We start from the raw sequence: 137212 nt of genomic DNA, 5'->3' as shown, positions 1-137212 counted from the left end.
AAGGCCACAGATGTTTTTACACCAGTTTAACAGCTTTATATCAATCAAATCCTTGCATCACTTTCTCAGGTTATCACATTCCACAGTGGCTGAATTCTGCCCCATGCTCCAATAACCCCATCTTGATTTTCTCAGCTTGTACCCACCAAAACCAGACTCATTTTTGCACATGGGTATGGTTTTTTGGGAACACATAGTCCTTTGTCCACACTTTCCTGCTAAGATCAAAGAACACCAATAAAGAGACCAATTCACTTCCTTATCCCAACATGACTCGTGATAATCACATTTAAATTGACTTAGAAAGGTTTATCCCTTCATACAATTTCAGGTCAATACTGGCTTATTGTGATGGATGAAACATGTTGGCAGACAATGATCAGTGCTGGACACCATCTTCTGTGTCTCTGCTCTCTGGATACCATGCTTAAATTTTTCTCAAATGGAAAGTTCCAGGGTTCTGTCTAAAAAAATGACTATCAACAAATAGTTTCTTTGTCATATGCTATCACAAGGAAGTCATATTAACCTAAAAAAGGTCTCTGAAAATTCAAGGAACCTTTGGTGATTATGGCTTTAAAATAAGGATGATCCTCAACTTACAATGCCTGTTTGTTTTCATGCATGAAAATGGAACCATACTTCAAATCTGAAATTTGATATTTTCCCCAGAGCAAATCTGTACAAATCAAAGGTCATATTGATTTTGTATAAATTATGAAAATCTCTCCTGTTCTGGACACGGCAGCTAGCCTTTGATTTCAGAGAGTCATATGATCATGAAGTGAAACACATGTTAGGGTATAGTTAGCTTTGCTTCTAAGGTAGGGTATAGGTTGAAGGGCTTATGTTAACTGAATTTTTGATCTTCAGTGTGTCCAAGTCATTGTGGGATTGTCAGGGCTGTTACAATTTGAATGTGAAATGTCCCTGATGGTCCCATATGTTTAAACATGTGTTTACCAGCAAATGGTGCTATTTTAGGAGACTCTGGAACCTTTGGGTTGAGAGTGCTCCTTGCTATCATAACTGAGTTATAAGTTATGAGTTAGAGTTAGTTCTCTGCTTCTGGTTTCCTTCCCTACCTCCCATGACCATACATTTAGGGATCTTACATTCAAGCAAGTCTTCTCTTCCCATGGGAACAGTCCCACTGTGATGGACCATACCCTTTGATCTATGAGCCAGAATAAACCTCCCCCTGAAGTTGCTTCTGTACTAGAAAAGAACCTGAAACAAGGATATAAGTACATTTTAGAGTGAGGTATATAAACTAGCAATTTACAAACACTTGTGCTTTGTTCACAAAAAGAAATGGGTACATTACTAAAATATAAGTATTTAATGCTCTTAATCAAAAAACTACTTCATAAAACATTAACATACTAACATTTCTGTGAGTTGTTCACAGACTTAGCTTGATAATACCTCCACAGATGGTGTAATTTTCTTCCCTGTTGCAGAAAGTACGTTGTTTTCTTTTGTTGTTGCTTTTCAATTCATATTGGCTTGAGCTTGGAAATCCAAAGTAGGGAGTGAGTGATAGGTGAAGAATGATGAACAATGTACTTTACTGAGGTTAGGACAGATTGTCAAACAGTCTGCATGGGGAAGGCAATGGACAAGAACTATTCATTAATGCTACTAACTTTAATTTTAAAGAATTACTTTTTTCTATTGTATGTATACAAGTGTCTTGCCAGTACATATGTAAGGGTGTTTGTAAGGCCATGGCACTGAGTGAGGCCATTATACTTTATGGAACTAGGGTTAAGATGGTTGTGAACTACCATGGGGTGCTGGAAACAGAACCTAGGGAGGTCCTCTGCATGAGCAATAAGTGCTGTAAACCACAGAGTCATCCTTCCATGAGATAGATTTAATTTTACATAATGTATAAACTTGATGTTTGGTTAATCAGGATATATTTATAAAGTCATGCACACACTCACACAAACACACACACACACACACACACACCACATAAAGATACACACACATGCATATATACATACACACACACATACACAGTGATGCACACATATACAAACATGCACATAAGCAAGCACATGCAAACACACATGCATACAGCAAACACATGCACATGTACACACATGCACACACATACATACACATGCATACACATTACATACACATTCATACAAATACACACATGCACACACATATGCACACACACATGCACACGCACATACATACACATATATGCACATGCACACACATATGCACACGCACATACATACACATATATGCACATACACACATGCACACATACACATTCACATCCATACACACACACACACACACACACACACACACACACACACACACACACACATACACACGCACATACTTTCATTGTATTGTTGCTTTCTCTTCTCCTTCTTTTTTGTCTCTGCCTCTTTCTCAATGTTGCCTGGCTCTTCTCCTCACTGGGCATTTCCTCTTCTTTCCTTTTGTCCTTTTCCTTTCCTCTTTTCCTTCCTTCTGTCCTTCTTATTATTGTTTGTCACTACTCTTTGGTTATTATGTTTATGGTTATTAAGACATTAATTGTTTAAATGAATTGGTTTCATTAATATTTCCATAAATGTGTAGTACACTGATTGTGTCTACCTACTCTGGTATTTGCACTGTGACATTTTACATTAGGACTTCAGTACATTTTAATTGATTATTGTACAACAAAGCACTGGTAGACTCTACCTCTTTGGCATGTGGATATGCAGCTTACGCTGCTCTATTTCCTGAAGAAGCTGTCCTTCTGTTTTTCCTCCAACATATATTTTGGTACCTTTGGTGGTTTGAATATACTTGGCCCAGGAAATGGCACTATTAGGAGGAGTGGCTTTTTTGGAGGAAGTGTGTCATTGTGGGGATGAGCTTTGAGGTTCCTATGCTCAAGCTCTGCCCAGTGCAGAAGAGAGTCTCCTCCTGGATACCTTCACATCAAGATGTAGAGCTTTCCACCATGATAATGGACTAAACATCTGCAACTGTAAGCCTGCCCCAATTAAATGTTGTCCTATATAAGAGTTGCCTTGGTCATGGTGTCTCTTCACAGTAGTAAAACCCTAACTAAGAAAGTTTCTGTGTTGAGAGTCAGTTGGTGGAGGATGCAGAAATGTATTTCTGGGTCCTCTGGTCCATTGGTCTCTAAGTGCTTTATTGCCAGGGTCAAGCTCCATGATGTCTTCAAATTAGGCATGCTGATGCTTCCCGTTTTGCTTTTTGTTCAGGATTAAATTGCTTTATCTCTCCAGGCTGATTTTGTCTTCTCTTCCTCTCCTCTCTTTTCCTCTCCTCTCTTCTCCTCTCCTCTTTGTTCTTATATTTTATCCTCTCGTCTGAAGAATTCTGTTGGTATTCTAATTGGCATTGTATTGTCCTCAGACAATTTTTGATTAGTAAAGGGCATTTTGCCATTGTTCATTCTCCAGGTCTATGAATATGAGAGATCTTGTCATGTTTTAGTTTCATCCTCTGTCTTCATTTCAAATCTCATTCGCACCCTCCCCCTCTCCCTCCCCCCCTCTCCCTCCCCCCTCCTCCTCCTCCTCTTCCTCCTTCTCTCTCTCTCTCTCTCTCTCTCTCTCTCTCTCTCTCTCTCTCTCTCTCTCTCTCCTATAGGTTTGGTTGTAAATGTTCTATAGAAAGTTGATCTCCTGGATTTTTAAATTTTGTATACAACTTTGGTTTCCATAAAATATACCTAAGTATGTACTTCTCCTTCAGTCAGAAATCCCATATTAACCAAAAAAAAGTGTATTTAGAAAAGATGAGGCTCGATGGTGATTACTCTTTTCAATGGTCCTTCTGCAGTGTGATCCAGCCAGGAGATGCCGGAGGTTTAAAGTCTGCCAAGTAGCCAAAGCTAACACTTTAAGCCACTACATCTGTCTCATCAACATAGATACAGCTAATTAAAACAGATCAGAATTACATAATTTGTAACTTCAAGCAATGTTTTAAAATGAGTATAAAAATTCTCTCCATCAGCTTGTCTCTAGTTCTACAATGAGCACATTTGGTGTTCAAAACATAATTCTAGTTATTAAAAGAATACCAGAATAAAGAATTACTAACTGCACCAAGACATACAAGTAAGCTAACTTGTGTATTTGTTCTCTGTACCAATTGTGATGCTTTGCACACTTTCTTTTTATTGTTTTCTTTGTGTTAAAATATGTATCTAGATTTTTATTATTTTATCTTACATATAAACAAAAATGGTGCCTTAAAAAACAAAAACCTCAAACTTAAATATAGAGTTGATCTGGAATATTCAAAATCTCAAAGCCAGGGCTGAGCAATTGAAACTTCATTTCACAGATGAGGGAGACTAAATGAATGGCCTCCTATTTCCAAAACCTAAGCAAGAGAGATCTGCCCCAGCACACCAATTTTTTTTTTCTAAAACAAGAAATAGCTTTGAAACAGAGTCTGTGTTCTCAGGCATGGGAAATCTTAAGATTAGGGAGTTTTCTAGCAAGAAAAACGTCTTAGAGCTCTGGTCATTTTGAACAATTCAGAGGACTGAACAACAGTACAGAAACTCATAGAGTACAAGGATGTAAATGGTCTCATGTTAATTTGAACTTACTAATGGTTACTGGCTTTAAATTATACATGTGGTTCCAATGGCTTGTTGACATTTTCCCTTTACACATATATCATTATTTAGCATAAACTCCTTGCATGGATGTTTTATGGTTTATTCTGTTGCTTTATACTAGTTATTTAATTAAGGACCTTTGGAATAGGAGATCTGATTTGCATGTGTCCAGAGCTTGCTTACTTTCCACACAACATGTCCATCCCTGAGAAAATATTTCAAAACTGTCGACATGGCATCATTGTGAACCATTCCCCTACAATGTCCTGCAACCTGTTTGCTCCAAAATCTCCAATCTAGAATTCTTGAGAAACAAAATAAAAGATACCAGTATAGGGTGATGGCATCTAAATTAATATGCCATTGACTTACAAAACCTCTGACAGGAACCTCCAGAAAACAGACATTTTTGTAAGCCCTTTATTTGGAGACAGACTAATTAAAGCTTAGAAAGAGTGAGCAACATTTCTGAGGTCAAAACCTGCCCTCTCTGTGTAAGATGAAACAGGCATTCAGGTCCATCAGACACTAAAACTCTTTAATGATCAAGATGGGCCAAGTTGTGCTCCACTAACAAGTGTTCCACCAAAACTAAATAGACAAACAAATTACACATTCCTCATCCATTCAGAATCCTAGCCAAATCAATAAATGAAGTCACTCAGGCTCACAACAACAAGCATCTGCACTCCAGTCACATAACCAAGTGTCCTTTGTATGTAGGATCAGTCCTGTGCCACATTTTTCCCCTGAAATCCAGAATGGCAGAGTACTCTGTTTTCTAAGCAAGAATTATTATTTTACCTAGTAAAAAGAGAGACAGCAATATTCAGGGATCCAAGTACCTGCTGGGAAGTAATGGAACTCACCACCTGCTCTGTGTTGTTGGAAAAGCTTGCTGTGTCCAGAAGTAGATGCCAGGCAGTACGGAAGGGAGACCCTCCATTCACACTGGGCAATGAATCCCATGTGCTCTATGGTAGCATCTTATGCCTTTTCTTCTCTGCATATTATTTTGCTTCTACTCCTTACAATTCATTGTGAGCATTCTCTATTCATCAGATACCCAACAGAAACAATAATTGGTAAGAAGGTTCACAGGAGTGTATGAAGGACGTACAATGTCTAGTGCTAAGGGCAGCCGTGCCTAGCACCTCCCAGGTAAGATCTTCAAGTGCAAGTGCAATTTCCTAAAACACACCAGTAGATTGGGTCAGACAGAAGGAGCTCTGCTGAGATGCTCTGATATCGGTGAAGATGCTAGTGGTTGTCATGTTGCCCAATTACTCTTCATGTGACTGATGTTACTTTAAACCTCAACTCAATGAGCCCTGAGAACCTCACCAGCACTAGAGGAATTTAAAATGTAAATACTCAATCATCAAGAGAACCTCTTCACTGTGCTGCTACTTTGCATTTCATTCTGTTAGAAGTAGTCTCTGATGGAAAATATCTGAGCAAAGAGTATCAGTTTATGTTTTGCAAACAACAAATCACACACCCTAATCTTTGACTGCCACATTTTGAGAGTGATTAGTGTAGTGTGTTCCTGGAAGCTCAGTTTACTACTGGGCATCCAAAGCCTAGGGTATAAGACACTGTGAGTCAAAACGATTAGTCTTGGCCCTTTAGAAGCCTGACAGTGGAGGAGTTGATTCAGGGTTGAATTGTGAAGTACACACAACAAAAGGACAATTTACATGACATACAGTATTGAGCCTGCTTCTTGTTGAACCATTCTTAGTGTCTTTTCCAGCTAAAACTAACAGGCACAGTGTGTCTTAGGAAATTATTCATCCACACTTCATCTTTTAATTATACAATTAGTTTACACTATTTTCCTCTAAAGTAGGCATGCTGAAGTCAGAAAATTGGAGATGCTATTTGCTTTATCTTGTCCTAAAGACGTGGGTACACATTCTAATGGTTCCTTCGCTTGGAATCCATCAAAGTACTTCTTCACCCACTCCATACCCTCAATTGTCCACACGAAACATTAAAATTTGAAATAACTACTTCTCTAGCATAACATGAGATCCAGTAGTATGTTAAATCATAACTTACTCATTACTAATTTTTAACATTATACTGTGTCTCGGGATGTCTGTGTTAGTTCGTTTGTGAATGATTGGCCTTTCCTATAGACCACTGCATTTGCCCACAGCTCTCCTGTGAATGTATAACCAGTATTTGGGCAAATGATATAAACCTTGGTCAAGATACACATCAAACTATTTTATGCTGAACATTAATTTTTCATTGCTATAACAAAACAATTTAATCAGGCTACTTATAAAGAGGAAATCGTTAATTTGGCCATATTTTTTGGTGTTTTGAGGTTCATAGGCCACATCTGGTCTTGGCTTCTAACTACTAGAGTCCAAGGCAAGTGACAGGACTGTGCACACACATACCTTTCTGCCTGGTCTCTTTCCATCTTGTTATAAGCCACTAAGACTCAATCATGAAGCTCTACCCTGTGAATCCATATAATCTATGTAATAATATAGATCACTTCTTAAAAGCCCTACTTCAAAACACCATTATTCAAACTTAGTATTTCACGATGAAAATTCAATTAAAAATCAGAAAGGCCTGGAGATACTGAAGCCATATTCAAGCCATTGCATTCAATCTATGATTTATATTGTCCAATTTTTAAAAAGCAAATCTGTCAACATCTAAGTATATAGCCCCTGGAATTGATGGTATGAAAGTTTTCAAAGTCTTCTCGACAGTTCAGTCAAATTGAGAGGAGCCTGGGGCTCTGGTACATCTTAAAGACAAAGTGATCTTAAACTATAATTTCTAGTATAGAGGACACTCTTCTGTCCCGAGGAGGGATCTGTGACAACTGTTAAGTTAATGACTTAACTTTATTCTTCACTGAAAAACTTAATGGTGGCGAACCAATTGCGAACCTCATTTATTCAATGGGCTTGCCTTTGTTCTCATTGCTAATCAACAATGTATATATGCATCAAATTTGTATGCATATATAAACATAAATTTTATTAATATCTGGTAACACATGCAATTGTTTTTTTAAGGGACTTTTTAAAACTTTTATGTGTTTGTATACGTGTGCTTGCTTAGATAAATTCTATATATAACAAATGATACAGTGTTTAAGGAGGCCAAAGTGGGCATCAGATTCCCTGGAACTGGAGGTATAGATGCTTGTGAGCTATCATGTAGTTGCTGGGAACTGAACCTGAGCTCTCTGCAAGAATGACACCTGTTCTTTACCACTGAGCCACCTTGCCAGCCCCTTAAATGATTTTTAAAGGAACATTCTAGAAACTTTTGGTGACATATTATATAGTCTATGCATCTCATATCCACTTAGAAAATGAAAATAGAAAGTAAAAAAAATTGAATATCACAGACTATAACCTGATTTAATATCTTTTAATGATATTACATGGTTTCTTCTATAATTTCATGTTGAATATGTTGCCCGTTATCAAAACCTTCTGTTAAGTATTTGCTATTAGTCCAGCTGACTATAAACATTCTAATTATATATATATAAATAATATATTCTCATGGTGTACACATGTATATATTAGGCCAGTCTCCATAATTCTGCTACCTACCTGTACTTAGTGTTTTGCTGTTGTGTACCACGCTGCAGTAAACATTCTAACAGATGTACAGGTTATTTGTTTCTGTGCATCCTTAGAAACCCAAGGACTGTAATTTGGGGTTCTAAAGTGGACATAACCTGCTATTCATTTTAATCAATGGCCTTCCTGTACTCCTCAAATTATTTCTTCCACATTACAAGGAGGTCAAAATGTAATAAGTATGGCATAGATATATTATCAGTTTAAATTCTACATTTGTTAAAGGAACTAAGGAGAAGTAATAGCCTTTAACCTGAAGTCAGAATTCTTTGATTTTCAAGAACCTTTTTCATTTTTAAATATTTATTTATTTATATGTAAATGTCCAGGCATGTATGACTAGTAGGAGCGTGTTCACGTGTGTAGGTGCCCACAGAGGCTAGAAGAGGGCACTTGAGCCTCTGGACGTGGAGTCACAGGCCTTATGAGCTGCTGGTATGACCACTGGGAAGCAATTCAGGTCCTCTGCAAAAAAAAAAAAAAAAAAAAAACCAACCCCAAAAAACAAATAAACAAACAAACAAAATCAGCAAGTACTCCTGACTATTGGACAATCTACCCCTCCATTGAAGAGCCTTTTTAAAAATATTTGTATTTCAATGAAGAAAAATAGTTGTGTAGAATGCCAGCTAAAGAAACAAATATATGCAGTTTTAGTTCTCTATATAGTTCTAAAAGCTAACATTTATAGCTCCTGCACTTTATCATTGAACCAGTGTGCAAGTTTTTCAACATTGTTAACATGAGTTATACATATATTAGATCCCAAAGTTATACAAACAATATTAACAGCCACTATTGATATTTTATAAATATAGGTGCTGCTGTGCAGAGTATTCATGTGTCTTACTAAAGTCAGACTTGAATATATCCATGCAACTAATTAATCAAGTATGTCTTTGGGGTACTATATATGCCAAACTGATTTCAACGTTGGAGCAAGAGATAAAAGTAAATTAATAAAGAAAATGTTCTTTTTTAATTATATATTTTCTTCATTTACATTTCAAAAGTCTCCCATACCCCCCCACTCCCCTACCCACCCACTTCTACTTCTTGGCCCTGGTGTTCCCCTGTACTGAGGCATACAAAGTTTGCAAGACCAAAGGGACTCTCTTCCCAATGATTGCCGACTAGGCCATCTTCTACTACATATGCATCTAGAGACACAGGGTTCCGGGGGTACTGGTTAGTTCATACTGTTGTTCCGCCTATAGGGTTGTAGACCACTTTAGCTCCTTGGGTACTTTCTCTAGCTCCCCATTGGCGGCCCTGTGTTCCATCCAATAGCTGACTGTGAGCATCCAATTCTTTGTTTGCCAGGCCCCAGCAGAGCCTCACAAGAGACAGCTACATCAGGGTCCTTTCAGCAAAATCTTGCTGCTATATACAATGGTGTCAGCGTTTGGAGACTTATTATTGGATGGATCCCTGGGTATGACAGTTTCTAGATGGTCCATCCTTTCTTCTCAGCTCCAAACTTTGTCTCTGTAACTTCTTCCCTGGGTGTTTTGTTCCAAATTCCAAGAAAGAACAAAGTGCCCACACTTTGGATTTGTTCTTCTGGAGTTTCATGTGTTTTGCAAATTGTATCTTATATCTTGGGTATTCTAAGTTTCTGGGCGAATATCCACTTATCAGTGAGTACATATCATGTGAGTTCTTTTGTGATTGGGTTACCTCACTCAGGATGATGCCCTCCAGGTCCATCTATTTGCCTAGGAATTTCATAAATTCATTCCTTTTAATAGCTGAGTAGTACACCATTATGTAAATATACCACATTTTCTGTACTCATTCTTCTGTTGAGGGACATCTGGGTTCTTTCCAGCTTCTGGCTTTTATAAATAAGGCTGCTATGAACATAGTGGAGCATGTGTCCTTCTGACCAGTTGGAACATCTGGATATATGCCCAGGAGGTATTGTGGGATCTTCTGGTAGTACTATGTCCAATTTTCTGAGGAACCAACAGACTGATTTCCAGAGTGGTTGTACAAGCTTGCAATTCCACCAATGGAGGAGTGTTCCTCTTTCCTCACATCCTCACCAGCATCTGCTGTCACCTGAATTTTTGATGTTAGCCATTCTGACTGGTGTGAGGTGGAATCTCAGGGTTGTTTTGATTTGCATTTCCCTGATGATTAAGGATGCTAAACATTTTTTCAGGTGCTTCTCAGCCATTCGGGATTCCTCCAGTGAGAATTCTTTGTTTAGCTCTGAGCCCCACTTTTAATGGGGTTATTTGATTTTCTGGAGTCAACCTTCTTGAGTTCTTTATATATATTGGATATTAGTCCCATATCTGATTTAGGATAGGTAAAGATCCTTTCCCAATCTCTTGGTGGCCTTTTTGTCTTATTGACAGTGTCCTTTGCCTTACAAAAGCTTTGCAATTTTATGAGGTCCCATTTGTCGATTCTCGATCTTGCAGCACAAGACACTGCTGTTCTATTCAGGAATTATTTCCCTCTGCCCATATCTTCAAGGCTTTTCCCCACTTTCTCCTCTATAAGTTTCACTGTCTTTGGTTTTATGTGAAGTTCCTTAATTCACTTAGATTTGACCTTAGTATAAAGAGATAGGAATGGATCAATTCGCATTCTTCTACATGATAACCTCCAGTTGTGCCAGCACCATTTGTTAAAAATGCTGTCTTTTCCCACTGGATGGTTTTAGCTCCCTTGTCAAAGATCAAGTGACCATAGGTGTGTGGGTTCATTTCTTCAGTTCTATTCCACTAGTCTACTTGTCTGTCGCTATACCAGTACCATTAAGTTTTTATCACAATTGCTCTGTAGTACAGCTTTAGGTCAGGCATGGTGATTCCACCAGAGGTTATTTTATCATTGAGAAGAGCTTTTGCTATCTTAGGGTTTTGTTATTCCATATGAATTTGCAAATTGCCCTTTCTAATTCATTGAAGAATTGAGTTGGAGTATTGATAGGGAATGTATTGAATCTGTAGATTACTTTTAGCAATATAGCCATTTTTACTATATTGATTCTGCCAATCCAGATCCTGGGAGATCTTTCTATCTTCTGAGATCTTCTTTGATTTCTTTCTTTAGAGACTTGAAGTTCTTATCATACAAATCTTTCACTTCATTAGTTAGAGTCAGGCCAAGGTATTTGATATTATTTGTGATTATTGTGAAGGGTGTTGTTTCCCTAATTTTTTCTCAGCCTGTTTATCCTTTGTGTAGAGAAGGCCATTGACTTGTTGGAATTAATTTTCTATCCAGTTACTCCACTGAAGCTGTTTATCAGCTTTAGGAGTTCTCTGGTGGAATTTTTAGGGTCATTTATATATACTATCATATCGTCTGCAAATACTGATATTTTGACTTCTTCCTTTCCAATTTGTATTCCCTTGATCTCCTTTTGTTGTCGAATTGCTCTGGCCAGGATTTCAGGTACTATGTTGAATAGGTAGGGAGAAAGTGGTTAGTCTTGTCTAGTCCCTGATTTTAGTGGGATTGATTCAAGCTTCTCACCATTTACTTTAATGTTGGCTGGTTTGCTGTAGATTGTTTTTATCATGTTTAGGTATGGGCCTTGAATTCCTGATCTTTATCATGAATGGGATTGGATTTTGTCAAATGCTTTCTCAGCATCTAACGAGATGATCATGTGGATTTGTCTTTGAGATTGTTTATATAGTGGATTACGTTGATGGATTTCCGTATATTAAACCATTCCTGCATCCCTGAAATGAAACCTACTTGGTCAGGACGGATGATTGTTTTGATGTGTTCTGGGACTCAGTTACTGAGAATTTTATTGAGTAGTTTTGCATTGCTATTCATAAGGGAAATTAGTCTGGAATTCTCTATCTTTGTTGGGTCTTTCTGTGGTTTAGGTATCATAGTAATTGTGGCTTCATAGAATGAATTGTGTAGAGTTCCTTCTGTTTCTATTTTGTAGAGTAGTTTGTGAAGGACTGGAATTAGATCTTCCTTGAATGTCTGATAGAGCTCTGCACTAAACCCATCTGGTCGTGGGCTTTTTTTGGTTGGGAGACTATTAATGACTGCTTTTATTTCTTTAGGGGATATGGGACTATTTACGTCATTAATCTGATCCTGATTTAACTTTGGTACCTGGTATCTGTCTAGAAATTTGTCCATTTCATCCAGGTTCTCTAGTTTTGTTGAGTATAGCCTTTTGTAGAAGTATCTGAAGGTGTTTTTTATTTCTTCAGGATCTTTTGTTAGGGCTCCCTTTTCCTTTCTGATTTTGTTAATTAGGATGCTGTCCCTGTGCCCTCTAATGAGTCTGGCAAAGTGTTTATCTATCTTGTTGATTTTCTCAAAGAAATAGCTCCTCCTTTGGTTGAATCTTTGAATAGTTCTTCTTGTTTCCACTTGGTTGATTTCGCCCCTGAGTTTGATTATTTCCTGCCTTCTACTCCTCTTGGGTGAATTTGCTTCCTTTTTTTCTAGAGCTTTTAGGTTTGCTGTCAAGCTGCTAGTGTGTGTTCTCTCTAGTTTCTTTTTGGAGGCACTCAGAGCTATGAGTTTTCCTCTTGGAAATGCTTTCATTGTGTCCCATATGTTTGGGTGTGTTGTGGCTTCATTTTCATTAAACTCTACAAAGTCGTTAATTTATTTCTTTATTCCTTCCTTGATCAAGGTATCATTGAGAAGAGTGTTGTTCAGTTTCCACGTGAATGTTGGCCTTCTGTTATTTATGCTGTTATTGAGGATCAGCCTTAGTACATGGTGATCTGATAGGATGCACGGGACAATTTCAATATTTTTGTATCTGTTAAGGCCTGTTTTGTGACCAATTATATGGTCGATGTTTGAAGGTTCCATGAGGTGCTGAGAAGAAGGTACATCCTTTTGTTTTAGGATAAAATATCCTGTAGACATCTGTTAAATCCATTTGTTTCATAACTTCTGTCAGTTTCACTGTGTCCCTGTTTAGGTTCTGTTTCCATGATGTCCATTGATAAAAGTGGGGAGTTGAAGTGTCCCACTATTATTGTGTGAGTTACAATGTGTACTCTGAGCTTTACTAAAATTTCTTTAATGAATGTGGCTGCCCTTACATTTGGAGCATAGATATTCATAATTGAGAGTTCCTCTTGGAAGATTTTTACCTTTGATGAGTATGAAGTGCCCCTCCTTGCCTTTTTTTGGTAAATTTGGGTTGGATGTCGATTTTGTGCAATATTAGAATGGATACTCCAGCTTGTTTCTTCAGACCATTTGCTTGGAAAATTGTTTTCCATCTTTTCACTCTGAGGTAGTGTCTGTCTTTTTACCTGAGATGGGTTTCTTGTAAGCAGCAAAATATTGGGCACTGTTTGTGTAGCCAGTCTGTTAGTCTATGTCTTTTTATTGGCAAATTGAGTCCATTGATATTAAGCGATATTAAGGAAAAGTAATTGTTACTTCCTATTATTTTTGTTGTTAGAGTTGGCATTCTGTTCTTGTGGCTGTCTTCTCTTGGGTTTGTTGAAGGATTACTTTCTTGCTTTTTCTAGGGCGTGGTTTCCATCCTTGTATTTTTTTTCTGTTATTATCCTTTGAAGGTCTGGATTCGTGGAAAGATATTGTGTGAATTTGGTTTTGTCATGGAATACTTTGGTTTCTCCATCTATGGTAATTGACAGTTTGGCTGGGTATAGTAGCCTAGGCTGGCATTTGTGTTCTCTTAGTGTCCTTAGAACATCTGTCCAGTATCTTCTGGCTTTTATAGTCTCTGGTGAAAAGCATGGTGTAATTCTGATAGCCCTGACTTTATATGGTACTTGACCTTTTTCCCTTACTGCTTTTAATATTCTATCTTAATTTAGTGCATTCGTTGTTCTGATTATTATGTGTCAGAGCAATTTCTTTTCTGGTCCAGTCTATTTGGAGTTCTGTAAGCTTCTTGTATGTTCATGGGTATCTCTCTCTTTAGGTTTGGGAAGTTTTCTTCTATAATTTTGTTGAAGATATTTGCTGGCCCTTTAAGTTAAAAAAGTTCATTCTCATCTACTCCTATTATTTGTAGGTTTGGTCTTCTCATTGTGTCCTTGATTTCCTGGATGTTTTAAGTTAGGATCTTTTTGCATTTTGCATTTTCTTTGATTGTTGTGCCCATGTTCTCTATGGAATCTTCTGCACCAGAGATTCTCTCTTCCATCTCTTGTATTCTGTTGTTGATGCTTGTATATATGGTTCCAGATTTCTTTCCTAGGGTTCCTATCTCCAGTGCTTTCTCACTTTGGGTTTTCTTTATTGTGTCTACTTCCCTTTTTAGGTCTTGTATGGTTTTATTCAATTCCATCACGTGTTTGGTTGTGTTTTCCTCTTTTTTCATTAATGACTTCTACCTCTTTAGCAGTGTTCACCTGTATTTATTTAAGTGAGTTATTAAAGTCCTTCTTGATGTCCTCTACCATCATCATGAGATATGCCTTTAAATCTCAGTCTAGCTTTTCGGGTGTGTGGGCTGAGATGGGAGTGCTGGGTTCTGATGATGGTTAGTAGTCTTGGTTTCTGTAAGATTCTTATCTTTGCCTTTTACTGTCTGGTAATCTCTGGAGTTAGTTGTTATAATTGTCTCTGGTTGGAGCTTATTCCTCCCATGATTCTGTTAGCCTCTATCAGCAGACCTGGGAGACTAGATCTCTCCTGAGTTTTAGTGGTCAGAGTAGTCTCTGCAGGTGAGCTCTCCTCTTGCAGGGAACGTGCCCAGATATCTGGAGTTCAGACCTGCCTCCTGGCAGAAGATGAAGGCCTGAAACAGGGCCTATCCCAGAAGCTGTGTTGCTTCTGCCTATCTGAGAAGCTGTGTAGCTTCTTTAGTCCACACTCTCACCTACACAGTCTAGTCTCTGAGAGATCCTGGACCAGAGTTGGCTCCCCCAGGTGCTCTGGCAAAGGCCTCCTGGGCCAGGCAGACACCTCTCCTCTGGCAGGGAAGGTGCCCGGATGTCTGGAGCCTGAAACGATGTCTGCCCCAGAAGCTGTGTCACTCCAGCCTGTCCCAGAAGCTGTATAGCTTCTGTAGTCCACACTCTCACCTGTGCAGGCTAGTCTCTGTGGGATCTGGAGACCATGATCGCTCCCCCAGGTGCTCTGGGCAAAAGATAATGTTCTTATGTAGTGTGCACATTATATGTATTTTTAACATAGAGTGATTAGTTATAAATGTACTGTGTGGATTCTAGGTATTTTGTAGTGTTTGGGAAAATCAGGTTGGAACAAAATAAAAACAACTGAGTGATATGCAGGGAATTCATGTAAATTCATGTGGAGTGTTCAAAAGAGTCTTCATGAGTAACCCAAACTTTGCAACAACTTAGAAGAATTAGATATAGATTCTTCAGAGATACAAGGGCTTCTTGAAGAAGCTCAGGCACTAGGGTAGCCTGTGCACTGGCATTAGGCTGGGGCTTTCTACCTTCTTGAATGACAACAAGAATTCACCATAGTTAGAGGAAAGCACATAGTGACAGACGTAATTTCAGACAAGGAGGGCAATGGGAGTTGAATACAAGATGCTAACCTAAGCCAAACTATGTAGACCTACTGAGTATTTAAATGAAATATATTTTATCATTGATTATATACGCAATTTGAGTCCTTATATAAAGGAGAGTATATCATCTGTAGACACAACCATACTCTGCTGAATCCACAGGTTCTCGTGTCATCATTAAGATTGTGCTTATTACCATCTCTCTCCCCAAATGACAAATCCCCTGCTTATGCTACTTGTATTACTCTAGAAACTTTCCTGGACAGCAGCTACCAGGATTGACTACAAATTTAGCAACTTCAGTAAAGGGAAGTGTGACATTGTATCAACAACACAGTGTAGAAACTTTTATTAGCTCTGATCCATCACTCCTGCCCGTAACGCTGTTGCCAAGAATTGAGGACTGGGGAGATAGTCTTACACGCGTTCGCGCGACCGGCCAGGAAGAACGCAACAAACCGGAATCTTCTGCGGCAAAAGCTTTATTGCTTACATCTTTAGGAGCAAGAGTGCAAGAGAGCAAGAGCTCTATTGCTTACATCTTCAGGAGCCAGAGAGCAAGAGCGCAAGAGCAAGAGAGAGAATGGCGAAACCCCGTCCCTTTTAAGGAGAATTATTCTCCGCCTAGGACGTATTACTCCTTGATTGGCTGCAGCCCATCGGCCGAGTTGTCGTCACGGGGAAGGCAGAGCACATGGGGTGGAAAACTACCCTTGGCACATGCGCAGATTATTTGTTTACCACTTAGAACACAGGATGTCAGCGCCATCTTGCAACGGCGAATGTGAGGGCGGCTTCCTACAAGATAGGAAATGTTGAAAGACTGACAACCTAAGTTTGAGTCCCATAACCTACATAGAAACTGGCTGTGATGGTGTACATCTGTAATTGAGGCACACCTATGCCAAGATGGGAGGCAGAGACATGGGAAATGACTGGAAGCAAAAGGGAAAGCCAAGAAGAGATACACAGCATAGAGGTTTAAGGCATAAGAGACACTGGGCTTCAACAAGGTAGGAGGAGAGAAATGATTTCCAAGACATGCTGTGGCATACACATGTTGTGTCAGGCACTCAATCAAACTCACACACAAACGCACATGCACACACACACACACACACACACACACACACACCATAAATAAACAGTAAACTTTTAAAATGCGAAGCAATACTGAAATTCAAGTTCTGGACCCTTGCATTATGGGCAGAAAAGTAGACACTGATCATTTCCCAGAACCACACTGATAAGAAAAAATAATAAAATTCCATGAGGAGGATCACTGAGCAGTCGAGATGTATAGCTACCACCTTCTTTATTCCTAGTAAATAGAGCAATGTCATGTACATATTCAGACTTCCCACTCTGTCCTCTTTCCTCAGAAGATACATTAGTATGGAGAATGCAGACATTATCTACAGGAGTCATGATAACTGTAGTTATTGATCTTTCTGTTCCGTTGGGTGCTTCTCTCTTGCTCACCACAGCAGAGCCTCACAGTCTCCTTCTATCTATGCTCCACATGAAATCACTCTTCACTGGTGGAGCCTTTTCTTACAGGAAAAGTAAGTTCTTATTTTGGATACTATCAATATTAGTAGCACTCTTCCACTTCCAGACATATAAGACAAATACTTAGCACTACAACATAGAAATGCTGCACTATATGAAATGCTTAGCAGTATTTAGCAGAATTTCTGAAAAAACACAGTAATGGAAATTTGCATCTTATTATGGCTACTGCACAAAAAAAAGATAAAATAAATAAGACTGGTGAAGCCTCTTTCTCCACTCCCTATTACCTGAAAATGGACTAAGACATAGCTAAAGCCAACTGTTAAGTGGGAATATGCAAAGTATTGATAATTGATAGACAGACCTGGAATCTTTCAGTTTTTGTGTTTCAGGACATGCCTGGCTCCTGGGATATGAACTATTAAAGAACAATGTTTTAATACAAGGGCATTGCAGGGGGCTGGAGAGATGACTCAGTGGTTAAGAACACTGCCTGCTCTTCCAGGCATCCTGAGTTCAATTCCCAGCAACCAAATTGTGGCTCACAACCATCTCTAATGTGATCAGATGCCCTCTTCTGGTGTGTCTGATGACAGCTACAGTGAACAGCATTGCAATGCCCACAACAGTGACTATAGCTGGAGATGTGCTACCCAGATCCAACTCTAGATGGAGCTGCAAGATTCCACCCCTGAAATGTATTCCAGTCATCTCTTCCTCTGTCCCTCCCTCACCTGATCTCTCCTGCTCCCATCCCCACCTTCCCCCAGTCCACCATTTGCTTTCTTGTAAAAGATTGGTTTTGTTTGTTTGAGTGTATCTTAAGAAATGTAAGGAATTGGTATAGAAGTGATCTAAAGGCTAATTACATTATTTTTTTAGCATCACACCATACCATGAATTATATTCCATAACAGTCACTCATTGTACTAAGCTATGATAGTAGCTCCGTTACTATTTTGGAATGTATGGGCTTTTCTGTCAGATGGATCAGGCAGAAAGGTGATGATGTGATGAATGTTCCTATAACTTCTGTTCCACAAACATTTCTGCTTCCTAAGATCTTCATGCTCTTATTTACCTATGGGCATAATAAATTCTGCCTTGAAACTCAAGTATTTATAATTCTTTAATTTTGTTTCAATGTGTTAGGAAACTATGATTTCAGGGAAAATTATACCTTAGATCATTTTACTTAAAATTTGTTGAACATTGCCTTCTTTTTAGAGAAAAGAGATCTTTAGCAGTCCTTGAAGATAAGTTGTGTTGGAGCCTAGAGAGTATGCCAGGAACCTAAATACCACAAACATACACACCTGAGTTCGCATTGCAGATGCAAGCCATCCCAGAAGATATTGTTAGAAAAGCAATCAAGACTGTAATTTGCAATTTATAAATTACTAAAATACTATGGAATTGTTCAGTACATTTTGGCAGTGTTCAAATTATTCTGAACCATGAGCCAGCTCATGAAGCAATGAGCATAGAGTTCGTCATGATGTCTATATGAGAACTAGGTAATTAATTTTCAATATATCATTAATTAAACAAGAATTCACTGTTCATATGTCATGTAAGACAAGCTGGAGACTAAAGAAAAAGAATAAAACATTATGAATACAGTTCTGGTTCATTTAATACAGTTCACCCACACGAAACTGCTGGGGACCTGTGAGAAGACTCAACGGTTTATTGCTAAATTATGGTGACCTGAGTTTCATTGCTGGAAATCACAGAGGCATTAAAGGACAGAGTCAGGTCCCTGCGTTGTCTTGTGAGTACATACGTGTGCTGTGGCATGCATACACACACACATACACACACACACACATACCCATGCAAATGCACATGCACTTGCACACGTACATGCACACACTTGTAATAGTAATCATGTAGATTTTGATTTAAAATAAAAAGAAACTACCACTAATTATTCTTAGTTATATCCATATTTCAGTGAACTAAAATAACATATTTGGCTAGTGGAATTCAAAATTTAATTTTTCATTTACTGTGATTTCCAAGAAGAATCAAGCTGTCATATGCTGGTTGGTAAAAAATTTTCTGTGAGCTGAACTAACCTGTGTTTCTTTTGCTGCCCCTCACTGCATGTCTACATACAGTTTTTTTTCTCTTCTGCACACAATAATTTACTACATCTAGATAAATCCAAAAATGATTTCAATACTTTCATTTAATCACTGGTTGGTCGGTAATTTTGTTTGTTTCTGTTCTTTATAGATCTTCCTGTGTGTGGTGTACCATCACGAGCAAGAACATTACAATAAGAATGAATGACCTCTGACTTCTGCACTCAGTGTTTACCTATCAGTGTTATTATACTACAAATGGCCCCAAAAGCAAAGAAAGTGGCATTTCTAGGGGCTAGAGAGATGAAACGATGGTTAAGAGAACTACCTGTTCTTGCAGAGGAGCCAGGTTCAGCACTCAGCATCCACATAGCAGATCACAACCATCTGTCATTCCTGTTCCTGGGAATCTGTTGCCCTCTTCTGGGCACCATGGACACTGCACTCATGTGGTACACAGCCATCCATCCACACAGGCAAAATACTCATGCACATAACGTTACATGTTAAAACAATTCAAAATGCAATCAAGACTTTCAAACTGTGTAAACATTCCTGTGAGCAGTAATAGAAATGAAGGGACAAATAGGATGGGAACTTCCTTAGAGTTGACATTTAACTTAACATATAAATATTGAGAGTGTTCAAACATAGAGAAATAAGGAGGTATAATAAAGGGGAATGAGATGGTGTCTGACTGATAGTGATAAGGAGGATACATGCGTGCATACACATATTTTATGTATTATATACATTGCATTTTTATATGTGTGTATATGTCATGATGAAATTAGCTTGTTTCAATCTCTCATGTGTTGAGAGCTACTTCTATACATATATCTATCTTTCCACAGGTCTTAGGAACATAGGCATATGGCTTTGCTTCAGGTCTATCTACAGGAATATCTTGTAGAGGGCAATGAAACAGAGCTAGCCACTGTTTCATCTAAATGTGGTTCTTTTGTCCATTAACTGGGTCCCAATTTTCCAGTTTTGTGTTTTTCCTTTCAGTATCTTGATGTTCTTATCTGCTGAGTATAATTTAATAAGGCACAAAAAAGTCAGCCTGCTTTATAATCCTTCCTATGTGAAATAATTAAAGTTTAACTTGTGAAAGTCGAAGGCTGAGAGCAGGTTATATCCACAGGAGCAAAGTGCCTATGGGAGGCAAGGTATAAAGTTCTATTCCTTTTTCTATTGTGATTAAATCCCATCAGTTTATAAAGTTCTACTGGTTTGTGTTAGCTGACATTAGCTGGGGGCCATGCTCCTGAGGACGTGGCTGCCCCCTCCTTGGGAATGTATCATGTATAAGATGGACAGCTTGACCAATCACATAAGTACAATGATGGATAATGTGAAAGCCAGAGACTTAGCCTTGCCTGCAGATGTGCTTCAGCTGCCAGACATGATATAGTATCAGTCTAAGACACTTGAGGGGCTTTAACATACAGTTCATGCATCTTAGTATTTGGAAAGTATTGCATGTGGTGTACCTAGATCACCATTTCCCATTACAGCAACAGGCTCTCTGAAAACAGCCAGATTCCATCAGATGGGACATAAACTTCCTAGCTGTCTTCAAACTTTATTGGTTCATACATTTATTTTTTCCTGCTAGTACATTGTAATTAGTGGCTTAGTGAGCCATATTGTGATTTCTAGTCTCCTATCCATACACCCCTATTTGCAGCTATCAATCAGATTTATATTCATCTTGCTCTCTCAAAAAGAAAAATAGCTCAAATTCTCGATTGTCCCAGAGAAAGTACCTTGTGGCCTTACTGGAGTCTACATTCAAGGATGTCTTGATACTTTTCCTGTTGCTGGGATAAAGTACCCTGTGGGGGTGGGGTGGTACAGAAACTTTATGTAAAAATGGTTTATGATGGTCCCACTCCTGAGATTATAGTAGTCTATTGTGGTAGGTTGCCACAGTGCCAGGAGCTCCATAAGGCTGGTGGAGTTGCAGAAGCAGAGAATGACACTGGATCCTTCATACTCAGACATCTTTCCCCTTTCTATACCATTTTGGCCTCCTTCACAGAGAAAGGTGATACCCAAGACCATAGTAACCTTCCCAAGTCAATCAAGCTAATCAAAATAACCCTTCATGGGAAGGCCTAGAGGCTACACTATTTCCAAATCATCCTTGCAAATCAGCTGGAGACTGGTCTCCTAAATTCAATTAGATTCTGTCAAGTTGACAGTCAACACCAACCCCTCGTGGGCCTTGCTTCATTGCGCCTTTCTTCTCTCTTCCCTACATTTTCACTGAACACTTTCTCAGTTTCTCATGCTGTTTCTCAAGTTTGTCCTTATCAATGAAACACAAAGAGAATGTCACCTCTTACCCAGTGACCTCTCAGACCCCTCACAATATCTCCCTTTAATAGATGCTTATTTCCTATTATAAAATAATCTCTAATACACAAGCAGACTTCTAATCAAACTGTTTCAGACCCTGTAGGGTTTTTCCACAAATAGTATCTGCCGTCAGTGTGATACAGAAGCTAGACTAGTATGAATCTAAATCTAGCCAGTACTCTCATCCTCTATTGCCACTCTGCCCTGAGCCCTTGTATTGCAACTGACTCCATGCATTATATATATTCGGTCAGCATTCCCATGCCTAGAGTCGTTGCCTTGACCTCAACTTCTGCTCAAACCAAACTCAAATTATCATTCCCAATCAAGATATGCACACTAGCCTATGCTCTTTTGTGTGGTGTTGCAAAGTCCTATGAATTACAGTTATGAGTGCCCTGGAAAAAATATGTCTAATGGTACAATAATTGCATAAATGACACAAAAATAACCAACCACTTTCTGGTTGGACTTAAGCCTTGCTCCACAGAGGGAAACCCATACATGGCACAGTCATCATAGCTAGACAGGTCATGGGCCTTTGTAGGGAATCTAGTCCTGTTTTTCTGCCAAGCTTAATATTAAACCAGTTCTGAATGACTTAACATTATGTCCGTAGATTGATGCATCTCTTGGTCCTCTTCAGAGAAGCTTCTTCTTGTAGTACATGGTGATTAACAGAGAGACCCACAACTGACCAAGGTATAGAGAATGAGACTGTTGAATGCTCAGTCCTAAATGGTATCTCTGTATCCTATACCCTCATTCCAAGGCTGTGGGTTCATTACAGAAAGGATAAGGAAAAATTATAAGAACTTGAGTCGGTGAATGACTACAAGGAACCAGCCTGGACATGACAGAACAGCTCCACATATGGACTCACAATGACTGACAGCATCCACAAAACCTGAACAAATTGAACCAAGACAAAACTCCCAGCATGGATATGGGAGAGGTTCACCTGCCCTGTACCTGAGGAGCTATTGACAATTAATTGCTATGAAATGAGGGAAGGTTAGCTTTCTTTAGGACTATAGAACTGATAGGTTGAACATGCCCAGTGGAAGGGCACATATTTAAGAGTTTGTGGCTATATATATTGGACTGGGTGTATTTTAAAAATTTTAAAAATCTACATACATGTATGTATGCAGTTTATGCATGTATAAGGAGGTAGGTGGATCTGAGAGGAGATAAATGTGATCAAAATTCATTACACAAAATTCTCAAAGAACTAACAGAATTCAAAATAAAAATAAAATATAAAGTAAAATATCATATCATGCATACTATTTAAAGAACTGCACAAGGGGTTATGAGTTCACTTAAAGTGAAAAATGTGCTATATTTCCATTTTCAATATGCTCTTGACATGTTCATTACAGTCAAGTGGGAGAGGGAGACCATGAAGTTCATATATTAATGGTTATCAAGGGAATTTCACCAGGAAAAAAAAAACCTAGATGTCTTGAGATCAGTTCTATCCCCCCTTATATGGTATATGGATTTGATGTCCAGGAACATTGGGCTTTAGTTTTGATTTTAGATATGTGAATATAAGGTCTACTAAGGGCTAAAATAATTTTGTATCATGTCTTGACTTCTCCAGCTGTGTATAACACAGGACAATAAGACAACTGGAATTCTGCCCCATCAACCTGCTCACTGTCTATATAGACCACTGCAATAGTGTAACTTATCTTCACTTGGTGAATAAAAGCATTGTGCTTCAAGGCCAAGCAGGGATACTCCTGTTTGCCTAAGCAATGATCGAAGCAAATCTGAGCTTTATGTTCGAATTAGTTTTTTCAATACTCTATATATCAAGAGGGTGGGGGAGGAGGTACATACCTCCTCCTCATACATCTTGGGTCTGAGACATGTCAGAAAAAGTTGGACTTTAAGAAGAATAGATCATATCTAACTGCCTGCAAGAAATCTTGCAAAGCTTTTGTACAGAGAGTCCCACAGAAAGTTAACTGAGGAGTACTCTAAAGAAATAACACTCTAAATATGGAGTTTTCTCATGTTATGTCACATATGTTACAAAATTCAGAATAATAATATTGAAAAATTAAGGCCAGTAAGATGAATCACTGGGTAAAGGCACTTACAATGAAGCTCGATGATCTGGGTTAGATCCGCAAAACCAATGCAATAGAATGAAGGATGCTAGCAACTAGTACTGGAGAGTGGGATGAGTTAGTGTAATATAACAGGAGAGTTTGTAAGTGGTTTCCACTTTTAGAGATTGTAGTGAACAAGTATGTGATATCTATCCATCCAAACCAAGTGAGGGGAGAATAAATAGAAAGCCTCTTTCAGTCAGTTGGCCTAGTGTTGCTAATGTTAATTTGGTCCCCTCAAGATTGTCTGCCCCAAAGATGAGAGGCCAGACATAAGATGCTGAGGAACCCTGTCTGTCACCACTTAATTCTGATTAATAAATAAACATGATAGCAGCCAATAGCTGGGGAGAAGAGACATGGGCAGGTTTAGGTTTCTCAAACTTGAGACCAAGAGAAGGAGAGTGAAGCCACTATGGGGGAGAGAGAGAGACAGAGAGAGGGAGAGAGAGAGAGAGAGAGAGAGAGAGAGAGAGAGAGAGAGAGAGAGAGAGAGAGAGCAGCTAGGGACTAGGGGCCAAGAGAACATGGCCCAGGGTGCTGCCTGGTTGGAGCTAAGAGCAGTGCAGGTAAAACATAGTAAGTAATAACTTGAGTTATGGATAGGAGGTAGATTCTAGCAGCTATTGTGCTGACTACTGCATATTAAAATATAAAGCCTGGGTGTGTGTTTCATCTGGAAACATAAATGATCTGAGGCAGGTAGAAACCCAATATGGGAAATTTTCTAAAAATATATTTACTACACTCACCTTTTCTTAATAGACCATAACTGTACTAGGGAGGGGTCAGATCATTCAACAGTACATAATGGACATTCTACCAGAACCTGCATCCATTTGGCTGTATCCACTGCAGATATGAAGGGATGAGGGAGACATGACAATAGATGAATACAAAGAAGGAAATGTTCATACATAAAAAGGTAATAAATATCAATTTAATTTCCATTTCTGAGAGAAAACATGATTTAAAAAAAAACTGTCTTGACACATTTCTAGGATACATAGTTTAGAGCTTGTAGTTATCCTCATTTACAGATCTGATAAGAAAGAACGAACCACCCCCTGAAAATATCCATATTATTCTCTGTCTGCAATTTCTGTTTCTGTGTTTAGCTAGCGGGAACATGAAAAATTTAATTACTTTTGCGTCAGAAAGAACTAAATGCATTTGTCATTTTTTATACATATAATGCTAATTCCATACAATCTCCCTCAGGGTAGTGATCATAGGAGTCACAGAACCAGTTTTGCAGTCCATAGTTGGTGACCAGCAGCACTAAAACATATGTCCAGGGAAAGGTGTGAATGCAAACATGAAAAGCTGCAAATGGTGGAGCCACTGACCTCAGGCCAAGCAGGGTGAGGTTTCCAGCTTAGTCTCATCACTGAGCTCTGTGAGACCTCCTCCTCTCCCTCCTCTCCCTCTTCTTCCCACTCCTCCCCTCTCCTCCTCCTGTGTCTCCTCCTCTTCCTTCTCCTTCTTCTCCTTTTCCTTTTCCTTCTCTGTCTTCTTCTCCTCCTCCTCGTTCTCTTCCTTCTTTTGTTATTGCTTTTTGGCTTTGGTTTCTTGGTATTGTTTGTTTTCTGAGGCAGGTGTCTCTGCCTTTTCTGCAGCTCATTTTGTTGACCTAGCTGGGATCAGTGTCACAGAGATCCAAGTGCCTCTAACTCCAGAGTACTGGGTTTTAAGGTTGTGCCACAGTGCCTGACATAGCTCTGGCTTCCCTGCCATTGTGGTGAGTAAAATGATGAAGCTGGAGACTTGACTTAATATTTTGATTCTGAGTCAAATGTCTCTATATTCATAAAATGTTATTTGTTGCAGGGAATTACTGTGTTTAGATCTCAACACTCTCATTATTACATCTATCACTCATGTCTGTTGTTCTGTTTGGAAATTTAATTAATCAATTTGTCATTCATCAATTTATCAATAAATATGTAGATTCTCCAGTATCTCTCTTAGATTGTTTCTGATATCTGTAGTCTCTAATATAGGTATCATCGTGTCCATATTTCTCACAATACTTTTCTTGTCTTCAAAAAATTAAAATGTAAAAAGAAAGAGAAAAAATTAATTTCAGAAATTTTCTTTTGAATTTGAGCCTAATTTGATTTTAATCTCTATTAAATATTCACCACATTCCCACATGCTACTATTTTGGTGAACACATTTATGAGACTAATTAGACATATCTTCTATTGTTCATCATCAGTGGCCTTAATTCTACAACATTTTACCCCTCAGTGGTAATCTTTGTCTCACTAATCTCTGCACTATATACTGTACAAGTTCTGCTTTCTCTTGGGTTGCAAAATATAGGGTTTTATGATACTATATTATTTGTTAGATTTGGCTTAATCATTCTCAAAAGAAATTTTGAAAACAAACCTGTTATTAATAAACATTGAGAGAAACCTCCCCCTGCCCTCTCCTTTTTAAGCAACTGTATGGATCTGTCTTTTTCCTTGTAATATGGTAATAGTTGTCAATATGTATTCTACTTACCACACCAAGGTGGGAGTTCATATTACTTATCAATTTCCAATTCAAATCATTTTGACACAAAAATAGAAAAATCAATATGCAAATATGAATAAGAAAGCATAAGACTGGTGAGCATTCACACGTCTCACTCCAAGATTGACACTACAACATGATTTTATCTCATGGATATTTGATTGTAAAACCTAAGACCATTAGCTAAGTCTCTCACAGGACACAAGTGGCAGATTTTGTCAGTGAACATTCCTCAAACCCACTATTCTAGGCCACCCAGGCAGATCATCCTGGCTTAGCTATTCGAACATTAGCTATAGCTGTGCCTTTTAAAAGAAATATTTATGCAATCTACCTAAGAAAACAGGTAAATTCCACTGTTAATGTGAATCATTTAGCAGAATATTATAGCTAATTCAACTAAGAAAAAATGACAGAACATGCAATGATCATCTACTGAATTACCTGCCTTGTTATGTCTCTAACTCTGGAGATATTTAGAGAGGAAAAGAAGTAAATAAGTGAAACTGAAATTTAAAAATAAATAAATAAATAGGAAGGTAAGTGAACTATTACCCCATGGACATAAATTCAGAACTACCCTTGCCTCCAGTTCAACCTGTGTACAAAGAGGACTCAAGGTTTCATGAAAAGAGACTCCCCAGGGTGCTGATGATGTGGAGCTGACAGTGGCAAGCTTGGACTTAGGACAACCGGGCTATGAAGTGGCAGCAGCCAGCTTTCACCAGTGCCCTGAGATCTGACAGCCTCTGTGTCAATAATCTTCAGGGCAAGCATTCAAAGTAAAAAATAATCAAATGATGTGTGGCCATTTCTGAAGGACTCAAGCCTCCTTCCATCTCTGCCTTCATTCACAATTATGCAAATCTTAGTGAAATAACTCAGTTCCTCTTTGATCATCTATTAATACAGTAGGTTCTTTCTCAGTCTGGATAAGAGCTATATAGGAGTTTAAAACACTTGTGCTCCACTTCCTCCATCTTTGTCTCATCCTTGGTGGGTAAGAATAGCATGTATAGACACAAATCCCTTCGGGTCAGCTCCAGCACCAGGTCACCTTGGGTGCGGAGTCAGCGGACACCCCGAAGGTCCCCTAGAGGACTCTCCATGCAATCTTTGGACCACTGGTGAGTGGAACACAATTTCTGTGCCAACCCAATCAGTGCAGAACCTGAGACAGCATTAGGGAAGCAGAAAAGCCAGAGAGAGCAGACACCCCTAAGGTCCCTAGAGGACAGCTTCTGAGGCAGACCCCGTTTCCACCTCCATACATCCAGGCGCCTTCCCTGCCAGAGGAGAGTTGTCTGCCCTGCCCATGGGGGGCTTTTCTGGAACACCTGGGGGCGCTGTCTTGGTTCCCGGATCCCACCTAGACTAGCCTGCACAGGAGAGAGTGTGTACTACAGAAGCAAACAATTTCTGGGACAGGCAGAAGCCACACAGTTTCTGGGGCAGACCACGTTTCAGGCTCCAGACATCTGGGCACCTTCCCTGCCAGAGGAGAAGTGTCCACCCCTCCTGGGAGGACTTTGCCAGAGCACCTGGGGGAGCCATCTCTGGTCCTGGATCTCTCAGAGACTAGACTATGTAGATGAGAGTGCAGACTATAGAAGCTACACAGCTTCTGGGACAGGCCCTATTCTGGGCCTTCATCTTCTGCCAGGAGGCAGGTCCAAACTCCAGATATCTGTGCACCTTCCCTGCAAGAGGAGAGCTTGCCTATAGAGAGTACTCTGACCACTGAAACTCAGAAGAGAACTAGTGTCCCAGGTCTGCTGATAGAGGTTAAGAGAATCACGGGAGAAACAAGCTCTAACCAGAGACAACTATAACAAATAACTCCAAAGAATAACAGATGGCTAAAGGTAGATGTAAGAATCTTACTAACAGAAATCAAGACCACTCACCATCATCAGAACCCAGCACTCCCACCTCAGCCAGTCCTGGATACCCCAACACACGTGAAAAGCAAGACCCAGATTTAAAAGCATATCTCATGAAGATGGTAGAGGACATCAAGAAGGACTTTAATAACTCACTTAAAGAAATACAAGAGAACACTGCTAAAGAGGTACAAGACCTTAAAGAAAAACAGATAAACACAACCAAACAGGTAGAACTCCTTAAAGAAAAACAGGAAAACACAACAAACAGGTGATGGAATTGAACAAAACCATACAAGACCTAAAAAGGGAAGGAGACACAATAAAGAAAACTCAAAGTGAGGCAACGCTGGAGATAGAAACCCTAGGAAAGAAATCTGAAACCATGGATGTGAGCATCAGCAACAGAATACAAGAGATGGGAAGAGAGAATCTCAGGTGCAGAAGATTCCATAGAAAAGATGGGCACAACAAACGAAGAAAATGCAAAATGCAAAATGATCCTAACTCAAAATCTCCAGGAAATCCAGGACACAATGAGAAGACCAAACCTATGTATAATAGGAGTAGATGAGAATGAAGATTTTAAACTTAAAGGGCCAGCAAATATCTTCAACAAAACTATAGAAGAAAACTTCCCAAACCTAAACAAAGAGATGGCCATGAACATACAGAAAGCATACTCCAAAGAGACTGGACCAGAAAAGAAATTCTTCCCGAAACATAATAATCAGAACAACAAATGCACTAAATAAAGATAAAATATTAAAAGCAGTGAGGGAAAAAGGTCAAGTACCTTAAAAAGGCAGGCCTATCAGAAGTACACCAGACTTTTCACCAGAGACTATGAAAGCCAGAAGATCCTGGACAGATGTTATATAGAGTAAGAGAACACAAATTCCAGCCCAGACAAACTTCCAATTATCATTGATGGAGAAACCAAAATATTCCATGACAATACCAAACTCACACAATATCTTTTCATGAATCCAGCCCTTCAAAGGATAATAACAGAAAAAAAAAAATACAAGGATGGAAACTATGCCCTGAAAAAAGCAAGGAAGTAATTCTTCAACAAACCTAAAAAAAAGACAGCTACAAAAACAGAATGCCAACTCTAAAAACAAAAATAATAGGAAGCAACAATTACTTTTCCTTAATATCTCTTAATATCAATGGACTCAATTCCCTAATAAAAAGACATAGACTAACAGAATGGCTACACAAACAGGACCCAACATTTTGCTGCTTACAGGAAACCTATCTCTAGGAAAAAGACAGACACTACCTCAGAGTGAAAGGCTGGAAAACAATTTTCCAAGCAAATGGTCTGAAGAAACAAGCTGGAGTAGCCATTATAATATTGAATAAAATCAACTTCCAACCCAAAGTTATCAAAAAAGACAAGGAGAGGCACTTTATACTCATCAAAGGTAAAATCTTCCAAGAGGAACTCACAATTCTGAATATCTATGCTCCAAATGCAAGGGCAGCCACATTCATTAAAGAAACTTTAGTAAAGCACAAAGCACACATTGTACCTCACAGAATAATAGTGGGAGACTTCAACACACCACTTTCATCAATGGACAGATCATGGAAACAGAAACTAAACAGGGACACAGTGAAACTAACAGAAGTTATGAAACAAATGGACTTAACAGATATCTACAGAACATTTTATCCTAAAACAAAAGGATATACCTTCTTCTCAGCACCTCATGGTACCTACTCCAAAATCGACCATATAAGTGGTCACAAAACAGGCCTCAACAGATACACAAATATTGAAATTGTCCCATGCATCCTATCATATCACCATGGACTAAGGCTGATCTTCAATAACAACATAATAGAAAGCCAACATTCTTGTGGAAACTGAACAACACTCTTCTCAATGATACTTTGGTCAATGAAGGAATAAAGAAAGAAATTAAAGACTTTTTAGAGTTTAATGAAAATGAAGCCACAACATACCCAAACTTATGGGACACAATGAAATCATTTCTAAGAGGAAAACTCATAGCCCTGAGTGCCTCCAAAAAGAAACTAGAGAGAGCACACACTAGCAGCTTGACAATACACATAAAAGCTCTAGAACAAAAGGAAGCAAATTCACCCAAGAGGAACAGATGGCAGGAAAAAGTCAATCTCAGGGGCAAAATCAACCAAGTGGAAACAAGAAGAACTATTCAAAGAATCAACCGAACAAGGAGCTGGTTCTTTGAGAAAATCAACAAGATAGATAAACCCTTAGCCAGACTCACTAGAGGGCACAGGGACAGCATCCTAATTAACAAAATCAGAAATCAGAAATGAAAAGGGAGACCTAACAACAGATCTTGAAGAACTACAAGTCTCTAAAGAAAGAAATTAAAGAAGATCTCAGAAGATGGAAAAATCTCCCATGCTCATGGATTGGCAGGATCAATATAGTAAAAATGGCTATCTTGCCAGAAGCAATCTACAGATTCAATGTAATCCCCATCAAAATTCTAACTCAATTCTTCAAGGAATTACAAAGGGCAATCTGCAAATTCATCTGGAATAACAAAGAACCTAGGATAGCAAAAATTCTTCTCAATGATAAAAGGACCTCTGACGGAATCACCATGCCTGACCTAAAGCTGTACTACAGAGCAATTGTGATAAAAACTGCATGGTACTGGTATAGTGACAGACAAGTAGACCAATGGAATAGAATTGAAGACCCAGAAACGAACCCACACACCTATGGTCACTTGATCTTTGACAAGGGAGCTAAAACCATCAAGTGGAAAAAAGACAGCATTTTCAACAAATGGTGCTGGCACAACTGGCGGTTAACATGTAGAAAAATGCGAAATTGATCCATTTCTATCTCCTTGTACTAAGGTCAAATCTAAGTGTATCAAGGAACTCCACATAAAACCAGAGACAGTGAAACTTATAGAGGAGAAAGTGGGGAAAAGCCTCGAAGATATGAGCACAGGGGAAAAATTCATGAATAGAACAACAATGGCTTGTGCTGTAAGAGTAAGAATCGACAAATGGGACCTCATAAAGTTGCAAAGCTTCTGTAAGGCAAAACACACCTTCAATAAGACAAAAAGACCACCAACAGATTGGGAAAGGATCTTTACCTATCCTAAATAGATAGGGGACTAATATCCAATATATATAAAGAACTCAAGAAGGTGGACTCCAGAAAATCAAATAACCCTATTAAAATTGGGGCTCAGAGCTAAAAAAAGAATTCTCACCTGAAGAATACCGAATGGCTGAAAAGCACCTGAAAAAATGTTCAGCATACTTAATCATCAGGGAAATGTAAATCAAAACAACCTGAGATTCTACCTCACACCAGTCAGAATGGCTAAGATCAAAAATTAAGGTGACAGCAGATGCTGGCAAGGATGTGGAGAAAGAGAACATTCCTCCATTGTTGGTGGGATTGCAAGCTTGTACAACCACTCTGGAAATAAGTCTGGCAGTTCCTCAGAAAATTGGACATAGTACTACTGGAGGATCCCACAATACCTCTCCTGGGCATATATCCAGAAGATGTTCCAACTGGTAAGATGGACACATGCTCCACTATGTTCATAGCAGCCTTATTTATAATAGCCAGAAGCTGGAAATAACCCAGATGCCCCTCAGCAGAGGAATGGATACAGAAAATGTGGTACATTTACACAATTGAGTACTACTCAGGTATTACAAAGAATGAATTTATGAAATTCCTAGCCAAATGGATGGACCTGGAGGGCATCATCCTGAGTGATGTAACCCAATCACAAAAGAACTCACATGATATGTACTCACTGATAAGTGGATATTAGCCCAGAAACTTAGGATACCCAAGATATAAGATAGAATTTGCAAAACACATGAAACTCAAGAAGAAGGAAGACCAAAGTGTGGACCCTTAGCCCCTTCTAAGAATTGGGAACAAAACACCCATGGAAGGAATTACAGAGACAAAGTTTGGAGCTGAGATGAAAGGATGGATCATCTAGAGACTGTCATCCCATAATCAGCCTCCAAATGCTGACACCATCACATACACTAGCAAGATTTTGCTGAAAGGACCCTGATATAGCTGTCTCATGTGTGACTATGCATGGGCCTAGCAAACACAGAAGTGGATGCTCACAGTCAGCTATTGGATGGAACACAGGGCCGCCAATGGAGGAGCTAGAGAAAGTACCCAAGGAGGTAAAGGGGTCTGTAACCCTATATGTGGAACAACGATATGAACTAACCAGTACCCCCTAGATCTTGTGTCTCTAGCTGCGTATTTATCAGAAGATAGCCTAGTCGGCCAGCAGTGGATAGAGAGGCCAATTGGTCTTGCAAACTTTATATGCCTCAGTACAGGGGAACACCAGGGCCAAGAAGTGGGAGTGGGTGGGTAGCGGAGTTGGGGGGGGGGAGGGTATGGGGGACTTTTCAGATAGCACTGGAAATGTAAATGAAGAAAATACCTAATTAAAAAAGAATAGCATGTATATGCATGTGTACATTTATATACATATGTATAGGTATATAAGTTTGTATACACAATTAAGCACAAAGTCTCCTACACACATGTAAATGTACACGTGAGCACACATACACATGCATGCACACCTGTCATGCATACACCCAAATCTTTACATTGTAAGTCTACCTTCAATAAACATATGCTAAGACCAGAAATTATTCTGGGCACTAGCTGAGGTTCTGTAATATTAAAACAAAAACAACAACAACAACAAAAAAAAAACCTAAAATCTAAAAACTAAAAACAGAAAACAAAACACTTGAATAAAGCAAACCCATCTTTAAAGATAAATCACCCTGTTTTCATTTGGAAAATAATTAACTGAAACACTCACATATTTTCATCCTAAAACAGATTTTATTGCCCTTTGTGGAATGTATTTGCCTATAACATTGTCATTTTCATATTTTTGCTGATTAAAATGCTATAAGAAACATACATCGTAGATCATTTAATACATCACAGGTCCAGGATACAATGGTAAAGCCTTTGTCTAGAGAGAACCTGCTGATTCAGCAAACACTTATCACCCTCCCTTTTGTAGTAGGAATCCATTGCTGTGGGCTAGGAATTCTTATACATTTTCCAACAGAAAAGCTTTGGCACCTTTCCAAAATCAGTGCTACGTCCTACCTCCCCTAAACCTAAGGAAGTTCTGACCTCCTCTCTCCTAGACTGAGTACTGAACTACGCCATGCTAAAGTTTGTGAGAAACTTGAAATTCCAGAAAGCCCCAGTGAGGACCCTCTCCCCTTGTCTACAGCTACCTAGGAACCAGAGAAAAACCTATAAAAATCAATATTTTTCCTCTTGACCCATTCTTTGCTGAGAAGTGTGTATATACACGTTTGGTATTTTCTTATCCTTTAAGATAATTTCACATATTCTTAAAATATAAAACTACTTTTTTTTTCATTTCCATGGATTTAAGAATAAACTGTACTCCTCAGTGTGTTAGTCTCCAAACGCAGTTTATATTCACTATGACACAAACATTAGCCTTTATAAGCCTAATATCAGCATAGGAATAGGATTAAATTGATTGTAACAATCATATTTTTTAAGTCTCCAAGCAGGAAATTCAATTTTTTTCTTTTGGAGTATTTCACCATTTTGGGGAAACTAAGGAAATGGCTCAGTGTATAAAAGCCCCTGAAGAACAAGCATACAAACCTGAGTTTGAATCCACAGCAATCATTTTAGATTGCTATGTATGTCTGTATACTCAACACTATAAGGCAGGAAACAGAAGGATAACTTGGGCCTGTTGGTTACCCAGCTTCAGGTTCTGTCTCAGTGAAATAAGGCAAAGAATGACACTGTAAAGCATCCACTGTCATTCTATGATCTCTGAACATACAGACACATGTGTCTGCGCACACACACACACACACACACACACACATTGTATGATAAAACTTTTCCTGGGGAGATGCAACACACACATCTACTCAGCCCATATGGGGAATCCTCAAATCAAAGTACAAACACTACCAAAATCCAACTTGGCTATCAATGAGTTTTATTGGGATTACTTTCTAAAAAATAGGTCAGGGATTGTTTACATGAGCAGAAATGAAGAGATCTGCATCAGCAAATGTCACCTCAGCATGGGTGACAGCTCCCAAAGCTGGGAACCTATACCAGGTGAACAACCTGCAGGTTGCTCAACAGATTGGACAGTCTCCTTTCTAGGTGCCTGTGTTGGTCTACACCTCTTACAGGAAGTTTGACTGGTTTCTGCTTCTTCCAGACAGTTATCTTTTAATGATTCTCTGGTTCAAGTCCTTGTAGCTTGGCTCTGCTCAGTCTTAAAGGGACTCTCAACTTTTACTTACTCTGGCAGGAAGTTGCCTAGTTAGTCTGGTCAGTTTCCGGGACTTCCTGAAGCTTTTCTGAGTTGTTTGCCTTCCTGCTTAAAGAACCTAGCACTTGGGAGACAGAGGCAGGCAGATTTTTGACTTAGAGGCCAGCCTGGTGTTCAAGAGTGAGTTCCAGGACAGCCAGGGCTACACAGAGAAACCTGTCTCGAAAAACAAAAACAAAGAACTTCCTGCAGGTTGAAATGTTTCAATCTGACAGGAAACTGTTGCACAACAGAACACACACACACACACAATTTAACTGCTCAAAAGTTTATTTACAATACAAAGAGTTCTCAAAGTTTAATAGTAAAGCAGAAATGGCAACAAAAATTTGAAACATTAAAAAATCATGTGGAGCTAAGGGTCTCACTCTGTGCCACCAAAGACATATAAAATGTGCAAGGTGCTAACTCTGAGATCAGCCCAGAAAAAATTCAAATAAATAATATATGTTCATGGACTATTCAAAATATAGAACACAACAGTTATGTGAATTTATAGAGAGATAATTTTAAATATTCAGAGAATCAGCATGAGTAAAGCCATATTGAAAGATTCCTAGTGGAGACTCTGTGGAAACAATGGAATTCTTCCAGGGAAAGTTTGGTGAAAAGGATTCTGTCCAGTGTAGGTAATATGCTCTAGAATGAGCTATGAAAATAAAGGGAAACTTGATCATGTATGCCTAGCATGCTCTCCTATTAGAAAACTGTCTGGAACCTCCCTCACCCTGAGGAGGCAGGTGAGGCCAGATGGTTAAGTCAATCTTTCTGTTGCTGAAGGACCAAACTGTCCTGAGGCACCAGATGTTATAGGAACAGAGCAGGTGCTCATCACACAGCCCTGGGAGGAAGCAAGAAGAGACGGATTGTATCTCAGACTGTTATTCTTGCTTCATATGTTAAATGAATATTAAGAAATCACATGATGTGTCCTGCTACAGAACTTCTTGTGCCTCAGAAGAAACATCTGTCAGAGAAAGGCTTACCCTGAAAATCCTCTCAGACAGTAACAGTGAGTGACACCTTGCCCTTTACAGGTATAGACAGCATGTAGCTTATCCCTCGCTCTGCCATTGCTAGATGGGCTGACAATACAGGGTTTTGTTTTGGTTTTCGGTTTTTGGTTTTTGGAGGGTTTTTTGTCATTTCAAATGTAGAGAAGTCATTCACATAGCCCCCTTTCTTTCAGTGTGATTTCCCCACAGGGCACTGCTAAAGATTTCCAGAATAAGATAAAATTGATAGGTTATATAAAATCTTCACGAATATTAAATGCCATATTTTACAATGGAAAATACTGAACTACTGTTAAATACAAAACTCCAACCGAAACAAATGAGCAAGCAAATGAAAAGCAAGACACCTAAACAAATAAAAATGGCTGCCCTGATGTCAGAGAAAACAAAAGGCTAGAAGGAAAAAGAAGGAAACGTGACTAGTGGCTGGCTTAGCTCTGTGCCCCCTCATTTGGTCACAATATGTCAAACATGAATATTCATTTAATCAAAATCATGATCTGCTATTTAAAGACGATGAGAGCTCAGAAGTAAGCACGTGTGTGATAAGGGCCGGAAAGTGAAAGAAAGCTGAATTATCATATTCCACAGTGAACAGCCCGACAGATAAAGCCTATTAATAAAACCCTCAGAAACAGCCATGTAGGCGTGCTATTCAGAGATGCAGAGAGATATTAGGAGAACCAGCTGATACAGTCGGAAGCGGTCGCATCTGTGCAACAGGAAAGGGACCGCAGAAGGCACACAGGAAATTGCTGTTTGGGCGGCAAACCTGATAAAACTGCTTGGTGCTTTACATGCACAGGTGACGTTGAGACAAGAGTAACTTGAAGCCTGCAGTGATAAATCCCATGAAGCATAAGCATACCTATGAGTGCTCCTCTCTGAGCATGTTTTTAAACTACTCAGAGTTGAGTTCTTTTCAAGGAACTGATTTTCTCACCTTCTGCTTAAATCTGGAATAATATAGAAGGAAAAGTACTCATTTTCTCTTAGTGAGGAAATATATATTTAAATCTATTAGAATAAAACAGACCATTTCCATGAGAAGCATAGACTACAGCCACTTTTAGTGGCTGATATTTTTGCTCTAAGGAAAGAAATTTTGTCACAAAGAATCCAAAGAGCTGAGAAGACATGGCTCGGTTAGTTATATATGTGTACTCAAGCATGAGACTCTAAGACCAGATCCCAGCACCTACAAATGATCTAGACTTGTCAAGTGTAACTAACATGTGTGCTGAGATTGAAGATCAGCAGAACACAAATACACACACACACACACACACACACACACACACACACACAGCCACATATGGAACACTAGAAAGAATCTGCCTGCAGGTAAATGTCACAAAAGGCTTACTGTCTCCTCTCAAATTATATTAATTTGAGTTCCTCCACACGCTATGTCTCACAAGGCTTCAGAATTTTGGCATTCTTAGCAAAACCAGGAGTGACAATACCATCCATCATCAGCAACATTAGCAAGTCTATCCACAGTGGCAGGACATTCTATTACTCCCTATTAGAAACTACTTTGGGATGTTTTAATCAGCTTTGGAACAATGGTTCACAAATACAGATGTTGCTATGTCAAAGAATTGTAGCATTCTGTGACTTATTAGACTTGTTAAGGATGCCAGGTTTCTTTGGTGGTGGAGTGGTAAGTCACATGTCAATTGATCCTGACTCAGATATCTATAGCGTATCTGCAGAGAGGAGGCTGGTAAGCCACTGAGCAGCAGAGGTCTAGGTCTCAATTTGCTCCAATGAGATGTAGCTATAAAATGTGGAAACCATGCGATGAATGGTGTTCCTGAAAATCAAGCTTAGTGTTCTTTGGGTATTTTAAGTAAACTTTCCTTATTATTGGCATTTTGAAATGGCCTTTCCCCAAGCTAACAATCACCTAGCCTAAGAGCCCCAAATGCCGTAGGGGTATATGACAAAATTCACTGAGTCTTTGGGAAAGATCCATCCCATAGTTCAGAAATTTTAACAAATGCATACAAAGATCTGTGCACAGCTTGCCTAGGCCACCTGGGTATTCTACCCAACATGATCTTATCTGTGTGGGCTAAAGCACACATATACAAGGCTGCTCATATGCTACTTTGACCTTAACTCATGTAACCAGTGATGCCAAGGCTCCCCTTTCAGGTCTGGATCTTAAATTCAGAAATCTATCTAACCATAGGGTACTTGTATTCTTGGGTACAAATGTTGTAGTAGACAAAACAAAACAAGGTGAGTGAGTCTTTCAATTTTCATTTCATGAAGTGAAATACACATAGGAGTTTCCCTATTTTTCCTGTTGACCACAGATGTGCCAATGCTGCACTGTAGACCTAAGAATCCCTGACATTTATCATGGAAAATCAAAATGGTACAGGAATTTATCCACATCTTTTTTCCAAAACACAATGTTGCAAGGCCTGCACAGTTTATGCAATACTGTTTACGTGAGAAAATAAATAAAACCGAAACCAGAGTAGCTCATAGAATTTGCATAAATATTTATACAGATAAATAATAATGATCAGTGATAGATAGATAGATAGATAGATAGATAGATAGATAGATAGATAGAAATGTAGATAGGTGATTGATAGATACATAGATGATAGGTAGATAGATACATAGATAGATATAAAGATGCATAGATAATAGATAGATGATAGATAATAGATACGTAGATACATAGATAATAGATAAATACATAGATGATAGATTCATAGATAATAGATACATAGAAAATTAGATGATAGATACATAGATAAGTAGACAGGTGATTGATAAATAAATACATAGATACATAGATGACTGATAGATAATAGATACATAGATTCATAGATAGATAGATAGATAGATAGATAGATAGATAGATAGATAGATAGATAGAAGGATAAGACATAGACATACAGATAGATGATATATATATGTGTATATATATATACATACACATATATATATTATATATATATAATATGTAAGAGTAATAATTAAGGATCATAAAGAAAGCACAGGAGGCATTGAGGAGACAGAAGGGCAGGAGTCATGTAAATCCAGTGTTCATGAATGGTGTCCTCAAAAAAAAAAAGTTTAACTCTGATAGAATTGTCAAGCTACCAAATAGGCTATGATCCAGTCTTTCTTGTAATCTTCCTTATAATAAAATCTTCATGAACTCTACCTGGTTTTCTATGTGCTTATATATGGTTATTCCATAGCTGTACATGCTTTGACTAAAACAAATCGAAAATGATCACATGTATGCAAACACACAAACACAAAATGTAGGGTGCAAAATAGATGCTTGAATATAAAGATGCCAAGTTATCATTAGAAACATTCTTACCAGCTATATCAGGGTCCTGTCAGCAAAATCTTGCTGGCATATGCAATAGTGTCTGGGTTTGGTGGTTGTTTATGGGATGGATACCCAGGTGGGGCAGTCTCTGGATGGTCCTTCCTTCCATCTCAGCTCTGAACTTTGTTTCTGTAACTCCTTCCATGGGTATTTTGTTCCCCATTTGAAGAAGGAATGAAATATCCACACTTTGGTCTTCCTTCTTCTTGAGTTTCATGTGTTTTGCAAATTCTATCTTGGGTATTCTAAGTTTCTGGGCTAATACCCACTTGTCAGTGAATGCATATCATGAGTGTTCTTTTGTGATTGGGTTACCTCACTCAGGATGATATCCTCCGGATCCATCCATTTGCCTAAGAATTTCATAAATTCACTGTTTTTAATAGCTGAGTAGTACTCCATTGTATAAATGTACCACATTTTCTGTATCCATTTCTCTGTTGAGGAACATCTGGGTTCTTTCCAGCTTCTGACTATTAAAATTAAGGCTGCTATGAACATAGTAGAACATGCATCCTTATTACAACTTGGAACATCTTCTGGGTATATGCCCAAGAGAGGTATTGCTGGATCTTCTGGTAGTACTATGTCCAATTTTCTGAGGAACCAACAGACTGATTTCCAGAGTTGTTGTACCAGCTTGCAACCCCACTAGCAATGAAGGAGTTTTCCTCTTTCTCCACATCCTTGCCAGCATCTGCTGTCACCTGAATTTTTGATCTTAGCCATTCTGACTGGTGTGAGGTAGAATCTCAGGGTTGTTTTGATTTGCAGTTCCCTATGCCAATGCCTGATAAATACAGAAGTGGATGCTCACAGTCATCTATTGGATGGAACACAGGGCTCCCAAGAAAAGAGCTAGAGAAAGCACCCAAGGAGCTAAAGGGGTCTGCAACCTTATAGGAGGAACAGCAATATGAACTAACCAGTACCCCCCAGAGCTGTGTCTCTAGTTGCATATGTAGCAGAGGATGGCCTAGTTGGCCATCAATGGGAGGAGAGGCCCTTGGTCTTGTGAAGATCATATGCCCCAGTAAAGGGGAACACCAGGGCCAGGAAGCGGGAGTGGGTGGATTGGGCTGGGGGAGGGTATAGGGGACTTTCGGGATAGCATTTGAAATGTAAATAGAGAAAATATCTAATTAAAACAAAAAGAAACTTTCTCACCTTATAGTGGGATTTTAAACAATTTAGTTGAAATCATAATTAACAGACAGCTTCAATGAATTTTTTATCCCTGATGTAAAAGCAAAGAAAGTGAAGCCAGGCAGCATTAAATGACCTCATATGGGCAAAGGAGCCAGTAAGGGCTCTCCTTTAGTGAGCTTCCTATTGTGCAGGACTGAACTCTGGCACTCAGGCAGCTGTATTGAAACAGCCAATATCTCCTTGAGCACGGAAGGGCTGACAGATTATTAGAAAGATGTAATTGCTCACAGCACGTAATTTGAAGTGTATTAGCAGCTGCTCCCATTAACATGGCCTCCTAATTTTCTGCTTCAGGATGTGAGAATTTATTGACACTGAGATAGAAATATGACAGAAGGCTACTACCATTTAGATGTTTATCTGATGACCGAGTGAGTCAGGATATCAGCCATTAGCCTCAGCAGACAGGAACTATAACAAGAGCAACACTTGAAAATAACCCGAGATCGCATTCCACCTACTTTGTAAACTGCCCCCATGTGGCTTATGGAGAATGGCACTTTACTCTTTCCTAGTATCTGCTGGAGTGTCTGGAAGTCTGACCAAGGAAGGCTAGAGAGTTCAAAATACTTCCAGAGTCAATAAAAGTGCTTAGAATTTCCGATAGCTACAGGAGCTCATTCGGCTCAGAGAAATTGTGGAAGGGGCAAAGCTGGCCATTCAAACCCAAAGAAACTGAACATGGTAAATTTCACTCCCGGTAAGAAGTAGCTGCTATTTAGAAGCCAGATACAGTTCCTTAGAGTCCCAGAAGTAATAAAAGGGCCACAAGCAGAAAAGAGAAAAAAGAGCTGTAGAATTTTGTCCTTCAGCAGGGTATGTGTAGCTGCTCCTCAGACAGCACAGTCTAGAGCTAAAACATCCCTCCTCAAACAGGAACGTGCTAAGCATCAGGAGAATTAATGAAAATAATTTATTCCAAAGCCAACCTAAGGAGAAAGGGAAGTCTATACTTTGTTTTTGTTGTTGTCACTGTTGCTGTTGTTGCTGTTGTTGTGGGGGTTGAGGAGATAGGGTTGGAGACAGGGTTTCTTCATAAAACCCTAACTGTCCTGGAACTCACTCTGTAGACCAGGCTGGCCTTTAACTCAGAATCTACCTGCCTCTGCCTCCCAAATGCTGGATTGAAGGCTTGCAGGGACACCACCCTGCTAAAAGTTTTCTGAAGTTTGTTTTGTCTTGTTTAGTTTTGTTTTGTAAGTGTAGACTTACGGAGTTAGGCGAACCAACACATGCCCCCAGAGCAATCATTACAGCAACTACTTTTAGTTATCAGGTTGATGAAATTACTCAAAATAAATAATGCAGAATATTGATGAGTTACGTTGTTAGTGAGTAAAAGCATTTCTAGTTAGTGTTAACAGAAGATGACCACTCGTCCTGGATGTGAGTGGAACCATTCTGTAGACGGGCATTCTGGACTGATTAAAATGGAAGGGGAAGTGCACACTGAATCCTAGTGTTTCCTTCCTGGCTTTGAGATCCACCCAGACGTGAGTAAAGAGCCTCACCCTTCGGTTGGCAGCCATCGCTGACAGCCTCCCTGGCAGCCACACGTTCCCTGAGGTGAGGGAATCTAGTCACAACCTCTGAGTCAAAATAAACCGGTCCTTCCTTCCTTCCTTCCTTCCTTCCTTCCTTCCTTCCTTCCTTCCTTCCTTCCTTCCTTCCTTCCTTCCTCCCTTCCTCCCTCCCTCCCTCCCTCCCTCCCTCTCTCCCTCCATCCCTTCTGTCCTTCCTTTCTCCCTTCCTTCCTTCCTCAAGGTGTTCCTCACTAAAGAAAGCATTGAACACAGTACTAATTAGTAATAGCAATGGCGATTAGTAATAAGACTTAACATGGCCAGCATGTTTCTTGATTCCAGTGCTGTGATACTTGATCTAGGAAGCTCATCACATTTAAGGCTCTCAACAATGCTACGATGGAGCTCCAAACTGCATTTTCCATATGGTGAGGCTGAAAATAGAAGTTATGCTAATTACCTGAAAGGGTCCAGATAGAAAGACCATGATTCAGATTGCCTTTAAAAGCAAACCTTTTATTCTCCGTCAATCAGAATGTTAGCATTTTGAATTTAAGTGAGAAATGTTATTTTGCTGTTGAGAAATGGGATCATGTCTGCCAGCTCCTAGATGATATTTGTGAACAAACCTCCTCGGTCTGTGTCTGTCTGTCTGTCTCTCTATTTCTCTTACTCCATGTGTTTATGTATTTATAGATAGATATAGATATGATAGATGATTAGATAAAGTATATATATATATTATGTATACATTGAATAGATAGAAATTAATATATACACACAATCTAGAAATTAATATATTTAGTGCATAGATTCTCTCTGTAAGCGAACTGAAGCATACTAAATTCCATTTATTTTAAAATAGCATAAAAAATAATTTGCACCTAAAATTTATTATTATGGAATAGGGGATATAGAACATTATGGGGGGGCGGAAAGTCTCCTTGAACACCTACTTTCAGAAGTGCTATTTTGTGAACAGGATTATGAATGATAAAACTTCACCTTGTGCTTGGCTTAGTAAAAGCATTTATTAGGTCAGAGCAGATGCTGGCATGCTCATAAAGTGTCCTTCTCCTTAAAGCCACAGTACAAGAAAACAGCTAAATATAATGGCTCATAAAAACCGTCTACTGTTTCCAGCTCAGGTGATTGTCTGAGAGCTGAAGCTCAGGGCAGTACTGAGGTTGTCAAATCATCGGCAGAGTCTCTAGGTGGGCAATGCTTAGTTAGCACAGAATAATTAAAATGGGTCCCAATAAACCAGGTGGTGATGTAAACTGGGTGATCTGACTGGGAGGAGGAAAGTGTGGTTTCCAGCTCCAGAAGAAAGAAGAAGACATCTTAGCTATGGCAAGTACCCTGGGTACCTGTGAGACAGCTCTACTCCCTGGGGGAGCCACTCCTGTCTTATTTATCTGTGCAGTGAAGATATGGATAGCCCCATCCTTCTGCCACTGTTGAAATCTGGAAGCAGTTGGTGGAATACAGTTCACATGTGCATCCCATGCGATGTTTTTGTAAACCCTTAGACACCCCAAGTTTCTGATGCTGAGGCCCCTGAGCTAAATGGCTTCTGTGATCACCCCAAGTCTCTCACACTTTCGTTTTTCTCTTCCTAATACAATAGCAATTTTTTTTACAAAATTACAAGACTAGATTCACTCCTTATGATCATTTCCAAGTTTAGATATCACAGCTAAATAGTTAAATAATGAAAATGATATTGGAGGTATACATGCATGTACGTTAATAAGCATTTTCTTTGTGTGTGTGTGTGTGAGTGTGTGTGTGTGTAGTCATAGATCAATGTCTGAGGTATTGCTCCCTTTTTGTAGAGACAGGGTTTCTCAGTGTCCTGAAACACACTACTTGGGCCAGGCTTGCTGGACAGGGAACATAAGGGATCACCCTATATTTCTGCTTGCCCAGTGATGTGATTGCAATTACAGCCCTCCATTCTTGGCTTTTTCACATGAGTTCTAAGGTTTCATACCTAGATACAGCTAGATACTTTCCCGACTGAGCTACCTCACCAGTCCTAACATTTTTTCCATTGAGACAGATTCTTATGATATAGCCCAGAATACCTTCATATTCAGGACTCAACTGCCCATCATACTAAGTGCTGGAGTTAGGGGTATGATTAGGAGCTGCTGTCTTTTGCATCGGACATTCCTGTTATTTGAACTGTTATTTGAACATTCCTGTTATTTGAACTGACACTCTAAGGGCTTGCTCCCTTGACATGGAGACTTACCATTAGACTACACCACCTAAAGGCTCCTCTGTCTTCTAATAGTACAACAAAAGACCAAGCCTCTAACATGGGGAACATTGGGAAGACACATTCAAACAATTAATATCATAGTTCCAATAATAACTGTATATGGAAGGATACTGCCTGAGGTTGGCTTCAGTTCCCGGATAATAATGCCTTGGTTCCAAACACTGACTCATATTATTGAAAACAGTAGCTAGGTAATTTCACTGAAGTCAAATCATCATAAAACATAATAGCATAGGATATTCTTTTGAACTTTTGAGTTGTATGGCCAAATAATAGCTTTTCCCTTTAATATGTGAGCAAATTTCATCAACAGAATGAAATAAATGATTACCTTAAGTCTATAGCTCTTATAAATTACAAAACTTTAATTCATTAGCCTATGGAGCCTTTGAAATCTTAGTGTTACATTGTATTCCCAAAATAATCCTGCGGTGTGTGTGTGTGTGTGTGTGTGTGTGTGTGTGTGTGTGTGTGTGTGTAATCTGAACAGATAGACAGTAGTAGATAAATCACCTTTATCACATTATTCAGAAAACTTGGAGAAGTCTAAAGTCACAAAAATTGAAGAGTATATATAATACCAATTTAAAAGATTCTTTTAATTTTGATGTGCTGACTGGGACAATCTACATATGTATGGGGTGTTAATGACAGCCAGACTAGGAAACTGGATGCCCTGGAGCTGAACTTCCAGGTTTTGTGAGCCACCACATGAATGCTGGAAACTGAACTTGGTTTCTAGGCAAGAGAAGCAGAGGTTATTAACCACAGAGCCATCTCTCCAGCCCTGCAAATCATTCTGAGATCTGAACTGGAAGGCCTGGTTTGTTTTCATTTGTGGGGAATCTTGGGTGTTATCGAATACAGAAGGACCCAAGTACCTCTTAAAGCAATAGCTGGAATTAGAAGACAGCCCTATTTCCTTGTTAGAGGAAACATCCCTCTGTCCCTTTCTGCCCACAGAGAGTGTGTTCTTGCCAGAAGCACAGGATATAAGTGGTGATTGAGGACTCTGTAATTGTAATACTTGTAAAAGTCTTTGATAAATTGCTCTCGGTCCAGATAGCGCTTGACTCTCATGAAACAAAGCCTGCACAAGGCCAGTGAAACATTTTAAACTTTACTGTGTAAGCATTCTCTGTCTCACCTTCAGCATAATATGTTTTCTTGGCCCAATTCTTGCTAGAAAAAAAATAAAATAAAATACCAGTATAATTCACAGTTGATCAGAAAATTAGATAATTGCATGCCTCGCTGGGTAAAGTGCCCACCATACAAGCATGACCACCTCACTTTGGATGCCCAACACCCATTTAAAAATTCAGATATAGTCATATGAGTCTGCAACCCCAAGGCTAGGAAAACCAAGTCAGGAGGATCTACAGAGCTTGTTAGCAGCCAGACTTCCAATCAGCGAGCTCCACGCTGAGTGAAAGAGTTTGTCTCAAAGTCAAAGCAGAGAACAACCAAAGAAAATACAAACATCCAGCTCTGGTGTCCACAAGTACATGTGTGTGCACACACACACACACAACATCATCATCATCATCATCATCACCATCATCAAATTTAAAAAGCCACTATTTTTCCCTAAATATATTCAAATGAAAATCTTTCTATGTGATGTGAATGGTTTGACTCTCCATGTGAGGAAGCCAAAGAATGAATAGATGGATATCAGTGATGTCACAGGACCAGCTTCCATCCAAATGACCTATCCATCTTCCTAATGATAAACTATGCAATTAGCTAGATAGCTACTGTGCCAGATGCGAAGTGACTTTAGCTGTATTTTTTCCTACCTATTCTTTTCTCCCCACTGTGAAATAGCTACCAAACTATCTATTATTTTTCCAGAACTGTCTTGATTAACAAAAATAAGCCCATGAACTTGACACTTAAAACAAACAAACACAGGTTTAGATTTCCCAACCCTGTCAGTCAGAAATATATCAACAAAGCCTCCAAAAAGTCTCCATTCCTTTTGAGAGGCGCCACAAAACAATCCACTTTCTGTTCCTCTGGGCTCTTTGGAGAGTGCTGGTAACTATTGGTCCCCCTTGCCCTTGACTCTCAGCTGAGCTCAATTTTCTATTTCTAGAGGCCACGATAGTCCTTGGCCTGTTGACCACTTCTCTGTATTTAAGGAAAGCAACACGTCATATCCCTCCCTTACAGTGGGAAAAAGGAACCACGGTGAATTCATTCTCCCTTGGAATAGTTTGGTGTTTTGCCTAATTTCTATTTTGAAATAGCAATGCATTTTGGAAAATAAAACAATAATGGGGAAACTCTTGTGAGCATGGCTAGCTAGGCTACCTGGGAACTCAGAATTAAATTCAATTCTTCTGCTTTGTCTCTAGAAAATTCAACTATCAGAACTTTAAAGAATGTGCTGATGATGTACAAATAAAAATCAATCCATTGCGGACAGGGGAAAATAAATTAACTGTCTGCACTGGGAAAGCCTGGTCCCTAAGCAATAGCCTTACTTCTATAAAGGGCCATATGCTTTGGGTAAGGGCAGCTATAAACCAAAGGACAAGGTCTTAGTCTCATGTATTTTGCTGGTGTTGTGTAGCTTTATACTGTTTAGTTAATGTCACGTTCATCCATCTAGTGATGGGTTTTACTCGGGACTGAAATACATGAAAATGCACTTCGATTGTCGATACTGTGTGGCACAGGCATGTTCTGCGGGAGGACAATCCAGTTATACTGAGGTTTATGTTTCCTGCTTGTTTTTCACACTGGTTTCAATGAATTGCACAATACGTTGGAAACTTCCAGTTCCATGGGAATCCTGACAAACACACTCTTACACAAGCACATGCAAGGTGACAGTTGACCTGCAAGCTTTTAGGGAAGAGGAGTATTCAAGAGATTCAGTTTTCACACTGTTATTCAAACAACAGGAAAATATAACAAAAAGTGAGGCAAACGAGTGTTTAAGCTAAAAATGAGCTTATTTAAAAGTCTGTTATACGTAAAGGGAAAAAAATGTAAATGTAGACTATGCTGCTTTTACAAGGGGAATCTCCTGTAACCTATGATGTAGATGTTAAAAATCTGGAGATGAGTGTTTATAAATACTGCAACTGTCAGAGTAAAGCTGCTTTATGATAACACTTAGGCACTTATGTATTACACAGAGACAAAAAGTATGCACACAGTATCTTCCAATTCCTTGGCTCCCCAAAGGGAGTGACCAATCCCTGCACATCTACACATTCCCATCAAATCAGAGCGTTTTCAGAGAGTAAATGACTACCATGTTCTACAACCCAATATCAGCCCTTCCTGTCCTCCCAGATCCCCTCATGCAAGTCATCCCCCCCATCTCCCTTAGAAGGGGAAACCCCCTCTGGGTTTCAACACCTTTGCAAACACCCATCCCACTCCATACCCCATCACACCCCAAACATAACGTTTTTGCAGGACGAGGCACATCCTCTCCCACTGAGACCAGCAGACATTGCTCTTAACCACTGAGTCAGTGACTCTGTGTTCTTATAGGTTCTATTCCTCCTTAGCTTTCCATCTCTCTGCCATGTGCACAACACTTAAACAAGTTAGCTGGGATCCAGATTCAGCTCTGTTGGAGGAATACATGCCTACCATTCATAGAAACCTGGGTATGCTTCCCAGCAGCACACAACCATGAGTGGTGGCTGATGCCTATAATTCCAGCACTCAGAATCAGAGACTAAGGGATCAGAAGTTGTAAATCATCTTCGGCTACTGTCCTTGGGTCCAGCTTGACACAGGTTAGACACATTTGAGTAGAAGGAAGCTTAATTGAGAAAATGTCTCAACTGGGTTAGCCTGTAGGTAAGCCTAAAGGTCATTTTCTTGATTGAGGTTTGGTGTGGGTGGGGTCAGCTCATATGGGTTGGTGCTATCCCCTGGCAGTGATTAAAACATAGAGGTTTATTTAAGAAAAGCATTTGAAATGTATATAAAGAAAATATCTAATAAATAAAAAAATTAAAAGAAAAAAAAGAGAGAAAGGTTTAAGAAAGGAGCAAGACAACAATCTACATACCTCCACACCTCAGTTCCTGCCTGGAGGTTTTCTTGCCTTATGTTCCTGTCCTGAGTCTCCCTGATGATGGATTAAGAGCAATAAAATGAAATACGCCCTTTTCTTCCCATGTTGCTTTTGGTCCTGGTGTTTTATCACAGCAATAGAAACACAAACTGAAACAAATACATTCCAAGTCTGAGGCCACCCAGGGCTACATTAAATCTTGTCTCAACATAAAAAAAAAAAAAAAACACCCTTGACCTAGTTAGCACAAAGGCATGGCATGAGGCTGGGACTGTAAGACCCTCTGTCTTCTTAGGGATGTTGTGTACAATTATTTCTGCTGAGGACAAACAAACAAACAAACAAACAAAAAACCTACTTGGTAATATTCAGAGAGTGAATCTCTCTGTTGCTCTGGTAGGTTTTGCCAGTTTGTTTCAGTATGAACAGGGTTGGCTGTACTCTCTGCCTCTTGTAATGAAGAACAAGTAATACACCGATGAAGCCCTGCCAGTGAGCTTGTTCTCCATTGGATGCTTCATAACTAACTGCTGCTTCTCTTACATCATCATAGTTAACTCAATCACAATCATGGGGTCTCAAATATGAAGACTGACATATTCTAAGATGTGCAAAGTATTATTGTATAAATATTCTTCGGACAAACAGAACCAGTCCTGTATGAGGGCAGCAAGAGAAAGGGGGCATATATAATTATGAGAGAAAGAAGAGAGACAAGATTGATTGAGGAGACTGAGTGTCTTAGTCAGGGTTTCTATTACTGGACAAACATCATGACCATGAAGCAAGTTGGGGAGGAAAGGGTTTATGCAGCTTACACTTCCACGTTGCTGTTCATCACCAAAGGAACTCAGGACTGGAACTCAAGCAGGTGAGGAACTTGGAGGCAGGAGCTGATGTAGAGGCTATGGAGGGATGTCACTTACTGTCTTGCTTCCCCTGGCTTGCTCAGCCTACTCTCTTGTAGAACCCAGGACTACCAACCCAGGGATGGCACCACCCACAATGGGCCCTCCTACCCTTGATCACTAATTGAGAAATGCCTCAGAGCTGGATCTCAAGGAGGCATTTGCTCAAGGGAGGCTCCTTTCTCTGTGATAACTGCAGCTTGTGTCTAGTTAACACACAAAACCAGCCAGTACACTGAGATTGTAGCAATTTACTCATGCAATTCTCTAAACAGATAAATCCAGTGCAGTGGCCTCTCCAGGCTGGACAACTGATAAGATGATGATTTAACTCAGTCCTAAGTTGTAGGTCTAAGGACCTGGGTAGGTATACCTCTATTGATTTACGTTCCAAGCTCCCAAGGCTTGCACACCTTTGCATCTGATGTCAAGGTTCCAGGTAAGATGGATGTCTCAACTCAAAGAGTAGTGAGAAAGGAAAACTCACCTCTCTCTCCCTTTCTCTTCTACTGACACCTGCAATGGACTGGAAGACAAAGCCCCACATTGGTGATGGTGAGTCTTCATTTCAAGATCTATTAACTCAAATCTGTACACACTCTCATAGTCAGACTCAGACTTTTAAGCAACTATTTGTACCTAGTTAAATCATATAAACTCAGCCATCACGTCACAAAGTCAAAGGCTATGGTGTTCAGCACTGGGATTCCTAGCAAGGCATGCTCATTAAACCCAAATAGGGAAAGTTTCCAAGGGCTACCATAGTGACACAGTTATTTTTGTTCTGTCACAGAATGGAAAGTAGCAAGAAGAGTCAAGAGTCTGCTACTGAGGAATATGGAGGAAGTAAGCTCACAGGTTTTGGGGTGCAGTCATTTGCTCACACATCTTGATTGGCTTCACCCATCATCTGCAAACTAAGTGATATTTTCCCAGTAGGCAGTGGGAACCCACAGCCAATGGGTATGTTTTCTGCTATGCTGATATATTCTGAGGACTTACTAACATGGAGGATAAAAAAAAATAACCTTGTGCCAAGTATCTCTCCCATGTCCTGATTTGGTCAATTTTTATCTATTTTGTGGTTCACAGAGATGTTTTACAAGCTGGAGTTATATTCAGTTCTAAGCTTCCCCATCACAGCCCATTTGCCAGGAAGGTCATTTTTCACAGCATCAGCAATTAGTCTAGAGACTTCCAGTGGATCTGGAGAGAAATAATTGTGGCTTGTAGAAAGATATTGTAAATGGAAATGGAAATAAAAGGCTGAACCCAAGGAATATTTATGAGGTACCACTGCAGCTTGAGTGATTGATTACATGCCAGGGCAGAAAGGAAAGGAGAAGTATCAAGGATGCCTGCTGGATGCCTCAGTCCTCAAAATATTTAGCAGATATGTATCCATATACACAGAGAGGATAAACATGCGGCACGTTAATATTAAAGAGGATGCAAAACCAAATAATCCTATAAACGTTACACACACCATCAAACACCTTCCGAATCATTAAGATGACTTCAATGTCAAGCATGGAAATAATTTTAAAAGAAAACAACAATAATTAGTTTTTTTAATCCATCTAGTTGAGAAATTGTACCTATTTTAGAGGAACTTTAGATTTCCATAGTAATATTTTATTTGGGCTTTGATTCAATCACCCAAGTACAGATGTTTTATTTAACATTTAGCATTTAACCCCATTGCATCTGATCATTCAGTACCGCAGTTCTTAAGAATTCATTGATTTTATTCATGTAAAAGTTATTCCTCTTCTCCAAGTAGATTCTCCACTGCTCGTTCATCCAAATGCCTGTTCATTCATGCACAAGAGAACGTTTTAAGTAACACTCGAAATATTATCTATGCTTCGCAATATTCACACATGCACGGGCAGTGGGACTTCAAAGGATCCTTGTAAACATCTGGGAAGCAATAGATGAGAAATAAGCAAAGCTTAAAAGTAGAATGCTATGCACAGTCCTGAAAAATCCAGACAATAATTACACATACAGCAAAGTCCTAAGATGATGTAAGAATAATACAGTGTGAGACATCTGTGAAATCTGTGCCCTCGGGAGGGGCATAAATGGGACTGTCCTGAATTGCCTGATCTAGTAACATAAGAAATGCACAATGCAGATTTCTCTAATGCAAGCAGAGAATGTGAATCAGTGCTTTGGGATGGCTCAGTCAGTAAAGTGCTTGCCTGGCAGACTTAAATGCCTGCATTGAATGCCTAGAGCTCATCTGAAAAGCAAAAGCTTGAAATCCCAGCACTAAGAATGCAGAAGGAGGCTATTTGGCTCACTTCATAACCAAGGAGAGAGGGAGTCTCACAAAAAACAAACAAAACAAAAAACAAAAAACAAACAAACAAACAAACAAAAACAGGTATATGGCAGTTTGGGAGGAAGAACCCTATGGTTGGCTTGCACACTTGCACCCATGTAAACATCAACACACAACATACGCACACACATATGCACGTGCACAAATGCTTGTGCTCTCAAACAAAACAAAGGCTCTTTCCCTAGATACATTTAGAAAACATTTAACAAAAGCTGCTAATCTTGTTTTTCAAATTACCTAGTTAGGATGATTACTCTAGTTAAACAATGCATTCACTGACCTTCCTGTATTTTCTGCACTCCATAGTAAAGCTTTCAACTCCTTAAGTGTTCAAAAGAAGCCGAATTAGAGGCGAGAGATTATTTGTTCAACCCAGGACACATTTAGGATACTCTGGTGACTCATTTTTACTTAACCCAAAAGTATCACAAGAGATCTAAAAATAAATACCTTGAGCTATCATTAACATAAAATCTTTGAGACGAATTATATGTCAGCAATTATTAGAATTTACAGGTTCGACTGGTAAATTGGTAATAAAATGTCACATAACCTGGCATTTCTGATTAAAAACATCTAGAATAAATGTAGAAGAAAGCTCGGCTAAAATGTAAGCCCCCATCCAATTCCTAGTATTTAAATCATCTCCAGTTCTGGACTTAGGAATGTGCTCTGGAGAGCTTCAGAACTGCAGTATAAAACTGTTATATATCTGTACCAACAGGCCATTAGGTTAACAGTGACATCCCATGTCATTCTCCACAAAGCAACACCCATCTTAGCACACTGTTGCAACCCTGAGAGTACACCACAGCCGTTAAAGATTAAACAGAGTCATGGCAGTGACATCTTGCCTGGAGTCTCAGAGGCAAAGTTGATCCATTTTCAGAAAGTTTTGCCAAGGACATGTAATGCCTTAAGACTCCTAACAGTTACTTTGCGAAACGGCACATGTGTGTACCAGAGAGTGGAATACCACTATAGATCGCATAACTTAACTTACAGACAGCATGAACATGGAGAAGAAAGGGCAGCTCTATAAACTCAAAGGACATCGTACAGAACTGTCATTGCAGCATTTGATTCGTCCGTCCAATTGTTACAGAGATTACAATGAAAATATTTGCTTGTTAGCTAATTGTGAATAGACTCAAGAATTATTTTGCTAGTAAAAACAATTTGTGGCAGAGAGTGTCATTTGCATACTGAAGCTCACACATGTGGCTATAGACACAGCAAGGGGCTTCCCCCTTGAGAACCTCATGAGCAAGCAAATATGAGTGGCTGTCATTAAGTATAAATCTGCTCTCCCAGTGCAAGTATCTGCTGAACACCTGTCAAAATTTTCAAATACCTGTGCCTTTATCCATTCTAAGCTGCACTTTCAAGAACAGATTCTGTTTCTCCAAAATGATCCCATAACTTAGTCGTTGGCTTCTTTCTCTGCCCAGGATCTTAGACTAGATATCATCAAGCAAACCCACTAGAAATGTGGTTCTATTAGTAGAAACTACATGTGTCTCTACTAGACGATGAGATAAATCTGTCAGAGTTATAGGATGCTTTGCTTCATCTTGGGTTAGGAGTGTGTAAATTTACTCATAAACACAAGACGCAGGTACTTTATTTCTTTTTAAACTAAATTATGTGTGTTTATCTGTGTGGGCATGTGGACGGGAGTCAAGTGGCCACTAAGGCCAGAAGTGGGCAGCAGATTCTCCTTCAACTATGGGTATAGATGGCTATGAACTAGGAACCAAACTCAGGTTCTCTGCAAAGAACAGTATAGCCCCTTAAACCAGTGAGTCATTTCTCCAATATTATTTCTTAATACTATAATTTGACCCACTGGATTGTGCTTGGATCATTCCTGTCTATGGCTTTTCAATTCCAAGTTGAGTTTCTCAGAATAAGTATTCTGACTCTATAGCTCGAGGATTTAATGCTGTTTGATTTATTTTTAGGATCTATAAATACTTCCATTATTCTTTTATGTATTGTTTCTCAAAGTGTGTAATCATTTCTCTTATTTGTGAAGTTCAGGAACAATCATTCTGTGACTTCAAAATTGCTTCTCTGTTTTCAGTTCTACAGGGAGTTAAATTGAGAATCCTCCCATATATGTTAATTACTCTGGTTTTTCACAAATTTATCATTTGTCTTTCTGTCCTCTGTGTGGATTTTCATAATCAGCATTTTCTTTCCTTTCTATTTGTCAGGTTTTGGAATTGCCCACAATGCCTCAATAGGCTGATAAACAAGGTCCTATGCAAATCCTCCAAAGCCCACCCCAATGCAACCTGAGAAGGACTGCTTACTGAGATGAGTTTTCTCCTTGCTTTGATTTTCTGCTATTATACTGCTGTATCCTATACTAATTGTATCTCTGACCTTACATTCAGTCAGTCCAACGAAGAGGCACAGTGGAAAGGGCAAAATTTAGCTGAGCCAGGGGACTCTGTCCCAACCACCCCATTTCCTTCCACAACACCCACCACATCGACAGCTTTACTGATGCCTGTGGACACAGAGTTCCTGAAAGACACATTGAGACATTGTCCCAGAACATTCTCAAATAATCCATTGAACCCAATGAACTGTTCCATGTGTGAACAGAACCACGGACAGGCCATATAATTTATTCTATCCAAAACTTGGTTCAAAGAAATAAGGAGATGATAGGGTTCTTTTACAAATTAATATTTTCTTTTTCTCAAGAATTTCATATATGATATGTATTTCATATATATATATATATATATATATATATATGAAATTCTTGAGAATAAAGATATATGTATGTTTATATATATGTGTATATATAATATGATATAGATGATATATGTGTGTATATAAAATACGATCCTGTCCACCCACCATTTCCCTCCATTATCCCTACGTAACATGTCCTCCCACCAACAACATGTATTTTCTTTGATATGAGTGTCCATGTCCACTGGAACATGGACAGTACATAAGGAGACACATCTTCAAAAAAGAAGAATTCTCCTTCCCCCAGAAACTCTCCACTGCTAATAGTTTCTATGTAAGGGGTAGAGCCTAGAGACCATACACTGCATCTTTGCTGGGTTTTCAGCTGGTTTAATCCTGTGCATAGCTTCCTCAGTTTAGTATGGTTGCTGTGAGTTCTTGATGGTGATAACCATGTCATGTCATAAAGAAAGCATTCAACAGGACTCTAGCCAAAGTCAATGAAATATAATATTCTAAGGTTGGAGGGCTGCCTCAGCAGTTAATGTCATCCACAAGACCTGAATTCCTAGGGCCCACACCAGAAGCTCACAAATACTTTTAAGTCCAGGTCCAGAGTATCTGATCTCCACTAGGCTCTGTTGCCAGCCATAAACATGCAGCATTCATTCACACAGATGCATGTACTAGTACATATATACACACAAACAAAAGTAAAAATCATTTAAAGAAAAATATATTTTGAAAACTGCTGAGTTGCATATAGGATTTATCTTGAACCAGCCCCAGGGGCATGACCAAAATACATCATTCCCTCTGTCTCTTTTTCATTTTTCAGGTGGAGATTTGATGGAAAGAAGCCATCAAATATCTCTTCCTTAGCTTCCAAGAAATAGACAATAAGACCTTTAGGCTTCTACACTTGCAGCCCCCAAATGTTCAGAGGTGACACTTGAATTCTGACATTTACATTTCTAGCGTACCATCTCTTATCCAATGCCATGTGCTTAATGTCAAAATGGACACACTGTAGTAGTGCAGCCTTTCAGTTTCTACAATAAAAGTGTAACTGCCACTCTACCCAGTCAAAGTCAAAGAAGTGTCCAGGGACTCTAGCAGTGAGTGCTTTGCCAATGAATGAGCTCTGGCACTCCATCATGGAGCTGTCTCCAAAGCAGTATTGTGTTTTTCTCCTTCCCTGAGCAGCTTTAAGGCCATAGAAGCAAAGGAAACATGACTTTAGCATCTGTTGATTCACATAAATATGACCTGTGTAGATTTGTGTGATAGATATGTATGTTTGCATAGGGTCAAGGATACCTGTCTGGCCAGACTTTTTTAAATGTATCTACTTAATAATAGAATAGAAAAACTTGAAACATATTCAGTCAACAAACATACTAGCTGCATTTTATTTCTGTTACACACACACACACACACACACACACACACACACACACACAGAGGGAAAGACAACTTTTTCTTACTACAATGTGGGAACCTGAGATGAAACTCAGGTTGTCATGCTTGAAGTCTGAGCCATCTCCCTGGCTGGAACATAGAGTCATGTACGTAATTACACATATTAATTCTAAATGATAGAGGCACATTTTCTGAAGTGATACACAGAAAATATGCAAGCAAGTTAAATTTTAGTTTCTTTACTTTTGCACTTTAGTGAGTGCAAGTCCGTATTCTATATGTCTCCAGTAGAAAACAGCCCATAATATAAGGGCTGTCATAGTTTCTGTTTTTTATTTTTATCTATTGTAGAAAGCTGTCCGTGGCACTCAACTCTTACCTCTGACCCTAACACTCAGAAGGCAGAGGCAGGGAGGGGAGAGTTCAGTTTAAGACTAGGTTGAACAACACAGTAAGTTTTGGACCAACCTAGGTGATGACAGACACTAAATCTCAAAACAGGAAGTGAGGAGAGATTCCCTTTGCTTCTCACTAATATAGTATTAATATAATTACCTTTTATTCTGTGTTACCATGCCACCTCTCTTTTTCTTTACATAATGATGTATTGCTATGGCCAAATATTCTCACTGAGCAGTGGAAGCCCCCTCCCCCACTTGCCATCTATTAAAGAACCAAGTAGAGAAAGCTTGCATATATTAAGAGGATGAATAAATTCACAGGTGTAAATGGAAACGTTCCCAACTCAAGGCAAGTAATAATTCAAGATGATCAGGAGGAAATTAACAGAATTAAAGCTGGGTCCCAAGGCTAAGACTTTCTGATCCTGTTAGAACAGCAAGATGACTAGTGCTAACTAGTTCAAGAAGACTTGCCAGCTGAGACTATGCCGGGGCCTAGCAAACACAGAAGTGGATGCTCACAGTCAGCTATTGGATGGATCACAGGGCCCCCAGTGGAGGAGCTAGAGAAAGTACCCAAGAAGCTAAAGGGAGCTGTAACCCTATAGATGGAACAACATTATGAACTAACCAATACCCCGGAGCTCTTGACTCTAGCTGCATATGTATCAAAAGATGGCCTAGTCGGCCATCACTGGAAAGAGAGGCCCATTGGACTTGCAAACTTTATATGCCCCAGTACAGGGGAACACCAGGGCCAAAAAGTGGGAGTGGGTGGGTAGGGGATTGGGGGGGAGGGTATGGGGGACTTTTGGGATAGCATTGGAAATGTAAATGAGGAAAATACCTAATAAACAATCAAAAAAAAAAAAAAAAGAAAGAAAGAAAGAAAGAAATCCCATCAAGACAGCTGTTCCTTACACCCTGAACAGATCACTGCTTGGTGCACTCACGTATATACCAGTTTAGGATTTCTCTTCTATTGTGTGCTTCCTCCAACACCAATGAATTAAGTCACATGGAGTAAGGATTAAATAAATATATGCCTAGAGTATTATTAAGCATATAAAAAAGGGAACAATTAACTTGCATACAAGGTCAAAAGTCAGCCCCATGTTCTATGATCCAGTGCTGATATCAGATACACACTTCAAGAAAAAAAAGTGTTTTCAAAGGTTTATTCCAGTTTTGTGAGGCTAGCATGAGGTGTGCACATTTGCCTGACAAATTGATACTTCAGAAGCAGCTCATGGGCAGATACATATCTGCTTAGTCTATCTGGAAGCATTTATGGTGGGCAAAGGAGGAGTCTGAATCCCCATACTTCTACTTGCTGATCCACATTTATTTGAAGGTAGACAGTGAACCCAGGATGGAGCCAGCAATCCAAACTGAGTATTTGTGCTCAGGGGTAGCAATGGTCTTGATTTTCATGATCTTGATGCACGGTAATCTCATGAATGCCCTGGGATCCCTGCCTAGAGAACAGGGCTAGGAGAATACCTATGGACACTGGGATTGTTCATTGGCAATGGTGATCCTCTGCCCATCAGAATGCTTGTAGCTGTTCTCCAAAAAGGAGATAGAAGTAGCTTTAGTCTTCAGAATCATCAGTGGCTCTTTCTGGGCCCTGTGGATCCATGAGTAGAACTCTCAAGCTACTTTTCTGTTACCATGTCTGCCTGTATGTTGCCATGGAGAAAATGGCCTAACCTCTGAAACTGTAAGCAAGCCTCAATTCAATACTTTCCTTTGGCCCCTAATGGAGAAGCTACAGAAAGCACCCAAGGAGCTGAAGGGGTCTGCAACCCTGTAGGTGGAACAACAATATGAACTAACCAGTACCCCCAGAGCTCGTGTCTCTAGCTGCATATGTAGCAGAAGATGGCCTAGCCGGCCATCATTGGGAAGAGAGGCCCCTTGGTCTTGCAAACTTTATATGCCTCAGTACAGGGGAATGCCAGGGCCAAGAAGTGGGAGTGAGTGGGTAGGGGATCAGGGCAGGGAAGGGTATAGGGAACTTTCAGGATAGCATTTGAAATGTAAATAAAGAAAATACCTAATTAAAAAAAATACTTTCCTTTAAGTTACTGAAGCCATGGTGCCTCTTTACAGCAACAGAACACAGACTAAGATAATCACCATAACAGGGAAAGTCTTCCTGGGATCAATCAATAGACCAGGCTGGAGTCATGCCAAAGGCAAAATGTGTACCTTGGTTAAACACTCTGAAAGTAAAATGTGTAATAAATAAATAAATAAATAAATGAATGAATGAATGAATGCATTGCTTATAAAGGGGGTTTTAGAGGGACCTAAGCGATTTGTTTGATCGCAATCAAGTACTATAATATTATGGTCATAAAATGGAAGTATGAATGAGTGTTTTCAAAGACATATGGGTTGTGGGTAATTACTCCTAGAACTTTCACCCCTGGGCTCATCCCTGGTAAAAGCTGCTAAACACAGCCATATGTGTATTATTTCAGTTTATAAATCTCTTATTAAAAATGAAAATAGAATGTAATTATCATACAACTAAAGGATCTCTTAAACTATCAGGTCAATGAATTTTGTTGCTAATTAACGTGTGAAGACACAGAAAAGAATACGAAAAGGAATGTGTCTAGATGTCAGAGGCAGAAGACAACAGAATGCCTCAGGCTGTCCAGGGTGATGTCACATGGGAAAGTGGATCTGGCAGGGAAAGGACATGAGACACAGAAGCAAAACAGGGTGGGATGGAACTGAAATCCAGTTATTTCAGCATCTTTCTGGGTCCTCCCTTGCCCCTAAATCATCTTGAGAGGTAGATTTGATGTCCTCCTTTGTATGGGGGGGGGGGAGGATTGTACAATGTCTTATGTTCTCTTTATCGGTGCAGCATGTAAAAACAGTATCGCTGGCCTTCAAATCTTGGGAGCATGAGTTTTAGTCACATAGCTAAATTCCAATGAATTTATATGATTTTTGTTAATTTATGACAAACAAAAACATCTGCATATGATAGATTTTTTGTTGTTGTTAAGAGGCTTTTAATTGTTCAGTTTTTAGGGATATCATAATGGTTTTGACTCTGCCTATTGCTGCTTTCTGCAAATATGCAAATGGGTAAGAACAGACTAGGCAAATCTGTTCTGCCATATGATTTTAAATGTTATGTAAACAGTCAACTTGAAGACTGTTGCAGGCTAAAGTGTTTGTGATCTGGCCTTTTAGAATAAGAAGGTTGATGACTACCTGTATGCATGTTACCCTCTCTTTTTAAAATCTCAAAGCCTGGGTGGCTTTTAAACAAAACAAGAACCTTCAGTAGCTGAACACTTTCGCATGACCATAGCAGAGGAGGGAATGATAGTTACTCTCGATTATTACCTAGATTAAATGCATACCTAGGAAATTTCTAATGCACACTTCCACTTTGTCTATGAGAACTTAACATGTAAGGAAGTGAGTGATATTAGTGAGTAAACCCTGCCTTGAGTGTAGATAACATTATACAGTAAGCTGGGAGCCTGGATAGAGCAAAACTGGAAAGAGAGCAAACTGTCAGCTAGACTGTTTAGTGGGTGTGGCTTTTGCTACTCCCATGGCCTATGTGTTCCAGTATTTAAACAAAGACTTAGACTATTTGGTCTCCAGGATCTTCTAAGCTTTCTTCCATAGACAAGGGTCTGACTAGAGCTTGCATAGACATCCTCTGGATCCCCTCAAGCTGAGATGTGCAGCTCAGAGGCTGACTCTGTCTCTGTAACCTGCAGACTGGAACTTCTCAGCCTCAGATCATTTGAAACAATCTAGCAACCCCCACCCCATACTCACACCCATGCCTTAAAGTTAACTACACTCTCTCTATTTTCTGTTCTTCTGGATACGTCTGACTAATATGGATGGTGTCCCATTTTGAAAGGTTAACTTAAAAGCTATCTTGATATCACAATTTTTCTCTTCATAAATACAATTTTGGTATAATAATTGGCTTAAAAATATATCATGATACCAACAATTGACTTCATGAATTTCTCCAATGATTTTAAAATATGCTTATATATACAACGTCTGAGTCACTTAATATAGCCTGCACCTTACCAAGTTCATTATATACTGATATTAATATAAAGAATATTTACAATAGAATTTTTATTTTGAAAAGTCACTGACACTGTGGTGACATTTAGGTCAAGGTCGTAGTTAGCACAGTCCAAAAATCAGGTCCAGAGAATCTAGACACATAGTGGTACTGCATCCCAAGGAAGATGATTATATTCAGAGGCAGAACAGTAGTAGAATACACACATATGTGCCATTTAGTGATGTAGTAGGATGCGCTTATGTGTCATTTAGTGATGATATGACCAAAGGGATCAGATGCTGTAGCTTGGTGCTGGGATAATAGGTGTGGTTTAAAAGGTAGGCTTGATGGAGTTAACAATTCACACATCTGAATTTAGAAAAACCTAGTACTTCCTGTTGACACTAGCAAGTCTTTCGCCAGAAATATTCTGATCTTTGATTCCTTCCTATGAAGTCTACAAAAACTCCCATACATGTCATGACATCACCGAGAACAAAGGGGTAACAGTAGTGGGTGGCATACTTTACAATCTGACAGGGAACCTACTTTTCCACATTTTTTGCTGTTTCCAGAGCCAAGTAAAGACCTCAAACTCACCTGCCTGTCACTTCCTGGACCTGCTGCTGTTGCAACCCTGGATACTGATTAATGAGGGTGTCACTTTGAATGGCTGATTCTTACACACAGGCTGACATACCAAGGCATTATCTGACTCAGAAAAAGCACCCACTTGATTCAACCAAGCACACCCAAAGCATGGCTCGAGAATGAGACTGTAGAGTGGAGAAGTACAGAGAAATGTAGTAAAAAGTGAGGAAAGAGAGCTGTTGTCTAGAGGCTCCATCAGAACTCTATTGCCTCCCTCACCTCCATATGTTCTTAACCACCTAGCTCAGACAGAAGTAAGCTGTCTTTGTGATATAACAGACCAAAAACATGATGACACTGAGAATAGACAAGGCAGACTTGATCCTTCAGACCATCTGTCCCACAGGCAACTCAGCGAAAGTAACTGTCTCACTGAATTGAAGCAGCAGAAGACCATTGGATGACATTCTCTTTGTGAGAGAATTTGACCATTATTTCTCTGCCCTAAGCACAGATGAAAACAGGCTGGGACTACCTCTGTGTCCTCTTGTTCCCACCCTCTACATGAGGATAACATGATCATCAAAATTTGGAAAAATAAGGGTTGAGAGCTCTTGGGAGAGAAACTCCAAAGTTCCATGTGAGCAATAAATAAGTGCCAAACCAATCATTTATGGCTGTTAACAGTTATTAGTGATAGCTATGCATCTATTCTTCCAAAAAGATGCCATTGAACATACTATAGAGGAAACAAAGCATGGGTGAATACACACACACACACACACACATGCATACACACATGCATACACACACAGGCATACACACATATGCATACACACACAGGCATATACACACATGCATACACATATATGCACACATACACACACACACATATATATACCCACATTTTGTATAGTCTACATGTACACATACACATGAACACAAACACATACACACACACACACACACACATATATATATATATATATATATATATATATATATATCATATATATTATATATATACTTGCATACATACACATGCATACACACACCTGCATACACACATGCATACACACACGTGTATATACATAAATATATATTCAAATTTCTTTTTTATATATTATATATATGTTATATACTGTGTATTATTTATTGAAGCAGGAGCAAACTATCTTTAAGTATTACAGAAAGGATTTATAATCAAAAAATTACAAGCTGTACACACATTACAATGAAAGCACATCCTAGAGGTAAAAGGGAAAATGAGGGTTAACATGGGGAGAACAGGAACACTAGTGATGAGAAACAAAGAATTCCCACTTGAGTACATGATAGCCAACAGAACCAGAGGTAGCTAGGTTCTGAGAAACAAGGGCAGCGTTGATGAGCTGGCTAGCTAGCTAGCATCCATGAAACCATCCTCACTACTCTCACATGGGAAACAGTATCTATAATGGTTTGAATGGCAATGGCCACTATATACTCTTTTTTTTTCCATTTTTTATTAGGTATTTAACTCATTTACATTTCCAATGCTATACCAAAAGTCCCCCATATCCACCCACCCCCACTCCCCTGCCCACCCACTCCCCCTTTTTGGCCCTGGTGTTCCCCTGTACTGGGGCATATAAAGTTTGCAAGTCCAATGGGCCTCTCTTTCCAGTGATGGCCGACTAGGCCATCTTTTGATATATATGCAGCTAGAGTCAAGAGCTCCGGGGTACTGGTTAGTTCATAATGTTGTTCCACCTATAGGGTTGCAGATCCCTTTAGCTCCTTGGCTACTTTCTCTAGCTCCTCCATTGGGAGCCCTATGATCCATCCATTAGCTGACTGTGAGCATCCACTTCTGTGTTTGCTAGGCCCCGGCATAGTCTCACAAGAGACAGCTACATCTGGGTCCTTTCAATAAAATCTTGCTAGTGTATGCAATGGTGTCAGCGTTTGGATGCTGATTATGGGGTGGATCCCTGGGTATGGCAGTCTCTACATGGTCCATCCTTTCATCTCAGCTCCAAACTTTGTCTCTGTAACTCCTTCCATGGGTGTTTTGTTCCCAAATCTAAGGAGGGGCATAGTGTCCACACTTCAGTCTTCATTCTTCTTGAGTTTCATGTGTTTAGCAAATTATATCTTATATCTTGTGTATCCTAGGTTTGGGGCTAATATCCACTTATCAGTGAATACATATTGTGTGAGTTTCTTTGTGAATGTGTTACCTCACTCAGGATGATGCCCTCCAGGTCCATCCATTTGCCTAGGAATTTCATAAATTCATTCTTTTTAATAGCTGAGTAGTACTCCATTGTGTACCACATTTTCTGTATCCATTCCTCTGTTGAGGGGCATCTAGGTTCTTTCCAGCTTCTGGCTATTATAAATAAGGCTGCTATGAACATAGTGGAGCATGTGTCCTTCTTACCTGTTGGGGCATCTTCTGGATATATGCCCAGGAGAGGTATTGCTGGATCCTCCGGTAGTACTATGTCCAGTTTTCTGAGGAACCGCCAAACTGATTTCCAGAGTGGTTGTACAAGCCTGCACTCCCACCAACAATGGAGGAGTGTTCCTCTTTCTCCACATCCATGCCAGCATCTGCTGTCACCTGAATTTTTGATCTTAGCCATTCTGACTGGTGTGAGGTGGAATCTCAGGGTTGTTTTGATTTGCATTTCCCTGATGATTAAGGATGTTGAACATTTTTTCAAGTGCTTCTCTGCCATTCGGTATTCCTCAGGTGAGAATTCTTTGTTCAGTTCTGAGCCCCATTTTTTAATGGGGTTATTTGATTTTCTGAAGTCCACCTTCTTGAGTTCTTTATATATGTTGGATATTAGTCCCCTATCTGATTTAGGATAGGTAAAGATCCTTTCCCAATCTGTTGGTGGTCTTTTTGTCTTATTGATGGTGTCTTTTGCCTTGCAGAAACTTTGGAGTTTCATTAGGTCCCATTTGTCAATTCTCGATCTTACAGCACAAGCCATTGCTGTTCTGTTCAGGAATTTTTCCCCTGTGCCCATATCTTCAAGGCTTTTCCCCACTTTCTCCTCTATAAGTTTCAGTGTCTCTGGTTTTATGTGAAGTTCCTTGATCCACTTAGATTTGACCTTAGTACAAGGAGATAAGTATGGATCGATTCGCATTCTTCTACACGATAACAACCAGTTTTGCCAGCACCAATTGTTGAAAATGCTGTCTTTCTTCCACTGGATGGTTTTAGCTCCCTTGTCGAAGATCAAGTGACCATAGGTGTGTGGGTTCATTTCTGGGTCTTCAATTCTATTCCATTGGTCTACTTGTCTGTCTCTATACCAGTACCATGCAGTTTTTATCACAATTGCTCTGTAGTAAAGCTTTAGGTCTGGCATGGTGATTCCGCCAGAAGTTCTTTTATCCTTGAGATGACTTTTTGCTATCCTAGGTTTTTTGTTATTCCAGACAAATTTGCAAATTGCTCCTTCCAATTCGTTGAAGAATTGAGTTGGAATTTTGATGGGGATTGCATTGAATCTGTAGATTGCTTTTGGCAAGATAGCCATTTTTACAATGTTGATCCTGCCAATCCATGAGCATGGGAGATCTTTCCATCTTCTGAGATCTTCCTTAATTTCTTTCTTCAGAGATTTGAAGTTTTTATCATACAGATCTTTCACTTCCTTAGTTAGAGTCACGCCAAGATATTTTATATTATTTGTGACTATTGAGAAGGGTGTTGTTTCCCTAATTTCTTTCTCAGCCTGTTTATTCTTTGTATAGAGAAAGGCCATTGACTTGTTTGAGTTTATTTTATATCCAGCTACTTCACCGAAGCTGTTTATCAGGTTTAGGAGTTCTCTGGTAGAATTTTTAGGGTCACTTATATATGCTATCATATCATCTGCAAAAAGTGATATTTTGACTTCCTCTTTCCCAATTTGTATCCCCTTGATCTCCTTTTGTTGTCGAATTGCTCTGGCTAATACTTCAAGTACTATGTTGAAAAGGTAGGGAGAAAGTGGGCAGCCTTGTCTAGTCCCTGATTTTAGTGGGATTGCTTCCAGCTTCTCTCCATTTACTTTGATGTTGGCTACTGGTTTGCTGTAGATTGCTTTTATCATGTTTAGGTATGGGCCTTGAATTCCTGATCTTTCCAAAACTTTTATCATGAATGGGTGTTGGATCTTGTCAAATGCTTTTTCTGCATCTAACGAGATGATCATGTGGTTTTTGTCTTTGAGTTTGTTTATATAATGGATTACATTGATGGATTTTCGTATATTAAACCATCCCTGCATCCCTAGAATAAAACCTACTTGGTCAGGATGGATGATTGCTTTAATGTGTTCTTGGATTCGGTTAGCGAGAATTTTATTGAGGATTTTTGCATCGATATTCATAAGAGAAATTGGTCTGAAGTTCTCTATCTTTGTTGGGTCTTTCTGTGGTTTAGGTATCAGAGTAATAGTGGCTTCATAAAATGAGTTGGTTAGAGTACCTTCTACTTCTATTTTGTGAAATAGTTTGTGCAGAACTGGAATTAGATCTTCTTTGAAGGTCTGATAGAACTCTGCACTAAACCCTTCTGGTCCTGGGCTTTTTTTGGTTGGGAGACTATTAATAACTGCTTCTATTTCTTTAGGTGATATGGGACTGTTTAGATGGTCAACTTGATCCTGATTCAACTTTGGTACCTGGTATCTGTCCAGAAATTTGTCCATTTCGTCCAGGTTTTCCAGTTTTGTTGAGTATAGCCTTTTGTAGAAGGATCTGATGGTGTTTTGGATTTCTTCAGGATCTGTTGTTATGTCTCCCTTTTCATTTCTGATTTTGTTAATTAGGATTTTGTCCCTGTGCCCTTTAGTGAGTCTAGCTAAGGGTTTATCTATCTTGTTGATTTTCTCAAAGAACCAACTCCTCATTTGGTTAATTCTTTGAATAGTTCTTCTTGTTTCCACTTGGTTGATTTCACCCCTAAGTTTGATTATTTCCTGCCGTCTACTCCTCTTGGGTGAATTTGATTGCTTTTTTTCTAGGGCTTTTAGATGTGTTGTCAAGCTGCTAGTATGTGCTGTCTCCCGTTTCTTCTTGGAGGCACTCAGAGCTATGAGTTTCCCTCTTAGAAATGCTTTCATTGTGTCCCATAGGTTTGGGTACGTTGTGGCTTCATTTTCATTAAACTCTAAAAAGTCTTTAATTTCTTTCTTTATTCCTTCCTTGACCAAGGTATCATTGAGAAGAGTGTTATTCAGTTTCCACGTGAATGTTGGCTTTCCATTATTTATGTTGTTATTGAAGATCAGTCTTAGGCCATGGTGGTCTGATAGGATACATGGGACAATTTCAATATTTTTGTATCTATTGAGGCCTGTTTTGTGACCAATTATATGGTCAATTTTGGAGAAGGTCCCGTGAGGTGCTGAGAAGAAGGTATATCCTTTTGTTTTAGGATAAAATGTTCTGTAGATATCTGTCAGGTCCATTTGTTTCATAACTTCTGTTAGTTTCACTGTGTCCCTGTTTAGTTTCTGTTTCCATGATCTGTCCTTTGAAGAAAGTGGTGTGTTGAAGTCTCCCACTATTATTGTGTGAGGTGCAATGTATGCTTTGAGCTTTACTAAAGTGTCTCTAATGAATGTGGCTGCCCTTGCATTTGGTGCGTAGATATTCAGAATTGAGAGTTCCTCTTGGAGGATTTTACCTTTGATGAGTATGAAGTGTCCCTCCTTGTCTTTTTTGATAACTTTGGGTTGGAAGTCGATTTTATCCGATATTAAAATGGCTACTCCAGCTTGTTTCTTCAGTCCATTTGCTTGGAAAATTGTTTTCCAGCCTTTCACTCTGAGGTAGTGTCTGTCTTTTTCCCTGAGATGGGTTTCCTGTAAGCAGCAGAATGTTGGGTCCTGTTTGTGTAGCCAGTCTGTTAGTCTATGTCTTTTTATTGGGGAATTGAGTCCATTGATATTAAGAGATATTAAGGAAAAGTAATTGTTGCTCCCTTTTATTTTTGTTGTTAGAGTTGGCATTCTGTTCTTTTGGCTGTCTTCTTTTTGGTTTGTTGAATGATTACTTTCTTGGTTGTTCTAGGGCGTGATTTCCGTCCTTGTATTGCTTCTTTTCTGTTATTATCCTTTGAAGGGCTGGATTCGTGGAAAGATATTGTGTGAATTTGGTTTTGTCGTGGAATACTTTGGTTTCTCCATCTATGGTAATTGAGAGTTTGGCCGGGTATAGTAGCCTGGGCTGGCATTTGTGTTCTCTTAGTGTCTGTATAACATCTGTCCAGGCTCTTCTGGCTTTCATAGTCTCTGGTGAAAAGTCTGGTGTAATTCTAATAGGCCTTCCTTTATATGTTACTTGACCTTTCTCCCTTACTGCTTTTAATATTCTATCTTTATTTAGTGCATTTGTTGTTCTGATTATTATGTGTTGGGAGGAATTTCTCTTCTGGTCCAGTATATTTGGAGTTCTGTAGGCTTCTTGTATGATCATGGGCATCTCTTTTTTTATGTTTGGGAAGTTTTCTTCTATTATTTTGTTGAAGATATTAGCTGGCCCTTTAAGTTGAAAATCTTCATTTTCATCAATTCTTATTATCCGTATGTTTGGTCTTCTCATTGTGTCCTGGATTACCTGGATGTTTTGAGTTAGGATCCTTTTGCATTTTGTATTTTCTTTGACTGTTGTGTCGATGTTCTCTATGGAATCTTCTGCACCTGAGATTCTCTCTGCCATTTCTTGTATTCTGTTGCTGATGCTCGCATCTATGGTTCCAGATCTCTTTCCTAGGGTTTCTATCTCCAGCGTTGCCTCGCTTTGGGTTTTCTTTATTGTGTCTACTTCCCCTTTTAGTTCTAGTATGGTTTTGTTCATTTACATCACCTGTTTGGATGTGTTTTCCTGTTTTTCTTTAATGATTTCTACCTGTTTGGCTGTGTTTTCCTGCTTTTCTTTAAGGGCCTGTAACTCTTTAGCAGTGCTCTCCTGTAATTCTTTAAGTGACTTATGAAAGTCCTTCTTGATGTCCTCTATCATCATCATGAGAAATGTTTTTAAATCTGGGTCTAGATTTTCGGTTGTGTTGGGGTGCCCAGGACTAGGTGGGGTGGGAGTGCTGCGTTCTGATGATGGTGAGTGGTCTTGATTTCTGTTAGTAGGATTCTTACGTTTGCCTTTCGCCATCTGGTAATCTCTGAAGCTAGCTGTTTTAGTTGTCACTGTTAAGAGCTTGTTCTTCAGGTGACTCTGTTAGCCTCTATGAGCAGACCTGGAGGGTAGCACTCTCCTTAGTTTCAGTGGGCAGAGTATTCTCTGCAGGCAAGCTCTCTTCTTGCAAGGCAGGTACCCAGATATCTGGTGTTCGAACCAGACTCCTGGCAGAAGTTGTGTTCCACTCACTAGAGGTCTTAAAATCACGTGTGGAATCCTGTGTGGGCCCTTGCGGGTGTCAGGCGACTCAGCTGGCAAGGTAGCCCGGGGCTTGAGTGGAGTGGAAGGGGTTTGTGCCCCAGATCAAGCCTGGGTAGCCTGCTTCCCTATGTACCGCAGTCTCAAGTTCCGCACGATTGGATTGGGGCAGGCGCTGTGTTCCACTCACCAGAGGTCTTAGGGTCCCGTGGGGAGTCCCGTGTGGGCCCTTGCGGGTGTTGGGCAAGACTCTGCTGGCAAGGTAGCCCGGGGCTCGAGTCTCGAGTCGAGCAGAAGGGACTTGTGCCCCAGATCAGGCCCGGGTAGCCTGCTTCCCTATGTACCGCAATCTCAAGTTCCACGTGATTGGATTGGGGCAGGCGCTGTGTTCCACTCACCAGAGGTCTTAGGGTCCCGTGGGGAGTCCTGTGTGGGCCCTTGCGGGTGTTGGGCAAGACTCTGCTGGCAAGGTAGCCCGGGGGTCGAGTCTCGAGTCGAGCAGAAGGGACTTGTGCCCCAGATCAGGCCCGGGTAGCCTGCTTCCCTATGTACCGCAATCTCAAGTTCCACGTGATTGGATTGGGGCAGGCGCTGTGTTCCACTCACCAGAGGTCTTAGGGTCCCGTGGGGAGTCCTGTGTGGGCCCTTGCGGGTGTTGGGCAAGACTCTGCTGGCAAGGTAGCCCGGGGCTCGAGTCTCGAGTCGAGCAGAAGGGACTTGTGCCCCAGATCAGGCCCGGGTAGCCTGCTTCCCTATGTACTGCAGTCTCAAGTTCCGCGTGATTGGATTGGGGCAGGCGCTGTGTTCCACTCACCAGAGGTCTTAGGGTCCCGTGGGGAGTCCCGTGTGGGCCCTTGCGGGTGTTGGGCAAGACTCTGCTGGCAAGGTAGCCCGGGGCTCGAGTCGAGCGGAAGGGACTTGTGCCCCAGATCAGGCCCGGGTAGCCTGCTTCCCTATGTACCGCAGTCTCAAGTTCCGCGCGATTGGATTGGGGCAGGCACTGTGTTCCACTCACCAATGGTCTTAGGGTCCCGTGGGGAGTCCCGTGTGGGCCCTGCGGGTGTTGGGCAAGCCACTATATACTCTTATGTATGCTTGGTTCTCAGCTAGTGGAACTGTTTAGGAAGGGTTAGGACCTGTAGCCTTGTTGGAAGAGGTGGGTAACTGGTTAGCTACTCCCCTCCTCCTTCTCCTCCTTCTTCCTCTCTGTCTCTCTGTGTGTCTCTGTCTGTGTGTCTGTGTGTGTGTGTCTGTGTGTGTGTCTCTGTCTGTCTCTGTCTCTGTCTCTCTCTCTCTCTCTCTCTCCCTCTCTCTCTCTCTCTCTCTCTCCCCCTCTCTCTCTCCCCCCCCCCTCTCTCTCTCTCTGGAACAGAATGTAAGCTCTCAGTCCCTCCCATGCCTGTCTGCCTACATCCTGCTCCATGCCATTATGATAATGGACTAAGTCTCTGAAACTGTAAACAAGCCTTCAATTAATACTTTCTTTTTATAAGAGTTGCTTTGTCCCTGATGTCTCTTTATAGCAACAGAACAGGGACTAAGATAGGAGTAGTACGAGGGGTAGGGTATTGCTGTGACCATCCTGGCCATGTTGTTGTTTGGAAGAATATAGAAGACTTTGGGATTTCGGACTTAAAAGGTGGTTGAATGCTTTAAGCAGAGCTTAATGGGCAATCCTAGTAGGAGTATGTAAGACAATAGAATTGAGGACAAGGTGGACTGTGGAAGTCTGGCTCAAGAAGCTTCAGAGGAAAAGAGTATTATTGACAGCCCATTCTTGTGATATTTTGGCAAAGAATATGACTGCTTTTTGCCATTTTCTGAAGCTAAATTGAAGAGTCTTGAATTAATGACTTTGGTCAGAGGAGATTTCAGGATAGCCTAGCATTGGTTGTATAATAAATTTATTAGTGATCACTCTTATGAGATCTACAGTGAAATGGAACAAACAAGGTGCAGAGATATACAAAGGGCACAGCCTGAGGAGAAAAGGAGCACCAGGAAATATAAGGTAGAAAGTCCTGTGTTCAAGGAAGATAAATGTTTAAAGAAAGGCCTGTTTCAAATAGAATAAAAGTAGTGGTACCCTCAGAGCAAGAATCACTTAGCCAAGCTTCTAAGGTGTGAAAAGGAGTTAAAGGAAAACTTAGGCAGCAAAGGAAACCGCCAACAATCAAAGCTTATGCAAAATTAAGTCAAGGATGGGTCCAGGTCCTAGCTTCAGGCATATAGTTCTGGATTTAGATTCAAGAAGGATACAGAAGATGATTGTAGACTCTCCCTCCACAGTTAAGTCGCCAAGGTAACACGTAGCAAGGAATCACAGAATGGATGCCCAAAGAGGGATAAGTCAGTAGCTAAGTATAGTTAATATTAGTATTTTTAATTATTAAGTATGCCTACAGTTCATATAAGTCTTATTAATAGCACTTGTTATATTTGAAGGGAATGAAGGTAATAATACTAGTTGTGATCAAGAGTTAATAAAAGCCAATGCATATATCACTGTATTCAAATACCCAGAAGACTAATTGAAGAAATCTTAAGAGCTGCTATTGAGCCATAAAATTTCTCATGTACATCATGTAGTATGTATCCACATGTAATCAAGTTTTAAATTCAGTAATGATTTCTTGAAGCTCGGCTGTCACTGGCCAGGAAAACAAAATGTCTCAATTCCCAAAAGTACTATATTTGGAATATTATTCACAGATAAAGCATGATTGTGCTCTGATGAGAAGAAGAGCATCTATCTTTATGCTCTGGAAGTCAAATATGCTCATGGCCATAGGCAGCCCTCACAGTTGGCTTTATAAGCACCACTACTACTTCAAATAATTTGGGTGGAAGTTTGTCAACCTATTTCCCTATTGTTGGAGATGAGCTATTATTTCTCTATTCAAACCATTCTATTTCCAGTGTTGCCCCTTCAAAGAAAGGTAGACCATCAACTTGAGTGACATACAGGAAAATAAAATATTATCCTAGCATAATAGAAGAAATTCCAAAGCTGGGAAGTAACTGGTAGAACGTGTGTGCATACCTAGCACTCATTAGACACTAAAGTACTAATATAACCAATACAATAGAATGAAGACTCCCACTGGCATAATGATTGTTGTGAAAATCTGGTGGAGGAGGTAAATAATTAATTATAAATTATGATACTACTGAAAATGTTGAGCACACTCTAAACTGTAGCATAAACAAATGTAACTCAAAAATATGATTTAGCTTCTAGCACCCATGCTGAATTTCATTTATGCTCTGCAGCCAGAACTCTTACACACACAGTTACTCAAATTCTGTGCTGATATATTTCTACCTATTAATTTATGTGCAGTTCCTGGAACATAGATGCCATATTGCTCATCCAAAAGATATAATGTATTACTTACGTAGTCTCACCAAAGACGAGTTATTCTCAGGACATTTCATATTTGGTAGTACTCCAGATATGAATATAGATGGGTTCCTGACAGCTGTGTTCAGCAATACAGACAACATAGAGTGGCCCAAGAGGCATCAGCAGAATCTTCAAGCCAGCTTTATTTGGTACTAGATCAGATTCCCTTGAAAATAAACAATATAACAGTGAGTTTGTAACAAGTATTCACAGGAACCCTTTGGGAAATTAAATACTTTATTATTAAAAATTGATAGTTCACAATGGAAAACATGTTAAAGGGTAAAAGTCAATTTATTGTATATATTTGCAAGTGACTTTAGACATTTTAAAGTATCCAATAATAGGAATTGGAGAGATGCCTTGGTTGTTAAGAGTGCTTACTCTTCTCGCAGACAACTCAGGTTCAGGTTTCGGGATCCACGTGGAAGCTCACAATTGCCAATAATTCCAGTTCTTGGGAATTTGATGCCCTCCTATGGTTTCTGTGGTTCCCACCTGTAAATTATTCATATAAATTAATGCAGACAAACATGTACATAAAAACAATTACATAAATCAATAAAAAACTTTAAAATTACTCAATTATAAACAAACTCCAATTTCACCGAGATATGTTTTATCTCTAAAGTTTGTTAAATAACAATTATGACAATTGGTGAGACCAGGAAAATGAACACTCTCATATGTGACATGCAGTAATAAAATGTAGGAAAGCTTTATGAAAGCACAATTTGTGATAATTGTAAAGACAGGCTCATATCTGAAAATTCTTATTAAGATATAACCCTATATTATAACAACAAAATTACACAAAGTTAATCATAGAAAGAGAATGAAAAATCCCAATGTGTTTGCAAGCAATCTACATGGTCAGCTTCAGATAGAAGATTGAAAATCCTTAGTGAACATATGTAGTGGACCCCTAAGGATCTGACAACACAGATAAAGACCTTCATAATGATCAAGTGGTCTCTGGGCTGCAAAATTAAGTGAGATAAACAAATTTTAATGAGATGCTTATACTCTGCTCTTTTGTGTGAATGAGAAAGAAATGCTTAAACATGTGCACCGAGGAATAAAAGAGCTATTGCCTACAGAACTTAGGGGTTGCAGCTGGATAGAAGAACTTGGAAGTAATAGAGGAAAAATATGGGGCAAGACTGGGATGCTTACAACACATGTGGTGTAGTGGACATGTATATTTTCAGATGGTATCAGCCAATCTATATTAAAAAATATAGCATAAACTGTATGTTTCAAATTGGTACATAGAAGGTTTAGCCAAATACTATTTGCACTGATGCTCCAATATCAAATGATAAAATACGATTTTTGAATTAGAAATGGTAAATTTCTTTCTCTGTACCATTCACTCCCTTTTGGATATTGTGTTTAGTTGGGAAAGAGGTACAGCTGAGTGGCTATGAAATTCTTGAATCATTTTTCTGCAAAATTTAAAATTGTTGAAAATGATCAGTTCCTTCATGATTCTCTGGATGCTTTATTTGATATAAAAATATGTATTTGGTATGTGATGCTATAGGATTATGAATACACCATCTGGCCATAGGAGCCCCAGTTGGTTTCAGAAGACAGGAAATCATAAATTCAAGTTAGAAAGTTAAGTACGAAAATGAAGTAGAGAAGTTGTCGTATGGTCACTTTACCTATGAGCAGTGTCTTTAGAGAGGTCTTTGGGAGCTAAATCAAAATTCCCATGTGCTTCTCAGCTGAAGACGCAGTCACCTGGGTCTCCTGAGCATTCACTTGTCCTGAAGTGGGCTAAATGAGACATCAGCACGCTGGCTCCAGCCGTCACACTCTAAGTGGGTCACTGCTGAAACTGCGTGATGAATGTGGTTGCTACAACGGGAAATTATAAAGAGATCCTCTTAGCAGGCATTCAGCTGCCAAGCAAATTAGCACAAAAAAATGTACAAAAGGAAGCATGTAAATGATTTAGTAATTTCTATCTACATATCCGTTAAGCATTTTTATTAAAATGGCAAGACATTGTTCTCTGGGTGATTAATGAGGCCCCTATAAATAAAAGGCTTGGTCAAAATACTAACAGTTCAATTCTTTGGAGTGTTGCACATTCAGAGAATGGGGCTATTTATTACTGCTTCCATTACACAAAGATATCCTCTGCAGGGAGTCATTTTCAAATTGGTTTAATTACATTGTAACTAATTTTAATTTGATTAAGATTTGCAGTGTCTATACATTGCCTTTCAAGTGAAATAAAGGGATTAAGAATGTATAATTAGATATGAAGTCCTTCTGCAGAGAGAGGCTGTGAACTGGAGAAGTGTGTTCTTGTACTTGAACCCATCTATTGGCTTCCAAGGGAATGTGCCAAAAGACCGGGCAGAAATATTCCATCTTGCATGGCTATTGCAGATTTATTTTATGCAACAGACACTTGCTCTCTTCTGTATGTGCCAAGGCAGAAGGCATGGGAAGGTTTGTCTATGTTGTATGTATCATCTTGTTCAAGGAGAATTTAAGTCTGTATCCCAGATCGTGTTTCTTGGATGTAAGTTGCTTCTTTTGTCAGTTTTGAAAAACAGTAAGTTTATACAGAGATACCAAGGTTAAGAAAATCCCCAGAATGAATGTCATTTTCTGTCACACTGAAAAGAGTCTGAGGCATCTGTACTCTCAGCATATGGCTGATGAATGCCTCTAAATTACAGTACCCAGCAGAAGACTCTGCCTCAGCAGTTGCTCCTGCAAATGACCTAGGTCATTTTTAATGGGAAAGCCCATCTTACTGACCTAGCTGTGAAATACATAGCCCTGTCTGTTGCAGTGCCTTCAACTTTCAATGTATTTTTCTTTTCTTCAAGAGGACATTAGGACCATGTGGCTGACAACGATGGAATAAGTAACTACATGTATGTGTTTGGTAAGTACTTTTGTTGCAGATACTACAATGTAGCAGACATTGGCAGTTGACAAAGAGCTGCATGGTTCGGGCTTACTTCAAGAGATCTGTCTCCAGTTCTAGATTTTCTGATTCATGTTGTGTGAGTTAGGGCTCCAGATCTGGCTATCACGAATGCATTTATCCAAGAGAATATAAATAAATAACTAGAGTAAAGGAAACAATATCACAGTTCTCTACCTATATACACTGGTGCTGGATGTGGGAGAAACCAGAATCCTAAGGCATACCATTGTCAGTGACTTTGACACATAATCAGGAAGAATCTTTCTGTTCTAAAACTCATTTAAGCATGTCCAGATTTGGCATGGGTTGCAATAAAATTGCAAGGATTTTCTGATCATCTTATAACTCTATCTGTGACAGAAACATCAAGGAACTATGTCACAAATTGTAGCAAATGGAACTTCCCAGAACTCTGCATTACTTGACACATCATTCCAGGATGTACACTTAGCTAAAGTACCCTTGAGGAAGATAAAGCCTATCAATATAGCAAAATAGCAGAATAGAAAAAAAATGAATATGGAGTTTCCCTTTTTGCATACCCTGGTGTTTCTTTTCCTGGTTTCATTAGATAAACTGGCTCTCTTGAGGCTATATTTCTCTTCATTTTTGAAACTTTTAGAGTGGGTCACCTCTGCTGTGAGGGTGGTAAAAATGGAAATATTGAATAAACATTAGTCCACAGAAGCAAATTGTTCCTCTGTTAAGAGTTTCTCCTCTTTATATGCCTTTTCTAAAGAGCCTTTTGAGTTCCCTCCTCTCCTTTCTCCTATTTTAATATAACTGAGTGGAAATGGACTTCCCTAGAATGTGTTCTTCACAAATGTTAGATGACATATTCAGCAGAGGCATCAAGGTTCTTACTAAAATCCGTCATCCAGCACTGAGATATACTGTATACTGTTCCCCATTTGCTCATTTGTAAGACCTTGTGTCTTAGTCAGGGTTTCTATTCCTGCACAAACATCATGACCAAGAAGCAAGTTAGGGAGGAAAGGGTTTATTTGGCTTACACTTCCATGCTGCTGTTCATCTCCAAAGGAAGTCAGGACTGGAACTCAAGCAGGTCAGGGAGCAGGAGCTGATGCAGAGGCCATGGAGGAATGTTCTTTATTAGCTTGCCTCTCCTGGCTTGCTCAGCCTGCTCTCTTATAGAACCAATATTACCAGCCCAAAGATGGTCCCACCCACAAGGGGCCCTTCCCCCTTGATCACTAATTGAGAAAATGCCTTACAGTTGGATCTCATGGAGGCATTTCCTCAACTGAAGCTCCTTTCTCTGTGATAACTCCAGCTGTGTCAAGTTGACACAAAACTAGCCAGTACAGCTTGCATACACTAAGTAGGTCTACTATCCCAATGAAATAATTTATATTATTTATAATTATTACTAAGTAGGTCTACTATCTCAATGAAATAATTTATATCATTATAAGTATCATCGTTATAATTTTAAAAGAGGTGGTTTGGGCTGGAGAGATGGCTCAGTGGTGAAGAGCACTGACTGTTCATCCAGAGGTCCTGAGTTCAATTCCCAGCAACCACATGGTGACTCACAACCATCTGTAATGGGATCAGATGCCCTCTTTTGGTGTGTCTGAAGACAGCAACAGTGTACTCACATAAAATGAATAAATAAATCAAGAAGGAAAGAAAGAGAGAGAGAGAGAAAGAAAGAAAGAGAAAGAAAAAAAGGAAGAAAGAAAGGCAGAGAGAGAGAGAGAGAGAGAAAGGGAGAAACAGGAAGAAAAGAGAGAGAGAAAGAAAAAGAAAAAAGAATGAAAGGAAGAGAAGAGAGATTGTTCCATTTATTTTGACATTTTTTTCTATATTTTTGGCTTATTTTTCTCCTCTCATTCTTCAGAACTGTGGCTGCCCCTATAGATTCACAATTAATATCTCTCTTATTTCCTTTTATAGTAGTGCTATATACTCAATAGCTTGTGTGTTTTCACAAGAGTGTCCAGTAGGCATCTCAAATTAATACATGCTCAGCACCCCTTCATGTGCTGTCCTTTCAGTCTGCTAAGCTAGTGGTCCTTCATCTAGGACAAATGCTTCATCCAGCTGGCAGACCTAGAGCTCCCCTGTACTTGTCTTTCATCTCACACATTAATCATCAAGTCATTTTGGCTCCATCTTCAAAACAATTCCCAAATCTGATCATTTCACCACTCTTGCTTTGCCAGGGACAGATGTCTGGTCACCCCAAACCTTGACGGATGCAGCATCTCTTAGAGGAGTGTCACAGCTTTCCCGTTTGTGCCCCTGCGGGACATTCTCTCCATCAAATACAAAACTGTCTTCTCAAATCCAAAGACCATGCACTTGTGCTTTTTAAAATTCTGCAACACTTTCCTATCACAAAACACAGCTCTGTGGCTCACAACTCATTCTGGTCCTAGCTTGACTGTATGCTTCCTATCCTCTCTCTCTCTCTCTCTCTCTCTCTCTCTCTCTCTCTCTCTCTCTCTCTCTCTCTCTCTCCCTCCCTCCCTCCCTCCCTCCCTCCCTCTCTCCCTTTCCCTCTCCCTCTCCCTCTCCCTCTCCCTCTCTCTCTCTCTCTCTCTCTCTCTCTCTCTCTCTCTCTCTCTCTCTCTCTGTGTGTGTGTGAAGTTGGCTCCAGAAAAACAGGACTATTTGTGGAGCACACTGCATTTGCTCTTGCCCCAAGGAGGCTAATTCCTGAAGTGCTTCTCTATCTTTATTCCATCTCTCTTCTTAGGGTAACCTTGACTGTATCTTCCTCCTGCAGCATCACATCCTGCTCTGAAGATTCTCATTCTATATATAGCACTTATCAACTTCTGAGGTGTGTTTTTTTTTTTTATTGTCTCTTATTTATTGCCTTCTTTGCCCATACCAGATAAGATTGATAAGGGGATGGATTTGATTTTCTTGCTGGCACTCTAAAATCGCTCCAAACCAGAAGGGCTCCTCATGGCTTTGCTGACCTCCTTTGTGATGGAATGCTGCTGTTCTCAGCAGAGCACAATGTTTTCAGAGTATCTCTCACCTGCTACTTTCATCTATTGCTCCAACCACTGCCCAACGCATCATGAGAGACAAAATAACCCACCAGAAGAGGCAATATCCCACATCCCACCACTAGGAACATACATTAGATTCTCCCTCTGCCTTCTTCTCACCCTCATATATGGAGCCAAGAACATACAATGATATAGAAAACAATGGCCTCCAGCTTTTCAAAGGCAAGAGAAAGAGCTCACAATGTCCAGTTATGCAAAATATTGTCACATATAAGGCACATGATTCTATTTACATACAAACAGAAAATAATAAAGCACAGGCAAAAATGAAGGGAATATGGTTACTAATAGCATTATTCTGAGGGGTGTTTCATGTGCATTCCTAGTTAACATTATATACAAGAAGAAAATGGTTATAATCCTTATGAAAACCAAAGGCAGGGAACAGGGAGACGAGTCCTTAGGTGACAGGGCTTGCTGCCCAGGACCTACATAACAGAAGAGAAAGTATTCTCTGCTGCTAAATGACTGTGCTGTGTCCAGGGAAAAGAGTCCAGCTCCTTTGTCCTCTGAGACTCACACTCCTGCTGCTCTGAATGGTCTGGAGACTCTATCCACACTCCAGCCAGATAGACTACACCCTACTGCTCCCAGTTCACTGAAAAAAACTGTTATTCCCTCACTGGTGTCCATGTTCCTGAATATCTCTGCCACATCCACCAGGCATTCTGCTCTGCTCAAAATGCCCAAAATGAAATATTTTGCTTTTTCTTTTCATCATGCCCAAACTCTGCTCCAGAAAGCAGTGCTATATATGTATATATAGTACTTCCTTTCAACCTTTGGGCCAATGAAGCAGTAATCATATGCTGCTGCCTCCCCAAAATACTGATTATTGTCATTTATAAATCCTCAATCACCAACATTGATAGAGCCATCAGGTAGCTAGAGTGGTTCTATAAACTAAATATTCTTGAAATAGGTAAACTATTTCACTATCTATCAAAACTCCAGGTTTTGGGGCAGGTTTTCTTGAGTTTATCAGCCTAGAAAGTCCTGAGAAACAGGAAGCAGGCCTGCTTAGTCACCATCAATGGATAATATCTAGGCATTATAATGTAAGACAGTTATTCTCCTTTCACACGTACATCTTCTCTGTAACCCAGTGACAGTAAAAGGTACTTTCACTTGAACCACCAAGTATGACCCCAGGGTAGATCTCTGGAACTAAGAATTAACACACTGAATGCTCCATTCAGTGCCATTTTCTCCCCACCTGGCTCACCACTGGCATTCTACCTAGTACCAACAATGTCTCCCCTGTGTGGACAGGCTAGAGATGGCAAACCGCTATGGCATCCAGGGGCAGTGATCCAGGAGCTAGCAGTAAAGGGTAGGAGTGAGGGGAACACAAAGATATTGATGAGTGGCCACAGAGGCATTGATGAACAAAAGCAATAGCATTTAGGACCCAGACCGATGACTAAGGTTGTCTTATAGCAGTTGTATATTTTTTTAAATTGCTAATGGAGACCATCTTGAATATTCTTTAAAAATTAAATAGAAAATTTTCCAGGTCAATGGATGTGATCATTCTGATCTGATCACTCTATGTTTTATTGAATGTCACACCAGATTTCTTGAGTGTGTAAAAGGCTTTAAATATCTTGAACTCTTCCATTACCACTCCCAGAAATTTCAATTCTCCTGTTATATTCTCTCAAGCTTAAAAAAAACAAAAACAAAAAAAAAAAAAAAACACCATTGTTCATAACAAGATCGGATAACAACAAAATCTCTTTTGCCTAACTTTTGTTTCTTTTATAATACGTAAAGAGACAAGAAGCCATGCCTTTTGCCCCTGGGAAAAGACCCTTAGGAAACTTTTTCTCAGATCTCTTATGTTAGTAAAACTTCAAGATAAACCTGGGATGCCAACAAATCTGGAAAACCACATCAAATAATTACGGAAAGGAGAAGTCGGAAGGGGAACAAGTTAGGATTTACATTGAAGCAATTATTCTGATGCTCAACAGGAGGCTGGACGTGGCTACTATGAGAGACAGCCAATGTATTTAAGGCATTTTCCTTTAGGACCCCCCCAGAGGGCATTATGGTGAAAGTCCAGTAAGCATCTTATAGGCAAATCCTTGTGACATGTGTCCTGAGCATTATCCATAAAAACCTCCATCTCTGGGGAAAGGACTTTACAAAGGGTCATCACAAATTGTAAAAGGACATTGCTACCACTCTTACATTACCAGAGGAGATAACTGGAGTTAAAGCACGAGAGGAACCCTTGCAAATGTCAGAGCCCTAGGGTATATACACCCAAGGACTGGTATGCCATTACAGCACTACAGACTGCTTCCCAACACCAAATTTTATCACTACTACACAAACAACTGGTGGAAAACCTGCATAGCTACAGATGGGTTCTTTCTGACAAGGAATAGAGCTACTCAAAGCCAACAGAGGAGGGCAGAATGAGGACAGTAAAGGAATTTTAGGCCATTGGCTCCTACAGCTGCAACAGAATTGTTGAGAAAAAACATCACCACCAGTCTATTCATCTGACTGCATGGACACATAAAGGTTCCAAGGAATTCTTAAATATTATTCTCATTAAGTTAAAACAATAAAATACATTTATAAAAAGTTCTTTACAATGTGCTGAAGAGAAAATATGTAGCAACAAATGTACATATTGAAGGATAAAAATAGCTAAAATTAATCATCCCAACTCAAAAAAGCAAAGGAGGAACAGGATCAAGAGGAAGAGAAGTAAAAGGAGGAGGAAGGGCAGGAGAGATACAACCTGTGCATTTAAGTTACTGTTAAATTGTACCAAACATTAGGACAGGACATGGAAGCAAGTCTCATGAGCAAATGACACGCAAAGGGAATGGTTTTGGGTCCATCCCATCAGTCCACCTCACGGCTAACATCAAAGTCAACAGAGACTTCATGAGAATGAAGGAGTGACAGAGCTACCTCTCTCTAACATCAACACACAAACACCTTCAACACCAAATTAGCAAATCAAGCCTGATATATAAATATGGTATGCACCCCTCCCACATGGGATTGATCCCAGGAAGTAAGCTCATTGTCCTCTACAATTTAAAGGTTTGTGAAAGCCCAGACTATCAGATCGTTTGGCAATAAAATTCAACACCTTTACTGATAATTTTTTATCAATAAAATATATACCAAATTCAAATAAGACTACAACATTTTTAACTTTATTATAACCATGTACAAACCATCTGACTGACACCACTCAGTCATGAACAATACAGTGATTCATTCTTTCATATTTCCTATACAACATCATCTGAGGGCCTAGCTAGTGAGACAAAAAAGCAAAAGGCATAGATACCTGCGAAGGAGATGATGGGACATTTTTGGTGGAAAATCTCAACGATGCATCAGAGACAAGAGAAGGAAAAAGGAGGAAGAAGAGGACCAGAGGAAGAGGAGAGAAAAAGAACAGCGAGGTAGCATAGTACACGTCCGCTTAACGTTTGCACAGAGCAACAGCAAATAACTGGAACTTAAATAGAAAAGTTAATGTTTGAAGTCAAAACGAGATGGATTAATTTGTTTGCTGAGTCTGGTCAAGTATTAATCAAATTTGGTAACTGCCAAAGATAAAAGCAGAAAATAATATATACCCTGACAGTCAATATTTGCTTGGTTTACCAGTATTTTGTTCCTAACGTTGTTCAGACTCTTGATCTCTCTAAGACTAATATTCACAACATCTATGAAGAACAGATGTGACCAAATGTAATTGCCTTGTGTGGTGTTCCACTCTTGTAATCCCGGTACTTGATACAGTGAGTCAGGAGGATTGCTCTATAGCAAGACCTTGTTTCAACAGCAACAAATACTAGATACTTGGAAATAATTGCTATAATTTAAATAATCTCACTACAAGTATACATTTGGACAGCAGATGAGTTAGTCATCTTCAATAGTATAAAGAAACAGCAAGGCTAACTGATTAATCACAAACATGTGCCAACCACTTGATTTAGGGATCTGGTTAAAGCTAAGTTAGCTCTTTCACTGGTTTCTTTAGGCAGAGCTTTAATGCACTGAGGATGAAGAAACCTGGAGTCCTGCCCATTTTCCACTACTTATAAAAATAGCTACACTACAGCCAGGCAAGTGTCACTATTGCTCTTTATTATCTCTTTAGTTGCTTCTTATCATGGAGATTTAGAGAATCTACTAACTACCTGGGTTATAAATAGATTTGGATTCTGTCAAGCAACAAGAAGGGTTTGTCAGAAAAGGCCCTAAGAGATTGTTTACGAAAGAATCATGGAATTAGTATCCATTTATGCTATGTATCCATGCTATGGTGCATTTAAATAATCTAATTACAGTCTAATTGGCAGTGATTTTTATATAAATGAAATTTTATCCTATAAAGATTATCTTGGTTTTAGCAGATGACAATGAGAACTTATTAAGGATTATTATGATGTTTATATAATTTAAGGCAGGTGAAAAAAGAATAAAGCTGGAGGAAGAAGGAGAAGTGATACTTTGAATGAGAATCTACATGCCTCCCGCCAAAAGTCTCATATGTTTGAATAGTTGGTCTCCAGATGATGGAATTACCTGGGAAGGACTAGAAAGTGTAGCCTTGTTGCAAGAGAGATATGTACCTTGAAGGGCTGAGCTTTCAAAGGTCCACTTTATCTCCAGTTAGTTCGCTCTGCCTTGTGCTTATGAATAAAGATGTGAGCTCTCAGCTACTTCTCCAGTGCCATATCTGCTTGCCTGCAGCCATGCTCCTAGCCATGGTGACAATGACTCTAACTTTCTGCAACTGTTAAGCCCAAATTAAATGCTGTCTTCTGTAAGTTTCACTAGTCATAGTGTTTTATCACAGCAATAGAAAACAAAACCAAGATGGAAGTCACATTAGGACACAATACTGAGAAATTAGGTTGCCCCAAGTCATTTCCTCAGGTAGTGTTTCTGGTCTCTTCTTCATTAAAGAGAAAACATAGAAGGAAAGTTCTTGAAGACATTACATACAAAGGGGAAAAGTAAATCTTGCTCTTGGAGATGATAAGTATATTAAGTTAGCTCCATTCTGCTAATAATGCCATAAGTGGCATACATGTGTCAAAATATCACATTATACAACATAAATATATACAATTTAGTTGTCAATTATGAATAAGTAAAGCTGAATAAAAATGTTATCTTGCTATTGTAGATCCAAGGTAGACTACACAGCATATAACCAGCTCCATATAAGCATGAATGATTTTGTTTATCATCTGAAGAAGAACATAAGCAAATATGAGGATGTTTATAGTGGACACATGATGTCATCTGTAAACATTAATGATTGCATTCATTGCATGCCATTATCAATGACAGGAGAACAAAAGCCCAGAAAAAGGATGTTTATAGTGGATGCATGATGTCACTACCTAGACTCTCAAGCCAATGCCTTAGTGTGTGCTGTGATGTGTGCAGCCCTAGCCATCGTAAATCCATCAGCTCATTTGAATCTATTTTATGGAAACTACAATATGTGTAAGTCATCATTATTTTATCATAGAACTCACAAGTTTGAGTCGAGTGAGCATTTATTGGATGATTTCTTTCCCTTGAATTCTTATGATAGAGTAATGACTTCTGGCAAATACAGAGAATCCCATAACTCAGAGTTGTGAATGGAATCATGGCTGTCAAGCCAGAATTCATCCCCATCCCTCCTTCTACAAACACCAAACAACTGTTATTTATACAGCTTGAAATACAAAAGGGTGGAGCACAGCTATAGGGTGTGTGACTAAATCACTTTAGTCAGATTTGTCTCATGTCATTGGTAATTATATATCTGGAATGTTAGAAACTTGATCATTTCAATGGTAAAGTATTTTTTGCCTTGTGTAGTTAGATCACAATTTATTGTTTTGATACACCTGAATATCTGGTTTCTGGGTTATCATGAGAAAGTTATATGATTATTCTTTTGAAATTCCCTTTGTAGGAATCTTAGTTTTCTGAAAACCCCCAATACTTTTTGGTGTATATTTAATGTTGTGGACACCATCTCCATTATTCTGTCCCATCCTTGATAACCATTGGTATTATCAGTCTTTTCAACATAATCATATTTTGGATAAGTTTCTTGGTGGCTTTTTAAAAATTTTCTTTTGACTAGTAATTATGTTCATTGTTCAATATGTACACTAGCCATTTATGTAATCTATAGCCACAAATCTTACCATCTTTTATAAATTATACCATTTCATGATTATATTGTTAAAATATCAAAATTGCATCTTGAATCCAACTATTAGTTCTGGAAATACCTCAATATGTTGCTTGCCTATTTGCATATTGAATAATATCTTCATAAGTAGATCCCAGAGAAACTACTCCGAAGCTGTGAAGTTTTCTACATTCTCATAACATCTTTCTCATTTTCTCTTTAAAAGTTTAAGTTTTTTAGTTACTTGCTTACATTTTGGAATATATTAGGCAGATGTTCAACTGAACATTGTTTCAGATACAGATATCATATTTTAGTGTTTATTGAAAAGGTCATTTTCTCTCATTTTACAACTTTACCAGCAACAAAAAAAAATTTCTATACAGGAGAGTTGGTCAAAGGTCCAGCATTTGACTCCGTGAACAAAGCTTTTGCAGCCTGGGTATTTGGAAAGGAAAGAATAGTATTTCCTGAGGAACATATAATATAATGTTTGTAGTCCGTTTCTTAAAAACTTAAATAATAGGGTTTATATAAATATACCATATTTTCTTTAACCACTCTTCAGTTAATTGACATCTAGGTTTTTTCCAGTGCCTGGATAATACGAATAAAGCTCCTGTGAAGTATTATTTAGCTATTAAAAGTATGATCATAAAATTTGTAGGCAAGTAGATAGAACTTGGAAAAAATCATTCTAACTGAGGTATTACAGACTCAGAAAGACAAATATGGTATGTACTTGCTTATAAGTGGATAATGGTTTTAAAGAAAAGGATAATTATATTATAATCCACATACCCAGAGAAGCTAAGTAACAAAGAGGGCTCAAGTTGGGAAACACACCAATCTCCCCGGAAAGGTGAAACAAAATCGATGTTATGGGTGAACTGGGGATGGGTGGGGATGGGAACAGGAGTGAATCATATGAGGGGGAGAGGTAGAGTACAAGGAGAGACGACTGGAATTGGGGTTCATTTGGGAGGTGAGATAGAAACCCAGTGCAATGGAAATCCCCAGGAATCCATAAGGGTGACCCTAGCAAAGACTCCTAGAACTTGGGGATACAGAGCCTGAACTGATCACCTTCCAGTGGAGGGATTGGAACATCAACCCATCCAGAAAATCTTAGGGCATGCCTGCAAGATGTGCTGAGGTAAAGGCAGCATGGGACTTGTGGGACTGGTTAACCAATGACTGGTCCAACTTAGGACTGATGCCACATGATGAAGCCTGACACTACCAGGAGAGCCAGGACCCTGAGTCTGCATCACCCAGAGACCTAGAATATAACCAAACACAACTGGGGGAAAGACTCAATGAAATGGTATGAAATGACTCCTCCTAATGATACTCTGCTATACTCATTAGACCAGATCCTAGCACAATAACCTTCAGAGAGACTTCATTCAGAAACTGATGGGAGCAGATGCAGAGACCCTCAGCAAAACATTAGCCAGAAATTGTGGAATCCTATTGAGTAGGAGAAGGAAGGATTGTGAGAGCTAAAGGAGTCAAGGACGCCACAAATGGCTCAGTAGAATCAGCTAAGCAGAGCTCCTAGGGGCGTTGCAGAGACTCAATCAAAAATCAGGAAGCCTGTATAGGTTTAACTTAGGTCCTCTGCATATATATTTGGTTGTATAACTTAGTATTCTTGTGGAACTACCAGCAGTGGGAGCTGGGTTGTCTCTGACAATTTGCCTATTTTGGAGACCCCTTTCCTCCTACTGGGTTGCTTTATCCAGCCTTATTATGAGGGGATGTGTATAGTCTTACTGCAACTTGATATGTAATTTTTGGTTGATGTCCCTGAAAGGCCTATACTTTTCTTACAGGAAAGGAGGATGTGTGGGTATGGGGGAGAGGAGAGGTTGGAGTCATGGTCTGGTAGGAAGAGGAGGGAGGGGAAACTACAGTCAGGATGCAACATAAGAGAGAGAAGAATACATAAAATATAATATTATAATAATAGGTTGTAGGCATACTTCCATAGACACTGTGAGTTCCTATGTGCAGCTGCCTTCCTATGTTCAAAAGATATTTAATTGTATTCATGCTCCATAGACTCTGACACCCTTCCAGACCCTTCTATGAAAAACCTTGACTGTGGGTGTCAACTGAAGGGTGCAGTATCTGTACCCTCTTTAAGATTGTGCAAAGCCAAACCACAACAAATCCCAGTATGAAAAGGTCAACTATGCACACAGTCCTATGCTTACTAGTGGAGCTATTGGCAATAGTTATCTGCTAGATAAAGAAGAGTCAGTTTCCTCTAAGATTATAGTGTCAGTAAGTCTAAATACACTCAACTGGAATATTTTAACAGCATGAATGGATCGTGAAGTTTTTTGTTTTTGTTTTTGTTTTTACAAGATTCAAAGTTGTGTGAGTAAGGAAGGGGAGTCGATCTACAAAGACTTGCAGGCAGGTGATTATCATCAAAATATGCTATACAAAAATTAAAATAACTAATAAAGACTTGAACACAAGATCCTCAGATCCTCATGAGTGAAATAAACCCTATATGATTTAGCTTCTCTCTTAGAAATAGTGAATAAGATGATTATGGATTACCAATATGATAAAGAAATGAAACCTGGCATTACCACTGTGGGAATTTTTCTTTCTTTCCCTCAGGCCAATGATTCATCTTCTCAAGTAAGCAGCTTCCTGGATCCTAAGGAAGACATGTCAACAAATATTCTTGCACTGTCTCTCAGTTGGATCTTGCTCTTTCCCAAGTCAACAATGCCTGAAGCATTCTCAGATCCCAGGGACCCTGAGTACTGCAGTTCTTTCATCCTGACAGAATAGGTAAAACATTCAACAGCTAAGTAGCCATCATTTCTGATGTGAATTCCTGCCTCCATTGGTGACCTCCATCAGAGTACTGTTAGTCCTATCTGGATCATAGGTATTGTTATTTGAGTGAGGTGAAAGGTTTTACCTTTTCTCTCTTACTGAATTCTAGCTTTATGTAGGATATAATATCTCTCAGAGCCTGTACAATGTCAGAATTCAGTACTGCACTTACATGTGCGCAAATACACTTGCACGCAGGCACACACACATACACACAAACAACAAAGATATCATTTTTAAGAGCTTAATTTGTTAATTTTTTCTGTTGTTTTAAAGTGTATATTTATTTAATTCTTTTTCATTATTTTATTTATTTACAGTCCAGCTCTTAGCCTCCTGTCAATACCCCCTCCCAGAGTCCCTAATCCCCTTCCTCCTCACCCCCCTCCATGAGAAAATGTCCCACCCCCTGCAACTAGGCCTTCCTACTTCCTGGTGCCTCAAGTCTCTTAAGGATTAGGCTTCTCTTCTCCCTCCTTGGCCAGACCATTCAGTCCCCAGCTATATATGTGTTAGGAGCCTCTGACCATCTTCTGTTGCCTGGTTGTTGGCTCAGTATCTTGAGAAATCTCAGGGGTTGGGGTTAGTTAAGACTGCTGGTCTTCCCATGAGGTCACCCTCCTCAGCTTCTTCCATCCTTCCCCTAATTCAACCATAGGTGTCCCTAATTTCAGTTCAATGGTTGGGTGTTAGTAGCTATATCTGTCTCAGTCAGCTGCTGGTCGGGCCTCTCAAAGGACAGCCATTCTAGGCTCCTGTCTGTAAGCACACCACAGCATCAGTAATAATGTCAGGCTTTGATGCCTCCTCATGAGATGGACCCCAAGTTGGGAGAGTAACTGGACTGCTTCTCCTGCCTCTTCCCCATTTTTGTCCCTGCAGTTAGACAGGAGCAATTCTGGGTCAGAGGTTTTGACTGTGGGTTGGTAACTCCATCCCTCTACTTGAATCTCTGTCTAACTATTGGAGGTGGACTCTTAGAGTTCCCTCTCCCAACTGTTAGGCATTTCATCTAAGGTCACTCCCATTGAGTTCTTAGAGTCTCTCACATCCCAGGTCTCTGATACTTTCTAGAGTGTCCTCTCCCCAACCCCCATCCCAAGGCTGAATATTTCCATTCATTCCCCTGGCCCTCTGGACCTCTCTCCTGTCCCTCCCTTATCTGATCTTGTTCTCCTTTTTCCCTCCCCCTCCCCTCTCCACCAAGTTCCATCCCTCTCTCTGTCTCCCATGATTATTTTCTTCCCCCCTCTAAGTGGTATTGAAGCATCCTTACTTGGGTCTTTCTGCTTGTTAACCTTCTTATGTTCTATGGTTGTATCCTAGGTATTCTGTACTTAATTAGTCTCCAAGATTCTGGCCCCTATTTTAGGAATATGTAGCTCTTTCAACAAATGACATTACAAACTTCAATTTACTCCTGAATGATACCTTCAGGTGGCACCTTGAAAATCTTCATCTAACACACGATTGAACATAATTCAACATATCTGTTTTGATTGATTTTAAATCCTTTCCTCTTACTATAGTCATAGTTAATTAGAGAAAATGCATAGATATTTTTTCATTATTTTATAATGTCCTTTGAGCACGAGCATGTGGTCAGAGACATGTCCTTCTTTTATGACCCATTATTTTCTCCATAAGGTTTTCTGTATCTAATGACCTGTAAATTAGTAAGAAATTAAGGATGGCATCCTCTCCTCTGCCTCCTTCAGCTATTCCCTATGCGTTGAGCATTCCTCAGTGTTCATAGCCTTGAAACAAGAGCCCAGTGTGCCCATGTTAAGATGCTGACCTTTAAGTTGAGATGGTGTTAGAAGAGTTCTGATCTCATGAATTGCTTATTGAATTAACCTCAGGCAGATAGAATTTGAAGAGTAGATTTGCAGTGAAAGTAAGTTTGGGTCTATTGGTTCTCTCTGATGTATTCTCTCTTCCTTTTACCACATCTTCCGTCATGGGTTAGCTGATGCAGTAATTAGTGACTCGTGCCCCTGCCACAGTTCTGTCATCTTCAACATCTCAGCCTCCAACACCATGAATCACCTGGTCCTTGCAGCATACTAGAAGGTGTTCTAACAAAATGTCTATTCTTACAACACTCCCAACATCCTTAGGGCTTTTTTTGACTTTCTCTTCGTGTCTTTTACCTTAAATATATCCTTATTCACAATGACAGACAAACTTTCTATGAAGTCGGGAAATCAGAAGTATGCCTTGTGTGTGCATTAAGGAGGGAGATCAACTGCTACATTACAGTGTATCATGGACATTTAACATTATTCATAGGGCAAAGTTGTAGATGGAAAATTCTAGAAAACAATGCCCTGGGTATTTTTTAAATGTGTGTTTGTGCAGTTGTTTGTTTGTTTGTTTGTTTGTTTGTTTTTTATGTGTTATCATTCCACCCTTTGGAAGGGCATGGCATACCTAACCACTGCTCATCATCATTTGACAGTTAACTTCATCTGCACACCACGCTGGAGTAGATGTGGGGTCAGATGGTTATCACTTTTAATTCAGCGAGATGACATACTTAGAAACAACTTTATAAAATTTAGTTTGTGTGAAAAAAACAGTGTTTTCCTTTCCGGATTTTAAAAGCTTACAATTTATTAATCTTGCAATTAATCAATATAAGGACAAATGGCAAAGCAGGCAGGACTCCCATTGCTTGATGACTTTTTAGACAAATCTCAAAATCCAATTGACATTTCCTGCTATTTAACTTCCACACTCAAACCTTATAATAACCTTTACTTTCAAGCATCTTGTCTATTTTTAGAATGTTGATTACATTACTGAATAGATCTAGTACACACCATATATCAGCTTACACACAGTCAAGCAGTCATAATTTTTAAAAGTAAAATTATCTTAATGAGATCATAATGGGATTCCTTTAAAGTAAGTTTTATGCTATCTCCCTCACAGTTGCATGTGTGTCTGCTCTTCTTCAGAGGACCATGAGATGACACCAGGGCATCCTGTATTCAGTCATTATATCACTGGCCTTCCCATTGGCCTCTGAGCATGACATGAAGCACTGATGCGTCCTGGATCAGACATGGATGGTAACCTACATGGAGGTTCTTTATCAAGAATGTATAGGTTGGCAGGTGGGCATACAGAAGGACCAGATGAGGGTGAAATCAATTGATTTGTGATTATTACTCTCTGATTTGTAAACAAATGAAAAAGCATAAACCAAAGGATTTTGAAATACGTAAATAAGTTGTGTATCATACACATTTATTTGGATTAAAATCATGCAATGAATATTCTATGTGGTACATTTAACATTTATTAAAATATATTTTCTTTAAAAATTATGTCATACTTGCCTTCTTTTCTCATACTCAATGTGCAATTGGACATACATTGAAATATCTCCTGACAATATTTTTCTGTGTTATAAGAACCACATGTCATCATTGCTGCCAGATAGTATTTACTAACTCTAATCTGTAGAATGTTTTCACTATCTTGGTTCTGATATTTACATATACAATTAGCTGTGAAGAGTTCATTATTTTTAAATTTACTGAAAGCAAAAGGTAGATATTAACTTCAGATATCAAGGAATTAAAACACAAACATCTACTGTTGAAAGAATTTACTGAGACACTAGTAAACCTCCACTGGAAAACCTCCACTTGTAGTTGTTGAGTTCTGATACTTCCTTTGGCAAAATTTAAATATAGATGACAGAAGTCAAGATATATGGCAATTGATACAAAAAGAGGTGACTGTTGCCCATCCTATACAGGTCTAAAATGACAAATTTAAACAGAATTATTTTCAGAGAAATTTCAGGGACCAAATGGGAAGATTCGCATGAACGTTCAACTTAAATGTAATTGCTCAGTTATATGAGTACCTGAATTCCAAGATTGTCATTAATATGGAGGAAAGTAGCCAGTGGGAAATAATTCTTGGATGTGAAGGAAAAGGATGATATTTTCTACTAAGTCTACGCAGGATCTTAAAGAGTCTGAAATAATATAATAAAATGCATAGCAGTAAAAGTCTGCTTTGTGTTCTAAATTCCTCCCACAGTTATTGCAAACGAGTAATAGAAAGTCAGTAAGTATTCAGATGTGCTAAGGCCTGGAGGTGCATGCTCAGAATCCATATGTTGAAGCCTGGGGCTCCAGGACTTCAGAATGCGACTGGGTTGAAGACTGGGTCTCTAAAGAAGTAGCTTAGTTAAAATAAGATTATTAGGGTTCTAATCCATTTGGGCTGGTCTCCTGATAATAAAATCATAACACACAAACACCCACGCTACATATGACAAGGATGAAAGACATGGCCAAAATATAACCTACTTCAAACTAGAGAGAGAGGAAGATCAAAAAAAAAAAAAAATGTAATCATTACTGTGGGGCAAGTGAAACATGACACCAGAAAAAAACTGGGAAGATTCAGCAATTCTCATATCTGAGAATGATTAGCATTTCATCAACTCCTGACCCTGTTCCTGTCCTGGAGCACACGACCGTAACACACATATGAGGATCATGACTACTCGTCACAGAGCACAGAGTTCTCCATGCTAATGAGGTATATAGATGGGACACCCTGAGGGTTTAGCCAATAAACTTTCCTTCCCACAAAGTCGTTCCCTTCCTGCAAAAGGTATTTAATCTCTGCTCCACCCTGAGTAGGTTGTAGGCATCCTTTTCACTACCAATAAACAGTTTGGACATGTAAAGAACCTCTCTCTCACCAGGAACCACCACGAGAGGAAGACTTCATTATACAGAGCTGCACCACCTAAGTCTCCACACACAGACATTCAACCTTTAGCTAAGTTGGATTTCCCCCTCCCCCACCTGCCCTTGGCTCATCACTGGCCTGTGGGTGCCCACTGTCCCAGACTCGTCACACTTACCAGCAGTAGCTGGGTGTCCTGGAGTTAGGGAACCTTAGCTTCATCCCCAGCCTCTGTCTTTTTTCACACAGGCTGGGCCCCCCCATCTTAGGCTGTGTTTTATTACCCCTATACCCCAATGATGATGATGATGGAATATAGCCTAGCGACTCCCATTTAGTCTGCCCAAGCAGCATTCACACATCCCAGTGTTGAGGCAGAATGTGGACACACATTACTGAATATCTGGTCCCCAGGTGACTAGAAAAAGTCCATCCTGTGGTTAGACAGAACAGAAAAAGAGAGCTAATAAAACTGGAAATAAAAAGTAGACTATTAATATGTATTTTATAGTAATTAGGATTGGGGAAGAATATGATGAACAACTGGGCAGTAAGTATTTGATTTCAAGAAATTTAAAATAAATGAACTGTTAAAATAATTAGAAAATCTAAATAGAACTGAAATTCATGAGAGATTGAATCAGAAAGGCAACATTTTAAAAAATAAAAGGTCAAATGGGGCTGGTGAGATGGCTCAGCAGGTAAGAGCACCCGACTGCTCTTCCGAAGGTCCGGAGTTCAAATCCCAGCAACCACATGGTGGCTCACAACCATCCGTAACGAGATCTGACTCCCTCTTCTGGAGTGTCTGAAGACAGCTACAGTGGACTTACTTAAATAATAAATAAATCTTAAAAAAAAAAAAAAAAAAAAAAAAAAAAAAGAATCATTTAAAAAAAAAAAAAAAAAAAGGTCAAATGAATTCTGCCAAATTTGTAAGGAGTTAATATCATCCTGTTTTCTCATTTGGTATATGTGTCAAGCATTGCCACAGGAAGACTAGAGAATGTTAAGCATTATGAAGAAATACTAATGCAAAAGTCTTCAACAGAACCAGGCCAAGCCCATTCCTCAGTGTATCAAAAGGACTGTGTGCTGAGACAGGGCCAATTCACCCCTAAAACCATACAATTCGTGAACGAATTGTCTTCTGTTAATACTATACTCAAAGCTAAAAAATTGAGAGTATTTTAACTAGAATCAGAAACAAGATAAAGATGATTGTTTTTACAATTTCCCCTCATCTCAGAGCTGGAATCCAGCCAAACTAAGGAGGCAAGCAAAGTAAATAGCATGTATGGACTATAATTGGGTCAGTGAAATGGCTCAGGAGATAAAGGCACTTGTTCACATGCCAGAGGACCTGAGTTCAATCCTCAGAACCAACAGGGTAAAAGGACAGGGCCAATTCCTGCTCGCTCGCCTCTGATTCCACAAATACACAATGGTATATATACACAGATACATACATAAACACAACTCAATTAATCCATCAATAAATAAATACATGAAAAAAAAACTACTTAGGAATTAACCAAGAATGTCAATAACTTGTACAAGTTAATCTATTAAATACTGCTGAAAGAATCGCTATATAAACAGAAACATATAACATGCTCAGGTTACCATTTCACTAAAAATATTATTAAAAATTCCAATTCTATCCAAAGCTTTTTAGACATTGAATATGAACCATTTCAGAATACCAATGGATTATTTTTGTAGACTTGAAAAGCTCATCCTAAAATCATATCTCAAGGATACTACATAATATACACTACACTATTGGAAAAATAAACATGGAAGACAGGCTCATTTTATTTTCCCCCAAAGCTACAGTAATCAAGAGTCAGCACCACCATCAAGTACAGAAATATAGACAGATGAAACACAATAGAGACCAGAGATCAACCTTATATGTGTGACCAAATGATTTTTTTTAAGCAATGAAGGGTTATGCCTGGATTGCAAAGCAAGGGGGTCAGTCTACGACAGCAAGGAAGACCTGGAAAGAGCAACAAGTGGTGTTTTCTGGTCTCATTGCCTCTTCACTCAGGAAAGCTCAGATCAAATGGCTTTTCACAAGTGTGCCAAGAAGAAATGTTCAACCACTGGAGCCTATGGGGACTCTTTCTCATTCAAATCACCACCAGGATGATTTACGGTTGAACCAGATTCATAGCTAACTGGGCACATGCAGCCATGAGTCTCCATGTATACACTCCCATCAACTAGACTCTTCTTTCCTTTCATCTGGCATCAGGCCCTTAGTCTCAACGCACTGGGTAATCTTCAAGGCTGCTCATGAATTGGTCTAGTCTGGGAAGCCACAACACTAAACTCTAATCTGTTCTGCAAACACATATTAATGATAACACACATCTATTTGTTTATATCAAACCTTTGCCTGTACTTCTGTTTAAATGGGAGCAGTAGCTAAAAGGTTATTACTGAAGGCAGTGGTTTACAAAAATTTACCATCTGCCTTTACAGAAAAAAAATTCAATATGTGTGCTCATTATTCATTTGTGAAATGTATATTACCGAAGAGAACTTTTAAGTAATTTTTGATCTATACCAACAATAACAACAAAAAAAGACTCTCTTTGAACTTGACAAAGAGCAGTTCCCAGTGGTCTCCAGAACTGATGTTGACAACAGAAAAACATAGTTTAAAATTCACACTAAGTGCACTGTTAACACAGAGAATAATCACAACAAGACTGCTTTTTAATTTGAAAATAGAAATGGAAAGGTTTGGTTTTATTAAAAACAAAAGTCTCCTCGAATTTCTAGAAGCTCAATTTTAAAGGATAAAACTTGCATGAGGAGTTAGGGGAAGGACTTGAAGGAGATGAAGGATTTTGCAATCCCATAGGAAGAAGAACAATATCAACCAACCAGATGTCCCAGAGCTCCCAGGGACTAAACCACCAACCAAAGAATACACATGGAGGGACCCATGGCTCCAGCTGCATATTAGCAGAGGATGGCCTTATCTGACATCAATGGGAGAGGAGGCCCTTGGTTCTGTAGAGGCTCAACACCTCAGCATAGAGGAATGCTAGAGTGGTGAGGTGGGAGTAAGTGGGTGGGTCAGGGTGGAGCACTCTCATAGAAGCAGAGGGGAGGGGAGGCAGGATAGGATAGGGGAAACTGGGAAGGGGATAACATTTGTAAATAAATAAAATAACCAATAAAAATAAATAAATAAACCAACAAACAAAATTACAAACGCTACTGTATCAAGAACTTATTTTTAATGTGTACAGCTCAGTTCTGTCCTTCCATGAGCACACAGAGTTACAAAAACCTTTGGCACTGTGATCTTGTATGCATGGATTCAGAACATTTTATCACCTCAAAAATATTCCCCTTTTCTTACTCAAAGACACCTACTCTTCCATTTCCAATCATTAACAGTTACTGCCTGTTTTTCTTTCTCTGTACACTGGCTTAGTCTGGACATTTCAAATAAGTGGAGGTATACAAATGGATTTTGTGCCTGGCTGCTTTCATATAACATCATGGTGTAAAGGTCAAGACTAATGAGACAAATACACAAGGAAGCAAGGAGGAAAGAGCATCTAGAGCCAACCTCAGTGAACATGGTTATCATAAATGTTCCCTTAGGACAAACATGTAAGTCCTCTGACTCGTCACATGCAGCAACATGCAACCGTGCTAGAAACCATATTGATCTCATCAGGAAATCCTGGATTCCTTTCAGAAAAATAAACAAAATTCTCAAGATGACTTGTTAGACACTGGGCTGCTGTTATTGTTGCTAGTCAGGCATGGTAAAGACTAGATCCCATAACATTGCCCTTGGAGCAACTGACCTTCTAGGTATCGAATGAACTTTCCCTGGTAATCACACCTACGAAGTCAGGCTCCTGTGTCCACCTTTTGAATCGTGTCTTTGTCAGGAACTGTTGTTTTCTTTCTTGAGTTAAAAAATAAAACCTTTTTCTTGCCCTGGAAAGTCTCGATCAAATCCAAACCATTTGATCTGTATCCTTCAGATGACCGTATAAAAGATTCACCCTGGAAAAGAAGGTACACTGGAATGGAAGATTACATAATCATTTGTTTCTTCGTGTCCCTTCAGGAAACTTTAGAAATTTCATTTTTAATCTTCCTATCTAATGCATTGTGCTTTGTGGTTCCAAAAGAAAAATCCAGGATGTCTCATTAGTTCTGTCAACTTTACTATGTGCCATTTAGTTAAATGTGAATTTTCTTTAAAGAAAAAAAAAGGTGGGGGGTGCATGACATTCTAAGGGCAGCATGGGTTGCTTGGTGTGAAACATTAGCTGGAGTGGAAAATTCTCTGATAGTCCCTTGAGGACATATTCTTGACCATTCCACTTAAAAAAAAAAAGGTGAGTTTATTCATCTGAGAAAACAAATGACCGAGACATTTACTAACCCAGGCACAGTGTCCTATGTGTTCTATAACACGGGCACCCGGCCTTCCTAAAGGAAAACAAGTGAAACTTCTAGGTATGTAGAGAAGTGTTTACTTTCTGCTGTAAAATAAGGAAGAAAAGTTTATCTGTACTGCCATCACCCAAATGTGACTACTACCCCTTTTTACCAATTTGTATGGGAAGGAACATTATAACCTTCCATTAGTCTAACCAGCAGATATGTGTTAGGAATCTATATGTCAGAGGTAAATCTCTTTCTATAAGGTCAGAGGCCATGACACAAGCAACAGAAATGAGCTCACAGAATCCCTGGTTTCTAATATAAGTAAACTCAAGAGCGTCCCTGGTTACAGAAGTGAGCTCATTCCTAGTTACGGAAGTGATCTCATAGTGTCCCTGGTTACAGGAGTGTGCTCAGAGAATCCCTGGTTACAGAAGCAAGCTCACTCACGGTGGCAGCTGTTGAAGTGTGGGGGCCGCGGTCGACATGTTCCAGGGCATGGACAGCCACTCTGGCGGGTTGGGCTCCAGATCCATGAAGCCACCAGGAGGAGAATCGAGTGATCTTTTTGGAAGTCTAGAAGAACGCCTTCCTTCAACACGCAAACCAAATAGGATGGCATCCAATATTTTTGGACCACCTGAAGAGCCTAAAAATATACCCAAGAGGACAAATCCACCAGGGGGCAAAGGAAGTGGGATTTTTGATGAATCAACTCCTGTAAAAACTCGCCAACGTCTGAATCCACCCGGTGGGAAGACCAGTGACATATTTGGGTCCCCAATTACTGCCACTGCACCTCTGGCACACCCAAACAAGCCCAAGGATCATGTTTTGCTATGTGAAGGCGAAGACTCTAAATCCGACCTGAACGCAGCAACAAACGCCACACCCAGGGGAGAGCATGCAAAGAAACCGGAGCTAACACCTACAGTTGACAATCATGAGCCCAGACTGGGGCCAAGACCTCGCTCCCACAACAAAGTTCTGAACCCACCAGGAGGCAAATCCAGCATCTCCTTCTATTGAGAGGTTCCTGCTCTGCCTGTAACTAGATTGGACACTCAGAGACAGGGTATTGAATGTTAGTGTTTCCTTTAACCCGAATGAGTTAGGGGTGGGAGAGGGTTTGTCATGCACGTGGGATTGGCTGCTCATAGGCCTTGCTGTCATTGGAAGAGCTGCCCAGAGGACTGTGCCTTCTAGACTGCCAAGATATAAATCTTCGGTGAAAAACTGGGATGTTCTGCCTCCTCCTTCCTTGTTAGTTTGCTCTCTGTGAAACAGATCTGTAAAGTTGTGCGGAAGGCAGAAGAACTGGGACCCATTAGCAGAAGGATGCCAGGGTCTATCTTGTCCTTGGATCAGCAGTTTGCTGGTTGTTGAGCATCTAAGAATGGTTTGGTTGAGAAACAACCCAAACCACCTATTCCCTCACTGTAGGATAGAAGAGATGCAGAAACAGACACTCTTAAAGACAAAGCAGAGACTACATTAAGCCTTTCCTTTCAGGAAAAGCCTGTCACTAAATGCTTCCACCTCTCAGATACCTCTGAACCCTAATGTCTCCTCCTCCCAATATGTCACCTTATAGTATTGAAGCATGGTTGCTCCGTTTGGTTGCAGTCAACAGTAAATCAACCCACTATTTTCAGTCCTGTCCTGGGTAGAAGTTTAGGGGTTTTGTTTTTATTTTATTTAATCTTATTTTATTTTTAATTCATCAATCCTCTGAGTTGTCCCATGACCTCCTCCTAAAACCATGGTCAGGTCTGAGGTACAGTTGACTTAATATCTGGCATGCCAGGACTGCGTGTAGGTTATTCCTTTTGTCTATCTCATCAACCTTAAGCATAGGCCTTAGTGCTGCACCTGTGAGTGGATTCTCTCTGTTCATGGTTCTTCCTATACATAAGGTCTCTGGCCTCTGCAGGGCCATCCATGTCCAGGTATTGGGTAGATTCCTTTTCTCCTATATTGCTTTGTTCCTGCAGTTGGAAGGAAAGTCTGCTGAAGGATATTGGCTTGGCTTCTTTACCAAAGTCTGGGAAGATGTCCTTAGTATTAGCTTCTTATAAATACCTGTGCACTGCCTCAACACTTCGAGAAGTGCTACACCAAAGGTGTTCAGTTACACAAAAGAACAAAAGCTGCCCAAGCCGCCTCTAGAAAGCTTTAGACTTCTTGAGCTTGCTCATACACAGTGTTCCTTAGGCCAGGATTGTTTTTCAATAAGGTTACAGCTGTCACATGACAGCAGAGGTAACTGGGCTCTAAAGTCATGTCACTTCATCTATCAGGCAGATGTCCCTCCTGTTCAGCCCTTGAAGGGTTCCTTGCTCCCCTCTGGTGTGCATCTATGGAAAGGGCTTCTATGCCATGCTACCTTTGCTTCTCCCACCTACAGAGAGCTTCATAGCAGGTGCCAGAAATGTCCTTAAGACATTTTGGAAAAGTGGCGATCCTGTGGTCACACTCACACCGACCTACAAGTGCCTGCAGGAGCCACCTGCTCATCTCTGCTTCCTACCAGGTCTGTTGAGGGGTCTGACTGTGGCTTTGTCAACCAAAGAGTTCCCCGCTTCAGCCAGCCTGCATCCTGAAGCCAAGTAACATGTCTTACATGTATGTAATTCTCTAACAACTCAAACGAGTTGTGGTTCAGTCACTGTGAGGATCTCATTTAGAATTCAGAGGACTTTTCCACTTAAGAAAATGTCATACATGATGTTTGCTTTATTTAGCCCAGACACTAACTTCTTTAGCTTATAAGGAAATAATACGATGATAGAAATAAACCTTTTGTAGCTGTGCTCCTAAGTAGAAAATGATTCGTGAATTCCAAGTTAGATTTGTCAAGAAGGAATCTAACATAAAGCTCCAAGCTCCACCTGCTGGCCTGGATGGCTGGGAGGATATGGGGACCTGTGACAATAACCTACAGCAATGATTGCCTTCTTCATCTCTCCATCTTTCTATCTCTTCCACTACAAGTGGGCTCAAAGCCTAAATCTGTAACTTAGTCCTTAGCTAAATCCAGTGGTATTCAATTTTCACCTGCATTACGCCTTAAAACTTTTTAAAGTGCATTTGGTGCCAACATTTTTCTATTGCTATGTCTGAGCAAGAAACCTGTCCTTACATCATAATGTAACCTTGATAGGAATATTATGATATTTTTATGAGGCAAAACAGGTGAAAATTGTTGGATTAAACCTAGTATATATATCCATGGTTGCAAGAGTGAGCTCAGAGTATCCCTGGTTACAGATGTGAGCTCAAAGCATCCCTGGTTACAGATATGAGCTCAGAGGATCCCTAGTTACAGATGTATGCTCAGAGCATCCCTAGGTACAGAAGTGAGCTCAGAGTATCCCTGGCTGTACAAGTGAACTCAGAGCAAAGATGCATTGACTCAGGCTATGTACATCCTCAGGGACAGTATCACACTGAGACTGAATCCTAGCATTCAATTTTCCAGTGTGCCCAGAGCTCTGGGCAGGATTGTCAATTCCAGGGCAGTAGCTTAAAGGTTTTAAAGATCTAGGTCAAGGGGTACAGCTCACTGGGAAAGTGCTTGCCCACTATGCACATGTGAGATTTTGGGCTCTGTCACCCACCAGAGAAGGGAGAATCTTTTAAACTTTCAAAACTAAATCAACTCAAAAAGCTCTATTCTGTTCTTATCAAGACATAAGCTTTTCAGGAAAAGGCCATTTTTTTTCTTATTTTCCTATCATAGTAATCAGAGATTAGCACGCCTATGTTCGATCGATGTAAACATTTGTGCTCCCAAGATTGTTATTTATAGGAACGTTTTCTTTAAAAACTACATCTCCCTGAGCCTCAGCAAAGAGTACTTAGAATTAGGTGAAGAGAAAGTTTCCATATAGGTGTTAGTGTAGCACTCATGGTAAACATCACTCTGCTTAATTAAAAAGAAACCTTAGCTTTCAAAAAACAAAAACAAAAAAGAAAGAGAAAGAAGGAAGAAAGAGAGAGAGAGAGAGAGAGAGAGAGAGAGAGAGGGAGAGAGGGAGGGAGGGAGGGAGGGAGGAAGGGAGGGAGGAAGGGAGGGGAGAAGGAAGGAAGGAAGGAAGGAAGGAAGGAAGGGAGGGAGGGAGGGAGGGAGGGAGGGAGGGAGGGAGGGAGGGAGGGAGGGAGGGAGGGAGGGAGGGAGGGAGGGAGGAAGGAAGGAAGGAAGGAAGGAAGGAAGGAAGGAAGGAAGGAAGGAAGGAAGGAATTCCTGTGATTGGATGGTTTTATATACAAGGGAATAACTTCAGTTTTAAATTTGCACTTAGATAAAGTAAGACTTTAAAAAGTTAAGAAAAGGCTTTAGAAATACCATTTTTTGTGTGCTAAATTCTGAAGAATTATCCAACACTATGAAAAAGTTTCAGACTACAATTGAACTATAAACTCAAAAGCAACTATAATCCCATCATGATTAAAACTGCAGGAGCTTAAAGTTTGATTAAAATGAAATTATTTTTTGTCAGAATCCACAATATCTGTCAGCAAAAAAAAAAAAAATCACATTTTCATGTAGGAATTTAATGTCAAGCCAATTAACTGAGTTAGCTTTCCCTTTAAAATTCAGGCAAATTTGCAGTTCAGAGCCTGGTTCAAAGACTCACGTGTGCACACACAATCCAGGGTTACTGCTAAAAGGTTTATTCTTATTGATCCAGTGTTGAACCCTTATACATTCTGATTAAGATAAAAATGAGTTGAAATTAATTGAATACCAACATACTATTAATGCAAAGGATGTGTTGTTTGTCATTATTGTTGTTGAGGGATTTTTGTTGTTGTTTTGTTTTATCCTAGGACCTTGCTCTGGTCATTCTTTATGCAGGTCAGCGAAGAAACTGGGTCCTCTCCCACTTCAGAGAGGCATCAGTATTTTCCTATGTAGCTCCATCATGTCTCTAGTTTGAATACCTTTAGAATTCCTCACATCCTCACTGTTTCTTTGGACAAACTGTTGTTGAATTTGGGAGATGATTTTGTTGATTAATGAATGCTCTTACTGCTTTTGTTGAAAATGAATTTTTCTCATACACTATATTCTGATTATGATTTCCCCATCACCAGCTTCTCCCTACTGCCTTCCAATGCATGGTCTTTCTAGTTCTCTCAATAGAAAAAAAACAGACATCTAAAAAGGAAATTAATGCTACTACTACTACTACTACTAATAATAATAATAATAATAATAATAATAGTATTATAAAATAAAAACAAACCACCCAAACAGAGCAAAACAAACAGAAAAACGAGAATCCAAAGAAAATGCACCATAAATAAATGCCTTGTAGACACATACATTGGCATGCAAAGAAATACTCTAAAAGCATAAAATTGAAAACCACAATATATACATAAAAGACCTGAAGGGTTAGGAAAAGAAAGAAAAAATCCCAAACCAAGCATTTTTGAGACAGAGAAAAAAGGCTTCCCAATAAACAACTGAGAAAGTTTTATGTTTTGTTGGCCATGTACTTCTGGGCATGGGACCCGGCCTTAGGAGTGGTTTTATATCACTAGTGAGAGTCTGTTCAAGGATTTTCATTTGTGAGTGGTTATCAACTGGAGATAGCTTCTGGGTTAGAGATGGGAGCCTGTGTCCACTCTTAGCACTGGGACCACATCAGGCCCAAACATGTGCAGGACACGTGCGTGTTGCCACAGTCTCTGTGCATTGATATAGGCATCAGTCCTGCTGTGTTTAAAAGGCCTTGTTACCTTTGTGTCCTCAATCTTCTCTGGCTCTTACACTCTCTCTGCCTCCTCTTCTAGAAGGTTTCCTAACTCTGAGGGGGAGAGAATTGATGGAGACATCTCTTTTAGGACTGGGTGTTGCAAGGTCTCTCACTCTCTGCACATTGTCCAGTTGTGAATCTCTATATTTATTTCCGTCTACCTCAGGAGAAAGTGTCTCTAATGATTACCAAGTAAGACATTGATCTTGTCTATAAGTGTAGCAGAATGTCATTAGGAGTTATTTTATTGCTATATTCCTTTAGTAGAACAGTAGTAGTTGGTGGTTCTCCTGGGTCTCAGTCTCAGGTTCTTGGCCAGATGAGCAGTGTTAAGTATAGGTTCAATGTCATGGAATAGGACTTCAACCTAATTGGATATTAATGGTTAGTCTCACAACCTTTGTGCCACTATTAAGCTGGTGTTGAAATATTTAATAAGTAAGTCCCATTGGTGGGTTGATGCCTGCCTCAACGATTTACATTCTGGAATGAAAGTTGCACACATAGACTCTATGTTTAGATATTCATTAATTATCATAATAGCTGGGCTACTGCCTAACCTACACTACTGATAGAATCTACCTCACCAATAATTCTGAGTTATAACTTACTAAATTCTGCATTCTCTCTTGGCTGCTCTGGGCTGCACTCTCCTGGGTCCTTCATATGGTGGCCATGCCTCTCTGTTCTGTACTATTCTCAGGCATGATGTCTCTCCTCTTTTCCCCACTCTTCCTGAATGGTGGCTCTCCTCTCCCTTCTCCTCTTTCTCAGTCCAACCCCAGGAAAATCCAAAACCCCACCTCTGTCTGTCCTTCCCAGCTACTAGCTGTTGGCATTTTCTTAAAACACAAAAATTCTAAGATCACTTGACATTCATTCACTCAACCTAAACTAGGCTAATGTAGAAAATAGAAGGGAATTTAATTGAAGTTAAATATATAGGAAAGGATGTTAATACAAGGTATATAAAGAGAAAGGGTTATAAATATGTCAACAGATACTCATTACAGTAATTCAGGCCTTTGATCTCAAATGTAGGAACAAAGGCACAAAGATAGAGAGAAACCCTATCTCAACACACTAGCCCTTCTTGCACACAGGTTGCCATTGCTGATTGAAGGTTTTGTAGCTGGGTTCTTGTTTAACTTTTCCCTTTGGTAGCATGCAGAGTACCATGTAGTACCATGTGTTGGTAAAGGATCTAGGTAGAGGACAACTCCATTTCTCCAAGTTCAGTGAATCAAGGAGTTATTGACTTCAGCAATGGGACATTACCATCAGTTTGTAGAGAGCAACCAATAGACTTGGCAATAACCTGCATAGGTTTAACTGTTCTGAAAACTGGTATCTTTATTGGGCCCATTTGGGACTCAGTTTCCTCCATTATCTGGTGATTCAACTTAGATCATCTGTGTGTGTGTGTGTGTGTGTGTGTGTGTGTGTGTGTGTGTATTTCAAATGTATTAAGATTCCATAAATGGTCTCATATAGCCCTTAGATTTAGCTGTCCCTTTTTAGGTACCAGCCCTCACTGCCCTCTTCCCTCCCCTTCATCATTTGATTCTCCAGGTCTAGCCCCTTCCCCAGCTATAACTTTTATTTCACCTTCCTAGGATAATCGATTCTTCCCTCTAGTCCCTTACTCTCCATGTAACCTCTGGGAGTGTATGGATTATAGTTGGCTTGTAAAAGACTTAACAGCTTATATCTATATTTAAGTGAATACATATCAGATTTGTTTGGGAAGGTTTGAACTTCTTAACACAGGATGACTTCTTTAGCTCTATCAAATTACTTACAAATTTCTTGATTTCATTTTTTAAACAACTAAATAATATCCCTTCTCTGTGAATGTACCATATATTCCTTACTCATTCAGCTACTGTGAGGCATCTAGGAGGTCTCCAATTTCTGGCTATTATGGATATAGCTGCATTGAACATGAATAAGCATCAGTTTTTATAGTAGGATCCCTTAGGTAGATGCCCAAGAGTGGCACAGATAGATCTTGAGGTAGATTTAATCCCAGCTTCCAGAATCCCAAACTGACTTCCATAGTGGCTATACAAGTTTAGAGTCCCACCACCAATGGATAAATACACCCCTTATGCCACATTCTCACCAGCATGAGCTCTCACTTGTTTTATTGATCTTGGCCATTCTAACTGGTATAAGATGGAATCTCAAGGTAAGTTTGATTCCAATGACTAAGGATGTTGATGATGTTAATCATTCCAGGAAGTGCTTCTCTGCCACCTGTGTCATCTTTTGCGAATGCTGTTTAGATACATACAACATTTTTAGTTGGGTTATTTGGTTTATTGATGCCCCTTTTTTTCTATATTTTAGATATTAGCCCTCTAGTAGATGTGTAGTTAGTAAAAAAATTTCCTGATTCTATACCTGATGCTTTGAATGGCAGTGTCCTTTGACATACAGAAGCATTTCAGTTTCGTGAGGACTCGTTTATTAATTTATGTTCTTAGTGCCTGTACAAATAGTGCTGTATTCAGAAAGTCTTTTCCTGTACCAATAAGTTCAAGAGTCTTCTCCACTTTCTCTCTTATCAAATTCACTCTATGTGGCCTTATGTTGAAGTCTTTGAACCATCTGCTGGTCCACAGGAAGGAAGAAAGTTGGGTCTGCCTGGGGGATCTGAGGAGTCCATGAAGAATGGAGGAAGAAAGTCCCCTGCATGTTGTCTGCTTTGAGGACATTAGAACAAACTGATTTGTGATATGAACCTGGGGAATTGTAACTGAAAGGTAGGAGGGAGAGTAAAAATCACCTTCATGATTCCTTGCTTATCACAGGTGGATTTCCAAGGAGATACTATCTCTAAGTGTTGGTAAGTGAGACAGAGGGATGGGGTGAGGAAGGAAGACCATAGAAGATCTGTTGAGTCACTTTGGAATATATACAGCGATGGAGAAGAGGGAGCACCGGGTGATCTGCTACCAAGTTTTGGATAAGGATGGGCAATGAGAATTGGAGAATGGGAAGGAGAGTCAAAATGGCTTACCTATTTCCCTAGCTGTCATACCACCAGGTTTCCATGGAGAAAGTGTCTCTGGTGCTACCTGGTAAAACAAAGAAATGGTGTTGGTAAAAGAGGGCTTGTTCCCTGGCATGGGCCAGTGAGGGTTCCAGAGAAAGATTACCTTGGCTCTTGGCAGGTGAGACCCTGTCTTAGATTTTGAAATGTGCATTTAGTTCCATAAATTCAATTTATTATTTAATACTTATTTAGTAATATACAGAAATATTGATATGTGGTATACTGCAACATGATACGAGTCCAACATATCAACTCTAGTCACATCCCACACATCCCACTAGTGCCATACTACAGTAGCAATGAATTCCAATTATTCCCATGCTATCACTGATAACCTTAAAACTACAACTGGGATCCCAAACATTACAGTCTTTCTCTTTTGTTTTGCCTTCAATGCACCCATGTTGCTTTCCAATAAACTTTCTCACGCAACTAAGAAGTACTGAGTAGAAAAGACAGTTTATCCCTCTATAATAAATAATTAAGTGGAAAAATGAAAGATTTTATATTGAGTTTAGAGTCCATGATTGCTTTTGGAGAGTCAAGTGAGTTTACATGCTTCAGAGGGACAGAAATCAGCAATCAAGACAAAGTTATAGAGGAGCCATTTTGCACTCAAATTTAAAAAGAAGTTTGTGTCTAGCATGATGTTTCTTCACTGATTCATTAGGTACATTGCATAATATTCTTTCATGTAATATTCCAGCCACTTCATGACATACATGATACTCTGCCTAATAAGTAAAAAAAAAAGTATGTAACTTAGAAAGTTGCTTACTTACCCAAGGCTAGCACAATAGTTTGAACACAAAAGTCCTTGACAAACTCAGCTTTTAGACGCTTAGATTTCAGATGGATTTTGGAAGTTTCTAGAAACTATAAGAAATGAGGATCTACACATAAGAAATAGTCTAGTGGGTCAGATTCTTGGGGGATTATGTCACCATTGGCCACTCTCTGTCACTCCTCTTACCATCTGTAACATGAGCCGCTTTGTTTCTCTGCCTGCTACTGCTGCCATAATGTTTGGCTTAAATAACTGACATATGTTGACCAAGGGCTGAGCCCTCTAGAGCCATCAGCCAAATAAAATTTCCCTTTAAGTTTTGTTCTCCCAGGTAATTAAATCACAGTGATAAAAGGTAAACACAGTAGTAAGCTAGTCTACAAAAAATGTGATCCTCTCTATAACTAAACCTCTGAGTGCATGTGATCCTTAAACCTTAACAACTGGCTTGTGGGAGAAACATGGAAGAATCTGAAGAGCCATAGGAACACCTAAAATGCTGCAGCAAAGTTTAACATGCCATGATGATGAGATCAAAGAAAAGCAGAATGCCAAGAGGAACTCAGACAATAAACATAGAACACAGAGTTGCCAATGAGAACAATGTTCCACTGGGAACTGGTCTAAAATCCATTCATAGTAGATTCTGTCAAGAAGTTGAGGGTCGATTCCAACAAACTGTCTTCTGACCTCTACATGGACACACACACACACACACACACACACACACACACACACCTACCACCACCACCACCAACAACAACAACAACCAAAAAAAATGTAATTAGAAAGATAAAGAAGAGCTAAACCCTGCCCCACAATACCAGTCAGTCAATTTTGTTGTTGATTGAAGAAAGCAAAGGGAGTTACTTGGCTCTGTTACCAAAGGATTACTTGTTAAAACATTTGAGTTTGCTGTGTATTATGTGCAACTCCAAACCCTCCTGAATGCAGAATGAGATGCAAGCAACTCAGTGTGAATCTATGGAGGATTATCTTCAAATCTCCTACTAGACCATAACATGAAAAACCTGTGGAGACCATTACCCATCCATATTTACCAAGTCTTCTGAAAATATGTACAGCTCAGACACTTAGGAAAAATAAACACATTCAAACTAGAAATGAATTGCCCTAGAAACTGTAGCTACATACTCAATTTAAGTATGTTTGTATCAATTGCTCTAAATTTCCAGTTTTTCTAAAAAATTACAGCCAATCTTAATAATCTTCTAGTCTTAATAATCTTCTAATTATTAATTATCATGGAATACTTCCGTTGTGTGGTAGTCTTTATGTGAGAACATACCTGTTTATGATTATTAACTATCATTTTTAATATTCACCTGTTTCAGTGAGCATACAATACAGCAGAGTAAGATTACAAGCCAAGGTACTATGTGCGCTACATGAATTGATGTCCTTTATGTTAGAATCCGTGTTGGTGGAAGTGCTAAAGCATGTCATATTGAATATGTAAATAAAATATCCATGCAAAAGTCTTTCAAATGTAAGGAAATGAGATGCCTGAATATTAATTCATATAACTCCTAAGCTTTTGTGTATCAAAAACAGTATATAAAAATTAATTAGATAGACTGTTCATAACAACAAATGTTACACATAGGGATTATTAAGAATCTTAGGTCTTGGATAAGTAGCTATGTCTCCAAAATTATTAAGCTTGTTATAATATCATATACAAAACAGCAGTATATACCATATTTAAAATGGAGTTCATGACATATATTAAAGTAAGTACAATGAGAATATATTTACACAAAAGTTCCCTCAGACAGAAAAGTATAAAATATTAATTTACTTGCATATATTGAACTATTTCCACTCATCTGCCTGATGTGTTCTTGAATAGGTTTGACATATTTCATTGAGAATTTGTGTCCATGTTCATCAAAGATATTGGCTTATAATTTTCATTTTTATTTGTTGGGTATTTGGTTTAGGTATCAGGGTCATACCTGCTTCATAAAATAATCTGGAAATGGTTTTTCTTTTATCTATTTTGCAGAAAAATTTAAGATGAGTTGGTATTGGGTATTGTTTGAAGGTTTGGTAGAATTCTGAGCTGAATTCATATGGCCTTAGGACAGAAATTGGTGTGTAGCCTTGTAATTATTGCCTCTATTTCATTGGATATATGAATCCATTTAATTGTTTATTTCATCTTGATATAGGTTAGGTAGACCACATATATCCACATATATATCTAAAATTCACGCATTACATTTAGATGTTTCAGTTTGGTGTGATCCAGATTTTTTAACTCCTCTCTCTCTCTCTCTCCTCTCTCTGCCTCTTTCTCTCCACCTCTCTCCACCTCTCTCCACCTCTCTCTCTCTCTCTCTCTCTCTCTCTCTCTCTCTCTCTCTCTCTCTCTCTCTCTCTCTTTCTCGTTTTCTGTACTTTCTCGATGTTGGTTATAATGTCTTCCTTTTGATCACTAATTTTGCTAATCAAAGATCATTGCAGAAGACAGGTGAGATTGTAGTGAGCAGAGAAAGTATATGACTTCGGTGACTCCCACACAGAGGAACTCACATTGGTTATGATAGCTGGCACAAGTTCCATGCAAGTTCAAGTCCGACCAAATTCCAGGAAGGAGAAGGGACATGGGAACAACCTCCCACCCATTTCTAGTGAGCTACTGACAACTGACCGTTTCTGCAAGAGGGAGAATGCCACCCCTGATAAGTTGATCACACTGCAGAGAAAAGACACGCATCCAGGGAAATAAGAAGTGTGCAAACCAGAGTTGATGAATTAAACATAAAACACAAAATTATTTGGTTAGGGAAGCCTGAATCAACCTGGGAGAGTTGGGAAGGAATAACTACAGTGCAAATACTCTGCTCTAAACTTCTCAAGAACTAATAAAAAGTAAAATAAAATTTATTAGCTTCTAGTAAATCTAAATTAAGTATACTATTTTCACAGAACTAATTTATGCTATTTCCTAATAACTATAATTTTGCATCAAAATAATAAGCCTATATATCACAATTACTGTGTGTGATTAACTGAAAACATTTTAAAAGAAAAGTAGAAGTGATGTGTAGATCTAAGGCAACCTTCAGTAGAATTCTATGCACTTTTCTAAAATAATAAAATCTGATCTAACTTTCATACAGAAATGAAAGGGATGTTGACTAGCCAAATCGATCCTGAGAGAAGAACAGAGAACAGTCACATTTCTTCATTTCAAACTTACTGCAAGGCTATAGCAATCAAAACATTGCCTTCCCAGCAGAAAATGAGAGCATAGATTTATCAAGTAGAACTAACCCTCCACAAATTAGTAGGTTTCTTCTCCTTTAAATCCCCATCCTACATATTGAGTCAAGGTCTCTTGCTGAACCCAAGGCTTGCTATTTGGGCTAACCTAGCTAGCTATCCAGCGTGTTCCAGAAACCTTGTCTCTGCCTTCCTCAACCTGAGATTACAGAAGGGGTTATTTGATTTTATGTGGTTTATGACGATCTCAACTCTGATCACATCCAGTACATCACCTACATAGAGGTGTCTATAGCCTTGCATGTATTAATGATGCATAATGTATACATAATTATAAAACATTTTATTATAACTTCACTTACTGTATTATAATTTAAGAGGTAGATAGATGGTAGATACGATAGATTAGATTAGATTTAGATTAGATTAGATAGCAAGTTCACATTTGATCCATTAGATAGATAGATAGATAGATAGATAGATAGATAGATAGATAGATAGATAGATAGATAGGCAGACAGACAGCAACTTACATTTAATTCATAAGATAGATGGATAGATAGATATATTAATCTAACTGGTGCAGTTAAAGCACCCACCACAAACAAAATGTCAATCATTTTTACTTGTGGGTACAATGATGTCTCTCATATTGCTATAGTTACCTTACTGGGGTAATAGAGATGCCTTTTCTTCTTTGTGTACTAGAGTTCCTCATCTAGCACTAATGTGTCCCTTTTCTCTGCCACTCTCAGCCTCTGTCGTTGACTGTTTCACTCCCTGCTCCTCAGAGGACATTTAGCTTCCATGAATTGATGAGAGCATATGACACCTGTCTGTGTCTGAATTACACTCTTAAAATTTATTTTGTAATGGTGGATTTTATGTGATGTGAGTATTAGTTCAAAATTCAAAAGCAGTTAAGTCATAATTTTAGATTGCCATTTCTCAGTTGTGAGCCTTAAGCCTTTAACAACTGTGCCACCTCTCTAGCCCCAAGTGACACGTGTAGTTTCCCTTGCCCCTCCCTCTGGAGTTCTTTTTCTTGAATAAACTTCAAAATGCCTTAATTCTATTCCAACCAACCTGTGGTGGTCTGGGGGTTGTGGTGGCGTTTAGTGAGATTCTTATGTTGTTTGTTTATATTGTTTCTTCCATTGGGTCTTGCGTAGCCTAGCACACTCCTGAGGTCCCTCTGGTTATGAGTCCTGTACATTGGAATGTTATTAACCAAGATGGGATCTTTGTTGATGCCTTGATGGATTTGATTCTCCTCTTCACTCTACCAGTTCATCGCTCTTACTCATATCTTTTGCTTGGTTAACCTACAAGCCGTGATTTGAATGTTTCAGATCATAGACCCCTGGCTCCTTGGTCAGAGAAGCCTCTGACGAGCCTCACCAAGCCAGTGTGCTAAACTTGAGAGAAATACTTTGAGTGCGAGAAGAGCACAGTGACTCTGGGGAATGTTGAGGCAGCAGAGACACTCTAGAATTGGCTCCACACACTAGCCCGGAGTCAAGCATCAATCACTCAGTGCCAAAGTGCCAAGCAAGCAGATGAGGCAGAGAAAGTGCTAATTTCCCTGTGTCCCATTTCTTTTTCTCCACGGAATGGGACCTGCATAGAGGACCAAGTCGGACAACACACCAGAGACGTGGAGGAGGCTGGCCTACAAGGAGCGGCCCATGGGGAAGCTGTGGGAGGTTGTGATGAATCCACCGGGATGAGGCCGAGAGACAAGGGTGTGACAAAGAGTAGGCAAGTTCTCAGGATCTGAGTCGGGTAAACTGAGGAAGATTATCCTCAAGGACCCTTCCATGTCCATATAACAGTGCTGTGGCAAACTCTCCTGAGGAAGGCATCTATCTGCTCAGAGCCTCAGGTAAACATGACTGTGGAGAACGGGACTGGCATGCAGACCTCACTGAGGACATGACTGACAGAGGGTCCTTAATTCCTATAAGTTACCATCTTCTGATATAAAACCAGTGACTGTGTGCATCATCTTGCAATGGCATGAAGTATGACTCCAAAACTCTTAACTAGAAGCTCAAACACGAGGGGAATTCTCACGTGCATGGCTATTAGAGAAACATGAATCCACAGCTCAGTGAAGGGCCAGTCCTCTGGGCTATCTCTTTAAAACATACACCCTATAAGTCTTTCACCTTATAAAATGAGCATCTAAGGGAGACTTCAGGGAAAACATGATAGCATTTTAGTGCCAGGAATTACAGGAAGAACCCGAAAGTCCTTCACCAAAAACTTTTGGAAAACAAACATACTCTTTCATAGGCAGTGGCATCTCAAGAATTTGGAGAAATAGTAAGCAAAGATGTCAAGCCAAGAAAGACTAAAGTGTCCAGGGAACAAAGGAAAATACAGAGAAACAGCAGGAGAGTCTGCTAGGAGGTAGGGCATTCGTGACTTTCTTATTAAGCCTGTCCAACAGCCAGTGGGAAAGCTCAGTACTGAGTGAAATAGCAAGACTATTTTTTGAGACCAATTGAAGTTTAGCTAAAGAAAATTATTCACACTTATCCCTATTCACTGCATAATATAACTGTCTGTATTTTCAGCACTAATTTCATTTTAAATTGCACAAGACGGTTCCAAACACTTGATAAAGTCTATGTCTATCACAGATTGAGCATACACTCAACTCCCCTGAATAAAACAGGCAACCTGTGAAAAGCAACTGTCAGTTTTAACTCTGCAACTCCAAAACTGCCCTGTGCCTTACCAGAGCAGGTGATCGATCCGTGGTTCCTGATTAAACACAGTTCTGAAGTCCCGGCTCACCACAGTGCTGACATTCAATAAATGCACTTAACTCGGAAATGAAACGAAATCTATTTTACACAATTCTCTCCCTTTTTATAACCCTCTCAAAGCACTGTTAAGGTTTTAGGCTTATGGGCAATCAATATCAGGAATAATAGTCATGGCCAGTATATATAAACACCTTGGCTTATATAAAGTACCTGGTTTTCCTTCATTCTGAATGAACAGCGTCCTGTGACCTCGTGATTGGTGGCCTGGTATACACAATTAAACCATTGTGTAGGATTTTGTTGGAATTAGTAGCTTATATTTTGTTTGAATAAAAGAGTCTTGATCCTCTCACATTTGGAATCCCTATAAGAAACCACTCTGCTTATTTTCCCTAAATGCAACTGTGATTCCTGACCTGTCAGTAGATCACAAAGGCAGAAAAATGGCTGCCCAATACTATGTAAGATCAAACAAGTCACCTCTTGCCTGACTGACTGTATGACGCACAGAATACTAGTCTAGAGCACATGAACGTGATCAAAAAATCACGAAGTCATTTTATTCCCAGGTGCCTCTGTGAAATCTACATTGGAAATGTTAAAATAGTTTTATGCCAGGCGAGGTAATGTTGCATTTCTTCTTGACTCAAATATTGTTCTACATCTCTTACACGATTATTTTTTTTCTAAATATCAAATATAACAATCAGGTGAACAAAACATTTAAGTAGTTTTCAAGTGCAGAGGGTTGTACTTGGCGAAGGGGTGGGGCAAACTCATAGAAGCATCAAAAGGAAAGCTTTGCTTTGTAGGTGTTTACCATTGCTTTCAAAGAAATAGCTATGGGCCTGCCCTGAAATCAGAAAAAGCAAGCCCGATTGATGTGATGGGTACTATTCTCTTTGCTGTCCTCTGGGGTCGGAACGTGGAAATGGAAAGGGTTCACTTCGGCTTTATACATACAATTCATGTTTTTTTTTTTAAAGAAAGGAGAAAGAAAAGGGCATGAAGGCAAGGGATGAACTAGGGCGATTGGGTCTGAAGGTAGCTTCCAAAGGCTGGTATAGGAATCAGTAGCAAGGCAAGGCAGCGTCTTCTATCTTTTTTATTAAAAACTCATCTTACTGGGTGACACACATTGAGTCTCCCAATGTCAGAATAAAGTGTGGCTATGTTGTAGGACCTCATGAAGCCTGACAGCCCCCAGAGTGCCTGGTGTGTGGTGTACTTGACCAGGGAATGGGACACACACACACACACACACACACACACACACACACACCACCCATTCTGTAGCTGTAGCTGCGCTGGCAAATTAAAAGTGACATCTGTCTAAAAGAGACATCTAAAGAACTACACAAAGTGCTCAGTGCCATGATGCAGGTGGAACTGGGCCCAGAGCAGAGAGATCATGCCAGGAGAAGGAAGAACTCCTTCCTGTGAACTATAAAAGAGCTAACCAGCTGAAAGGACCACGTTTCCGTGGGAAATACTGGTCGCCATGTGATACTCGGTCTGAACTTGATCAGTTTCATATTGTTAAAGCGATATTCTCACCTTGCTTGTGAAGCAGCAGAACCTGATGAAAAGAGATAGTGACTTTCTAAATGAACTCATTTTCTAGGGTGATACGTTCAAGGGTGGTTTTGGTTTTTTCTTTTTTTTATTAGATATTTTCTTCATTTACATTTCAAACGCTATCCCGAAAGTCCCCCATACCCTACCCCCACCCTGCTTCCCAATCCACCACTCCTGCTTCCTGGCCCTGGCATTCCCCTGTACTGGAGCACATAATCTTCGCAAGACCAAGGTCCTCTCCTCCCATTTATGGCCTACTAGGCCAAACTCTGCTACATATTCAACTAGAGACACAAGCTTTGGGGGTGGGGTGGGGGTGTACTGGTTAGTTCATATTGTTGTTCCACCTATAGAGTTGCAGACCCCTTTAGCTAATTGGGAACTTTCTCTAGCTCCTTCATTGGGGGCCCTGTGTTCCATCCAATAGATGACTGTGAGCATCCACAGTCAGGCACTGGCATAGCCTCACAAGAGACAGCTATATCAGGGATCTGTCAGCAAAATCTTGCTGATATATGCAATAGTGTCTAGGTTTGGTGGTTGTTTATGGGATGGATCCCCAGGTGGGGCAGTCTCTGGATTGTCCTTCCTTCTATTAACTGTCAGTCACAATGTGGAACTCACAGGAGCCACCAAAACACATGGAAAAATGGAATATCAGGCCTGATGGTGGTGGCACATGCCTTTAATCCCAGCACTTGGGAGGCAGAGGCAAGTGGATTTCTGAGATCGAGGCCAGCATGATCTACAGAGTGAGTCCCAGAACAGCCAGGGCTACACAGAGAAATCCTGTCTTGACAAACCAAAAAAATATAAAAGAATAAATAAAAATAAATAAAAAATAAAATAAAACATCAGTTCTACATCTACAACCTTTTATCCAAACTTCATTATTTTTTAAAATATTAATATTTTAATAGTTAACACTAATAAAATTAGAAAATGTAGTATCAAGAACTGTAAAGATGGTTTAATGGTGAAGAACACTTACTAGTCTTCCAGAAGCCTGGAGTCCAGTTTCCAGCACACGTATTAGGCAGTTCACAGGCAGACTTTTATATGCCCTGCTACAGAGGATCCAATGCCCCCCTCTGGTTCCTGTACACATGTGGCTTACAAGCCCACAAACATGTAAATAAAAGCAAATATTTAAAAACACAGGATCACATGTATTTTACTATTGTTCCTAACTTTTGTTTTCAGGTCAATTATCATCCTGTAGATCCATCCATTACTGAAAGAGATGATGGAAATATTAAACACAAAACAGTGTCCTGGTTCAAATAAAGGCTGCTCCTGCCAAAAATCCCGCTGAGGTGAATCTCCAGTACTCTGTCATTACCAGAACACACAGGGCAAGCTCTCTGTGTTGTTGGCTTAATTATTTGGGATTTGTGGGCAGGAAGCAAACATGGTTGTTGGTCCAAAGCAGCATTATGAGAACTCCAAACAAAAACAAGAACGGCCTCAATCCTCATCAAAGAAGCTTTTTTTCCTGCTTCTTTGAAAATCATCTCAGAAACCCACAACTGTTCAAAATGCAGAAAACAACTAACCACAAGGTACCCAACCCAACCAGTTCATGTATCGTTCAACCCCTACACCTAAGGGTCAAGGAATATTGGCAGAAGAAAGACTATTGGTGGTACGAGTGTAAGAGCCAGTATCTCCTACCCATGGCAGGGAAGCTGCATGCATCAACTCTCAATAATGTGGCTTCCTAAACAAGACGTCTACAATCGCACCACCAGCTGCCAGGTCAGTGTGGATGGGGGGAAATCTTGTAAGGGCCCAACGTGGATAAAGAGTTATCATCAGTCAAAGGAGAGAGAAAGAGAGAGAGAGAGAGAGAGAGAGAGAGAGACAGAGAGACAGAGAGACAGAGAGACAGAGAGAGAGAGAGAGAGACAGAGAGAGAGAGAGAGAGAGACAGAGAGAGAGAGAATATCCAGGGATGATTTTCCCTGATAGATGATCCAATCCTGAGTGGCCACCCCAAAACACACGGACAAAGGAGCAACACTAATGGGCTCAGCAGGTTTTATATTTGTGTGAGTGTGAGCCTTGTGTGAGTGTTTGTGAGCCTGTGCCACACAGTGATTAGAGAAAAGGACATGAACTAGAGAGAGTGTGGGCATAGTGGAAGTTGGAGAAGGAAGAGAGCAAAAGGCAGGAATTATACAGATACAGTACTCACTAAGAAATCGGAGACCATCAGGAATACATGCCTCACAATGCACCGTGACAACTCTCGGGGAAACATGTGTTCCATTTTTTATGTGTCTCAGAGGCACAACATGCAAGTACATGTGTGTCACATGAGAATTACTTGCGTGATTTTATTTGAGATTTTCAATATTTTAAAATACATATATGTAAGTGATGTGTGCGTGTGTCTGTCTCTTGCCTGCCAGTCTATCTGTCTCTGTACATGAATACTAGAGCTATGGGGAACAGAAACATACTTAAGATCCTCCTAAGCTGGAATTGCCCGTGGTAATATAAGATGCCTGCTGTGGGTGCTGGCAACTGGACTAAGATCCTCAGCAAGAAAAGGAAATACTATTATCCTTTGAGCTATCCCTCAAACTCTATTATTGATTTTGTTATACTGGATTCTGGCAGCCACTTTGAAATAGTATCCCCTTGTATACAAACAAAGCAAATGTGGTCTATAGATCCATTACACAGTACAGAAGCTCACGATCTCAGCTGCCCTATCCATTTTACAGTGGAGATGCAGCACAGAGAAAGCTAGCTACATGCTCAAGCCACAAACTCCAAGTAATATCTACATTATTTTGCCATTGTTGCCTTAAAAATGACCAGGGCTTAAAACGCATGCTTGCCCCCTTATTGTTTAGTAGGTTAAAGTGTGGCATCAGCTCCTCTGCTTAAATCAAGGTGTTTGCAGGCACGGGCTTCTTACTGGAAAATCTGGGAATGAGTCCAACTCCGATGCATTCAGTTGTTATTCCTAATTCAGACAAGTGCAATTCTGTAATGAGGTTCCTGTTTCCTGCCTGGTTGTCAGCCAGGAGGCGGTGCCTTCTCTTCCAACCTGGCAGTGTGCTCTCTCCTGCTCTCTGTGAGCTCTTAGCAGCCTCTGCCACAGTCTTTATTTGGGGTCTGGAGGCTCCACAAGCATCAGTGCCATGGCACATCTTTCTCCAGATCAGAATGTCATACTTCACTGACTGTAGATAGAGAAATTTCAGTACATAGGAGTCTGAGTCAAGGCACCATCTAGGGTAACTGCTGAACCAAGAGGAGGCAAGAAATTTTTTTAACCTCCAGAGGCCTCTCTGCCACTGGTGCCACACAATCCAGGTCCCATAACTTATCCAGGATCATGGATGGAGAGGTCATTACTCATTCTGCTGTAATACTGCCCAATTTTGATGTTAGTTTTGCCTAACCTTATAAATTACTTTAAGGCAATTTACTACCATAAACTATTTTTTCCACCCACTTAGGGGTAAGAAATCAGTGAAGGTGAACATAGCATAGCATGGTGCTCCACACATAGGCAGCTTCCCACCTGTATCATACTCCTCATTGTTCACTCTTTCCCAGGAAGAGCCACAAGTGGGATTGCTGGAATGGAGAGATGAAGAAAGGAGATAGTGGTTCCTACACAAGAAACTGTGCCTCCACCCTCTGAAGCTTCTCAGGTTCTCTGTATCTTGTTGCATCCTAAACAAAATTGTTGGATAAACAGTTAAAAACTTTTTAAGCAGTTCCAGAATCAAATTCTTCTTTTTCTGAGTGCATCCTAAATTGTGTCATTGCCAGATGTCACTCCAAAGAGCAACATCCACTTAATTCTTTCTCCCTCTCCCTCTCCTTCTACCTCTCCCTCCCCCCTCCCCCCTCCCGCTTCCTCTCCTCCATCTCCCTCCCCCCTCCCGCTTCCTCTCCTCCATCTCCCTCCCCCCTCCCCCTTCCTCTCCTCCCTCTCCCCTCTCTCCCTCCCCCTCTCCCTCTCCTCCTTTCCTCCCTCTCTCTTTCTCTCCCTCTGTGTGTGTGTGTGTGTGTGCCTTTGTGTGTCTCATACTACTAATGAGTCAGGCAGTAATGTATCAGTGATGTGTAGAGTCATTTCTTTATGCGTCAGTCATGAATAATGATTTAAAAACCCACAGGAACTCATCCTGATTCATTCTATCCATTCCTGGTTTGTAAATTATTTACACTAGGCATTCTAATTAATTCAACCTGAGTGATCATTAAAAATATCTTAAGCTGGCTTTAGGGGCTCTTTCAAATGTTTTATTTATTCTACTGACAATGGCTTAAAGTCAGTATTAATGGAGCTAGAGAGAGAGAGAGAGAGAGAGAGCTAAAAGAAGGGGGATATCTGAATGAATAGAAAACACAGTAGAAACACAGAGGTGAAGGGATGCTCAAAAAGTGATCAGTTTAGATCTATGTGCCATCTGCTCATCTAAAAGGCTAACATTACACAGGCAGACAGGAAATAGGCCGAACGTATTACTTTCAGGACATGTTCTACTATTTAATTGAGATATAATAGAAGATTTTTTTCCACTAAATGAATCTGATAGATGTCCTATCTTCAGAAGAGACATTAAAGCATGTATTGTGCAATTATCAAATTTCCCATGCAAACACCATCAGATTTATTAAGACTTGAGAATATGTAATATGTATCATATTTACACCAAATAAACATTGATGTTAATAAGGAAACATCCTGTTATGATGCACTTAGCCTGGGAACGTGGGAAACTATGTCATTAGTATCATGCCTATGTCTCAACTACAGAGCTCCAGTCTGGCCTTATTGTATCTACCGAATTCCTTAATCTCATCAAGCTGCAGTTTGCTGTTGTGTGATAAAGCCACTGTGTTCTACTTTAAAATGATATGTGATATATTTCAGAAGGTAGCCATCCAGTTTGCTGGTTAATAGTCCAGAAAATGAAGCTGTTCTTCGGAAGAGCACATGGAGTGTTTCACACTTTGCTGACATTGTTAAAAAGAGTAATGGCCCACAAAACCATGTCATGTCACAGATGTTCACAGGCTGGTGGGACTCGTGGCAACTGTTGTCTCTAAACCAAGATTGACAGAGCTCATCAAAGAGACCTCTGGAAACAACCAAGTCACAATTCAATTAAGGAAAGCTTATTAGATTCTGCAGGAAGAAGATTTCTGGCCATGTGTGACCAAAGTGTGGAACTAAATAGGAAAATGTGCAGAGTGTCCATGTTTTAGGATACAGAAGTGCACTTAGTACCAGGAAACCCCTGGAAATTAGGCACTAATACTACACATCACCTTAAAGCTTGATACTCTTCATCTTTATGCCTCAGACAGATTGGAAGTCTCGAGTGAATAAGAAGGTTTGTTATAGGAATGAAAACAAGACCATTGGACTGCCAGGCCAGACTCACCTTTGTGCTGGTGACTTCATGATTCTCCAGTTAGAAATCCCAAACTTCCTTAGGAAAGCAGAGATTCCCTCCTGAGAACACAGACTGAGCCTCTTGCCTTACTTTCTCTATAGACTGGCTGCAAGGTCATCCGAGGGCTGGACTTGAGAGTAGACAGTGCTTTGAAAGTAGCATTGCAAACCATTGTCCACTGCACACACCATTTCTTATCACCTAAATTGCAACCATGAACTCAACTATACAAGATTGTTATAAAGATTTAAAACGGAAGAATATCTGATACATTCTGAAGACTTGCCCTGCCCCAAATAAGCACAATCAATAGAGTTCAAGGTCAGGCAAAGCCTGATGCTGGGTATTGTGAAAAGCAAATCTTCCTTCATGCTATCTGGTAAAGTATATCACTTGGCTATGAAATTAATAAACATTTTATCATATGTTATATATACTAAGTGAAGAAAAATTCATCTTTGAGAGATACTTTAACAAAGAGGGAATCCATAGAACACTACTTTCCTATCTGAGAATGTAAAAAGTGATCAGTCATAGCTATAGGTATAGCTGCATTTGATAGACCAGGACCTGAGATCCATACAGAAAGCAAAGAGGAGTTCGCTGTTATGTGCTACAATTGATGATGTTGTTCAAAGGAGTATATGATATCTAAGGACTTTACTTGTAATTATGTAAAAAGAACAGAAATTAATGGCTTTACAAGAGAGATTGAAATTAAAGTTAGGAATTATGCCATAAAAATCATCATTTTGAGCTTTGACTCATTTTTTTTTAAAGTAAGATCAAACTTCAGCTATAACCTTTCTATCTGCCAAAAAGAATAGCTAGGAGCAAGGCTCTAGAAATAATTGTGTTGCAGCACAGAGTAATTCTTAAACCTGACAATGAATACAATAAAAATGCAATAATCTCTGTAACAATATTAGTGCTTCCCTTAGCTCTTACTGATTTGTATACTGAGCCCATGCTATAATAAGCATTTCAGACCATCTAATGCATGGTTGTTGTTAATGATGCCATAACACTCACATAGATTTTTTTTTCCCTCAGAAAAAAATCTTTAAAGCAATTTCTTAGCTGTGTTCAAAGGCAAGGGGTGTTTGTTATTTTCAGTCCTGAAGGAATCTTAACCTCTAATGGTGATTAAAAACAAAGCTTGTTTCTCCTTTCTACATTGTAATATACTTTCCAGGACAGCAATTACTCTTTAAAGAGCAAATACTCTAATGAGAATTAGAACTCCCCACAAAGTACCATTATGAAGTTTAAATACACAGTGCTGAAGGTTATTTATGGCATGAACTAAGCTCTTGGTATTAACTCAAGAAGGCTCTATGTGCCTAAGGTTGTGGTGTATTCAATAAAATCCAACAAACAGCCAAATGAACATAAATGTAAAATATTTCCTGCCCGGAGCACTTAACAGGAAACCTGTCAAAAGGTTAAATTAGTGAAATAGTTTTTGGAAAAGAAAATGGAACATATGCAAATTTATCTGAAAATGTCTCAGGGGCATAGTATCATTCAAATATTGAGGAAATGATCATTGTTAACTTATTAATACCAATGCAAATATTAGAAGTGAATTAAAAGGAAAACCACAAAAGCCAGAAGCGAAATAGTGACATCCGTGATTTTTAAATCATATGAGAGGATTAGAAGCTAAGTATATATAATCTAATGTCCATGAACTCCAGAATTAAAAAGTTGATTTTTAAATTTTATTTTAATGTCATTTTGTAGCTAGAAGATTGAGAAAGGACCCTATTCAAACAAATCTTATGGGCTTTAGAGTTTATAGAGAGAATTCGTCCATAAGAATGTATTTTCTTTGAAGAATGCAGTGTATGTAAAAGAAGAACCTCCTTTGTAGAGGTGTTTAAGCTACATAGATCTCAGTCACCCACTTTCATCATAGCTACTTCTTGGCCTTTATTCTTCCTCGCTGATAACTCTTTCAGATTTGGATTCCACATAATCCACCATACCACCTGCTTAATTTCCCTTAACACAATCTATTCAGATCAAAGATGGGGCTGGAGAGATGTCTCAGTTGGTCAAAGTTCTTGCTGCATAGCATAAACACCTGAGTTTAATCTGCAATACCTATGGACAAGCCATGTGTGATTACCCATGCCCATAATCCCAATGCTAGGAAGTAAGAGATGGGGAGCAGGATTTATGAGGCTTTAGCCCGCCTAGTGTAACCAAATCAGGTTCACTGAGAGACCCCCTCCCCATCTCAAAATTAATGTGGAAAAAATAGAGAAAGAGACTTGATGTTGATTTCTGGCATCCATATCTGCACATACATACCCTGTACTACCATACACAAACAGTCAAGTTCAACCCTTGAGTGACTGTACACCTGTGCCTACAAACCTGACACATTCACTGCTCAATATGCTAACACCAAGAAGGGATTGTACAAAGAACAGGAGCAAAGACACGAACAGCATTCTGTTACTAGATGATAGGGTTGTGTGGATCAATCAGCCAAATAGAGAATGGCTAGAAAGGTGGAATTGTCACACCTGGCCAGCCAAACCATCATGGGCTTGTCTCTGATGCTATTTTCTCTATAAATTTCTTATCCTCCTGGTTCTCATCAGGCATTTAAAAAAATCTATCCTCCTCCCTCCTCTGGTTCTGTTTTTTTTTGTCCAGCAGATGAGATTCCAGACATCAAACTTGTTCTATTTGTTTTAGTGACGTCTCTGATACACATAAAGCAGCTAGAAGGCTCAAGGGAATGGAACGGGAGCCATTTGAAGAGGCATCATTTTGTCTTCCACCAAAATTGTTTTCTTCCCCCTGAATCCACCATGGTCCTTACCTACTTTACCTGGGAGCACCTCTGGATCCTATCGTGAGACGGTGTCTTTCTTGTGCCCATTAAATTATATCCTTGATTGATTCTAGAACTTCTGCCTGGGTTCATTCCTTTACTTCACACCTGCCAGCCATTGTCTATTTTCTGCTGTTCTTGCTGATTTCTCTTCGAAATAGAATTTATCTACATGGCATCTGTCCTCATGTATCCCCTTCCACTCCCTTCTTTCAATCTCAGGCATCCTTCAAATAGGTTGAATCCTGGCACTTGTCCATTTAATGAACTTCATGCTGCAAAAGGTAACATTCATTTCTAAACTCTTGTTTAGTCTTCCTGTGTTATTTGATGATGGTCCATTCGGTCCTCCTGGAACACTTTTACCTCATGTGACAGTAAGAGTTATCAACCTTTTCTTACAATTTCTAGCCTCTCTGGCCCTTCATTTCTCTACATTGTCAACTCCTCCACAGTCCCCCAGTGATGGATGTCATACATGCCTCCATCCTATTGTCTTCTCTACCTCTTCTCCTTCCTGTGTTGGTTGTCTCCATTTCCCCAAGTTTAAGCATCAACAATTCATTAACTCTTTCAGTTGTAGTTCCAATTGGGATGCCTTCTCTGACCTATAACCTGATTATGAAACAAACTACATCTCTGACAACTTGTACGGGTGCCAACTAAACATTTCATCTCCATCTCCTTTCCAACTGTCCCCACCTTACTCTCTTCTTTGTCACATCCTGTAAGTGTACCGCCTCCCTACTGACAGATAAGAAAAGAAGTAGAGTCATTCTTAAATACTCTATTCAATATCTTTTCAATGTTTCGATGTATCTTCATCGTGTTGCATACATACTTCATTAAGAGAATGGGTCTTCCTTAGCACTTAAGGCACTAGTCTCCCAGACAACTCTTTCTTACCTCCATCACTTGTAAAGTCTTTCAGTTTACTTCACTGCTTCACCTTCGTCAACCCGAAGCTCCCTGTTAACACACAAGCCACAGTGATACACTTAAAACCCTTGCTAATGGTCCTCCTGTGCTCTGAAGGGCTCTTCTCTCTTCAGCAGCACCTGTCTCACTTAAAACCTGAGTTAATGTCCTCACGATGACCTCAAAGCCACAGGCACTTACTTAATTCTCCCTGTGCTCTTTCTACTTTTCCAGTCATAACAGCTTCCATGGTTTTCCTCCGACATCCTAGGTGCTCTCCCAGATGAGGGCTTCCAGATGCCTGCTACCTTCACCATCAAGATTTTGCTTAAAATTGACAGCCTTAGAGTTACTTTTCCTGACTCCTTTTTAATGAAAATACTGTGTGTTAATTAATAATCCTCCTTTCTAAATTCTACTTTTGTTTATCCTTAAATCCTGTGCTTTTCCACATAATTTTGTCATTTTACTTAAAATAATGAATGTTCTCATTATTTGATCTGTTTTATTCTCTAGCTCTAGTGCAACCTTTCTATGGTAGATATTGTACCAACTCTGTTCTCTGGTACATCTTCACTATTCATTACAAAACCTGGCATATAGCTGTTACTCTACAAATATTGAATAAATGTCTGTAATAAATTGAAAATACAGAGACAGAGCAATAGATACTGACATATCACCATGAAGCTTCAGTCTGCTAATTAAAATATGTAAAGTAGGCATCACAGGTCCTAATTAGTAAATACTAATTTCCGTCTCCATGTCTTACATTACTGAGAGTAGACCAGAGCCTACATATTCAATACCTGTGTCAAGTTTTAGAAAACACCTTTGCATTCCAGCTGCAGTAACAAGCATTTGAGTTTTTGTAATGTCCACTGGAAACTAGAAACTAAAACAAAAACAAAAACAAAAACAAAAACAAAAAACAAAACAAAAAAACAGTACAAATATATGTGCTTTATAAGGAGCCTAGGATTGTCAAAAGGCAGGTTTCATTTGAAGACTAAAGAGAATCAGTATTTGCCACAGCAATGCTAAAGTGTTTGGATATGAAATAGAGAGATACAGTTTGATTCATCCTCACAAATAAGAATAGTAAGTCATCCTAAGACAATAAACACTGTTTAGGAATCATATCAAAGCAAAAACACTGTAACCTGACCAACTACAGCATATGAAGAAAAACTTGTTCATGTTTCTGGTTACTACTCAAACTTGAGAAACTGGTTGCCCAGCTTGTCGCTAAGAGTCACAAGCTAGACAGAAACAACTAAATGATAAATGTAAAGAATCAGATGTGATGCCTCTTCACCCCCACTCTATGCAAAGAAATGAGACACAGCTCTGACAAGCAATTTACTAGGTGTTGCTAAGCATTCCCTCCTTGTATGGAAGCCTTGGGAAGGGAGAGATCTTCTCTGCTGTGCTTTCTGTAGATAGGTAAAATATAGACAAAATAAACTATATGACAAAACCCAGCTCACACATTTGCTATGAGGCATTCTTGCAAACTGCAATCCTGGGTGAGGTGCAGACTTCCCTTCTAGTGTGGGGAATGTCAATGAAGCAGCTATTGTCAAGCTGAGTACAGATGTTGAGTTGGCCAACATTATAACCCCATCTACATGGCTATTGGCTTCCATCCTTCAGACTCCCTACTGGGCAACACTTCAGCACTGGAATCAAGAGAAGATCCATAAAATCCGTGGTTAGAAATGATTGCCCTAGAAAATCTCCAATATCATGAAGAGATGGGCACCTTTGATTGACAGCTTCCATCTGATACTGCCTTCAGTTACAGCCCCTCCTCCCTCCTTGGTGACAAGGTTCATCGTGGAAAATGCCTCTGTTCTGTTTCTCCCTGTCAGCTCTTTTATCCCATCATGCTTATTACTGTGGCTATGCCACCTGGTGCGGAGAGAAAGCCAATGCCCCATTTAAGTAAATTCTGTCCAATGTGACAAGGTCACATCAGATTTTCAGTTCACTGGGGAGCATTAATACAGCTGGAAGGATGCCTGGAACCTCTGAGAAGCACATCTTGTCAGCTGTCTTCTTAAAACATATCTATAACCTGACCCATCCTCCCTACTTCCCTGATACCACAGTCACCCAAGACCCTTTTGGGTCTCACCTAGATTGCTGCAGGGTAAAAAGCCTCTCAGATCCTGCTCGTGCTGAGCTTCCCTGCACAGCACACATAATGATCTTTAAAATATGACTTAGGCCACTTTGATGTCTTGCTCAGCATGCCTGCATGGCTTCCTTGTCACTAACATAAAATCCAGACACATAACCATGAACTGTAGAACTTACAATCCCCATGCTTGCTTCTACCTGACATCTTTCTTTCCTTCCTCTTGCTTATTTTCTCTGCTGTAACCATCTCAGATTCGACACTGTGACATAACCAGTGTTTTATCCATTCTCCATTCCTCTAGTTTTTAACACAACAAAATTAACATTTGGAAAACAAGAAGATGATTTTAATAGAACTTTTGGAGATGGAAGGCTGCAGAAACATTCTTGCATAGTAAAAGTCATTTAAGAAAAGGAATATTATCAAAGCCATAAAATGGTGCAGAAATGAAGATGAAATAAAATTAAATTTTAGGGGTGAAAAGAAGGCTCAGTGGACACAATCATTACTCTGCAAGTGTGAGGTCTAGTTATCAGAATCCTCAGAAGGATGGGCACAGCTGGAAAATGGACATAAATGAGCCCCAGGAAATGGACAGAAAAAAAATGTGGTATATAGACACTAGAATACAAAACATAAAGGTAAGATTTTAAATTATTTTGAAAATCATAAGTGCATTCTGTCAAATATAGCAACAATGAGAAGTGCTTTTTTGAGAGCACATGAATACTTGATAACATTATATAACATGAGCATCCGTTTCTGGTGAAGATAGAAATCAACATATTATAATTCTACAAGTCCACTCTAGGTCTCTGCCTTGAGAAACATCCAGCAAATCTGATAGTAGCTGGATTGGATGACAATGTGGCAGCACATGTGTGTGTGTGTATGTGTGTGTGTGTGTGTGTGTGTGTGTGTGTGTGTGTGTACTCATGTGCAGGCATTTGTGAGTGCATGTGTGTGCACACATGCATGCACAGATATATAAACCATGTGTGTACTTGAGGCATGAGATCTACCCACTGAACAAACATTTAGCTCTACGATGCTGCAGAGTGGACTCTATGATCTCTAGCTGGCTCTCAAACCTGTTCATCATGGTTATTCCTGCTCTGCTGATAAGCCACTCCTCAGAGCTCCAACCCACCTTGCAACCCTCCTCCCTAACTCTGAGTTCTACCAATTTAGATGCATCAACAGGTGTTTCATGTGTAACATTTCAAAAGGCCACATATGTGCACATAGATAATCAAGCCCTGGTGGCCTAAGTCTATCAAATACTAGACTTTGATAATGTGGGGGGGTGGGGGGAGGAAGAAGAAAAAACTACTTCAATCTCAGGAAATAGTCCAGGCAGTAGAGGGGAGAGAGTGACTCCCTTTAAGTATGTAATTGATGTGGACATTATTTACTATTGTTAAAGGAAAAAAATCTTTGAGCAAATGGAAAAATCAAACTAGAAAACATCTGGTTTGGGAAGCATCAATTCTTCATCCATTCTGAAATGGTTCTTGCACAGCACTGGGGAGACATCTCTGAAAATGAACAATATGTTCTACTAGCACTCCATCAGAAAACTCAGCCTGCATCAGGAAGGCCGTGTATCTGGGGGGCAAATTCACTGGAGTGTCACAGAGCATTCTATAAACAAAAGTAATAAGATAAAGGATATTTCGTAAAAGAAAAGAAATTTTTCCTTTGCTACTTTCCTACGCACTGCATCTTGTATGCTGGAGGACTGACTGCCAGTTTTCTAGGTTGTACTAGAAATGGAATACAAGAAATGGACCTCTAGGCTGCTGCATGTCTCACACCCATCTTAAAGAGCTGGAAAGTAAAGCAAGCAAAGTCTGATGTATATGTTAAATATATCAACAACGACGAGGATGCTGTTAAGATATCAGTAAGGACTCATGCTTTAATGTTCTCTACAGTTACTCTGAGTTTGATATCTTATCCCGACTGCTCAGTCTAAAGAACCTTTGATTTTCATGCCTCACCTGTTTCCTTTCAGTTAGATGGATACAATCCTATAAACATCAACAATTTAGCCAGGTGTGGTGGCACATGCCTTTAACCCCAGCACTCAGGAGGCAGAGGTAGGTGGATCTCTATAAATTTAAGGCCAGCCTGGTATACAGAATGAGTTTCAGGACAGACAAGGTGGTTAGACAGAAAAACCCTGACATAAAAGAATTTAAAATAAGTTAAGAATTTTACCCTATTAAGACAAGATCTGGATTCCACCAGTCCTCTTAACAGCACTCAGGACATGCTACATATGGGTGACCTTCCCTGAGCATCTTCTCTGCCATCTCCTCCCATCTTCATCTCATCCCATCACCCTCTCCATACTGAGGCACACTATCTCTACTCACATGGCAAACCCACCTTCTGTGGATCACATCCTCTGTTGAGATAGAGGTGGAATTGGATTCTTGTAATCCATTCATTTAACTCAAAGAATTTCTCCGTAGCTCAGTAACTCAGTGGGAAGGAACGAACTGACTTAAGCTGTGGCATGTAGAACATAATGCATGTGAAAACATTGCCCACGTGTGAATTGGGAAAACACCAATTTTCCTGTGTCAAGGAAATTTGTACATTCTGTTTAGAAAGAGAAAGATTCACTACTAGAGAATGGAATAAAGGGGACAGAAGAATCCCCTGTGCTCCATGATGGGAAACTGGCCCATGAAATTCATGGTAATGCTACCTGCTATCAAGAACTAACATTTGTATAATATCTGTAATCAGCATCCCATTAATCAAGTCATCTGACTTATTCTAGCTGAATGTGTCACTTGTAAAACAGGTAATATCTAAACTATGGGCGATGATATCAGAAAATATTTACTAATCAACTACTAATATAATTTTGTGAAAATTCTGAGGCCACAATTTTTCTGTTTATTGATGATGACTGTTGTATAATTCTTTTTCAGAGTTGGTGAAATTAAGACAGTACCATATCACCTCTTTAATACATATAAGAATTTTCCACGTGACACATATTGCCTGATATTAAAAATTAATATGCTGATATTATGAAGTTAATGTAATGTTATAGAAGTTATAGCTTTAATACTCCTTTTATAGTAAGATAGAACATTTGGAATATGAACAGGGAATGTATCTGATCTGGATGAATTTATCGCAAAATGAACTTCCTCTGTAACTGACAAATATACTATTATCTCATTATTCTTTTTAAGGATGACTAAACAGTATTCTGTTTTGTGAGTCTCTAGTATTTCCTCCATTACATCATCCTTTTGTGAGCACTGGAATCTTTATTTCTTGGCCACTGGGAATAGCTCTGAGCTAAACATGGGCTGCAATGTTAACTAAGTCTGTTGACATCACTTCAGGCGGATGGGCATCCAGGAAAGGGGTTGATGGGACACATGATGGTTTTAAGACTGAGGGATCTCTCTACTGGATTCTGCGGTGATTTCACTGATTTACACCCCCATGAAGAATTCACAGTGCACTTTTATCCCGCATTCTTACTGACACTGTTAACACCTGTCTTTTTGAGAACTGTCATTCCACCTGGAATAAGCTGGCATCCTATTATGTCGAGTTTATGGCTACTGTGAACACATTGCCATGGGCATCAGTACTGACATCATTGAGTGAACATATATTTCCAGTTTCTCAAGTCGATCATAGATGTAAGAATTTCTGAGCTGTACAACTGTTTTTTATTATGTTCAGATGAGATGATCAATGACCTTCAAAAGGAATTTAGGGCAGTGAAACTCTTCTGTTAGGTTGTATTTTGATACACACATCCGTTGAATATTTTTTTAGAACTCCACAGGATGCACAGCATCAAACATAAGCCCTGCCAGCTATGATAAATGTGTAATAATGATGTCAGCATAGGTTCATCAGTTTTATCAAAAGCACCAACCTGCTGGGAGATGTGGATGATGGATGAGGCTATGCATGTCTACAGATAGCTACTCCAAGAGGTTCTATACCTTCTTGTCAATTCTTTCAGCCTATAGGTGATCTTTAATAAAGACAGGCAGGCCTAATGGAAAGAGAAACAGATGTTGTAGAGCCTCACTCTATCAGACCTGGCTGGAAACGCAGGAGTCAAAAGTCTTTCATTCTGGGACTTACTATCAAAACCAGCCCTCCCTGGAAATACAAGATAGCACCTGTGAAGGTGTAGTGGCAGTGTGGACTCTGCCTATGCATTACCTGATGTTTCATTACTTAATGTTCTCTGCCAAGGAGAGGGAAAAGGGATGCACACAGGGATGCCTCAGAAGCCTCAGCAAGAAGTCCCAACTGTCCTCTCTGGGTCACACCCTTTCACATGCAATAAAATTACCATGTACCTGCTTCTCTTAAGATGGTTCCCTAATGTGGGCAAGTCTAGTACACACTCCAATAGTCAGTAACAAGCTATGTTACCTCAATGGCAACCTGCCTTCAAAGTGTGCTAGTCCAGTAGTGGCACAAAGTTTGTGGAAGCAATCGGCCACTATCTGATTGGATGTAATGCACACTCCAGGAGATAGAACCCATCTCTGACACTTTCCAATAGCCAAGAACCTGAGAGCAAGTAAACGTAGGGAAAACTAAATATTATTGTTCTGATAAAGGAATATAGCAATAGAATTACTAATAGCATCTGCTATCCTCATAGATCAATATCTCAATTCAGCTGTCATCCAAGAAGGTTCCTCCTGCAGTAGAGATGCACCCACAACTGGTGCAGAGTGAGATACTTTAGAGTAATCACTCCTCAATGCAATGTCTTCAACAAATTGCTCCCATCAGGACTCAGGGTGCTACACAGAAAAGGAAACAGACAGATTGTAAGAGCCAGAGGAAGACACCAAGGAAACTGTGTCCTCCAGACAAACAGGACTGATCTAAATATAAAACCACAGAGACCATGGCAGTGTTTGTAGGGCCTGCATAGGTTCAAGACAGATGTTGTCCCTGTGCTGAGATGGGAAAGCAGAGACAAGCTCCCATCCCTAACATGGAAGCTACCTCCAACCAACAACAGCTCACAAAGAAAAAGTTTCCTCTAGTGGATTCTCACTGGGTATACAAACCACACTTCAGAAGAGCCCCTATGTCCAGCATTAGATGGCTAATACAAAATGAACTCAATGGTATTTTGTTGTGATGTTTTGTCTCTTTGTGCTTTCTTTCTTTGGACATTTTTAGCTTTACTTTTTGTTGTTAATCTATTTTGTTTCTTTATAGGTTTTGTGAGTGTATGCATGTGTGTGTTTCTTATGCTTTTTCTTTGTTTGTTTTCCCCCTCTGTCTTAGTTCTGCTTTGTTTGTTTGCTTGGTATACTGGCCTGTTTGTTTCCTAGAGAAAGAAAGTGTGGCTTAGATTGGTGTAGAAGTGGGGAGGATCCTGGAGGAAACAAAGGAAGGAAAACTGTGATCAGAATATACTATATAAAATATTTTCAAGTGAAAAATAATAAAGTGCAGAGACAACCAACACAAAGCTTTGGCCTCCACAAATACACGTACTACACATGTACACATGTATTCTCACACACACATGTACTACACATGTATACATGTACCATACACGCACACATGTACATCTACACATATACACAGGTACTCCCACAAAAAAGTACTATACATGTACATATGCACTCCCACATACATATACTAAGCATGTATACATATACATCTACATCTACACATGTATACATGTACTCACACACACATGTACACTTACACATGTACACATGAACTCACACACATGTACTACTCATATATACATGTACTATACATGTACATATGCACTCCCACACACACATACATCTACACATGTATGCATGTACTCCCAGATACATATAGTATACATGTATACATGTACTCCTCTATACACATGTACTAAGCATGTATACATACACCTGTACCTCTACACATGTATACATGTACTCCCACACACATGTACACCTACACATGTATACATGTACTCCCACACATGTGTAAACACATACACAAACATGCCTCCTCAAAAGTGTTCATACACACATGCACACACCTCACCCCTACAACTATAACAGGAATTGACACTAATAAATCTCCAGTCAGTTTAAGTGGAAACAATTTCTACAGTTATATTTAAGATAAAATCCATTTTTGTAAGAGTATCATAAAAATGGCTTTGAATGAAGTTTATTAATAAAAATAATTACAGCCATCAAAAACCTCAGCATTTTAGCTCTGAGAAATGATCCAGATGTGTGCCACATTCTGTACCTCAAGAGACTATTGCTGTGACTCTCAAAATAGACTTGCATACCATGGTTTAAATTATCCCCAATCACAAGTGCCACTTGGCACCTAAGGGTGGGCCAGAGAAAAGTGCTACAGCCAATGTTACATTATTTCTTCCCACTGAGATTTCCTGACTCCCTCATATTCTAACTCATGGTTTGCTGAGAGTAGAAATCTTGACTCTCTCCTGTCCCTGAATGAGGTTTGTTGAGTAGATGTAGCCTTGGTAACACCATTTCCCCTACACTAGACTCTATCACCTCCTCTTTCACTGATGTATTAGAGAAATGGATAATGACCCTTTTATATAATACCAAAATGGCCTTTAATGTTGAACCTTAATGCTGTAATTATGTAAGAAAAAAGGTAAATTTACTACTTATCAAGAGAATGTCTTATAAACATGGCACATTAGAACCTTTTATTTTTTTAATTTTTTACTTATGCTACAAAATTAAATTATGCTTATAAAACACAATGCATAGAATATTACTTCCTTTCTAATTGATTAAATTATGATTTAATGTCTCATTTGCAGGAGCAATTATTTTATGCTGAGTCCATTAACATTTCTGGCTTTGAATATTTTTCTAAGCCTTTGAAACAAATTTTATTACTGTCTTACCTGTCAAACATTGATGGATTTCAAAACTACATGAATTACCAGACCACTGTAGATCATTTAAACAGGACTTCAAACCAGATACAATGTATATACTTGTATAGATACATGTGTCTCTGTTTAGGTTGGCCATTATGTAATAAGACTTAAAAAAAATTATAGAATACAATTTTTAACCGTAAAAAAAGCCTAGAAAATGATAGAATGAACATTGAGAATGACAAAATGTAGTGGCTAAAAAGGAGTAACAGATCAATAGTTAAATTATCTGGAAGAATACTTTAACTCAAAACATTCTAAAAATAAAAATTAGAAAAAATCTTGGGAGTAGCAAGATACTTAGCCTAACATGGCCTTTGAGCCTCCACTGGTTTGTTTGTTTGGTTGATTTGGTTTGGGTTGGGTTGGGTTGGATTGGTTGGGTTGGTTTGATTTGGGTTGGGTTGGTTTGGTTTTGAGATCACTTACAGAGCTACAGCTTATTTTCAACCTGCCCCTCCTATTCTGGATTCTCTCAAAGATGTGGCAGAGACAAAAGGCTAACAGACTCTGGTTGGCACACACATAGGGTGGGACATTGTCAAGGTCTTTCTAGACCTTTCAAGAAACAACCTTTCCTCTGTAAGAGCAGTCTGATTCTATCTGAGAATATTTGGTAAGGCTTCTTATCCAAGATCCTAGAAGGGAGTCAGACAGAAACCATCTCTCTTGGCTATCTTAACTACTTGGGATCTCTGGGAAGTTGGTGCTGTCATCAGGAAGGTCAACACTTTGTTGGAATTTAATCCCTACATCTGGAAAGAGAAAAGGAGCAGGATGGAAGCTGGAGCTGCTCTCTGATCTCCTGGGCTGGGGAAGCAGAGTGAAAAGCCCCAAAGCAAAGGGCTTCTTGTGTACAGAATCTCATCCTAGTCATAGACTAGAGGTCACTATGGCAGACCATGACCACAGTGAAAAATCTGAAGCAAATGCTCTACAGACCTCAACCATTAGCAAACCAACAGTCTATACAGCAGTAAGGAAGTTCTTTCCCTCAAGGGAGATGTTGAGCCTCATGAATCCACACAGGAAACACTCCACTAATGTATCATAGTGTCGTACAGTCCCAGATCACTATTCAAAGCCTTGCTATTTCAATGCATGGCGGGCAGGTTTGACAAATCCATTCTCTATATTATTTCATCCTTGAGAGACTTTGTGAAGCCTTTCCCATGCCCCAGATATGCTGTGCCATCCACCATCTGTGACCATCTGCCTATGTGAAGGAAAGGAAGGCAACTCTGGTGGTGTCTATTGCAATTACTTGGCAGCATGCTTTGATGCTACAAGGCGAATCAATGAAAGGCATTCATTTTTATGTTCAAGATTAATGACCTGTCATTGGCACCCCTTGGGTCACATGAGGAGGCACAGCTTTGAGTAGCAGGGCCCTATGTTCCAAGTGTTCTAGCATCTGTCCACCTAGGATTCACAGTTCTCTCACAAATGCCAGAGATGGTCATCTGCTAGACTGAAGACCCCGGAGAAGACAGCAGGACATCCTGGTTGGAAGTAAAGAAGGGTCAACATTTTACATGATACCAAATGCAGCTTTCAGTATACTGCAGAAAGCTGGTTTGGCAGTGAACAGGTGTAGTTAAGCCAACGGCTTTCGTTGCAGGAAAAAAAATCAGGCATGGGTCAGTCTGAAGGACCAGAAAAGCTAGAAAGATTTTGACAAGTGCTTACATCAACAATGTTCACCAGGTAAATGAATGACAGTTTGATTTATGTCTTGGGAATTCCTATGAATTTCTACTAATCATGAGCAGACACTACAAATCAGTTTTGACTCCCCTAAGATGCTGAGTTGACCTTACCTTATAAATCCATTATCTTCCCATGGGGATAAAAGCCAAGACAGACCATACCATGTCACTGTGTTTTAACTAGAAATATTTTCTTCCAAGGCAGTACAGCATATTGCCATGAAAGGAAATTCTGCCTCATTTTTACTTAGAAAATGTACATGCAGATTCATTTCAAAATGAATGTGGCTTTTAGTAAGTTTCTAATATAAAACTTCTGACATGAGTTAGATCAAAGGATTGGCTGGATAGTCACATGTAGACACGGCACTGTGATATTCTATGGCATGGCTCACCCACTTCCCAGGTAGGGAGTAGCAACACCCTAAGAAAGAAACAAAGGGAGCTTCAGACCACTTGTAACTTCCATTTAGTAATTACGTAATTACACTAAAGCAAATGACAACATTGTTCATTTTAAGGCTACTCTAATGCAGTCCACAGACCTTTTAACTATAGTGATGTTTGAAAGCCAGCTTAGCATAGATTTTTCAGAGAAGAGAATATTAACATACGGCATAGAGGGACGGTCACCAAGGACTATGCTAGAAATTTACTCCCTGTTGAGTAACACACTTTTCTATCTATAAATCAATTTCTATCAAGAAAAATTAGCAGGGGGTGAGATATTCACTCATAGAGAATACTTCTCTTGACTCAAAAGTGTGTGTGTGTGTGTGTGTGTATTAGCTTGAGAATTGTTTTGATAGATAGATGAATAAGACCATTTTTGTCAGATTTGTATGCCTGTGCACAGTTTATTAACAGTGACTATCTCTGGTAAGGTATTTATCTTAAGTTTGTAACCCTCTAAAATTTTTATATATTGCCAAATTCAGATTATCACAGTTTGGATGTACCACATCTTAGGAGACATGAGATTGTGATCCAATTAAAAACAGTTTGTTGGAAGATCTATCTACTTTGCCAATGTTCAAGGGTCACTAGTGTCCCCTTAATTATTACTGTCTATAATTCACATATAGTTGAGAATAGAGATAAGATCAAATGGGATGAGATTAGGCTCAGTCCACATAACTGCTCTGATGGTTTGAATCTGCTTGGCCCATAAGGAGTAGTACTATTAAGAGGTGTAGCCTTGTTGGAGGAGATGTGGCCTTTTTGAAAAAAGTGTGTCAGTATGGAGGTGGACTTTGAGACCCTCCTCCTAGCTTCCCATGAGACAGTCTGCTCCTGGCTTCCTTTGGATGAAGATGTAGAACTTTCAGCTTCTTTAGCACCATGCCTGCCTGGATGTTGCCACACTTTTTGACTTAATGATAATAAAACTAAATCTGAGCCTGTAAGCCAACCCCAATTAAATGGTATTCTTTATAAGAGTTGCCTTGGTCATGGTTTTGCTTCACAACAATGGAAAGCATAAATAAGACACCGTTTATCAACTTATTAAGTGTTATCTAAAATAATGTGGAAGGGTTACCTTAAAGAATATACCAAATGTGCAGGATTCAGAAATCTTGCTTTATTTGGAGTCTGGAGACTATGATTGAGCAGGCTTTAGTTTTAGTTCCTCTACCTTAGGGTCTAAGTGAAATATAAACAGAACCTGAAGAGTTGCAGAAATCCTAGCAGATAGCCTACCACAGCAGAGCCCCAAACAAACTCAAAAGCAGTACAGATTGGCTCATGAGCTGAGGAACAGAGATCTCCAAGGATTTGTTTCAAGCTTCATTAGGATTTAAGATTTACATTTCATAAGTTTCTTCCATTTTCAATGCCACTCGAGCTCATAAACATGAATGTTAAATTTGGGGATTTCAATACGACTACATCAGGAAGAAATACCATTGGTAATAACATTTATCCTTAGAGCTTGTGTTGCTACATGAAATACATTGCTAAGAAGATGTGCAGCTTGGTCTTTATGTAGGTTCCCAACAACAGAAGCAGGGGCTATCTTGAGCTCTTTTGCCTGCCATTGAGTCCCCTTCCCCTAACTGGACTGCATGTTGGGCCTCCGTGGGATAGGATGTGCTTTGTCCTGCTGGGACTACATGTCCCAGAGCAAAATGGTACTCAAGGGGGAGCCTTCCCTTCTCTGAGGAGAAGGGGAGGGCAAGTTAGGGGCGGGACTTGTATGGACAGGACTGGGAGGAGAGAAGAAGGGGGTGATAATTGACATGTAAAATGAAAAAATAAATAAATTATTGAAAAAATGAAATACGTTGCTAAGAACAGTTTAAACCTGAATTTATCTCTAACAGCATTTGTGACTTCAAGTCATGTTGTCTACACTTTTAGCAAAGGCCCTGTGTTAGCTAGCTGAGGAACCAAGTGGGAAATAACAGGAACATATTGCAGATGAAGACAGTTCTGCATCTTTGCCAGTAATTACCATGCTACAGATACCTTTCAAAAGTCATTGAGCTGTATGCATAAAAGGGGAACAGTATTATATGTAAATTTGATCATAGCAATATACTTCTTTGAACACACAAATTACCAAAATGGCAAACAAATATCAAAAAGTCAAATAATGTTGGAACTGGAACACTATTGAATATACTGTTGCTACTGGTGTGTGTGTTTGTGTGTGTGTGTGTGTGTGTGTGTGTGTGTGTGTTTATTGCATTAGGAAACTGAAATTTTCCTGCATAATGTTATACTTATATTTTTTTAAAGATTGTGGCTTATTCCTGTCTCAGAACATATCTAAAGATTTACAGTATAAACTGAAGGTTGTAATTATGTAGATTTAGAATTCACTCCTACCCAACCATTTTCTAGGTTTCTGTCTTGGCATTTTGTGGGCTACTGGTATGGGTAAGCATCATGTCTTGGGTTTCATTTTTGTATCATTTTTGAAGTTAAACTTTCAGTAGGATATAAAACAGTCTTACAATATAAAAACAAAAATTAACTGACAAACTAACTATAATCATATAATCCACATTAAGAACATTAATTTAGCAGGACAGATAGCATTGTCTATTAAAAAAAATATCACTGGTCTGCTGGGTTACTAAGAAACGTACAGCCTCAGCAAAAGTGTATAGGTAACTCTCTTTTGTCATAAAGTCTATGGTCAAGCAAAAGTGGGCAAAATACTATGGAATGACCTAAAACTTTAGTTTTCTGGTGTCATGTGAACAGATGCAATAGTGAAGAATTTCTTAGAAACTTCCTTGTTTTGAATTCCATTGGTACACATCCTAGTTAGCTTTAACTGCCACTTGACCCAGCCTGGATCACCCAAGAAGGGAATCTTAATTGAAGAATTACCCAGATAAGATTGGCTATGTATTCGGAGATTGTCTTGATTATCTTGACTGATAAGGTGACACCATTCCCTGGACAGATGGCCTGAGCTATGTAAGAAGGCTAATTCATGATGAGCCTGCAAGCAGCTGTCCTCTGGGATCTCTGCTTCAAGCTGCTGCCTGAGTTCCACTTCCCATGATGATAGACTACAACCTGAGTGTGCAAGCCAAACAAACTGCTTTCTTCTCTACAAGACATTAGGTCAAAATGTTTATCATAGCAACAGAAAACAAAGTATTGCAGCCTAAGAAATCTATAAATCATTTGCATTCACTTGAAGGTTAATTCCCATTGTATCATGATTGAATTCTATCTCCAACTGATACATAATCACTGGAATCAAGGTCCAAATACCTCTCAATAGCTATTCTACTGGAACGTGTGACCCCAATGCTTTTTGGATATACTAATTTTAAAGAAAAAAATGTGAAGCTTTTCAGAAGCTTTACACTGTACATGGGGACCAAAAACTATGGCACAGATTCCTAGTGTCTGTGAGATATACATTCCTCCCATAATGTTTTCCTATTTAAAATACTAAACAGAATTTGATATTTCATTAGTATTTTATAATGGAAGGTCACATACATACTATATGTTTAATAACATTTTCATCTACTCTCAGAACACATACTATGATCAAAACAAATAAAAATATGACTCTGAACTTGTAGGGTCAATCACAGCAAGATCTCAGAGCTAAATTATATAAATTTAATGATATGTGGACATGTTTACATTGCTGCTCTATCTTCCCATCTTTAAAATAGCAGCACAGAGCCTTAACTAACATACAACAGTAAAGTGTACATCTCAGTAGGTTTTACCAAATGTGATCCACACCATACAGATATGAAGATGTTCATCATCCTCAAATGTCTTCTCACACAGCTTTGTGTCCATTTAGAACTCAGTGGTTTGTGTCAGAATCCTTTTAAAATGAGCACCAAAAAACAAAAAACACACAAAAAAAAACCATAATCAGTGTTAATGGGATTTCAAACTAGTGTGGTTACTCAGAAATCAGGATGG

The 137212-nt window shown here is 39.4% G+C and overlaps 1 long non-coding RNA gene and 1 pseudogene across 2 annotated transcripts; one reads left to right on the top strand and one right to left on the bottom strand.

Annotated features, from left to right (window-relative positions):
* Positions 1–71346: 71346 nt before the first annotated feature.
* Gm40690 lies at positions 71347–114080 on the bottom strand. The gene is made up of 5 exons (XR_871823.1): positions 113786–114080; positions 104365–104422; positions 73019–73214; positions 71733–71846; positions 71347–71514 (listed from the first exon to the last, which is right to left on the bottom strand). It is a non-coding gene; the product is annotated as a predicted gene, 40690 (long non-coding RNA).
* 1700049L16Rik (RIKEN cDNA 1700049L16 gene) lies at positions 95987–96807 on the top strand (annotated as a pseudogene). Its single transcript, NR_003644.2, has one exon. The product of NR_003644.2 is annotated as an RIKEN cDNA 1700049L16 gene (transcript).
* Positions 114081–137212: the final 23132 nt, after the last annotated feature.

The sequence above is a fragment of the Mus musculus genome, chromosome 10 (assembly GCF_000001635.26).
Source record: "Mus musculus strain C57BL/6J chromosome 10, GRCm38.p6 C57BL/6J".
Classification (NCBI taxonomy): domain Eukaryota; kingdom Metazoa; phylum Chordata; class Mammalia; order Rodentia; family Muridae; genus Mus; species Mus musculus.
Note: the sequence above shows the minus strand (reverse complement) of the source record. Positions and strands in the feature narration are given on the sequence as shown.